The sequence below is a fragment of the Sminthopsis crassicaudata genome, chromosome 2 (assembly GCF_048593235.1).
Source record: "Sminthopsis crassicaudata isolate SCR6 chromosome 2, ASM4859323v1, whole genome shotgun sequence".
Classification (NCBI taxonomy): Eukaryota; Metazoa; Chordata; class Mammalia; order Dasyuromorphia; family Dasyuridae; genus Sminthopsis; species Sminthopsis crassicaudata.
Window position 1 is genome coordinate 151,594,891 of NC_133618.1, and position 106,732 is coordinate 151,701,622.

Below are 106,732 nucleotides of genomic sequence, written 5' to 3' on the forward strand. Positions count from 1 at the left end.
CACTCAATAGAGGGTGCAAGATTTAAGTCAAATATATTTTAAAATATATATACATATATATATATATATACACATACACACATTTTATTTTTTGTGGTTAAAATTGAATACTAATTCACTACAAAGAGCATCAGTACATTTTTGAAACTTTTTATTTAGCTATAATAGCTGCAATTAGCTCATCCATGTATCTCAAGGCTCCTCATAATATATTTAAATACTGTACACATTTTAATAACATATGAAAAGATAATGTCTGTTCATATTTAAGATAGAATCTAAGCCAGTAGTCTTGATTCCACTCTTTTAATAATAGAGGATCTTTTTTCCACTAAAAAGTTATCAACAGTAAGGATAAACATTCATGAATGTAAATAAGGTTGCTCAAGTGATGGTTATTTAGACATGTTGCTTCGGTTAGATTTTAGTTACAATTTTAAATTAAAGAATACATTATATAAAGAATGCTTTATGTTTTAAAATATATTATTTCATATATAATTGCAGTTTTATTGAGCTGTAGCTAGCTAAGAAAGAAATTGTTTTCTTACACTGGCATGTCAAGTACACTGGCCTACATAGACAATTTTAATGTATTTTTTATATTGATATAATTGTAGTTCATTAATTGTGTTTGGGACATTTTAAACAGAATTATAAAAAATGTAAAGGGAGTCTTAATGATTGTTAAACTGATAATGTTCTAAAAGAACAGGTACTGTATTTTTTAAATTTACAATGTTGGTAAAATAGACAATAACTGAACTAATTTTATAGTAAGAATTATGGATAAAAACAGCTACCAGAAAAGAAAATTTACTAAATGTTTTCCTTTTATACTTTTTTGAGTGTTTTTCTTAATAATTAAGGTCCCTTAGGAAAGCAGAACTTAAAGGATATGATGACTATTTTAATCTTTTTTCCTCATCAAAAATTCATGGATTCTCTGATTTATAAGCCACTTTATAGGGTTGAATTAGATATTTGAACCATTAGTGTCCCATAAAGCAAATTATACTCTTTTCCCTTGGCAACTATGAAGATTCCAGAGACAACTAGGAATAGGTTGTGCCTTGAGGAAAATCTGATTTAGACCTTACTCTATCTATATTACTTTAAGGCATAATGTTCTTTTCATAGTTGCACACTTGTGTGCTTTAGTTCTTAGATGGATATGATTACTGGTTATGATCAGGAATCTGAACTGAGGTACAAGAGATCATAATTTATTTGAAGGTTGCTCTTTCTCAAATCTGATTTGGCTATTGCATATAGCCTTAGACTTCTTCTATCTTTGGAGGATTACAATTTTGAACTAGTCTCAAATATTACCCTAAGGGCATAGATCTCCCCCAAGCTGTAAGCTTGAAGCATTTCACAACCCCAGATTCACCCTTTGCATAGATTCCAGATTCCAAAGTTTTTAATATTTTATTTTAAATGTAGAATGAAACCAGATTTCTTGGATAAGAAGTAATGATGTCAAGTTTCCCCTAAAATTCCTTGCATTTGATCTGTTTTAGGATTTCTAGCTTTTATTGTCAATCCTCTTTATTTTGAGAGTAGAACGATATTTAGTTAGAAAAGAAAGGTTCATTTAAATCCACCTATATAATTTTTCTTTAAAGTGGTGTGGTAGTGTGGAACATCAAGCTGAGAATTTAAAAATTATGAATTTATGTATTGGTTCTAAATGTATTTGCCCTAAACAAATGAATTGATTTTGTGTCTATTTCCTCATTTATGAAGTGAGGAGTGCTCACAATTGTTGAAAGAAATAATAAATAATTATTGTAAAGTATTTTGTAAATAGAAAATTGCTTTATAAGTACTTCATAAAAATAATCCATCTATACCTACTGGGATGAATTAAGTTGTGCAACTTGGAAAGCAACTTGTGAAGTTTCAATGGTATATGCTGAAATTATTTTAGAGCCTTCATTATTTCTTAAAGTCACAGTTGCCTAATAATTTGCTTCAAATAATTTCAACAAGTTTCCTGAACTATAGTTTATATTATTTATAAACAGAAAAACAATCCTTGCTCCAGGGTTTTCATTTACTTTTGTGTGTGTGTCTATGTGTCTGTGTTAAAAACGGGACATTTATACAAATTTACAAAGCATGATACTGAGTGGTGGAGTTTTTAAATTGCTGTAAAAGGCTGCTTCTGTGTGGTATGCTTGGTAATACAAAGTTCTTCTGAGGTAACAAGCTCAATCATTATATTTTGCCTATGGCTCTTAGAAACCAGCTTGTCCATTCTGTGCAGTACATTACTTTCTATGTTCATGTATGAAGCTTGTGATAGTGCTAAGTATTTCAGAAAAGTAATGCCACTTATATCAGAATGACCATTTGATCAAACCAAGTGTTATTGCCTCTGTCAAATACAGTGAAAGCCATAGATTGTTTAAAAGGTGGAAGATTTCTTGGACCCATAACTTTTGAGGTCTTAGATATAATGGGAAAGAGTCTGCTATGACATAGGATTCTGTTGGTAAAGCTTGTATCTTCCTTGCGCCTGGTTGGTGAGTTTATTAGTTCTTGTTATCTGTGGAAATGCAAAGAGGCTCATTATTCAAGTGGTCTTCAAATTATCAAGTCTCTGTGCTTCCTCTAGTAGTCTGCTTTTGTGAACATTGCTGAAATGTAGGTTTTCCATGTTTTTGGCTGCTCTTTATAATCAACTTGCTGGAAATGAACTTAAAGTTTTACCTGTTGAATTTCTAGGCCACTAGTAAATTGACAGCAGTTTAGAGAAATCTTTGTTTAGTTAAACATAATCTGTGTGTAGCAAAGAAGGCCTTTAGTTGAACATTTTAAAATTACTTCTCTAATGAGAGCCAATGTCATTAGAATACCTTAATCTGTTTAAAGATTTATAATTTCAACAGTGTGGATTCTTCCTCCCCTGAAGCAGATTCAATCCCACCACATTCCATGAAATTCTGTAGCTGAAAATTTCATCACTTGGGTGGACAATTTTCTGGTGATGAGCCTCTCTGCATTTAGTTACTTAGGTGACAGAAATTCAGTCAACTGCCAAGGCCCATAATTAAAGCCTTTCTAGTTTGGTAAGACTTAACTAGATTTGTGCTTTACTGGAATAGCCTTTGAGAACTCAGGGTCAACTCCATGCCACAATGAATCATCAGGGTAGGACTTTAGTGGAGGATCCACTATACTTTGCAGAACCAGTCTGAATGGATCCTGTTGTTCACAAAACTCCAGTAATGAGCATCATACTTCTTATAGTACTTACTAGTTGCACCATAGCCTAATTTATCCCTTTGAGCACTTTGGCCTTAAAGGGGTACAAAGCTAAGAAAGGGCTTTTCATCTTTCCTCAGCTTTTAATGCATATGTGAAATAACCTATGTTTTTAAGAATAAATAAAAAGCACATTTGAAATTAGCTTGTAAATGGCTTAAGGACAGGAAATACTTCTGTTATACTTTTTATATACCCCACAGGAACAAGCTTAATACTGGCCATAATGTAGTATTTTATAAATGTTTAATTGATTGGTTTTATTAATGCATTAAACCCAAGGGTTAATGTTAAGATAACATTTTATCAGAGTAGTAGGGACAAAATTATTTTGTGGCAGCTATGTATACTCTTGATTATGTTCAAGAGCAAGCTACTTTGTGAATTCTCTTGTCCAAGAAACATAAGGTACCTTCTCCAGCCCTACTTTCCCACAATAAATAGTATGGTTGTAGAAGTAATTCAGTTTTCCCTGTATTTATGGTACCCTATACTTCAGAAAGTACTGGAAAACACTAAGATAATTTGTGGATGATTAGGCAAAACGAATAGATAAAAATGAATTTTTCTCATTGGTCTTTAAAGGATTCTTGGTATACATAAAAAGTAACCATTGTAATCATAGATCAGTATTTATTATAAAATAAATCCCTTGTCTGTCTTTGGGTAATTTCCCCAAATTGTCTCAAGGACTTAAGCCAACAAACCTTTTAAATTCCTATCATCCTTAGAGGAAAGTAAACACTATGTGTGTTAACACCTTGATAGGTAGTTTATAGGTAGAATAACAATCAGCATTCACAAGCGATAGTAGTTCTGCCTTTGAAATTTAAAAATTCAACATTGCTTTATTCTTACTCAATTTTCTAATTTTATCTTTAAAGCTTGAAACATCTACCCATCATTGCTATTTTTTGTGGAATATTTTATGTGTCAGAGAGATATATGAAGAAAGTGTTGATTTTCTTCTTGGCCTCATATTTCATTGTCATTTCTTGGCATAACATTATAGCATTGTTTGCCTTTTAGTCACTAGACATTCACTCTGTACTTTTAAGGAAAACCTAGCAAGCTTGGCATGTTAGCAGCAGATAAGTGGATTATCAGCCTCCATGTTCCCCTTCATGTTCACCATTTGGGCATTTCATTAATGGTTAACACCTCTACCCCAGTAAAATCTTGAGAAGAGATTTGCTTTTTAACTTTGCTACATTTATCAGTAGACATAAAGTTTGCTCTAATATAATTAGAAGTAAGCCAAAATTAATATTTTGCATTGTCCATGTACCTTCACTACCAGCAATGTTTGCAAGTTGGTTGTTTAGTATATTGAAGGTTGGGATTTTTTGGAGGGAGGGGTAGAGAGGAGAAAACACAGGATACACATGAAAATAAGCTATATACAGGATAAGTATTATTACCAGAGTTTTCATTCATCGTTAATCTATTAGCATTTGCACTTCAAGTGCTTAAGAGGGAAGTCATGTGACTTGAGAAATTTGTCAAGTGATGGTATTCCCTTTTAAGAGTGACAATCAAAAAAGTCATTCAGTATGCCAAATTGCCCTAGTTCTTAATATTTTTATTCTTCAAAAAATTCTAAAAAGGCTCAGATACAGAATTCCACAATAGTAGGTTGTTTTTTTCCTGTTTTGAGCTGTCAGCTTTTCCAGAATCCAAATGTATTAATGTCATTTATTGCTTGGGATATAGTGGATGTGTTTAGATTCATAAGCTATTCCTCTGCCAGTTTCATAAACTTAATTTTTTGCTATGCAAATCCAAATTCTCCAATTCAGTATTAGGACTTTCTGACATTCAACTATCATTATTTGGGTTCCCAAAACTATTAACTATCAGATGCTATACTCATGTCACCAGATACATTTCTCTTTAGGGGCTTTTATTGCATCTATGTGAACTGATAACTTGTGGGTACTCAGACACAATTATCATTTGGCTTTGACCCTTGTTGACATTGGTAACAGGCCATTCTGCTACTTCTGACCTAACTAAAGACATATTCATTTAACTAAATTAGGGAAAACTTCAGTTTTCTCCTTATTCACTGTTTCCAGATTGCATCTTGTTCTGTTCCAAGATTCTGTAATTTCTTCCTGTAACACTTTCCATTGTCTGACTTGAAATAAAGTTATTTCTAATCTCTCTCCTAGTACTCTGTTATTTGCTTGCCATCAATAAAACTATGAAGTCACCTTTCCCACTTCTTTAAGATCACAACCAGAAGCTTCTCAACAATTCAGCTTCTATTTATTGACCATATTTCTTGGAGTTTACTCAAACTTTTTTTCCTAATTGTGCTTTGCCTAATGACAGTATTTAAAGCTATTCTCTTGATTTCCTTGGATATCAATTTTCTTGCTTCTGGAGTTTCTGGTAAAATGACCATTTTTGAAGAAGGGCAAGAGATCCATACTTGGCCCAGAGTTCATACTGAATCTTAGGGAAAAACCTTAGTTTTCCTTCATTCCAGTATTCATAGCATCATCAAGAGATGGTCCCTAGTTTTTTCCTCCGATGCCATCCCCTACCCAAGTGATGAAACACCAATCTATTAATTGTTGGACAACTCCAGTTTTAGAAATGTGCCCCTTAAAATAGCATCCAGGTGGCAGAGTGGATTGAATGTGTGGAGCCAAGAAAAGAGTTCAAAGCTAGCCTCAGACTAGGTGATCCTAGACAAGTCACTTAGCCTCTGCCTTAGTTTTCTCAACTTTAAAATGGAGATAATACCTAAATAGTTAAGAAGCTCAAATGAGATATTTATGAAGTACTTAACATTCTTTCTGGCACACAGTAGATGCTTAATATTTGTTTCCTTTTTTTTGAAATAAAATGTGCTATCTAAACATTTCTACCAACCAGCTTTGCCTCCTGAAATGATACAAAACAAATCTGTTCCATTTTATACATGTTACATTAAATTGTTGAGCCATAAATACAATATGAACAATGGCATGACTTCTTTCACATTAATGATTATCAGCCCTTAAGAGGTTATAAGACAGATTGTTTTTGGATTTTGAACAATTAAAGTACCATGCTTTTAGGTTTGCAAAAATGTTTTCTTCACATTCCTGTAAAGTCATCAGTGCAAAGATTTATCTCCATTTTACTATTAAGGAAATTGTACTGCATAAAGGTTATGATTTGTTCATAATCACAAAGATAAAATATCTGAAGCAAGATTTTAGCTCAGCTCTCTCGAGTCCGAGCGTAGAACTCTCTTATGTTCTACCATTTCATGGCATATGTTTAATAGTATTAAAAGGAATTAATGTTTTCAATATTTTGAGAATGTTGTAATGTTCTCTGAGGTAATAAGAGACATGGAGATTAAAAAAAAAAAAGCCCACGGGGGAGGGGGGGGGCAGGTGGGTGGTGCAGTGGAGAGAGCATCAGCTTTTAAGTCAGAAGGACCTGAATTCAAATCTGATCTCAGACACTTGATAGTTCCTGGCTGTGTAACCCTGGACAAGTCACTTAACCCCAATTGCCAAAAAAAAGTTGAAAATCAATGTTTTAGAAATAATATTTCTAGACAGGGTTTGGTTTGTTTTGTTTTTTTCTGAATGTAATAAATTCTCTAAGTGGTTGCTGTCAATGGGTAATAAGCAGACAAGGATCTGGTTTCACTGCTAGAGAATAAATGTACCTTAGCTCAGTTCTCCTGTAAATGGAGCTAGGATCCTTCACAGTGTGATTTCACAGTACCACATTGATTTTTCCAAAGGTAAGTACAGTGGTTGAGTGAAAAGAACCTCAGAATTGAACTATGTAAACTTAGTGTTCTATTTACTATATCCTATTTCCTGTATCAAGACCATAAATGAATTAAAGATTAGTATTCAGGCCAAATTGTATAAGTATATGCACAAAAATGGAGACTTGAAAAACACCTATATTTTGAATTGACAATAGTAATATATATTTAAATTCAGCATTTATTAGGATAAATAAAGACAAAAACATGTTTCAGTAGCTTTGAATATAAGTAATGCCATAGATCTGCTGAAAATCACCACAGTTTCTAATCTATCCTAACTATTCTCATGCCCATTCTCCAGATTGATCCATTGGTACATAAAAAAGCTTTTCCTAAAAGATCATTCTGCTGAGAATTGTGGGAAGTTGGCAGCATAATGGAAACCAGAAAGTCCATATCTTCCACATATACCCCAATAATGTTTTCAAACTTCACCAGGTGGAAAAATGATAAAACCAAAGAAAGTTGGCTGTAAATGCTTCTATCCAAAGCAGAACAACACAAAAAGATCTGTTGTAATTCTGTAGTTCAAAGAAGAGAGAAGAGGTAAATAGAAGACAAAGTGCAAAACAATCCAATTCTATAGCAGTAGTTAGGGAAAGAGCAGCACCTGGCCCATGGTAACTTGTGCCCAGCAATGGCAAGAAATAGGGCTAGACCAATATCCAAGAAACCTGTGCCCACCCCAAAACCCAAAAAAAGAATAACTCCGAATCCAAATAAAGCCTCAGAGAAAATAATGTCCTGGCCATAAGGACTACAATACAAAAGTTACAAAATGGAAGAGCTAAGAAGGATAGAATGGCAAAAAAAAAAAAAAAAAAAAAAAAATTAATGTTCACAGATAGTATTAAACCTTGCCCAAGAATTGAGTCCCTGCAAATTGAGCCAAACAAAAAACAGGTCCATAGCCCACAAAGAATATTACAATTAAAATGTTAACATGTAAAAAAAGGGAAAATACCACAAAATCCAAGAATCTTCAGACTACATGAAAATGACAACCTTCTCTCTACCCCACCCCATCCCCAGATTATATTTTTAGATATAACTGAAAATTCCCTGGATCTCTTAGAACTAGAAGAGAAAGTGAACATAGAAAGAATACAGAGGTTACTCTCTGCAAGAAACCCCAAAATGAAAACTCCAGGAACATGATACCAAAATTCAGAGCTTCCAAGTTAAAAAAAATAATACAGCAAAGTTAGTTTAAGTGCTAAGGAGTCACAATAAGGATCACACAAGATCTGACAGTAACCAATATGAAGGTCAGGACAGCTTGGAATATATTATAAAAAGCACATGATAAAGGCTTGCTTATAAACAAGAATAATTTATCCAGAAAAAATTGAGTAGAATAGGGTAAATAGGGTGGTTAATGAAAATAAGAATATTTTCAAGCATTCCTGATATAAAGAAAAAAATCTGAGTAAATTCTTTGAGATGGAAACACAAGAAGGAATAAACATTTATGTATCACCTATTACATTCCAAGTACCATGAGACAAGAGCAACATAAAAATACCAACATCAGATATGGAAAGGAACTATATGATAGTGGAAAAAGACACAAGTATCTTTTCAGAATCATAATGTCATAGAGAAGGTGAAATATAATAGATGGCATTGAGGTGGGTTTTTTATTTCTTTAGGCAAAGAGGGAAATAGGAGGAAGAGGGAAAGTAAAGGAGAATAAAGGAAACAACTATCTCACATAAATGGGGTTGCATAAAGTGAAGAGTATAATTGGCACAGAGGGCCAGGCATTAATGATGCCTTTACCTAAATTATACAAAGGAAAATTAAAAACACAAGCCTGCACACACACACACACACACACACACACACACACAAACATACACTAATTGTGTTGTGGAAATTAGTAGAAGGAGAAATTGTGAGTATGTGTGTTTGTGTGTGTGTGTGAAGGGTTGGAGCAGATGAGAAGACAGAACAGCATCAGGGAAGGTTTAATCACAAAACAATAGGAAGGGTGTGAAAAGAGAATTAAAAGAAAAAAAGAAAAAACCTTCAAAGTGGAAAGGGAAAATATATCATATCCTAGAAAAGGGAAAAATAGCAAAGGGAGCAACTCAGATTCCCATTTCTTAGACTAAGAACAGGGGTAACTTGAAATAATTCTGGAAAATTGGTTGGTTTAGTTCTTGTTTTTTGTTCTCAAAGACGACATCACTATGTTAGAGTCAAGTTACAGTGTGTCCAATATGGCTGACCAATACAAGCCCGGAATGTTCTGCCACAGGTTGGACACAAATAGTCCCTATGAACATTCAGAATTGGCTTCTCCAACTCTGAACATCTCACACGTCTGAGCCAATTCAACTGTCTTGTTCATAGAGCACAAAACTTTCTCTGATGAGGGGGTGCCATGCCGGATGGTCCTGAGTCAGTGTCCCCCATGTCATACAATCAATTCTAAAATTCTTAAGTGAGACCTTGGGATCTCAGATTCAGACCCCTGAGGGCTCTTTCACTCTGAACCTTCAAAGTTTTCTTGTTAGCTTACATTAGCCAAAGGCACAGATTAGTCACACTGGAGCACCAACCAGGGACAAATCTGGAGCTGTGTTGCCCACACCCAAAAATAGGTCTTGAGCCTAGAAGGTCTGGAGTTAAATATCTTCATCTCTAAAATGAGAAGATTGGACTAGCTGACCTTAAGTTCTCTTCCAGCTTTGATCAATAATCCCTTGGGCCAACAATTTTTTAAAATGTATTTTTCAGGGATAGTGAGGTTGTATAGTGGTTAGAGTACCAGCCCTGAAGTCAGGAGAACCTGAGTTCAAATTTGACCTCAGCCACTTAACACCTCCCAGATGTGACCCTGGGCTAATCATTTAACCCCAATTGCCTCTTTAAAAAATGTGTTTGCCTGGATATTGATAGAATTTTTTAAAAAATCAGTTTTAGACAGTGAAATGTGAATATTTTGCTTTTTTTTTTTTTCCTTTGTCATGATTTCAAGGAATGGGTCTGTCAGATGACTATGATAAAGATTTATTAAAAATCTATTTTAAACTTTAAAATATTTTTAACTTTACTTTAACTTTAAACTTAACAAGAGATCATGGGATGGAAAAGGAGAAGTGTTATTTGGTGTCTTATAATGATTAACTGAAGAGGCAATATTTAGCAGTGAATAGAGTCTAGTCTTAGAGCCAAGAAGAACTGAATTCATATCCTGACTGGCTTCTTAACATTCAATTCACTTACCTTCTCAGTGTTCTGGACAATTCTTTTAAGAGACAATCAAAAAGAAGTACATACTTGCTTGGACAGAGGGAATTTCCTCCTTTGAAAGTCTTCTATGAGACAATGAAACCACAGGTTGAATTCCTATCCCTAATGGTTAGTTATATAGTATTAGCATAGCACAATACCTTATCATTGATCTAACCTCTGAAATTGGCCTCTGCTGAACAAAAGGGGGGCTAATTTGAGACTTTTCACTAAAAAATCAAACAAATATTACCTCTCTGAACTTGTAGAAGTATATATTCTTTTTTCACATCAAGTTAAAGGTTTTCACATTAGCCTCAAAGTTAAAACATACAATTCTGATAAACTAGGGAGGGAAGAGAGTGACTAGTGGCAATTATTTGCTAATTAGCCCAACTTTTTGGGCTGGACACTGGGGAGGAAGAAGGAGGAAGAGGGCAGGGAGGGAAAGTCCAGTCTCACATTTATACAGGATCTTACAAAATCTTCCCTCACACAGGGTGGTATCCTATATATCCCCATTTTATAGATAGCAAATTGAGGGTCAGGGACTTGTATGTAGTCTCCTTTGTGGGATTATTCTAATCTTTTTATAGAGGGCAGCTCATTACTATTTTTAAAGTTCTAGGTTGTACCCTGAGGAACTGAGTTTCTAGTATTGTAGATCACAAGCCCCTTCAGCATGTTCACTAACAATTACCCCTCAGCTACAAGAAGAAAACTTCCAAATATAGTCTCCCCAAAATACAGGTTCTGCAAGGAAAACACAAAGGCAGTGAGGTAATTCACAACCTCTAGTTATTGGAAGTTCTCCTGTCAGCCTTTCCAGAATCCCCCTTAGGTATAATTCCATGCTTGAGCTTCTATAGAAGCTTCCTATGACAGGTTGCATTTCCTAAAGCTACCTCTTCTCAGGATGTGTCCATCTCCTACTGATCTATTCTTTCCAATAACATGGTCAGTTGGTGTCAGGGAGGAAGGGAAGGAGGAAGGAGAAGGAGAAAATAATTCTCCCTTCCTCCTCCCTACAAGGAATAATTTCTTTGGCTTTGAACTGCAACCTGGAGTTCTATTACCACTAAGTCAACTCAGCCTACTGCATAGTCATCTTTTTACTTATAGTACCAGAGGATTATTTCATTTTTTATTATTTTTATGTTTTCTCATTTAGAATTGATATGGTATAGCTTTTAGGGAAATATAGCCTTGGTCTTCTGAGCTTGGGCTTCTACTCTGTCAATCTATCTGATTCCAAAGTCCTCTGGCTTTGCCCCCCCCCCCCCCCACACACACACCTATTGTTCTGACAATCTGCCTGATTCTGGAGACCACTCCTTAATTCATTGCTGACTGGCAATCTTGTCAATAATAATCTGGTCAACCTGAGAGCATTCCTTCCTACCTATGAGCTATAGAATTAGCATATGTATGATTGAAAGCTGGATAAATGCATATCTTTGCTTGTCTCACTCCTGAATTCCCTTACAATTCAGCCTGCTTTGTAATGGCGTTGCAATTACTTACAACAAACTTTGCCCCTCGACTAGGAGATGGCTTTAAACCTGCAAATTCTTTTGAGACATCTTATGACACTGGTCTGGGACCCCAAATTTTTGGAATCCCCCTTTCCCAACATTAATAGTATCAACTGCTTTTCATCCAATGATCAAAATCTTCTCAAATTGATTAAAGTTTTATTCACATCAAATTTATACTAGAATCAGCTAATTTAGTTAGGGGTCCTGGGCTTTTTCTGACTATATCAGTGAAGATGAAGGACAGAGTTGTTATAAGAAAATTACAAACCTTAATATTTAAAAACAAAGCATAATATTTTATTATTGTTGTTCAGTCACATTATACTCTTTATTAACCCATGCACCAACTGTCCATGGAGTTTTCTTGACAAATATAATGAAGTGATTTTCCTTTTTTTTTCTCCAGTAGATCCTTTTGTCAAGCACTCAAGGAACTCAGGTCTTTCTGACTCCAATTGGAGAGTTTGCTCATTGAACTGAGCTACACAGAATACTCTATCCACTAAATAATCAATTACCTCATTACAATTTTTATACAGCAACTTAACACAGCCCTGCTTCTACTAGGGAAGATGACCAATCATTTAGTGAATTAAAAACTAAATTTGAACAATTTTTCCTTAGATAAGCAGATGTATTCTTATTTACAATTTTCACTTTCTATTCTGGTAGGGCAGCTAAGTGGCTCACTTGATGGAGTTCTGGGCCTGGAGTCAGGAATACTTCTCTTCTTGAATCCAACGGGCCTCAGATACTTCCTAGCTATGTGATTCTGGGTATGTCACTTAATCCTGTTTGCCTCAGTTTTCCCATCTGTAAAATGATCTGGAGAAGGAAATGGCAAACCACTTCAGTATCTTTGCCAAGAAAACCCAAAGGAAGTCATTTTATTACACAAAATTTATTTATTACACAGTCACAAAAAGTTTGACTGAAAAGTGATTAATAAAATTCTGGTACATTAAGCAGCATCCTGGATAAGATATTGCTGCCCTTGAAGAAGGGGCATTTTCTTTGGGGGTGCTTTCACCCTCCCTTCTTATTTCTTTTTAGATTTTGGAGGGTGCTATGCCCTTCATGGTATATATGGAGTGATGTTTATTTAACCCATTTCCAATGTGAGTAGGTTTTCAAAACTATGAGCCCTCCTCTCTCCTCTAATGCCTCTGTGTCTTTTCTTTCTCTGAACCTCATTTGTATAGCATGAATACTATTTTTACTTTTCCTAGACAGTTTTACCTTTTAGAGTCAGATTATACTGAAATCTGTCCCAATATTTCTTTTGAGCTATCCTGTTACTGATTTAGAATTTAAACTTATGATATACATTTCCATGTAAAAAAACCATAAACAATTGATCCTTGAAATAAATCTGTGGTGCTATCTCTTATATGTTAAATTTTCTATTAATTTCAAGTTTGGTTGAAAGTCCTGAAAATCTGTAAGTTCTTTGAATATACATTTTTCTTCAATATTATGGATAATTTTGCTGGATATGATATTTTTGGCTGCTGACCTACTTCTTTTGACTGCCAGTATATCTAGGATTCCAGAACTTGTGGTCTTTTATTGTGGCTGCTGATTAGTCCTGTATAAGACTAATTGTAGCTCCAGTGCATTAGAGGTTTGTTTATTTGTTTGTTTGTTTGTTTTCTTATTTCTTGCAAAAATTTCTCTTTGATCTGGGGAGTTTCAAAATTTGACAATAATTATCCTACGTGTTTTCCACAAAGGATATCTTTTGCTGTGGCAATTAGTAGGGTTTTTTCCATTTCTAACTTTTTCTTCATGTTCTATCTCTTCAGGACAATGTTCTTGGATTATTTCTTTCATTACTGTGTTAAGGTTCTTTTTTTGATCACAAATTTCAGGTAATCCAATTTTTTTTTTCTTCTTGATTTCCTGTCCAGAGCTGTTGTTTTTCTTCTAAGATGTTTCACATTCTGTTCTATTTTTTCATTCTTCACATTTTGTTTTGTTATTTCTTGGTCTCTTGTAGCTTCACTGGCTTCCTCTTGCACAGTTCTAATTTTCAGAGAATTATTTTGTTCTGTAAGACTCTCCTTTTCTAGTTGGTTAGCTTTTTTTCATAATTTGTTTTTCTTGGATGGTTTTTATTTTATTTTTAAAAAATTTTCCTCAATGTTTCCCATTTTACTTTTAAATTCTTTTTTGAGTTCTATAAATTCTTTCTGGGCAGGGAGCTACTTATTTATTGTTACTCTTTGGAGTAAAAGAAGCTTTAAAATTTTTTTTTTTTACTTTTATCCTTTTCTGAAAATGAACTATGGTCTTCCCTGTTCCCATAGTAAAATTTTATAACTGGGCACTTTCTTCTTTGTTGGTTAATTTTTTTTTTTTTTTTAAATGAGAGGTATTAATGTGAGTACCTCTAATCTGTGGCGGAAAAGTGGTACTTCTAGATTCACTTAAACTCTCCTCTCTGACCTGGAACCCAAACCAAAAGCTACGCCCTTCTGCAAATGCCTGCAGCCAGCAGAATCCCTGCACCTCTTCCTTTGCATTCACCAGTTGTGCTAGTTCCTGCTCACCCACAGCCACCTCTCTGTATCATAGCTGGGCCTGGTGTCCCCAATTCAGGGTCCTTCTGTCTTCCCAGAAAGACTCATGCCACAAATAGTCCGGGAAGTGAAAGTTTCTGTGGTTCCTTCAGGGGCTAGGGCTAAACCCAGCTCACCCCAGGGCTCCCCACTTGGCATTTTTAAGGAGCAAGCCTGGAGGTAATTGCACTTCATTCAGGTTAATCCACAGCCTGGGGGCTTTCTGAGTTGTACCAGTAGCACTGTGTTCTGCCTCCACTACTCTACTTTTCTTTACTCTGTGTTCACCCTGAGGCACATGCTTGTGGGAAAATCTGGAGAGTTTAGAATTTACTGATCTAATCCACCATCTTCTCAGAATCCTCCCCCTGTTGCTGTCATTAGAGGCAACTTGGTGATACAGTGGACAGAATGTTGTGTTACTTATTGGATGCAGCCCTGAATCTAGATTTAGGAAAACCCGAGTTCAAATCTAACCTCATATACTTAGTAACTGTGTGACCATGGGCAAGTCATTTAACTTTTGTCTACCTCAATTTCTTTAACTATACAATGGAACAAAAATTGCACTTAGCTCAAAGCAGTGTAGTGAGGATAAAGTAAGATGATATTTGTTGAGGGCTTAGCATATAGTAGGCACTTAACAAATACTTTTTGTTATATTGAGCAGTCATGATTCAGTGGTAAAGATGGAAAGACTTGAAATCAAAAGACCTAGAGTTCAAATCTGGGTTCTGCATTTTACTGTCAGTGTAAACTTGGGAAACTAATTGACTAGTTAATGTGTAGGGCCTTCTAGCTCAAATTCTACAATAAAATTCCAAAAATTTTAGCAGCCTTAGGCTATTTAAATAATAAAACTTAAAATTATTTGAAGATTTTTAGGAAATTGTATATAGATGACAGATATAAAAAAAGAAAGAAAGAAAAACAAAAAAGAAAGAAAAAGAAAGAAAGAAAAAAGAAAGAATTTGATATAATATATACTTCTCTATATATAGTTATATACATCTTATTGTTTAGTTCTTTGTCAGTTGTATCTAACTCTTCAAAATCCTTTTGAGAATTTTCTTGGGGAAAGTATTAGAGTGGTTTGCCATTTCCTTCTCCAACTTATTTTATACAGGAGAAAACTGAGGCAAACAGTTAAATAATTTGGCTAGGATTACACAGCTAGTAAGTATCTAAGGCCAAATTTGAACTCAGTCTCCAGGATCAGCCTTGTATCCACTGTGTCACCTAACTGCCCCTAACTACGTATATTTAATGCCTTAAAAAAAACTTTGCCAATCTTTATCACCTAACCTAAAAAGGATTACTGAATCACAAGTTACAATATTAATAATATTATAATAACTAAGTCACCTCATCCTTTTGAACCTCATTGGCGGGGGCTCAAATTAGATGATGAATATAACTTGTTTTACAATGTGGTATAGTGCGTTATAATGGAAAGAGGTATTTTTCTACATCTCATCTTATATAGAGTCCCATATCTTGGCCTAATACAAGTTTGGCAGCCATAGCACTTGAATGGACATTTCTTATAATTGCTTAATTGGTTTCCTCCTGCTTGTTTTTTGGCAGTAACAAGTTCCTCCTGGCTTTTATCAAAACTTAGCCATGTTTTCATACCTGTTGTTCCTTTTGACAAAATGCAACCATGGGAAACATTACTTTGCCCTGGAAGATAGCACAAAGTGAATTTTTAAATAGAGGATTAGGGGAACTTGACAGGTTAGGTCCAATTGAGTTGAAATAGGATCACGATAGGGGATTCATATTAGTAAATAATTAGTAAATAAAAGTGTGACATGAGACATCCCTAGGATTCTACATTTTCTTTTTATTTCTTTTCTACCTTGTACATTTACGTAGTCGAAGAATGCTAAAACTTAGAGTTCATTTGGCTTTATCTTATAGAGAAAGTAACTGCAGCCCTGAGAAGTATCATTATTTACCCAAGGTCATAGAGCAACAATAGTGAATGTTTTAAACTGGATCTCCTGCCCCTAAATCCAGTGCTCTTTAACACTATATGCCTACAAGTTCCAGAGGCAGAATTCCCAAACATCAGGATTCATTGAGGCAAATAGGTTGCACTGTCAGAATTGAGATGAAGATAGAGTGAGGCAGCAAAATTCTAAGCACAAGCAATTTATTAGCAAACTTTCCAATAAATGGGGTCAAAAGCTCCTTAGGTAACAAAGATTCATCTGACCGTCTAAGCAGATCTCTTATAGGCACACAAAGGAACCTAAAAGAAGACAGTAACATCAAATAGATAGTAACAAAGGTATATCTTACTTCTGATTTGTCAGTACCATGGCTATAAACCACAAATTATGCTAGTTTATCATAAGATGGACTAACATTCTCTGGAAGGTCCAGTGCTTGGCAATTTTTTAATAGTATTTTATTTTCTCCCAATTTCCTACAAAAACAATTTTTAGCATTCATTATTTAAAATTTTGAGTTCCAAATTTTCTTCCTCCTTCATCTCTTACCTCCCTAAAATATTAAACAAATTGAAAAAAGTTAATTATGTCCAATCATGAAGAACACTTTTATATGACTATTCATAGTTTTGATTTCACCCTCTATAAACTGCCTGTTCATATCTCCTGACCATTCATCAATTTCTTATGACCTGTTTCTTCTTTTACAATATGACTAATATGGAAATATGTTCTTCATGATTGGACATATAACTAATATAGAAATGTGTTTTGCATGACTTCATATTTATGGTGGGTTTTATATTTCTTGCTTTTCCAATGAGTGGAGGTAGAGTTTGAGTTAAGGAAAAAAATCTGAAATGGATAATAAAATGAAACTTAATTTTAAATGATAAAAATAGTACCTACCTTCTAGGATTATTGTGAGGATTAAATGAAATATTTACTAAGTGCTTTATAAACTTTTTAATAATTAGCATAATTATCATTTGCTTTTATTTCCCTCTTCCATGCCTTGTAAGTGAATGTTTACCCTTTAACTAGAATTGCAGCCAACTTTACAAAGATGGTAGAATCAATTCCCATTCATATAAAGTCTTCACAAATTCAATTCAGCAATTTAACAAAGTACCTACTATATGCTAGTGCTAAGTGCTAAGGAGACAAACAAAAATGGGACAATCTTTACTTTCAGAAGAAGGGGAAGTTTTCCTCCATTCTATTGAGTGGAGTAAAATAATATATGGACAACTGTAGTCCATGGAAAACTGAGAAGAGGAAGAATACTAACAGGTTGGAAAAGGAATAAGGAAAGACATCAATCAAAGCGTTTATCAAGTGTTTACTATGTACCAAGCATTGTGCTAAGGAGTAGATATGTAAAGACAAAAAAAGACAGCCCCTGCTTTTAACTGGTTCACAGCCTAATGGGGAAATAATATGCAAATTATACATATAGCATAAATTGGAGATAATTACCAGAAGACACCGGTATTAAGAGGGGAGAATATGTGACTAGGAAAGGCTTCATGGAGAAGACAACCGCAGATGGGACCTGAAGGAAGCCAAGAAAATCAGGCAGTAGAAATGAGAAGAGAGAGGAATATAGACTTGGGGAATTGAAAATGAAAATACCTGGAGTCAGGTGACCTAGGAACGGAAAGTAAGTAGGAAGGGGCCATGTTATGAAGGTCTTTCTTTTTTAAAAGCTTTTCATTTTCAAAACACATACATAGTTTTCAACATTTACCCTTGCAAAACCTTGTGTTCCAAATTTTTTTCTCACATCCTTCTCTCCATCTACTCCCCTAGATGGCAAGTATTCCAATATATGTTAAACATGTGTAATTCTTCTGTACAAATTTCCACAATTAGCTTGCTTCATAAGAAAAATCAGATCAAAAAGGAAAAAATGAGAAAGAAAACAAAATGTAAGCAAACAACAACAATAAAAGTGAAAATACTATATTGTGATCCACACTTGGTCCCTACTGTCTCTCCGTCTCTGACAGTGCAGATGGGTACAGTTGGCGCTCTCCATCACAAGACCATTGGAACTCCCTGAATCACCTTGCTGTTGAAAAGAGCATTATACATTATACATTATAGTACATTAAGTACATTATAGTCTAACAAGTCCATCAGAATTGATCATCATATAATCTTGTTGCTGTGTGCAATGTTCTTTTGGTTCTTTATACTTTAAAAGTTGAACAGGGGATCTTTAATTGAAGCTAGAGGTAATAGAGATCCGCTGGAGTTGATTGACTGGGAATAAAAGGATGAGGAAGGGGAGGGACGACATGGTCATATTTGTACTTTAGAAAGCTCAATTTAACAGCTGAATGGAGAATGGAGTAGATTGGGGAGAGACTTGAGGAAGGGAGATCAACTGTCAGGTATGAATTGATGAGGGCCTGAACTAGGATTGGTAGGAAGGGGACTCTATAGAAGTATTTTGAAGGTTTTTGAAGGAGAACTGCTTAGATATAAAGGGCATCATGGAAGAAGGTACACTGGAGTCAAGTATTAACATAAAATGATGATAATGAAAGACAGAGATGAGGAGGAGGTGAATTTTCAACATGGGAAATAGTCTGTGGGACTTCAAGGATCATAATCAGAATCCTTGATCATGATGCTGTCCTTGGAGTCTGCTCAAGTAGATTCAATGGCGCCTTCTAGTTTCTTGGCATTTCTTATTATATGCATTTTTCTTAAACCTCTCTCCCTTCACAACACTGTCTTATGCCTTCCTCCCCTCCACCTCTTTAAATCCAGTATTCAATTCATACCTCAGTTCAGGTTCCAAAAGTGTGATTACACACACACACACACACACACACACACACACACACACAGAGAGAGAGAGAGAGAGACAGAGACAGAGAGAGAGAGAGAGAGAGAGAGAGAGAGAGAGAGAGAGAGAGAGAGAGAGGATTTCCATTTTAGTTAATTTGCACATATTATATATCTATTTATCTATGTGTATTGTGTCCTCCCAGCAAGCTACTTGAGGACAGATCCTACTTTTATGTTAATCTTTGAGTCCCTAGTACCATGCAAAGTATCTGATATATAGCAAGCATTTAACAAATGTGGATATGAGAGGTGAATTGTCATTTTGGGACAATTACTAGGAGTCCAGTTTAGGACAAATTCTTCAAGAGAATTCATTGAAATAAGCTTGGAAATACAGTGAAGAGTCAAATTGTACATGTTCTTACATGCCAGGCAAAGGAGTTTGCATTTTTTTTTCTACAGGGAACCTATTCTATAGGAAGTCATTTGGGGTTTTTGATCAGAAATGTGACAGTAAACTTTGTGTCTTGCATTGGGTAGTGGTTCTCTATAAGGTTTAAGTGGTCCATGGTTCTTGAACCATGGACACAAGTGTGGGAGTTTTGTTTGCTGCTGTCTTGCGTAGTCCAGACTCATCTCGGTCTGCATTTGATGCTTCTTCAGATCTGTGCTTTAGCAACTCTCTTTTCCATTGCATACAGAAGGCTGCTGCCTCCATTTCATCTGCATCAAGAAGAGGCTCTCTTAAGCCCTGGAAGTAAGAGATACACATAATTAGATTCTGCTTTTATAAGAAGTTGTATTCCAAGTTGATGAAAGCTTGGACCTACCAGATTATTTGGCACATCAATCCATGTTGATGACTCAGTCATACTCTTTTGGTTTCTTTATTGTGGCAATTGGTATACATTAATAAGAAATTTGTGAAAATGTAATTGATGTTAATGTCCTTTTTTATTCCCCATTTTTCAGAATCAATCATTTTTAACAGGTCAGGTTTAACTTGTTTTAATGCAAGTCATAACTTTTTCTACTTTTTATTTTTTTCTTTTAATTTAGAAATAAAGATTATTTGATTCTTAAATAAATTCAAAGTACATTATAGTCTAACAAGTAAATAGCAATTATTAGCAAAAAATAATTTATTGCAATAGGAAGTTACCACCAGATAAACTTTATCTTCTTCCCAGCTACTGTACAAGTGAAATCCAATTCCCACATTAGGCAACCAACTCCCCATCACTCATGTTCTAGGATCTCCCTTCCTGCTCAACGGAATTTGTACTAATTACTTCTATTTCACATCACAAATTACAAAGTTTATTTGAGGGGATAGTTCATCCTGCTTCTCAGAATACCAAAATTGTTATTTACAGTTGTAAGTAGCAAAGCCAGAATTCAGATCTTCCTCCCACTCTATTCCTAAGCAACACATTGCTTATTTTTGTTTTTTAAATAAATAGTAGGAATAATTATTCAGGTAAAAAAGCATTTATTAAGTGTCTAATCATGTGCAACAAGATACTATGCAAGGCAAAAAAAATGCCTTATCTTCATTTTAAGAGACTTAAACTCTACTAGTGAATAGTAATTTCTTGTGTAATTTCAACGCTTCTTGAAAAGGAAGGCAACCTAGCTATCATAGTTCAAATCCTTCCATCAGTGGGTAATAAAGAAAACTCAAAGTGATGTGGTTTGAATGCTCTCAATTCCTGGTGGTCAAGAGGTTAGTGGCAATAAGAGAGTTGTAAAATAACTCTTTAAATCAGCCACAGGTTTAGAGTGAAAGATTTCACTCATTCCCGAATTATTAGTTGCAAAATGAAAGTTTATTGTTGGTTAGAAATCAGTTTGCCAAGGGACTGATTTCTATAGTGGCAAAGACCTATTAAAGAAATGGAGTTTTGGCACTGAGAATGTTTTCTCAGTGGACAGAAGGGTCCTGGCAGCTGAGCAAGCTACCTAGGGCCATATGAAAGAGCTTAGTTGAGGGAAGCTGTTATATTGGGTATCATGGTGGGGGCTGGGACAGCACGAGCTGATCAGACCAAAATTCCTCAATTGAATGAGAATTTGGAATTTCTATGGGAGTTGATTTGCTCCTGAATAGTATTGCTTCTCTTATCCTGGGAGGATGGGGCTCTATCTTGACTCCCTGTAACCTGGGAGATCTCTGAGATCAGAAAAGGGGACACAGTCTCTAAGAGTGATAATCTTAAAGGGAGCACAACAGTTTCCCTCTCTTTTCAAAAGGATCTGAAATTCAACTTTATCAATCATATTCCACGTTGATAGCTCCATTGAAAGGTTCAATTAGGAGACAGAATCAGCATAATTGTCAACACTGAAGTCTGTGAATTTTCAGTAGGTTTTAGTCATCCAGATCACCCACAAGCCATTCTCCCTTGACCTCTTGTCAAAGAGCTGGCTGTATTTCACTGGCAGGAACCAGTTACAAGACTAGCATCAAAAAAAGTCCTTCATACTTACTCGGAGACATGCTGCTTCTGCTGCCTTTAAAGTGTGCAAAACACCCTGGAGGAGGTTCTGGGCGTTGTTCACAAGGAGCTCTTCAGAGGACTTGCTGCTAGCTAGAGCTGCTTTGACACTTGAAAAAAGACAAAAATGCTGTGGTATATTTAAATGATGAAATTTAGTTCAAACCAAATAAAAAGAAGACAAGCTATAATAAAAAAAAAATTTACCAATTTGTTTCCTGGATTTTGAGAAGATGTTACAAAAACAGGCAGGAAAAGAATATTCCTGATTTATTTTTCATGAGTTGTGAGATTTATAGCTGCTTTTTTGGTGAGTTATAGTAGAAATTAGGTGAGTTATAGTAGAAAAGAGATTGGAGGTGGAAGACCCGAGTTCAATTCTAGCTCTGTTATGTGTGATTTGGGGTCTTTAAAGGTTCTTTTAAAGGCTCAGATACTTCATGGTTGTGTGACCTTGACTAAGTTTTTTAAATGTCAGAATGTATTGAACTTTCCAAACAATGTTAAGGATGAGAAAAATTTTCTGAGCTATTTTCCAATAAATAAATTGTTAAATAATAGTTTCAAGAGAAGAGATGCATTCCTAAGTAATCATGGGATAAAATGTTCCAAATTACTCATAAAAGAGAAATATATGTGTGTTTGTATGTATCTATCTATCTATCTGTGTGTGTGTGTGTGTGTGTGTGTGTGTGTGTGTGTGTATATATATATATATATATCTGAGGTTTTACCTTATAATATTAATGGAACTGTGGATTAATCCAATCTATTTGGAATTATTTGAAAAAAGTTGCCAAGCTGTTCATACTCTTTAATCAAATGATCCTTCTACTCAGTGTATACTTACCCCAAGGAAGCATCCTATAGCAAAGTCCAATATATTCAAAAATATGTGTAGCAATCTTTTCTTTTTGAAAAGTAAAATGAGGGGGCAGCTAGATGGTACAATGGATAAAATACCAGCCTTAAAGTCAGGAAAACCTGAGTTCAAATCGACCCTGGGCAAGTCATTTAACCCCTATTGCCTCAGGAAAAAAAAGTGAGTAAAAAAATGAGTCCCTATGATGCTGTTTGAGTGGTCTAGATTCCTAGTGGTCTAGAGGTTAGTGGCTATAAGAAAGTTATTAAGAATTCTCTTTAAATTGGCCACAGGTTTTAGGAGTGAAAGAATTCACTCATTGCAAAATGAAAGTTTATTGTTAGGTAGAAATCAGTTTACCAACAGACTGACCTCTATAGTGGCAGATCTATGGAAAATGGAGTTTTGCACTGAGAATACAGTTCTCAGTGGACAGAAAGTCCTGGCAGCAAAGGGAGCTGTCAAGGTTGATCTGCAAAGAGTTTAGGTTGATGGAAGCTCATTATATTGAGTGTCTTGATGGGGATTGGGACAGCCCAGATCTCCTATTGGAATTCAAAGGGATGCTTTTTTTAAATCAAAGGCCCTGGCATCCTGGAAAGATCTTATCTAGGGAGGATGCGCCTTCCCCAGGAATGGGCTGAGAATCTGAAAGGGATCACAGATCAATAGGAAACACCTAACTGCCCAACCCACTTAATAGTAGCTAAACTTGGATGGGTGTATTAATCAGCCTTGGTCTCAAAAAACAATACCTACCAGATGCTTATACAATCAATAAGTACTTAACAATCACCTACTATGTGCCAAACATTGATGCAGTTGTGTCTCTTTTGTTGAACAGTTCTTTAGTACAAGAGAGATCTTTCTAGAGTCATTAGTATATGTGAAAATTACCATGTAATGGTATAAAACATAAAAAGCACTAATAAAATGTTTTAAGATTGAAAAATAAATACTTCAAAAGAATGGGATCCCAATCCCTCAAGAGTTAGCTGATGATTAATAGAAATTTTTTAACTCTCTCAAAAGAATTATGTTTATTTTTTTAAGCTATATTGGCAAGAAGAAAATTATATCATCACTAAGGCCTCTTTTTGTTCTAAATCTTATAACCCTATAATTCTCAGGAAGGGACTAAAACATTGCTAAGGCAGAGACTAATGATAATGAACAACAAAAAGAAGGCAGAATTACCTAAAATCAATTTGCTTCTGTTTTCTCTATGAGGGAGAATAATCTTCATCTTGAGAAGGAAAGAACACAAGTAAACAAAGTAGAATTAAAACCTGTAAGAATGGAGATGGTATTTAAAAAACTAGATGCTCTCTAGGGGTCATACCACTTGAGCCAGACAAATTCTATCATACTTGTGAATGTGAGGGGTGAACCATATTGGTAATCTTTACAGAATCATGGAAAACAGGAGTACTTCCTTGGAACTGATGCCTGACAATCATTGTCTTGATTGGGTTCATTTAATTATATATGTCTCTATTTGATATCAAATCCTTGAAAAAAATCTACAATTGTTTATTAAAGATAAGATAGGTGAACACTTAGAACTACAAACCAGCATGAAATTATTTGAAAACATACACAGAAGATTGTAGCATTTTTTTTTGGACAGGAGAATTATAAAAAGTATTGGAATATGAAGACATGAATTAAGCACTCACTAAAAATGTATTCTTTGGCAAAGCATTTTATCTCTAAGTCTTGATGTCCTCATCTGTAAAAATGAGGATTTTAATGCTAATAGTGCTTACATCTCACAAGGTAACAATACTTATAAATCTTAAAACACTAAATACACAGGAATAGGTGATAACTAAAAAGATTCTGAAGCAAGGGTATTCAATACAATAATGAGCATTTCTTAAGTGCCTACTGGCTACACAATACTTGGCTCATAGTAGGTACTTAAGAAATCCTCATTATTGTATTGAATACCCTTGCTTCAGAATCTTTTTAGTTATCACCTATACAAATACATATCACATATACAAATACAAAATAACAGCTTCTTCTTCAAGAAGTTTACATTTTACTGAGAAGAAACAATATGAACAATATGAACACAGAAAAGTCAATACAAAATATCCACAAAATAGAAGAATGGAATGTTGACAAATTGGGGGGTTAAGGAAGGATTCGGAAAGAGTACAAAATATCATGTGCATTGGGTCTTGATGGAAATCCAAGATCCTGAGCTAAGAACAGAAGGTATTCCATGTTTGGGGTAAAGGATGAAATATTAAGTGTAAGGAATCAAAATGTCATGTATAGGACACAGTAAGTTGGGAAGTTCTCTATTTGCTATGCCATGCTATCTCTCCAAAGTGATATTTAAAGAAGATATGACTGATTAGCTATAATACGTATTTGTCATAATGTAATTAAAAGTTTCCTATACTTGGAGTCAGGTGTACTTCTTACTACCTAACTTGACTAAGAACTTTCATTTAACCTTTCTAGGTATCAGTTTCCTTATGTGTTAAAATGAGACAATTGGGTAAGAGGATTCCAAAGGTCCAGTTCATTTTTAGATCTTATGACCCTATGAACTAGAAGGACAGATCTCAATCTCAATATGTCAGCCAAAAAAAAATCTATGACCTATATTTTAATTCTCTAACACCAATGCAATCAAAGAAGGGAATACTGAGAAGCCAAAAAGAAAGAGAGACCATAAGACCATAGACTCTGCCTTTGACCAACTACATTAGGACTTTTGTATCCAGTTTTGCAACGCTCCATTTTAGAAAGGACATTGAAAACCGATGTGTGTATAAAAGAGGAAAACTAGCATGAAGTAGAGACATGCAACTATGTCAGATGGAAAGAGATTTTTCAAGTGTGTATGGGGAGAGGGGAGAAGATGGTGGAATTCATGACCTTCAAATATTCAAAAGGTTGTTTTAATATGTAAAGATGAGAAAAATTGTGCTGTGGCCTCAGAAGCATGCATAGAAATTATAAGAAGACCTACTTTGGGCTCAGCATAAGGAAAGACTTTCCAAAAATTATAGCAAAACATGAACCACCTTAGGAGATACCACCTGAGGAGATAGAGATTTCCTCGAAGTTGTTGTTATTTAGTAATTTTCAGTTCTGTCAGACTCCCATTTGATACTTTCTTGGTAGAGATACTGGAGTAGTTTGCCATTTCCTTCTCCAGCTCATTTTACAGATGAAGAAATTGAGGCAAACAGGATTGAGTGACTTACCCAGGGTCACACAATTGGTCTGAGGTCGGACTTGAACTCTGGAAAATGAATCTTCCTGACTCCAGACCCAGTGCTCTGGCTGCATCCTCATAATTGTGGAGGTCTTCAAACAAGAATTATATAATCACTTGTTGAAGATGGAGAAGTCAGGTGGAGGGGTGAAGTTTGTGTTAAATGGCCTTTCTTACAACTCTAAGGTTCCAGGATTCTATGTTAGTTTGGGCAAGTTATTTCATATGGTAACACACCAAACTAGAGCATACCTTACATACATTTACTTTAAAAAGAAACAGTGACTTGGATGAAAACCACTTCCTTTAAATCTATTTATAACACAAAGAAAAATTTCCTTTGGAATGATTTATTTGCCTGAATCTAGAAAGATTATGCTTATTTTAAGATATTTTTGAAAAATCTCATAGCATAATAATAATGAACAATAGCATTTACATAGAACCCACTGTGTGCTGGGTAGCATTCTGCTAAGATATTTACAAATATTCTCTCTCTCTTTCTCTCTCTCTCTCTCTCTCTCTCTCTCTCTCTCTCTCTCTCTCTCTCTTTCTCTCTCTCTCTCTCTCTCTCTCTCTCTCTCTTTCTCTCTCTCTCTCTCTCTCTCTCTCTCTCTCTCTCTCTCTCTCTCTCTCTCTCTCTCTCTCTCTCTCTCCCTCCCTCCCTTCTTCCCTCCCTCTCTCCCTCCCTCTCTCCCTCCCTCTCCCTCCCTCTCCCTCTCTCTCTCTCTCTCTCTCTCTCTCTCTCTCTCTCTCTCTCTCTCTCTCTCTCTCTCTCTCCCTCTCTCTCTTTTATTAATTTTATAATTATAACATTTTTGACAGTACATATGCATAGGTAATTTTTTTTTACAACATTATCCCTTGTACTCCTTCTGTTCCAAGTTTTTCCCCTCCTTTCCTCCACCCCCTCCCCTAGATGGCAGTCATTCCCATACATATTAAATATCTTATAGTATATCCTAGGTACAATATATATGTGCAGAACCGAATTTTATTGTTGTTGTTGTTGCAAAGGAAGAATTGTATTCAGAAGGTAAAAATAATCTGGGAAGAAAAACAAAACAAAACAAAATGCTCACAGTTTACAACCATTTCCCAGTGTTCCTTTTCTGGGTATAGCTGATTCTGTCCATCATTGATCAATTGGAATTGGATTAGCTCTTCTCTATGTTGAAGATATCCACTTTCATCAGATTACATCCTCATACAGTATCACTGTTGAAGTGTATAATGATCTCCTAGCTCTGCTCGTTTCACTCAGCATCAGTTGATGTAAGTCTCTCCAAGCCTCTCTCTGTTCCTCCTGTTGGTCATTTCTTACAGAACAATAATATTCCATAACCTTCATATGCCATAATTTACCCAACCATTCTCCAATTGATGGACATCCATTCATTTTCCAGTTTCTAGCCACTACAAAAAGGGCTGCCACAAACATTTTGGCACATACAGGTCCCTTTCCCTTCTTTAGTATTTCCTTGGGATATAAGCCCAGTAGTAGCACTGTTGGGTCAAAGGGTATGCACATTTTGATAACTTTTTGGGCATAATTCCAGATTGCTCTCCAGAATGGTTGGATTCTTTCACAACTCCACCAACAATGCATCAGTGTCCCAGTTTTCCCACATCCCCTCCAACATTCATCATTATTTGTTCCCGTCATCTTAGCCAATCTGACAGGTGTGTAGTGGTATCTCAGAATCATCTTAATTTGCATTTCTCTGATCAATAGTGATTTGGAACACTCTTTCATATGAGTGGAAATAGTTTTAATTTCATCATCTGAAAATTGTCTGTTCATATCCTTTGACCATTTATCAATTGGAGAATGGCTTGATTTCTTATAAATTAGAGTCAATTTTCTGTATATTTTGGAGATGAGGCTTTTATCAGAACCTTTAACTGTAAAAATGTTTTCCCAATTTGTTACTTCCCTTCTAATCTTGTTTGTATTAGTTTTGTTTGTGTAAAAACTTTTTTAGTTTGATGTAATCAAAATTTTCTATTTTGTGATCAATAATGATCTCTAGTTCTCCTTTGGACACAAATCCCTTCCTCCTCCACAAGTCTGAGAGGTAAACTATCCTATGTTCCTCTAATCTATTTATGATCTCGTTCTTTATGCCTAAATCTTGGGCCCATTTTGATCTTATCTCAGTATGTGGTGTTAAATGTGGGTCCATGCCTACTTTCTGCCATACTAATTTCCAGTTTTCCCAGAAGTTTTTGTCAAATAATGAATTCTTATCCCAAAAGTTGGGATCTTTGGGTTTGTCAAACACTAGATTGCTATTTTTATTCACTATATTGCCCTGTGAACCTAACCTATTCCACTGATCAACTAGTCTATTTCTTAGCCAATACCAAATGGTTTTGGTGACTGTTGCTGTGTAATACAGTTCTAGATCAGGCACAGCTTCATTTAATTTTTTTTCATTACTTCCCTTGAAATTCTTGACCTTTTGTTGTTCCATATGAATTCTGTTGTTATTTTTTCTAGGTCATTAAAATAGTTTCTTGGGAGTCTGATTGGTATAGCATTAAATAAATAGATTAGTTTAGGGAGTATTGTCATTTTAATTATATTCACTTGGCCTATCCAAGAGCACTCAATGTCTTTCCAATTATTTAAATCTGACTTTATTTTTGTGGCAAGTGTTTTGTAATCTTGCTCATATAATTCCTGACTTTCCTTTGGTAGATATATTCCCAAATATTTTATATTATCGACAGTTATTTTGAATGGAATTTCTCTTTGTATCTTTTGCTGTTGGATTGTGTTGGTAATGTATAAAAATGCTGAGGATTTATGTGGATTTATTTTGTATCCTGCAACTTTGCTAAAGTTCTGAATTATTTCTAATAGCTTTTTAGCAGAGTCTTTGGGGTTCTCTAAGCATACCATCATGTCATCTGCAAAGAATGATACTTTGATTTCCTCATTTCCTACTCTAATTCCTTGAATCTCTTTCTCAGCTCTTATTGCCGAGGCTAGCATTTCTAGTACTATATTGAGTAGTAATGGTGATAGTGGGCAACCTTGTTTCACTCCTGATCTTACAGGGAAAGGTTCCAGTTTATCGCCATTACATATGATGTTTACTGACGGTTTTAAATATATGCTCCTTATTATTTTAAGGAATAGTCCATGTATTCCTATACTCTCAAGTGTTTTTAGTAGGAATGGATGTTGGATTTTATCAAATGCTTTTTCTGCATCTATTGAGATGATCATATGGTTTTTATTAATTTGATTATTAATATGGTCAATTATACTAATAATTTTCCTAATATTAAACCAGCCCTGCATTCCTAGTATAAATCCTACTTGATCATAGTGTATTATCCTGGGGATGATTTTCTGAAGTCTTTTTGCTAATATCTTATTTAAGATTTTAGCATCAATATTCATTAAGGAGATTGGTCTATAGTTTTCTTTCTCAGTTTTCAATCTACCTGGTTTAGGTATCAGTACCATGTCTGTGTCATAAAAGGAATTTGGTAGGACTCCTTCAATTCCTATTTTTTCAAATAGTTTATATAACATTGGAGTTAGTTGCTCTTTAAATGTTTGGTAGAATTCACATGTGAATCCATCTGGTCCTGGGGATTTTTTCTTAGGTTATAGGTTAATAGCTTGTTCTATTTCTTTTTCTGAGATGGGACTATTTAGACTACTTACTTCTTCCTCTGTTAATCTGGGCAAATATTTTTGGAGGTATTCCTTTCTGTCTCCATTTAACTTTTGCCAAAAATCTATCATATCAAACTTTTCTAATATTCTATTTACTTCTTTGACTTCTTTCTTATTTATTTTGTGGTTTGATTTATCTAATTCTGAGAGTGCAAGGTTGAGATCTCCCACTATTATAGTTTTGCTGTCTATTTCTTTTTGCAGCTCTCTTAATTTCTCTTTTAAGAATTTAGATGCTGCACCACTTGGTGCATATATGTCTAATATTGATACTGCTTCATTATCTATGCTACCCTTTAGCAGGATATAATGCCCTTCCTTATCTCTTTTAATTAGATCACTTTTTGTTTTTGCTTGATCTGAGATGAGGATGGCTACCCCTGCTTTTTTGGCTTCACCTGAAGCATAGTAGATTCTGCTCCACCCTTTTAGTTTGAATATCTCACCCAGTTTCAGGTGTGTTTCCTGTAAACAACATATAGTAGGATTCTGACTTTTAATCCAGTCTGCTAATAGCTTCCTCTTTATGAGGGAGTTTACCCCATTCACATTTATGGTTAGAATGACTAATTCTATATTGCTTGCCATCCTGTTAATCCCTGCTTATGCTTTTCTCCTTTCCTTCCCTCTTACCCCTCTACCCAGTGTTAAACTTGTGAACACCACTTGCTTTTCACAGCCCTCCCTTTTTAGGATCCCTCCCCCACCTTAAAGATCCTCCCCTTATTTTACCCCCTTTTCTCACAATTTCTGTATTCCCTTCCCCTTAGCTTACTCCTTCCCTCTCACTTTTCAGTGAAGTGGAAGAAGTTTCACCATAAATCAAATATGTCTATTGATACACACTATGTTCATTCCCCTCCTTTCTTTCTCTCAGATATGATAGGTTACCTTTGCCTCTTCATGAGATATAGTACTACCACTTTACCCTTTTTTATGATATAATTTCCTTTCCACATCTAGTTTCTAGGACAAATTATACATATCTTTATGGCAGAAATATAGTTCTCAAGATTTCTTTTTACCTTTTTAGAAATCTTTTGAGTTCTGTATTTGAAGATCAAACATTTTGTGTAGATCTGTTTTTTTTCATCAAGAATAGATGGAATCCGTTTATTTCGTTAAATGTCCATCTTCTTCCCTGGAAAACGATGCTCATTTTTGCTGAGTAAGTTATTCTTGGCTGCATACCAAGTTCCTTAGCCTTTAGGAATATCATGTTCCAGGCCTTTCGTTCTTTTAATGTGGATACTGCTAGATCCTAGGTTATCCTTATTGTGGCTCCTCCATATCTGAATTGCTTTTTTCTAGCAGCTTCCAGTATTTTTTACTTCATCTGATGGTTCTTGAACTTGGCCAATATATTTCTTGGCATTTTGATTTTAGGGTCCCTTTCAGTAGATGATCAATGAATTTTTTTTCAATATCTATTTTACCCTCTGTTTCCAAAACGTCTGGGCAGTTCTCTTTGATAATTTCCTGGAAAATAGTGTCCAGGCTCTTTTTTTCCTCACATTTTTCAGGGAGTCCTATTATTCTCAAATTGTCTCTCCTGTATCTGTTTTCCAGGTCTGTTGTCTTTCCAATAAGGTACTTGACAATCTTTTCAATTGTTTCCTTTTTCTGGTTTTGCTTGACTACTTCTTGGTTTCTCCTTGAGTCATTCATTTCTACTTGTTCAAGTCTAATTTTCAATGATGTATTTTCTTCACTCACTTTTTTTATATCTTTTTGTAATTGTCCAATTGAGTTTTTAAGTGAGTTTTTTTCTTCTATGGAATTTTTTTTTCCATTTCATCCATTTTATTTTTTAGAGAGCTGTTTTCTTTTTCTAGTTCACTAATCCTGTTTTCCTTGGAGTTGTTTACCTTTTCTAATTCACTAATTTTATTTCTCAATGATTTGTTTTCTTTATCCACTCTGTCTTTAAATGAGTGGAATGACTTGTCCAGGCTCTCTTGCCAAGCTTCCCTTTCTTTTTCCCATTTCTCTTCTAGCTCTCTTGTGAGAGCCTTTTTGATTTCATCTATGAGATTCTTTTGTATTGAGGAGCAGCTCATATCCCCTTAGGGGATTCCTCTGGAGACAATCTGTTTAAGATTATGCTTATTTTAAGATATTTTTGAAAAATCTCATGTAGAATAACAATAATGAACAATAGTATTTACATAGAACCCACTGTGTGCTAGGTAGCATTCTGCTAAGATCTTTACAAATATTCTCTCTCTCTCTCTCTCTCTTTTTTTTTTTTTTTTTTTTTTTTTGCTGAGGCAATTAGAGTTAAATGACTTGTCCAGGGTCACACAGCTAGGAAGTGTTAAGATCATTTGAACTCAGATCCTTGTGATTTCAGGGCTGGTGCCATACACTGTGTCACCTAGCTGCCCCTACAAATATTATTTCAACTGATCCTCACAACAACTCTGGGAAGTGGATGTTATTATTATCTCCATTTTACAAGTGAGAAAACTGAGACAAACTTGCTAATTAGTGTTTGAGATTAGATTTTAATTCATCAAGTCTTCCCTGAGCCCGGACCCAGTGCTTTTTTCATTGTTCCCCCTTGATGCCATTAATGTTTAGCACTACAACTCCTCACCCCACCCCAACTTAATTTACCACATATAGAAGCATAAAAAGAATTGTTTTGTTTAAAAAAAAAAAATCACAACAATCTAAAGCTTTTCAGTTAGTCCACTGTTCTCTGCTACCATCTGCTGGCCTGTAACTGCTAAGTACCCTCTGCAGGCTGAGAGACAGAGCTTTTTTAGGAACAAGTGTGTATCATAGCCTAGGGCTATCACAGCTTGCCCGATGAGGCTGCCAACTGCCCACAGAAACCCTCAGGCTTAGATTGTCGATCTTTTTGAAACTTTTTTCTCTTGGTGGTATTCCAGACCCCATTTAAGCTGTTAACTATTATAATAGAAAATAACCTTTTAGCATAACCTTCTCTTCTCTGGGTCCCCTTCAAATTTTCATTTAGCAAAACTTCAAGGGAACCAAATTAAGTTTCAGAATGTCCTTTTTTTCTCTGAGGCAATTGGGGTTAAGTGACTTGCCCAGGGTCACACAGCCAGGACTCGATAAGTGACTGAGGTCAGATTTTTAACTCAGCTCCTCCTGACTTCAAGACTGGTGCTCTATCCCCTGCACCACCCTCCTAACATGTTGAGCATTTTGCTCTCGAATTACTAAGCTGAAGGAATAAATGAATGTGTAAGGATGGGGTGCACCCCACTTAAAGTAAGTTTCAAACTGCACAATCAATCAACCTCACCCTTCCATGTTATAAATGAAAACCCTGGCTCACCATATCCTAAAACAAGATAAGTCAAAAAGCTTGATGCTACTTTTGTTCCAATAAATTTACAATTCTAGTGAAAGCTTTAAATGGTGGAGCTGAGTTTCTATAGTTGGTTTTTTTTTTTTTTAATCTTCCACTATGTTGATTTCAGCTACCATCCACAATAAGACAAAATATGAACCAAGTGTTTTCTTTGGTAAGTGGTAAACAAAGGCAAGATAGTTTATGGTTGTCAAGTGAAATGAAATAAAACAGCCCAGAGAAGAAAAGAACAAGGATTTAGACATCTTTTTTAAAAACATTTTTTCCTGCCCTTCAGGGGAAAGCAGCTTGAGGGAAAAAACAACAACAGTTTAGTTTTTCAGAAGTGATCTTTACCTGGAAATGATGTTGAGTTGGCTACTCATTGTCTGAATTTGTTCCAACACACACAAGAGTTCATCTGCACATCTCTGATCCAGGCAGTTCTTAGCAAGGAGGCGGATGAATTTAACAAATTTGTGTCCAGAAGTAGCTGTTTTCTTTGCAGAGCCAATTAATTGGGCTTTGGTCTACATCAAAGAAAGTGAAGCTGTTAGAAGGAGCAGACCCAAGCACAGTGGATATTTAAAGGTGTTTTCTACAAGGCAGGTTGGCCAATTCTGAAGCCTTTCAAAAGCTGCTTTTGCTAGACTTTCCTCTACTACAAAGTTAAAAGGGAAATTATGCTTTGTCTTTCAATACAGGCTTTTCTGAGGAGAGTCTTCCCTAAAATAGTAGACTCAGAGGGCCTAAGGAACAATCTTTTTAAAAAAACACATTTCAAATCTTTGTTTACTGTTCAACAATATCAACTTTGGGTGTATATGGTAAAATGAGACAGAGAAAAGGAGGAAATGTTTAAGGAAGTAAAATTCTATAATCTGTCCATTAAAAGGAAAGAAACATACCAAAAAACATACATACACACATGACTGAAAACACATTCATCATGGAACGACTTATCTGAGCCAATCATCCTTACTATCTGACCCAATGAAATGGCTGAAGGCACAGCATTATCCTTATAAAAGGAGAATAAAATCCAATATTTTATCTAGGGTTTAGAAATAGTTACTGCCCAGGGCCAAAGATCCAGATTTTCACTATATATCACCTGCCTGATGACCATTCCTCCTTTATTCCTCTGAAAGACCATCACCAATGTTCACATAATCGTTCTTAAAAAATGTGTAACCTCTGTTGTCAGCTTCCTCATCCATAATGTGAATGTTGGATGATATGACCACCAAGATCCAATTCTAAATCTATGAGCCATGATTCTAAGTCTACAGAAAAAGGCTTATTTCTCAATCTTCCAGTGCTTAATTTTGTGTTTAATATTTAAAAAATTAGGTCAACAAATAAGCCAATATAGTTTACTTGACATATACTCATCTAGGAGAAAATAGCAGAAAGCTCTCAGTACCCAACTTCTTCCTGATTGAATATATGGAAAAATTAATTTTCTTAATTAAAGAAGACCAAGATTATCTATTAAGATAGGTTAAAATTAATCTATCTTAATTATAGAAAAATCTACTTCATATTTTTCAGTGGTTCAGATATAGAATCCTTGACCACATTATATCCTATTATTATTCTTTTATATTTAATATTTTATAGGCTATAGCACAAGTAGATAAAATGACTGCTTTTAATAGCTATCTTCTACAGGTTCACTGAAAATATTTTTGGTACAACTCCATGAGTACAAAGGATAACAGCTGCTTAACTCTTTTCATTCCCACATGATTTTTGTTTTGTTTTGGCTGTAATAGTGCATATATTTTCATTTTTATTAGTGGTAGATAGTGTGAGATATTGGTCTAATATTGATGCCATAACATTTTTCACTTTTCCCAGAATGCTTTGTCAAATAAAGAGTTTTTGTTCCCAAAACTTAGATCTTTGGGTTTATTATATACTAGATTATTATGGTCATTTGACTATAATATAATTTGTACCTAATGTATTCCACTAATCCACCACTCTGCTTCTTTAGCTGGTACCAGATTGTTTTGATAATTACCATTTTATAATACAGTTTGAGATCTGGTATAGTTAGTTCACCTTCCTTCACATTTCCTTTGATATCTTTGAGCTTTTGTTTTTCTGGGTAAATTTTGTGATCATTTTTCCTATCTCTATAAAAATTTGGGGGAATAATTTGATTGGTATCGCATTGAATCAGTAGATTAATTTAGGTAGAATTCTCATTTTTATTACATTGGCATGGCCTACCCATGAACAATTAATATTTTTCTGATTGTTTAGATCTGACTCTATTTGTGTAAAAAGTGTTTTATTGTTGTGTTCATATGGGTCCTGAGTTGGTCTTGGCAGGTAGATTTCCAAGTATTTTATATTGTCTATGGTTATTTTAAATGAAATTGCTCTTCCTATCCCTTACTGCTGGACTTTATTGGTAATATATAGAAATGCTAATGATTTATGTGGTCTTATTTTGTATCCTGCAACTTTGCTAAATTAGTTAATAATTTCAAGCATTTTTAAAGTTGATTCTCTAGACTTCTGTAAGTATAACATCATATCTATCAGCAATGAGTGATAGTTTTGTTTCCTCATTGCTTATTCTAATTCCTTTGATTTCTTTTTCTTCTCTTATTGCTGCGGCAAATATTTCTAGTATAAAATTAAATAATAAAAGATATCATTGGCATCATTGCTTCACCTGATTGTATTGGGAAGGCTTATCCTCATTACAGATTGTGCTTGCTAATGGTTTTAGGTAAATATCACTTATCATTTTAAGATAAGCTCCATTTATTTCTATGTTCTCTAGTGTTTTTAAAAAACTTCACTTATTTCTCTGCTCTCTAGTATTTTAATGGGAATAGATATCTCATTTTTTAAAGGCTTTTTCTGCATCTATTGAGGTAATCATATTTCTGCTGATTTTGTTATTGATATGGTCAATTATGCTGATAATTTTCCTAATAATAAATCAGCCCTGCCTTCGTGGTATAAATCCCACTTCATCATAGTAATATCATCCTTGTGATATATTGCTATAATCTCTTTGCTAGTATTTTATTTAAAATTTTTGCATTAATATTACATCTTTATGTTTTCAAAATTTTTGTCCTACTCATCTTAAAGATTATGAGCATTTAGAATGGAAACATCTTTTTTAAACATTGTTCTTGACTTTTTATGAATCAATATTAAGTAATTAGTGATTGTGAGTGACAATCTGTGATAATGGTCTAGTTCTAATACTGTTTATTGGTTGAACTCTTAAGGATATTCTGAAATATGTATCTGTAGAATGAGGATTTCATCTATTAATTCATGAAAAATAGAAGGCATCTAATTTATAATTTAAGCTACCTGGTTATATGTCTTGTTAAATATACAGTAGATGTTTAATTTTTTAGGGATGTGTTATGCAGTTTCTTCGCATAATCTTCAATAATCATAACATCTGGTTGCCTTAAAGGGAGCTCTTCTATAATTCCTTATTGCAATGATCTGGTCTTGAACATTTAACATGAACACTTCCATATCTATAAATACATCTCTATAACTCAACTATTTGTTCAATATTGCTTTGACAAGATATTGCTAAATTCATTCAAATGTCACACCTTTTGATTCTACTCTTGAATCTTAGCCATTCCATAATCTTCATGTAAATGTAAATCATGTTTGGTTATACTCAATATACTTTAATTATTAATACCTGCTAATCATTCCTTTCTATTGCTTAGAAAAGTGATGCTTTATTCCTAAAGTATTTCTATTTGCTTTTTTATCTATTTAACTTCTGCTCTAAGAATATGAATATTACTCTCCCTCCTTTTTGATAAAGAAGGGTTAATCTTTGCACACTGCTTTTGGGTATATTTCATTAGTATCAAGTTTTTATTACTATCTTTTCCAAACATGGTCTATTCTTGTGGTGTCAAATAGATACATTAAGAATTGTGCTATATGTGCTTTAAGAATAACATTGTATAGCTCTTAATTGCTTTAAATATATTATTTCTATTAAGTTTTCATTTCAGAGTGTCACTAAGTCTCTTAAAATATTAAGCCACAGTTTTTCTTCTGACAGCTTTCTACCCAATGTGAGTTGCATGGAGAAAACTAAAATATTTATAGGTATTACTACATTCATTGCTTCAATTTAACCTCTAGATTCAAGCTGAAAACTTTCAGTCTCTATTTCCCTTTTTTGTGTATAACATTTTGATGTTCCAAATAACATTTTGATATTATTGAAGAAAGATTCCACAAGATAAAAAAGCTAATTGCATTTTATTGTGGAGCCATATAGCTAATATCATCCACATTAAGGTAATTAATAACAATTCCCTTTTAATTTGAAAGCCATATTTGGTTTGATTTAGATTTAAGATTAGCCAGAATCATGATGGACTTTAACTGTCTCCTTGAAAAATGCCATGTTTTAAATAATTTTTTTTTATATTATCATGTTGGGTTTATGTTTTAGAGAACAATTTTCCATGTTTTTTTTTTTTGCAGACTAAGCCATGAGTGTTAGAGTCAAAGTATTTGTGATAATAAAAGTAATACAATCATTATTGTACTTTTAATAAAAGTAGCTTGTTCAATAATTATTGAATGGATAAGTTGCTCTTGACACCCCCGGAACTCTTTACCACACCTTTTTTCCTCCCAGTCAATATAGTCCCTCTTATAAGTATTTATAGATTTTTTTAAAAAAGCCATACAAACCATGAATGCTTTGTATTAAGTACATAAATACATGGCCTACATTTCATGGGATCACAGATATAGATATATGATACTTTCTATTAAGAGAAGTACAATTGGGCTTATATCCAAGAGGAAGTTGAGAAAGTATTTTGCCAGTAATTTACTAGCTATTGTGAAGCAGTTGGGCTAATAATAATAAGTCTTCTCTTCATTTTCTAATTTTATATTTTAAAAAGTTCATGTCTCAGACATTTCCCTTGATATAACTATTCTATCCTTAATGACATAGACTTTATGCATCCGTTCCATTTTTCATTTGATGCCACTTACATTTTATAACATAGACAGCCAGAAATTTTCCACATTTTCTTTCAAGGGTTTTCTTTTTCTTCTGATTTTTAGCTTTCAAAGCCTCTGTAGTAATTTTTTTTAATTACATTGAATTTTTTGTGTTGTTTTTTGTGCTGCTTTGACTTCTTGTATCACTCTTAACCTTTTTATATTTGCTTTCATTTGCTGCGTAAGGGAATCTAGAATTTCTGTATAATTTGTTTTCCACATTCCCTTCTATGTTTCTTTTTCATTGTCTTTAATTAGATACCACATTCAAGTTTGCTGTTGCACAGATATTAATTTAAATTCTTTAAATCTTCAATAGATCTCTCAAGTCATTTCTATCAAAAGGACATTTGGTGCCTTTCTTTAATAACTCTACCTTTTCTCCTGTGGTTCTGACTATGGCAATAATCATCATTTATATTACTATGTCCTAAATAATTCTTATTATTTCTGTCAAATACTCTGAGAAAATGTATGCATTCATGATAGTTATAGCAAATATGAACTTTAAAAAATTTTTCTTTTTCTATCTTAGTTGGATTCTTGCTGTCAAGCTAAATAAAGGTGTTTATGGAGTAAAATTCCAGTCTATATATACCTATCTCCTTTTGCAAATAATTTCAAACATATTGTATTTTTGTGTGTGGAGGGATAAAAGTCTAGTCTATATATACCTATCTCCCTTTGGAAATAATTTCAAACATACTGTATTTTTTGTTATCCATTTTGTTACTAGGCATACTTTCTAGATTTTTTGTTAAGTGAAGATTTTTCAACTTTTCCTTCTTCAGATATTTATAGTTCTTTGATTATATTAAATCTAAGCTTAGGGATAAAAATGTTCTTATTGCCTTCATCTTATTGGAAATACATTGTTTTATGACAGTTATTAAAATAATAATTATTATTATTATACCTTTAGATTTGAAAAGCAATATACAAATATTTCATTTGATCTTTATAACAACTCAGGGAAGTAAATGCTATTATCTCCATTTTACAGATAAGGAAACAGGATGGCATAAGTTGAATGAATTGCCCAGCATCACACAGCTAGCACATATCTGAAGATAGATTTCAACTCTTTTCTTCCCAAATCGAGGTTTAGGATTCTATCCAATATGCTATCTATATTTTCACTGAACAAAATCAAGATGCAATCCTTGCCTGTAGATGATAAGACTCTTCCAATTTACTATGACATACTACTGGAACATGATGAAACTTTATGAATACTTTATAATGCCTTCAGTCCATTTTTGACTTATTCTGATATATCTTGCCTTCCTATGATATCAGAACTCAAAGAAGTGCTACTTATTCCACTACCATATGTATGTGTGTATGTTTTTGTATATATATGTGTATGTGTGTATCAAGCTGACCATTAAATGAATTCAGATAGGACCAATCTGCAAAAGTAAGCCACTCCTTCTATTTTTTTTTTTATTCAGAACCACACTGGCCAATGTTTCAGGATTCCTAATAGCCCTTTATAGCTACTGTAATGTTCTCAGGATACATGAAGTACTTGCTTTCCATAATTTTGACTGGCATTCTCTTGTGCCTTTATTTCTACCATTACCTTCTTCTCTCCAATAATACATGATATGCTGGATTGGGGAAGGAGATATAATTATTATAATCTTTATTACTCTTCATATTGTCAATAGGATTCAGAAAGAAATGTTCCAAGAGCAAGCTGCTACCTCCTTCTTAAAAATATATTTAACGTTCAATGAATTATTCAATGGGTGAATAAAATAATCACTTTTTTATAATTGAACAAAATGTTAGGGATATAGACTCATCTTCTATAGATTCACTGAAAACATTTCCAGGACAACTGAAGTAGCAGACAAAATACCAAGGCTGTTATGAATGGTTTTTTTTTTTCCAGAATAGTTTCAATTTCCAGGTTTCTGTATTTTGAAAACTTTTCATTCCATTTTGTTTGGATATTTCAGCATGGTGGCATCTGTTGAAAAACATTATTCTTAAATTTTTGTAAATCAGTGTTATATTTGGGTATTTGTGTCTAACACTTCAGTCTATAATGATACTCCTGCCCCAGTAATTTATGGAATTCTCAGGGATATTTAGAAGTTTGTATTTGTAGTACAAAGATTTGTCACTGGTCAGTCTATAATCATCTGTTCATGTCTTTCTAGGTATCATAAAGTCATTAAATTAGATAACCTGTGATGACATACTATATTATATGGTGTTTCCTCCTTTGGCCAAGAAGCATTCATCTTTCTATAGTTGCCTTGGGTGATGAATATAGTATTTTATTTATGTTTTCCTTTATAGATTTATAAACCATTTTACCATGCCAAAAGTGTGTGTTTGCTGGTCTTGTATAGGTGTTTTAATTGCTCTAAATGTGTTCTTGTTAAGCTGTAAACTCAGGATGTCTACCAGTCTTGTAAAACATGCAGCTTTAATTTTTTTTTCTTCATAGCCTCATATTCAATATATCTTGTCTGGAGAATACCAATGGTATTTTTGTGGGTATCACCTTCATCTACTGGTTTAACCTGACCTTCGGATTCAAATTCAAAGCTTTCAGTTTTTATTCATCTTTAGTACACATTAAAAAATTCATACTTAGCAAGTCCAAATGACATTTTTATATTGTTGGTGAATATTTTCAAAAGATCAAAAAACTGTGTAAAGCTTCTTTAAAAATTTTCAATGACATCATCAAATTTGCAGCCAGCAAATGATTAATATGTCATCCTGTACCGAGAGGAAACATGGCAGAGTGGATGAAGAGTCATCCTCATGATTGGTAATACTTGGGTACACTATTGCTTGATATAGGCCATGTGACCCTGGGCACATCATTTAGTTGCATTGGTAGAGAGAGATCTCCCACTAAGTATTCCCCTGAATATAGAATTAGAACTCTAGAGGGGAAATGCCACTTCCTACTCCCAACTGCATTCCCCTTCTTCTTTGGGGTGACAAGACAATTGCAAGCAGTAGCTAATATTAAATATCCAAAACAGCACTACCAATGGTGGACTCACCAAGGAAGACATTAACCCCTAATTTGAGCATCTGCTCCAAAGACTATCTCCCTCATTTAGCTGTTTTCCTCTATTTAACAACACTGCTTTCTAGGGAAACTCCTAAATTTGTTTATTCTCTTGTTATAGATGTGAATTCAAAGCAATTCTGAATCACTGATTTTCTGCTCAAAAAAGAAAAGGAGATTGTGGAAAGCTAGAGGGAGAAAAGTTATTTAACCAAGATAATGTTGTCTGCACATCTGGCCCTGGGAACACTAAGGTGGAGAAATGGAGACAGAAAGGCTTCAGTGTTTTCACAGTTATAAATCAAACTTGATCAAATCCAACCCCTCTCTCCCCTCACTTTACACTGCAGACTAGACACTCAAAGATGAAGGGAACTGCCTACCTCCTTCCAGAGTCTCTGGGTATGGCATCCTTTTTAGCAAGTCTTATGTAGGACCTATTTTTGTAGGTCAGGTTCAGCTAGACCGGGAGGAGAGGTACCATGGGACTCACTAATTAGGTGTCAACATAAGACATAAAAGTATCATAGGGTCATAGAAATAGAATTAGAAGGAAAGTCAGAAGGAGGTCCCAAGCTCAAAATCTTTCTTATTCTGTTCTCTGTTAAAATTTACCTGTCCTGGGTCCTTGTAGTAAATTATGATCATATATTTAGAGTCCAATTTCCCTTCTTATACAGATTTAAAAAAAAAAAAAAACAACCCACTGATGAACCAAATCAGTTCCAATAGAGCAGTAATGAACTGAACCAGCTACACCCAGTGGAAGAACTCTGGGAGATGACTATGAACCACTACATAGAATTTCTAATACCTCTATTTTTGTCCACCTGAATTTTTGATTTCCTTCACAGACTAATTGTATACTATTTCAAAGTCTGATCCTTTTTGTACATCAAAACAACTTTTTGGACATGTAGACATATATTGTATTTAATTTATACTTTAACATATTTAACATGTATTGGTCAACCTGCCCTCTGTGGTAGGGGGTGGGGGGAAGGAGGGGAAAAATTGGAACAAAAGGTTTGGCAATTGTCAATGCTGTAAAATTACCCATACATATATCTGGTAAATAAAAACTATAATTAAACACACACACACACACACACACACACACACACATACACACAAGCCCTGAGTCGCAGGGTGACTCATTGTCTCTGATTTTGAAAACTATCTAGAGCAACAAAGTAAGATGTTCATTGTCACTCCATCCTTCAGGGAGAAGACTTGATTTGAGTAAAATGCTGCCTCAGGATAGAGTGGGGAGGAGGGGAAAAATCCCTCCAATAGAAGAAGAGTTTGTAGGAGATGAGCCCAGAATATGAAAAGGAATACAAAGTAAATTGTTCCTGAGTACCAAGAGAGAACAATTGATTTGGAAATGGGGGGAAAAGGGCTAACTTTTGTCTTTTGACAACAATTTCCTAATAGATTCACCCTAGTACTATTTCTTCATTTGGGAAATGGCTACATCAAGAAGGGAGATTCCCTGAGTGCTAACCCATTTTTGCTTCTATTAATCAGTTTCTAGGAATATTTAGGTGCTCTTTGGAACCAGAAGGCAACTTTTTGCTAGGATGTACCATTATGGGCCCTTTCCTCTTCAGACTCTGGGCCATGTGAAACACTTCGGTGGCCATTTCTCTGGTGAGTTGTTCAATTCTGTTGCTGCTGTCCCTCCATTTATCCATGGCGTCATCCCTCAGGAATGGATTGTAGGGATCAGGGATTGGCTCAGCTGGACAAGAAGAAGCACCATGGGACTTGCTAACTAGCTGTCAAAATAAGGAAAGGATCATGCAACCATATGTAACTGGAAAGAACTTCAGAGGTCATATAATCTATCATCACCCTGTATATAAACACACATGTTTTTCAGGTGAGAAAATGAAGGTCGCAAGGTTATCATCTTGCCTGAAGACACAAAAGTAGTCAACAGAAGATGTGGGATTTGAACACAGTTCTGGTAAATTCCAGTCTAGCATGCTTTATACTAAACTTTGGAGGAATTGATAGAATACTCAATATTGGGGCTGGTTTTCCCCCCAATATCTAAATTTTTTCATTTATGTAGAGAAAATGGTTTCTTTCTTTTGCATTTCATGTCACCTCATTTGATCCTCACAAAAACCCTGTGAGATAGGTGCTATTATTATCTCTATTTCATAGTTGAAGAAACAAACAAACAGAACTTAAGTGACTTGCTAGTGAATGTGTAAAATTGGAGTCACACATCTTCTGGACTCCAGACCCAGTATTCTAACCACTGAGTCACCAGCACAGATCATCCACCTCCTTGAAGCCTTAGTTTCCTCATCTACAAAGCCTATGTACTCCTCTTTCAGAATCGTTGCGTTGATCAACAAAAAAAAATTTCCAAGTTAGGAAATTTGTTAAAGTACTTGAAGAATACAATACAAATATAGGCACATATTTGGAATGTTAATATTATTATTATTATTATAAGTAATTGTTAACATTTACTACATTTCCAGGTAAGACAATCAAAGTTAATCTAGTTCTGTTTGGCTTTTAAATAATAATAATAACCTTTAATAACCTTTGTCTTCTTATACTTTTCTCCACTCTATATACTCTAAGATCCAGGGATACTGTCTTCTTTACTATTCCTGTCACATAAAATTTCATCTCTCTCCTCTAGACATTTTTACTGGCTGTCCCAATGCCTGAAACTCTTCCTCTTCAGTTCTATTACTGACTTTTTTCAAGTCCAAATTAAAGTCCCACCTCTTCCCAGAAGCCTTTCCCAATTTTCCTTAATCTTAATGACTTTCTTAAGAAATTATTTCCACTTTATCTTGTATGTATCTTGTTTGCACATAGTTGTTTGCATATTATCACTTCTGTCAGATAATGAGCCTCTTAAAAGCAAGAACTATTTTGTCCTTATTGATGGTGATATGTTGTTTTGTTTTGATTTGGTTTTGCTTTTGTATTTTAGCATTTAACACAATGCCCTACCATAGTAAGCTCTTTTTTTTTTTTTTTCCTGAGGCAATTGGGGTTAAGTGACTTGCCCAGGGTCACACAGCTAGGAAGCGTTAAATGTCTGAGACCAGATTTGAGCTCAGGTCCTCCTGACTTCTTGGCGGGTGCTCTATCCACTGCGCCACCTAGCCTCCTTGTAGGCTCTTAATAAGTGCTTAGTTTCCCCATTTTATATATCATAGATATATAAAAACTTTCTCTCTGCCACTGTCTCCCTGTCTGTTTCTGTCTGGCCCTCTGGCTCTGTTTCTCTGACTCTGTCTCTTTATCTCTGTTTCTGACTGTCTCTCTCTGTATCTCTGTCTCTCTATGTCTCTGTCTCCTTCTCCCTCCCAGCCTCTCTCCCTTCCTCCCTCCCTCCTTCATTCTCTCATTTTCTCTTTCTGTCTCTCTGGGTCTGTCTGTCTGTCTCTATCCGTCTCTGTCTCTCTGTCTCTTTCTCTCTCTCTCTCTCTCTCTCTCTCTCTCTCTCTCTCTCTCTCTCTCTCTCTCTCTCTCTCTCTCTCCCCCTCTCTCTCTTCCTTTTCTTCTTTTCCATTTATGGCACAGAATCTAGCATGTAATCTTAAATGATAATTAATCTGCTTTTTGTGGTTGATATTAGTCAGATATCCCAAGACCTCATCTGAAAATGGGGCTAATATTACTTTTATTGCCTATGCCATAGGGAACTCATAAAGAAAGACAAAAGTTTATTAATCTTAAAGAAACACAGAAATCTGAGCTATTTAGTGGGCAATTCAGATGGTTGCCAATGATTACCAATCTGAACAGTAGCTGAGACAGTGAAAATATAATTGCAGACTGTTTTCTTGGTTAATTGTAAAATGATTATTTCTACATCAAGAGCAAAGTACCCAACAAAGGAATTTTACCTTGTGATAGTAGTCACTTGGAACAGCATCCTTGATAGTTGTTTCTATATTCTTCCCATACCTGACTATCCTTCTCATTCCTCACTTCCTAATCCTTTCCCATGCTTCAAGATTCTGTTTTAAGTTTTATCTCCCCTAGGAAACCTTCCCTGACTACCCTGAATGCACTATGCCCTCAGCATTTACAAGGAAGTATATAGTCTGATGTAAAGTATTCAAAACCTGAAAATGTCTGATTGCATTGTACAGAGCGAGTACTGAATAAAGTTACGTTCTGTAATTATTCTACATATGTCTATGTTGTCACCAAGAATTTGGACTAGAACTTCAATTTATTTTACCTCTGATACTCCCTTAGCATCAAGCCATATATATTCAGTAAGTGCTCAATAAGTGATTCATTGACTTTGGACAATAAGTTGAAGGGAGGATTTTTATGAATATTAGCAGCTCTTCCTCCAGAAAAGACTGTGTTCAACAATCCCAGTATTCATTTTAAAAGTACACAAAAAGTTCAAAGCATACAAGATCTTACTGGCAAAAAAAAGGGAGCTTAGAAATGTATACTTCAGAGATTTTTCTCATTGGAAATAAGAATTTAGAGTGTTAGAATGATAGAGGGAAGGAAGGGAATATGCAGACACACCACCAAAAAGGCTTTTTTATTCTTTTTCCTATTAACAATAGCAACCACTATGTATTATGACCTAATGTATGTAGTCCATATACTAGACACTGGGGAAGATACAATTAGTGCGGTTCATGAAATAACAGCATTGGTATAAGGCAGTCTTACATAATGACTCCCAAAATTAGATTATACTGAGATAATATTACTCATATCAACACTGTTTACCAAGAGGCATTATTTTGTGGTGCCTAATGACTATCATGACTAGATATTGGGATAGATAAAAATTTAGGTAACGGACCAGCCTCAGATCCAGGAAAGAATGAATGAATTAAAAAAAAACTATTAAACACCACTATGTGCCACTTAATATGCTTGGGAAGACCTGCATTCAAGTACTACCTCCATAACATACTGACTATGTCACCATAGATAAGTCATGTAATTTCTCACTGCTCAAAGCAACTGTTTGAGATAAGTTGTAGGATTGTTTATCTACACTGATAAAGGGAGTTCCTCACCCAGAAGTTCCCTATATAGATGAAAATCCTAGCTCCAGTCCCTTTTCCTAATATTAGTAACCACAGTAAGAAGCTTCTCATCTGTCTCCAAAAAGTTGTGTCGCTCTCCACTCAAGATTCATAGGCCATAATGTATTCATTTCTTTTTTCTTTCCTGCTTTCTTTTTTTCCTTTTCTTTTTCTTCCCTTCCTTCATCCTATCTTCCCTTCTTCTCTTCTTTCCTGCTCCCTTCCCTCCTTCCAATTAGCAATTGGAATTAAATGCCTATGAAGATATCATTCCAGGTTTTGTATGAAAAAGAAAGACATATTAAGAATTTGTCTGTCTTGAAAAGTGAACATTTTATCATCTTAGATATGTAAGTTCAAAGGCAGTATTATGTTAAATGCCAGAGATGAAGGATATAAATGAGGACTACAGGAGTTCACAGGAGGGAGAACACTATGATTGGGACAAAGGTAGCTTTCATCACAAAAGGTAGGATTTTCCTGGAATTTATTTATTAGCCTCAGTTACCAAGCTGATGTGAAAGGATGGGAGTTAGAAAGGATAGGAATGGAATAGTCAAGAATATAACAGCCATACCTTGCCTTGGTTCTTCCTGGAAGTTGCCACAGCAGAATCATCCTTCAGGTCCAGAGAAGGTTCCTCTGAAACAGCTGTATCTGAGATTCCTCTTGAAAATATGCTCTGAGATACTGTATTGTCCATTTCTGCTTCTTTGAGATCTTCTCCCCAACTGGACAGAGTGAGGTCAGCATCCTCACTTGGAATCCTAACAGGTGCACCTCTAGTCTGCAAATCCTGGGCTAGATGCTGCAAGGCTGATGAATGACTGCTTCTCCATACCTGGAGCTGGACTGCCACATAATGAGCCTCAGCTGCCCACTCCCACTGAAGACTTTCCAGAATCCCAGCTACCTTGTCCTGAGGGTGTTCTAGGAGCATGTGGGCTTTCTGTCCAATATCTGCAGTAAGAAGGATGAGGTGTTCCATCACTCTGAGGAGGCTTTCCTGGCCAAATCCAGGTTGTAGGCCTTCCTCCACAATTTTCTGAATTGTCTGGATGCCAGAAGTGATCCGGGTTATGTTCTTTCCCAGAGCAACCTTGAATTTTATCTTGTCATCTTTTGAAGCACTGGAAGCAGAAAGTGCCAGTTGAATGGTATCCTGTATGGTTCTTTCATAGTCTTTGTTGATGCTACTGAGGTAGGCTGCCAGAAGCCTGGCTTGAAGGGCAAGCTCCCGTTGGAGAAGTTCAAAACGAATGGCCAAGTTGGGTACCAAAGGAGGAGCAAGGGCAAGAATGTTGGCCACCTCTAGCAGAGCTTCTGTCAGCACATGGACCTCCTCCTGAAGCAAGCCCACCTCCCTTTTAATTCCTTCATCACCACACAACAGAGCAGACAGCCTTGCAGCTTCCTGTAACCTCAGAGAAGTGCTAGCTAGTGGGATCAGTCCACCCTGCACAACTAACTTGTCCTTCACTGCTTGCCTCAGCTCAGTTAGAAATAGGATATCTCTCCCAATGAAGCCATCGATGCTCCTTAGCAAGGCGTGGATAGCCACAGACCACAGAAGGCAGTTCCCCTTGATTATTGTTTCTCTAGTCTTAAGACACTGCAGTCCATTTGAGTCAAATATCTTGTCCAGTAAGTGTTGAGCATGAGTCTCCACTTTCTGGAGTTTAGCTTGGATCTGTAGCAATTGCTCTGGATTCTGGATCAACAAAGAGGTTTCTTTATTCATCTGCATCTGTCCAGCTTTGTCTGCTAGCTGGGCCACATCCATTATGTTCAGCCTGACTTCCCTGAAAATCTGTACATTCCTTGGAAGATCAGCAATTGAGATGCCACAAAACAACTGCTGAGAAAAGTGATACCAGGCACCAGCTATAGCTGCCAAACTCTGGTGGGCTTCAGCAATCTTTTCGGACAGCTGGAGAGCCTCTTCAAGTAGTCTGCCAGTACTAGGAGCTGGCTCATTTGTGATTTCTTTAGCTAAGCCAATTGTATAAGGTATTAAGTGGATGTCATCTTGTGTCTGTTCTGTCCCCCCTGATTCTGATGACTTTTCCCCAACCAAGGCTTCTTGAGCAGCATCAATACAATTGGCAAGATCCAGCAACTCTGTGCAAGCAGAACTGACTGCTGGGAAGTCATGACGCTCTACAGCCAGGACAAGTCTGCTAATGACAGGGAGTGACACCCCCTGGGCAATGATCTTAGGAGCCATGAGGCTGAGTGTGGGGATGTCCTGAGACTGACATTCCTCGGGATCATATGAGGTGTTTAAGAATTCTTCTACCCTAGACCCTCTAATGAGTTTGCCCATGGGTTCTAGGCTGCTGAACTCTAGGAGGCTATGCGGAGTAAAGCATAGTTGTCCTTTCGGAGTGATGAATTTATAGATTTGGTCTCGAAGTGGGCTTAGGTTATACGGATGATTAGTGCCATCCAGGCCATCTTGCACACCATGAGCAAAGTCAATAAGAAGCTTGGCCTTGGTGAGAAACATATCCTTGGCTTGGACATCATGCCTGTTTGCCAAGCACTGCTCGGCAGCTGCTGTCACTGCTGGAATAGAGTTCTCCAGGTGATGAATTAAAACTCGCAAACCATTCTGAAAAATGGGATCTTGGTTTTGCTCTACATATCTGCTCATCACTTGCACTATGTGCTTAGCACGACCCTGAAGATAAACTACATGCCAGGAAAATTCTTTGGAATTTCCACTATTCAAAGCCCATTCAGAGAAACCCACATGTACTGCCATTTCCTCAATAGACACAGTCAAGAACTCGGGGATGTTAAAAACATTATCAAAGCATGCCAGCAAGCCTTCTGCTGCCCAGACCCATGCCTGGTACATATCATGGAAAGTATCAGAAACACAGTCCAGATTCGACCCTTCTTGTCTCTTGGTGAAAAGGGGAAGCACTCTGGCCATAAGCTTTTGCAGGATAGAAATGGTTTCCTCTATTTCTTTACCAATTTGATGCTGAGTACAACGGGCCAAGACCAAATGAGCCACTTTGAACATCTTTTCAGAATGCATGCAAAAAGTGTCAATGAAAGGCTGGAGGCTTTCGGCAAACCCTTCGCTGTCCCAGGAAGAGCCAAGCACTGTAGCCCCCCCGGCAGCTTGAATCAGTCTTTTCAGAGGTCCTTGAACATCTGTGAAAGTGTCCAGGATCTGGTAGAGGAGCCCTGTCTGCATAGTTTGGTCGAGAATCTGCACCTCACACCTCAGTGTGGCCCATTTCTCTCTGACATCCTGATTTGAGCAGTTCACTGAAGACAGGCTGGTCTTCTTGCTCAGGCACTGGACAACCATGTTTCTAAGCTCCAACAGACAGTGGCAGCATTGGACTAGCTTCAGCTTCATATTAGGTCTAGAAGACTCAGCTAGAAGCATGCTGTGAAATACCACTGCTCCTAAGAGAGAGTCTAGATTCCCCTGAAGGACAGTTTCTAATGCTGGCTCAGCCAATAGCATCAGGAGCTGCTCCACATGCTGAGAGAACACCCCACTTCTTTCCCGGGAGTCCTTCTGGGGTTCACGTTCTGAATTTAACAGGACAATCAGTTCTTCAAGGGTTTTCTTAGTCAGATCAAAAATGTAACTCTTAGACTCTCTCACCTGATTGTCTTGGAGATGCCTGAGGTTGCTACTTGTTACTGTATAGTACAGAGGAATACAGTTCTTCAAGAGTTGCAAGCACTGGGCCAGACAGTCACGATGAACTGACTGCTTTAGTTCCAGCAGTCGGTGTTCAGTCAAAGTGTTCAGAAAAAGCAAACCTTCAGAGAAATTCAGGAAGGAAGGTAGCACAGTAGAGCCATCCTCTGAAGCCTCAAGGGTCTCAAGACAATTCAGACACCAGCAAGCCACTTGAATGATCTTCCTCATCACTGCATCATCCTCGATGAGGAGGATCTGTTCAATAAATCACCAGGGCAAAGAAAAGGAGGGAGAGAAAGTTCTTTGAGATGTTTAAATATTTTTAACAATAATAGGGTTTTTATTAGTATTTAGGGAATTTCTGAACAAGGAAATTCTCTTTACCAATGCAAATCCTTACCTTTTCACTTAGGTAAATACCTATAAATAAAATTATATTACCTAAATTTAGGTTAATTCATGTGATTCTATCAACACCACTTTGGGGTACATATTTATTTGATTGGCTCTGCAATCTCAGGGATAGCAGTTCCCCCTACAAAGGGACAGATCACATCTATCCATGTCTTCTCAACTTTTAGCCATTTCTTCCCAGAAATCTTCTGAAGGGATCTACCCAACATATTGGAGGACTTCTTTTAGATCTTTTAACATTTTATGGACACCAATGAAGCAAATATTGATTTGGTTAACCCTTACTCTCAATATGACTGGCCCATCTTCTTTTCCAGTTGCCCATTTCTCTACTGATATGTTTTATGCTGTCTCTACAAACAATTCTTGATTCTTACTTAATATGTGACAGCATACTCATACCTCTCTGTTGTCAGCTGGGTCACCTATAATTTTAATTCTTCAAGAAACTATTGTTGGCATTCTATAACCCATAGCCATATGACATCACTTCAAAAATATTAGGATCATAGAACCATAGATTTAGAGTTAGGATCTGATCCTTTACAGATAAAGAAATCAAGACCCAGAGAAGTAAAGTAATTTATCCAAGTTGACATAAGTATTAAGAAGAAATAGAAATTGAATCAAATTCCTTTGACTCCAAAGTTATCTTTCTCTCTAATGTTTCATTATCTCTTCTATAGATGTTAAAAATATAAACTGCTAAATTGTTGTAATATATATTTCAGAAAAAGTTTAGACTCATTTAAACCACTGCATCCAGTCCACTCCCTATGTCCTATTTAATTCTAGGACAAGTTTATTTTCCATTTGAAGTTTTTGTCCAAGTTATATAGAACAACTCTGGGCCTTTCCACTGAACTTCATATCAGAGACTGGACAATGGACATTCTTCATCCAGTTGGTTTTTTTCTTTGTGACTTGTTAGACCAAACATTTTAAAGTGAAAAGAGTTTTCATGAAGGCCTTACAGTGCTCTGGGAGACTGATGTAATCTTCACAATGTCACGCGGCTAATGAGCCTTGATAAACATTAAGTCAGAGAATCATCAAAGTTTTCTCTGTTGGGGTTCATCTATCAGATTATCACAGTTTTTACAACTGAGAGATATTTTATTAGAAGAAAGCCTTAAAATGAAATCTTGGCTCCACCAAATAAATATTTTATACTCAAAAAATTCAATCTCAGTACAATCAGTACATCTTATTCTCTGCACCTTTTAGTCAATTGTATAAAGATATTGTCTATATCATATCATTTATGGATTCCTGCTTGTTCCCTTCTCAAATAAAGGATTCCTTATATAAATGTATGGATTATTCTCATAAAAATTTTTGTAGATATATGAAAGTAGATATATAGGTTAGTAGTTGTTGATCTTTTTAATCTTTTTAATCATCTTTTTTCAGTAAAAAATAAGGTCCATGTTTTTTTCTCCAAGTGTTTAATATTTTCTTCTCTTTCAGATAGCATAAAAATTATTCTCTCAATGGTTCTAAATTGTATTGTTGCCCACAGCATGAACCTCTTCTGTTTCTATTTGATCTATTATAATTTCCCGTCTTATCTTATTTTCTTTAGTACTATTTTTATTGTTCCATGCAGTATATCAAAGACTTTGGTACTTCAGTCCAAATATGATAGCTCTACTATTATAGCTCTATCTGCTAATTGTGGATTCTATCCTGGGCCCTTTCCTTTTCTTCCTCTGTATTATTTCACTTTGTGATTTCATCAGCTTCACATGGTTTCAACGATAATCTCTGCATATAACTCTCAGATCTACTTATCTAGCACTAACTTCTTTCAACCTCTAATCTCACAACTCCAACTTCTTATTGGACATCTTGAACTATATATCCCATTTAAAATTTATCATGCCTAAAACTGAAATCATTTTTCCCTTCCCAATTTCCCTGTTACTATTAAAGGCACTACCATCCTCTCAGTCATATAGCTTTGTAACTAGGTGTCATCCCCAATTCCTCATTGAATATTGCTATCGCCCCATATTCAGTCTGTTACCAAAACTTGCCAATTTTTACCTTTGGAACATTTCTCTTCAACACCCTCTTCTCTTTTCTAACAGTGCTTCTATGCTGGTGTAAATAGACTGATTGCTGATATTTTAATACATTATATATATAAAAGATAACATAATATAATATAATAAATTCTAATCCCTGGACATTTGTAATAACCTCCTAATCAGACATCTTGCCTCTCAAGTCTCTCCTTCCTCAAATTCATCATCCAGTCGGCTATGAAGGTGATATTCCTAAACTATATACAGCTTGACCATATTACCATCATCTCTATTCAATAAACTTCAGTGTCTCTCTATTGCCCCCAGGATCAAACAAAAATGTATTTTGTTTTTTAAAGCTCTTCCTACCTATTCAATCTTCTAACAGCTTACTCCTATTGGCAGACTCTGCCATGAGTGACATGGGCCTCCTTTCTGAGTCTACTTCCTGACCACAGGCATTTTCACAAGCTGCCCAGCATATCTAGAATGCTCTTTCTCTTCATATGTGTTTCCAATCTTCTCTAGATTCCTTTAAATCTCACCTGAAGTCCCACCTTCTATAAACTGCCTTTCCTAATCTTCCTTAATTTTAGCTGTATGACCTGGGCAAGTCATCTAATCTGTTTTCCTCAGTTTCCTCAACTGTAAAATGGGAATAATAATAGTATCTACTTTTCAGAAGCACTTAGTATAGAGCCTGGTACATAGAAGGTTCTATAGAAATACTTATTTCCTTTTCCTTTCCCTTTCTGCAGTATCCCTTTGCAGCTATATTTCATGATAACGGGTTGGGATTCATCTATACACAGATAAGGAGTAGAACCTAGGTATGCATTGATTCATAATAGTGGCTACTGGAGATATAATTCTATCTTGCCATCCAATGTAATATGAAAAGTCTTATGCTGTCTGAAAATATTTTTGGACATTCCCTTTATTAATATGAGACAGACCATGTAACCATTCTGAGTATTGGTTTTCTTATCTGTAAAAATGAATGAGTTCAACTGAGTGATCTCTCAAAGTCATTTCTAAGACAGTGACATAATAGAAAAAGATCTAAATTTGATAGTCAGAAAACCTGGGTTTGAATGCCAGCCCTGGCACTTTCTAGTCATGTGGTTTCTGACAAGACAATGAGACTCAATTTCTTTATCTTTAACATGTAGATAATAATATATTATCTGTCTCTTATGATTCTTTAAAGAATGTTCATTGTAAACCATAATGTGATGTAGAAATAAGCTATTATTCAACACCTGGCACAATGTCTGGTATATTGTAAGCACTTAAGTCTTTGATGGTTGATTTTTGTAATTCCAGAGTATCCTTCCTCCATCAGCCTCACCTTAACTGTTCCCACCAAGATCTTCTGAGCTGTGATGATTAGTTCTTCCTGGTAACACTGATTATCTGGGTGAATATAGAGCTTCTGAGCCACTAGTAATATGTTCTTCCCAGACAAGAGTAGAAATTCAGCTGCTGGTTCCATTTCCATTTTCAACACCTCCTCATCAGATTCTCCTGCCAGCCTGGACAAAATATATTATTTTAAATGTAACTTCGTAAATATCTTTATTCAGGTGATTATCAGAGGAAGAAAAATGGAACATTTTGGTAAATTCCATTACAAATAAGGATTCTATAAAACCAAAAAACTATGATTTTTTTTTTTGCAGATGGTCCATAGTAACTTTCCCTATATATGCTTACATATATACATATATACATATACATATACATATGTATATATATTTTATCAATTAATACAATGCTGCAATTTTAATACAAGAGACTATAATGATATAACACAACATGATATGGTATAATATGATATTGTGTAGTATAATGTTATATATTTGATATGATGTGATATGATATGATAAAGCATAATATAGTATGGGATACGATACTGTGTGAAATATTATATAATATGACCAAAGACCATTTCTCCAACAGATAAGTAATCAAAAGATATGAACAAGCAGTTCTCAAAAGAATTGCAAACTATTAAAAATCATATAAAAAGATTCTTGGAAGTACTAATAAAAGAGAAATGCAAATCAAAACAACACCTCACACTTTGCAAATAGGCAAAGATGACAAAAGATAGGAAAAGTTAATACTGGAGGGGCTATAGAAAGATAGGCATTTAGAAAAAGATAGGCATCAATGGTGGAGCTATGAATTAGTATAACCACTTTGGAAATCAATTTTGAAATTATGCAAATTAAGTGACTAAACCATCCATATTTTTAGAGCCAGAAATTCCACTACTAGATTTATAACCCAAAGAAATTATTGATAAGAAAATAAGTCCCCAAAGCAATTTTTAAGGCAGCACAGATAAAAACAAAGTAAATACCCATCAAATGGGCCATCATTAGTCCTTTGGGATTGTCTTGGATCATTGTATTGCTGAGAATAACTAAGTCATTCACAATTCTTTGTCGAACAATATTGTTGTTGTTGTGTATAATGTTCTGATTCTATTCACTTCACCCTGCATCAGATCATGTAAATCCAGATTTTTCTGAAATCATTCTGTGTCATTTCTTATATTACAATAATATTCCATTATAATCATGCACCACAGCTTGTTTAACCATTTCACAATTGTTAGGTATTCCTTCAGTTTCTAACTCCTAGCCACCACAAAAAAACTGTTATAAATATTTTTGTAAAGTAGATTTTTTCCCTTTTTTTAGATGTCTTTGGGATATAGACTTGACAGTGGTATTGCTGGATCAAAGGTTATGCATAATTTGCTTGCCATTAATTCTGAATTATTCTCCAGAACTGGTTGGATAAGTTCACAACTCCACCAACCCTGTTTTCCCATATCAATTCCAACATCTGATAGATAGCTAATTTGCATTTCTGTATCAATGGGAATTTAGGGCATTTTTTCATATATCTATAGATAGCTTTGATCTCTTTATATATTTGAGATATGCAGCCTTTATCAGAGATACTTCTTGTGAAATAAATTTCCCAGTTGTCTACTTTCCTTATAATTTTGGTTGCACTGGTTTTGTTTGTACAAAATCTTTTTAATTTTATAGAAAATCATCTATTTTACATTCTATAATGCTTTCTGTATTTTCTTTTGTCTTAATTTTTTCCTTATCCTTACATCTGACAAATAAACTATTCCATGCTCTCTTAATTTGTGTATGATAAATAATTTACACATTTTGACTTTAACTAAGTTGGTACACAGTGTGAGATGTTAATCTATTCCTAGTTTCTGCCATTGCATTTTTCAGTTTTTCAAGTAGAGGTTTTGTTCCAAAAGCTTGGATCTTTGAATTTATTATAAACTAGTTTACTATGGTCATTTACTATAATGTCATGTGTACAAAATTTATTTCACTAATCCACCACTCTGTTTCTTAGCTAGTAGCAGATTGTTTTGTTTTGTCATTTTCTTTTTCCATCATATTAATCATTTGATAAATGTGAGATGGAACAATTGTCTTAATTTCTTCTTCATTAGTGGTAAATTCACCTCTTTCATTTTTGATACTAATAATTTGAGTTTTTTCTTTCCTTTTAAAAATCAAATTAATTAATTTGTAATTTATTTCCAGTTTAATGTTTAATGTCCAATTCATTGATGTGACTTTTCTTCATTTTGTTGATGTAAGCAATTAGAGTTATAAATTTTTCCCTACATACTTCTTTGGCTACATTCCATTAATTTTGATATGTTGTCTCATTGCTATCATTTTCTTTATTGTAGAATGTTTCTATGATTTGTCCTTTGACCCACTTGTTTTTAGGATTATGTTTTAATTTCCAATTAATTTTAATCTCTTTTCCATTGCCCATTACTGAATGTTATTTTCATTACATTATGATTTAATGGAAATGAGTGAAGTCTTTATATCCTAATAACATAGTCAGTTTTTGTGCAGTTACCATGTACTGTTAAGAAAAGATCTTCCCATTCCCATTCAATGTTCTTCAGAGATCTATCATATCTAACCTTTTCAGAAGTTTATTCACTTCTTTAATTTCCTTATTAACCTCCTTAACTAGTTTTATCTAGTTTTGAGAGGGGAAAGTTGAGGTTCCCCCACTAGTGTAGTTTTATTATCTATTTCCTTGTATAATTCATTAAATTTCTCCTTCAAAAATTTAGATCTTATACCATTTGGAACATATATGTTTCTTATTGATATAACCTCATTGTCCATGATAACTTTCTTTATCTCTTGTTTCTCTCTTAAAGATCAATTTTTGCTTTTGCTTTTCTCAAAATCAGAATTGATACCCCTATCTTCTTTGCTTCAGCTGAAACAATAGATTCTGCTCCAGCCTCTTACTTTTGCCCTATATGTATCTCTATGCTTCAAATGTGTTTTGTGTAAACATGTTGTAGGATCCTTTTTTAAAATCTATTTTGCTATCTGCTTCCATTTTATTGCTGAACTCATCTCCTTTATATTTATAGTTATAATAATTAATTTTGTATTTCCCTCCATGCTATTTTTCTCTTGTTTATCCTTTTTCTCTTACCCCCTACACCTTCCCTCATCACTAATGTTTTACTTCTGATCACCATCTTCTCCAATATACCCTCCCTTTTATCCATTTCCTGCTCCCCCTCTTATTATCCCTATCCCTTCTTACTTCCTATAGGGTAAGGTGGCTTTCTATATCCAACTAAATGTATATGCATATATTCTCTATCTGAGCCAAATTTGATGAGAGGAAGATTTAAAGTTTTTCCACCACTAACTCCGACTTCCCCTCCATTAGGATAGATCTTTCAAGCCTTTTTATGTAGGATAATTTTCCCTTCTTCTTCCAGTGAAATTTTCTTTCTCACCCTGTATTTTGTTTTTTTGGGGTATCATCCCATCAAAATCACCTTATATCAATACCTTTTGTCTACATATAATTCTATTTGTTTTTATAGTAACAAAGTTTTTAAGAGTTACAAATATTATCTTTCCATGTAGAAATATAAACAATTTAATCTTATCGAATTTATGTTTTCTCTTTCTTGTTTCTTTTTTACTTTTTACGTTTCCCTTGAATCTTGTATATGGAGATCATAGTTTTTATTTAGCTCTGGTCTTTTAATTAGAAATACATGAAAGTCCTCCATTTTGTTAAATATCTATTTTCCTCCTGAAAGATTATATTCAATTTTGCTGGGTGAGTGATTCTTGGTTGCAATTCTAATTCTTTTACCTTCCAGTATATCATATTCTATGCCCTTTCATTCTTGAATGTGGAAGCTGCCACATCCTGTGTAACTGATTTTAACTTCACAATATTTCAGTTGTTTCCTTTTGGTTGCTGCCATTACTTTCTCCTTGATTTGTGAGTTCTGAAATTTATCTATGATGTTTTTGGGAGTTTTCATTTTGGGTATTGATCAGTGGATTTTTTTTTCAATTTCTATTTTGCCTTTTTGTTCTAGCAAATTTCTTTGATAATTTCATAAAAGATGTTATCTAAGCTTTATTATTGTTTATTATTATTATACCTTTCAGGCAGTCTGACAATCCTTATATCATTGCTCCTGGAACTGTTTTCTAGGTCAGTTGTTTTCCAATAAGAAATTTCACATTTTTTTTCTATTGTTTTATTGTACCTTGATGTCTAATAGTGTCATTAATTTCCACTTCTTCAATTATAATTTTTAAGAAGTTATTTTCCTCAATAAATTTTTGTATATGTTTTCCTATGCTATTTTTTTTTCATGATTCTCTTGTATTAGTCTCATTTCTTTATGTGATTTTTCTTCTACTTCTCTAATTTTCTCTTTTAATTCCTTTTTTAAACTCTTCCAGGAATTCTTTTTAGGCCTGAGACCAAATTATAGTTTTCTTTGAGGTTTCACATGTGATCATTTTGATATTATTGTTCTCTTCTAATTTTATATGTCTTGATCCTCCCTATCATCATAGTAGATTTCTATAGTCAAGATATTTTTTTTGTTCATTTTTTCTATTTTTTTTTTTTTTTTGTGACTTGGTGTTTTTAATGTAAAAGTTGAGCTCTGGTCCTGCAGGTCCAAATTTTTTGTGTTGGAGCTCTGGATCTTACTGCTTTCAATGAGTTCAGGGCTTAACTGCTTGCTTTTTCTGGAGAGCAGTCTTCCCTTCTGATTTATACTAGGGTTGAGGAGTGGGACCTCCCTGTTGGCCTTCCCTGGATGTGGAGCTTAGCTATTGGCCTCTGCGGATGGAACCTTGCTGCTAGCTTGCTATGGTAGCAGTGTCTTTCTGGTGGGTGGCTCTGAAGGGGGGATCTTGTTGCTGGTCTGCCTCAAGGCTGGGGCCCTGCCACTGGGTTGCTTGGAAACCGAGTCTCTCTGCTGGTAGGTCCCAAGGTAGGTCTGGTTTGCTCTGGGGAGGGGCTTCACTACTGATCAGCAATGGGATCGAGGTCTCACTGGTGGCTTGTGCTAGGATATGAGGTCACTGGGCTGGGTGGAGCCTTGCTGACCCTGCACAGACTGGTCACTTGCTACTGTTTTGGTCAAGGGTGAGACCTCACTGGTAGATTGCCCCAGTCTGGGAGTTTTGCTGTGAGCCCCCTGCTATGAGGCTGGCTCCTGTTGCTCTTGTATCTTGCTTTTATCCTACCCACTGAGACAGACTTTTCTTGCCATGTTGGTAAACTGCTCAATTCTAAGGCAGCTTTCTCATTGTTTGGAGCAGAACTGGGGAGAGCTTCAGAGGTTTCATTCCTCACTCTTCCATCTTGGTATCAGAAGTAAAAACTTATTTAAAAAAAAATACTCAGGCTTCATGACCCTAGAACGAGTTTCTCATTCTTTTCACAGATGACAGAACTAGGCTTGAAGTAAACACCAATCCTTCTCTCCAATTTCCAATTCCTCTCCACCTTTTCCATTTAATCTCAGGAAAGACAGAAACTTCACCCACTCTTTCAGGATTTTTCCATTTAGCCAATTTTCAGTATAGGTGATGCAATCCCTCCTTCCCCATCATCAAATGAAGAACATCAAATTTTAAAAGATATCCTATGAAACCCAGTACTCTGCTACACCTAAGTGCTTGATAAATATTTTGGACTGATGTGGAAATGGATCATATGTGGCCACAAAAGGTTAATGATCCCCCAACCAAAAATTAAACTTGAAATACAAAAATTAAAAGGAGAAATCAATAAAATTGAAAGTAAAAAAACTATTGAATTAATAAATAAAACCAAGAGTTGGTTTTATGAAAAAGCCAATAAAATAGATAAACCTTTGGTAAATTTGATCAAAAAAAAGAAAGAGGAAAATCAAATTGATAGTCTTACAAATGAAAAGGGGGATCTTTCCACCAATGAAGAGGAAATTAGAGAAATAATAAGGAGTTACTTTGCCCAACTTTATGCCAATAAATTTGATAACTTAAGTGAAATGGATGACTTCCTCCAAAAATATAGGCTCCCTAGATTAACAGAGGAGGAGATAAATTGCTTAAATAGTCCCATTTCAGAAAAAGAAATAGAACAAGCTATTAATCAACTCCCCAGGAAAAAATCCCCAGGGCCAGATGGATTCACATGTGAATTCTACCAAACATTTAAAGAACAATTAGCCCCAATGTTATATAAATTATTTGAAAAAATAGGGGATGAAGGAGTCCTACCAAACTCCTTTTATGACACAGACATGGTACTGATACCTAAACCAGGTAGATCGAAAGCTGAGAAAGAAAATTATAGACCAATCTCCTTAATGAATATTGATGCTAAAATCTTAAATAAGATATTAGCAAAAAGACTTCAGAAAATCATCTCCAAGATAATACACTATGATCAAGTAGGATTTATTTCAGGAATGCAGGGCTGGTTTAATATTAGGAAAACTATTAATATAATTGACCATATTAATAATCAAATTAATAAGAACCATATGATCATCTCAATAGATGCAGAAAAAGCATTTGACAAAATCCAACATCCATTCCTACTAAAAACTCTTGAGAGTATAGGAATAAATGGACTATTCCTTAGAATAATCAGGAGCATATATTTAAGACCTTCAGTAAGCATAATATGCAATAGAAATAAACTGCAACCTTTCCCAGTAAGATCAGGAGTGAAACAAGGTTGCCCATTATCACCATTACTATTCAATATAGTACTAGAAACGCTAGCCTCGGCAATAAGAGCCGAGAAAGAGATTCAAGGAATTAGAGTAGGAAATGAGGAAATTAAACTATCACTTTTTGCAGATGACATGATGGTATACTTAGAGAACCCCAAAGACTCTGCTAAAAAGCTACTAGAAATAATTCAAAATTTCAGCAAAGTGGCAGGATACAAAATAAATCCACATAAATCCTCGGCATTTTTATATATCACTAACAAAATGCAACAGCAAGAGATACAAAGAGAAATTCCATTCCAAACAAATGTTGAGAGTATAAAATATTTGGGAATCCATCTACCAAAGAAAAGTCAGGAATTATATGAGAAAAATTACAAAACACTTGCCACAAAAATAAAATCAGATTTAAATAATTGGAAAGACATTCAGTGCTCTTGGATAGGCCGAGCGAATATAATAAAGATGACAATACTCCCCAAACTAATCTATTTATTTAGTGCTATACCAATCAGACTCCCAAGAAACTATTTCAATGACCTAGAAAAAATAACAACAAAATTCATATGGAAGAATAAAAGGTCGAGAATTGCAAGGGAACTAATGAAAAAAAACTCAGAGGAAGGTGGTCTAAGTGTACCTGATCTAAAGCTATATTATATAGCAGCAGTCACCAAAACCATTTGGTATTGGCTAAGAAATAGACCGGTAGATCACTGGAACAGATTAGATACAAAGGACAAAAAAGGGTACATCTATAGCAATCTAATCTTTGACAAACCCAAAGATTCCAACATTAGGGATAAAAATTCATTATTCGGAAAAAACTGTTGGGAAAACTGGAAATTAGTATGGCAGAAATTAGATATGGATCCACACTTAACACCATATACCAAGATAAGATCAAAATGGGTCCATGATTTAGGCATAAAGAGGGAGATAATAAATAGATTAGAGGAACAGAGGATAATCTACCTCTCAGACTTGTGGAGGAGGAAGGAATTTATGACCAGAGGAGAACTAGAGATCATTATTGATCACAAAATAGAAGATTTTGATTACATCAAACTAAAAAGTTTCTGTACAAATAATACTAATGCAAACAAGATTAGAAGGGAAGTAACAAATTGGGAAAATATTTTTAAAAACAAAGGTTCTGACAAAGGTCTCATTTCCAAAATATATAGAGAACTGACCATAATTTATAAGAAACCGAACCATTCTCCAATTGATAAATGGTCAAAGGATATGAACAGACAATTCTCAGAGGAAGAAATTGAAACTATATCCACTCACATGAAAGAGTGTTCCAAATCACTACTGATCAGAGAAATGCAAATTAAGACCACTCTGAGATACCACTACACACCTGTCAGATTGGCTAAGATGACAGGAACAAATAATGATGAATGTTGGAGGGGATGTGGGGAAACTGGGACACTAATGCATTGCTGGTGGAGTTGCGAAAGAATCCAGCCATTCTGGAGAGCAATCTGGAATTATGCCCAAAAAGTTATCAAACTGTGCATACCCTTTGACCCAGCAGCGCTACTACTGGGATTATATCCCAAAGAAATACTAAAGAGCGGAAAGAGACATATATGTGCCAAAATGTTTGTGGCAGCTCTTTTTGTGGTAGCTAGAAACTGGAAGATGAATGGATGTCCATCAGTTGGAGAATGGTTGGGTAAATTGTGGTATATGAAGGTTATGGAATATTATTGCTCTGTAAGAAATGACCAGCAGGAGGAATACAGAGAGGCCTGGAGAGACTTTAATCAACTGATGCTGAGTGAAATGAGCAGAACCAGAAGATCACTGTACACTTCAACAACAATACTGTATGAGGATGTATTCTGATGGAAGTGGAAATCTTCAACATAAAGAAGATCCAACTCACTTCCAGTTGATCAATGATGGACAGAGGTAGCTACACCCAGAGAAGAAACACTGGGAAGTGAATGTAAATTGTTAGCACTAATATCTGTCTGCCCAGGTTGCATGTACCTTCGGATTCCAATGTTTATTGTGCAACAAGAAAATGATATTCACACACATGTATTGTACCTAGACTATATTGTAACACAGGTAAAATGTATGGGATTGCCTGTCATCGGGGGGAGGGAATAGAGGGAAGGAGGGGTAATTTGGAAAAATGAATACAAGGGATAATATTATAAAATATATATATATATATATATATATATAATAAAAAAAATTTAAAAAAAAAAAAAAGGTTAATGATTAAGAAATAGGACTGGTCTTATAAGTGTAAAGAAGAATTGGATGCCTATCTGTTTTGATTTGAAAATATAGGGGAAAAGACCTACTGATCTTCTCCTTCACCATTCCCTATCATCCTACTTTTATAGTTTTCTTTCTTTGAGTCTGAAGCAATTTTTAATCTTCAAAGATTCTGATTAAAAAATCACCATAATAATACTTTCTGATATCTACGTGACTTAGATGATACCCTAATACTTTACTTTATTTCATACAACTCTTTCATTTTACAGAAGAAACAGTTCAGAGGTTTTTTTAAAGAAAAAAATAATATTTAATGAAATAAATTACAATATCAGACTTTTCAAAACAGCCAAATAAAAGCAAAGATTGTAAATATACAAATTTTGGTTTTTTTATAGGCTGAATCTCAATAATTATATATTCTCTAGTCACACCCGTATTATTTTAACACAGGAAATCCATTAATGAAAGGGACCCTGCAAGTAATGAAAGAGTTTGTGCCACAGAGTAGTTGGCAATGCCTTAATCATAAATATGTTGTAAAAGACAGTGGGACCTCTTTCATCCTTCTCATGGGGAGTGCTAACCTCTCCTTTTATACAACACTCAGAGAGTTTTTACACATTAAACTTGGAGTCAGTAGAGACCTGAGTTTAAATGTTAACTCTAACTCTTACTAATTATACTACCTCTCTCAGCCTCAGTTTCCTTATCTGTAAAGTAGAGATAATGCCTGAAGCAGCTTGCTCATGGGTTGTTATACATAGTAAATGAAACAATTAATATAAAGTGCTTTGTAAATGAATATTATTAATGCTATTACTAAGCATATTATGTTTAAGACAAATCAGTTCTTGAATCTTTATCTGCCAACAACTCAGTTGTTAGTTAATACCTTATTAAACATTAATGATAATGAGCTATTGAATAGTACCTGATATGGTGATGGAATTGACTCTCCACTTTGGTACAAGCTGTTTTTGACCCATGCCTCAAGTATTGCAGTTATCATGCTGGTATATCTATCTGTCTCAACTGTCTCCCCATTTCAATCCACACTCTATACAGCCATCAAAGTGCTTCTTCTAAACTACAGTTCCAACCATGCCACCCATGGCTAATATGGAATTATTTTTTTGCATGACTGCATAGATATAATCTGCAAATTGCTTGTCTTTTCAAAGAGGGGGAAGGACAGAGAGGGAGGGAAGGACAGAATTTAGAACTCAAAATTTCAAAAAGCAAATATTAAAAATTGTTTTTACATTTAATTGTGAAAAAAAGTCCTTTAACTAAAGATGTAAATATCCTCCCTGTAAAGTCTGGCAATGTCTATGGACTCATCAGAAAAATATTTTTAAATAATTAGGGAATGTTAAATTTCAGTTAGAAGTTAGTGAAAATAAAGATGTCATTTTTTTCCTATCTAAGTTCATAAACCTGCTGAAATGTATCCACAAAGGGATCCATGGACTCTAGTTAAGAACCCCTTGTCTAGCCCACATACTGATTAGAGTCAGACTAAAGAAACATAGTAAAAATATGTAACTAAAAAAGAGATTCTGAACCTGAGTACCATGGATATCTTTTAGATAGTTTGTAAACTTGGAGTAGGAAAAAAAACTACAATTTTATTTTCACTTTATTTTCTTTGTAATACTATGCATTTTATTTTATGCATTCTTAAAAATACATTCTTCTAAAAATACATTATTCCACGAGACTGGCAAAGGCATCTGTGGCACACACAAAAAGATAAGAATCCTTTAAATAGGGGATGGGAGAAAAGGGGAGGAACTTGGAACACAAGATTTTGCAAGGGTCAATACTGAAAAATTATCCATGCATATGTTTTGAAAATAAAAAGTTTTAATAAAAAGAATCCTTCAAATAATATATGGAGTCTGAATGTATATCAAAGAATACCCTTTTTTGCTTTATTTTTCTTTTGTTTTTTTTTCCTTTGCAACATGGCTTATATGAAAATATTTTTGCATGACTGCACATGTATAATCTGTAGCAAATTGCTTGTCTTCTTAAAGAGGGGCAGGCTGAGAGGGAGGGAAGGAGAGAACTTAGAACTCAAAATTTTAAAAATAAATGTTAAAAATTGTTTTTACATGTAATTGTGAAAAAAAAATAAAAAGAGAATCCCAAAACTTTAAGATATATGCTCTATCCCATAGAGCACTCATTACATAGATAGATCCTCTGCAAGGATCTCAGTCTGCAGGAAAGATACTAGACAAATGCTTCCTTGACATTTTCCATACTGTAATGTTCTTTCTAAAATGTAATATTCTCTGTTGAGATTTTCTTGGGATCTCTGGAGCAGCCTTTGTTTCAGTTCAGTAATCACAAGTACAAATCCTTTATTGTCTCCTTCAAAGTCTTAATTCCTTCGCTTGGGGCTCAGCTAGTTTTCTGGAGGCCTTCTGGAGTCTTGGTTTCAGTGGAGAACCAAAGGAGAAAAACCTGCCACCAAGATGATGTGAGATGGGATGAATCTGTCTGAGTCCAAGGGTTTGTGTTCCAGCCTTCAGCCTCCAGCCTTCTGTCTGCTTGTCTCTGAATCTCTGGCTCTCCCTGGCTGAGGCTTCTAGCTTATATGCTACACTCCGAGTACAAACTAATCATTATATCACTAGGAAATCATTATTTGTTGTAGGATTAAATCAATGCTAAGCTAGATTTAATCATTGTCTCAATTCCACTCAGTACCTTGTTTCAAGTTCTGGTCCATAACATCTCCTTGTAGGATTAATCATACTGATCCATGCTAAATTAGATAACTATTGTCTCTATCAATTCCACTGACTTAGTACCTTGTAAGTTAAGTTCAGAGTTCTGGCCCATAACACCATACCCCTAAAAATAATATCTTATGATTATTTAGTGCTTTGAAATTTACAAAAAATTCCTTATAACAAAGCTATGAGCATATGTGTGTATCCATATCTATATCTATATCTATAAATCACAATTGAAGATGAGAAAATTGAGTCTGAGAGAGAAAATATGAGTTGCTTATATATAATCACATATCTAGAAAGTTTCAGAACCTGGCCTAGAACTCAGGTCTTCTGAAACTAATGCCTCAGTGCAGGGAAACTCCTCATCAGGATTTCACTTGTTGAAATTAAAGCCTCCTATAGAGCTAATTGGGGGTTTGAAAAATGATAGCTAATAAATATCCTCCCCTTGACCCATCTCCAGATAAGAGAGCTTAAGATGTTGCCCTGGACATTTACTGGAAAACCAGGCCTGAGCCAGTCAGCTAATCTTGAGAGATGCTGAAGTTGCAAATTCTTCCTAATACCTGAAGCATAGGAAAAGTAATGACAAAGAGTTCCCTGGACTGTTCCTTGCCATTTAATTCCTTCTTCTCTGTACTGATTATTACCATTTTGCCTCCGGGAACTCTCTGAGGAGTTTCTCTAAAAGCCTAATGGAGCTTGAACCCAATGTATAATATTAATTATTTGTAATTGTACCCTGAGATGCAGGTTTTATGGTTTCATCATGGACTGGAGGATGGATAATTCCCTTCATAATTAATGTACCAATACCCCACAGTGCAGCAGAATAGTCAGTTTGTATTGAAATGTCTGGAGAGGAAGTCACATAAGGCTAAATTCTCCAGCATTAATTTTACATCACAAAGTTAATCTGTAAGGAATTTCAGCTGAGGTTAGTGATGCCTAATGCACTTAGGGACATACAAATGAATTTTAAACAGCCCCTTTCTCAAAGTAAGAACTTCCCTGAAATTAATTACAGAATTATGGACCATAGAATGTTGCTGGAAGGGACCTTAGGGCTTATCTAGTGATTGAATCATGAATGCCTAGAACTAGTGGCACCTTAGAGATAATCTATCTCACTTTACAGATGAAATTACTGAGTTTTGGAGAGTTTAAATGATTTACTTAATATCACAGATAGTGAGAACCTTTAGCTACTCAAGATACCCTTTCCAAGGTCATCAGTGATCTAATCCAGAATTCTTTGTGCTGTTCCTCCAATTATAAACATATGTTCATTGACTTTATTCAACTTTTAAGAATAAGGGTATTCTCTTTTCCTCCCATTTAATGAGAAAGGGATCATTCATCTCTGAAGCCCCATTCAACTCAAAACTATCTCTGTCCTCATTTTCCTTGAGCTATTAAAACATTTTACAGTTGATCATGTCATTCTTGACATTCTTTTATCTTCTGGTTTCCACAATACTAATCTCTCCTGCTATTCCTACCTATATGACTGCTCCTTGGTTTCCTTTGCTGGTTTTTCTTTCTCCTTTTCTTCTTTTACTCAAATCTAGGCATCTATGAAAATTTTGTTCTCAGCCTTTTTCTCCTATACTTCTATTTCTTCCCTTAGCCACATTGGCTGGTCTTATTATGATAATAGTATAAGAAAATTAGGTCTGGTCTCAGATCATCTGTGTCCCTACATCTTTGGCACTTCGTATTTGTGTGACTTTGAGTAAATAACTTCTCAGGACTTGAATTTTGTCCCCCATAAAATTAGGGATTTGGATTAGATTTCCTCTGAGGTCTCTTCTGTCAGTCTATGATACATAACATAAAAATTGTTTCTAAATCTACATCTCCATTACCTCCTCTCCCTAGTCTGAAATTTTCCACTGCCTTTTAGATCTCTACATCTGGAAATCTTATTGAATGCCTCAGATTAAATATATCCAAAGGTGAAGACATCTTCTCCACAAAACCTATCTCTTCCAATTACTTTATTCTTATTGCCAGCAGTAGTCACGTAGGCTTGAAACCTGAGTCATCTTTGATTCTCCCCTAACCTTTACCTGTTCCTCCAGTGAGTTGCCAAATATAATCAATTCTGCCAGTCACTTACTGGTCATGTGTGTATCCTCTTCTATTCCCATTTCCACTCTCCTCTTTACTTGTTACCAATATTAGATTAGACTTTTAGTGGATCTCCCTGCCTCCAGGTTTTTTTTTCTCTCCAGGCTAATCTTTACACTTCTGTCAAAGCATCCTTCCAAGGCAAAAGTCTAATCAGATAATTCCCTAGTTCACCTTCAATCAGATCCCATAATTTATAAAGGACAAAACACAAACTCCTTGCTCTGACATTCAAGGTCCTCTACAATTCATTTGAGAACTGAATTTTAATGTAATTGGTTTTCCTTGTAACTCTGTGTATTTTATTTCATGCATTTAAAAACATTAATCTGAAAGAAGGATGCATAGTCTTTAGAGATTGCCAGAGGAGCCCATGACATGAAAAAGGTCAAGAATCTTCATTAGACAATCATAATGGCATAGTATTCTCTACTTAGATTCAGGAATAAGCTAACATTTATATAACTTTTAGTGTTTTTAAAATGCTTCACCCATATCTCATTTGTTAAATCTTGTGAGGTAGCTAGTAGTTATCTGCTTTGGATTGATAAGGAAACTGAGTCTGAAAGATTTTAAGTTATTTTTTTTCAGAGTTACATAGTCAGTAAATTACTAAGTAAATTAGTAAATTACTAAGGCAGGATTTGAATTTGAGTCTTCTTGATTCTAATAAACATCTACCCATGACCTGGGTTTAAATCTTGCTTCTTATATTTATTAGCTATGTATCTATAATAAAGCCCTTAACTTCTTTGACTTCAGTTCCCTTAACCATAAAGTGGAATTGATCTAACTAGTGAGGTAATTAGTGAGAATCGAATGGAATAACATATGTAAAGCATATTGAGAATTTTAAAGTGCTTCATGAATGTCAACTATTATCAATTATTAGTATGGACTGAATATAATAATTATCAGTAGAGGGAATTCCAGCAACTAAAAAATTGATAAATTTTTGGACATATTGAGGTTGAATTAGACCTTAAACAAAGGTTTCACTAAAAAACTCACCAATGATTTGACAAATGACATATAAGTGGGTTTAAATTTGGGAAAATATTACCTTTTTGCAAAATGTGCCAGTTGTTTGCTGGCTTTTGCCAACTCCTCTGCCATTGTCCCTAAGCCAGTAAATGTTTCATTCTCCACATCTCTTCTCTCCATTGAGATAATTAAATGGCAAAGCTGGGCAACCATTGAGGAGATAATTCTCTCAATGTTTTTGTTATAAGTGATTGAACTGATGTCACATAAATGGAAAGCCTCCATTGAGTTCAACCTGCAAATAAAATGGAAAATAAATTTAATATTAGCAACTGCAATTATTTCTCATAGAAGTATAGCTGGAGGGGCAGCAAGTCTGTGCTTGTGACATATTTCATTCACTTAGAATCTATCTTCCAGGTTAGTCAGTGTGGAAGGTAAGAGAGTATTCCCTTTCTGTCTTTTTGTGCGATAGTGAAGGTTCAGTGTCATAGGACTTAGAGCTGGAAGGGATCTTGGGGATCATCTAGCTGCTTCTTTTTACAGAAGGGGAAACTGAGGTTCTGAAAGGATGTTCAATTAATTCTCTTTCTGTCAGGCACCTTCTTTATGAGTATCCCAAAGTAGTCCCTTCTACTACCAAGTTAATATGTCTGACTTCCCATTATAAATAAGAATTTACAACCCTCCGATTGTCCCTCCTCCCAAAGCATTTATTGTACAATTCATCCCTGAGCTATAGTCCAGTGATTCTAGCTCTAAACAGGTAGAGCATGCCAAAATGAGAAGGTACTCGACATGAAAGGAAGAAAGTCAATCAAATGTTAAAAAAAAAAATGCTATTCATAATCTGTATAACACATTGGAGAGTAAGCAGAGGCATTCTGATAAATGTTCAACAACTAACTGGCTTTCCAAAATATGGAGCGCACACTTTCAAGTTTAATCTGAATTGTTAACATTTTCTTTTTAAAATTTATTTTATTTGAAAAAAACAGTAAAAAAGAAAAACAGAAAAAATACAAAACAAAATAAAGCAAAACAAAATAGAATATTGTCGTGCCCAGCAGAACATCAAGGAGGACTCAAATATATAACAACAAATTACCAGATCAAGTATATATATATATATATATATATATATATATATATATATATATATATATATATATATATATATATATAGAAGAAATCATATTCATGAATGTCCATTTTTTCTTTTCTTCCTTGTAAATTTTTCTTTGGTTCTCTGCTGTATACCTTATTTACTTTATTCTTTTCCCCTTTCATCCCCACCACCATTTTCAAGCAAGCTACAGTTTAAAAATATATTTATGTATACATATGTAGATATATACATACATACACACACACTCACATAACCTCTCACATATACACACATATCTTTCTATACCTGCCACCATTTTAATTAAATTCTCCTTCACATTGGCAGTAATAATAATAACAATAATAATTTATTAAGTATCTATTGTGTGCCAGGAACTGTACTAAATGATTTACAAATATTATTTCATTTTATCCTCACACAACCCTGAAAAGTCGATGCTATTATTATCCCCAATTTATAGTTGATGAAACTGAGACAAATAGTGGTTTAAGTGACTTGCCTATAGTCATACAGTAAGTATCTGCATCTAACTTTGAACTTAGATCTTCCTTACTCTAGTTTCAGTCTTCTGTGCCATCAAGCTACCTGCCAAGTACTCCCACCTGTAGAAATACCACCCAATAGTACACAATGTTGCTAAAGTCAGAACTTTTCATCTTCCCATTCTCTCCCCTGAGTTTAGTCAGATCCTCATTATGGGTGGAGGAAATGATTGAAATTTTGGCCTCAACACAAGAATTGCTTCAAAATGACAGCAGGAGGTAAATCAAATCACTGATTTATTTAGAAAAGAGGCAAGGAACATTTAGTCTCTAGACTGGATTCAGTTCAATCCAACAAGCATTGGTTAGCATCTACTATGTGCAGGGCAATGTGGTGTATTGAATGGTTAATAAGACCTGGTTTCAAGTCTTTTCTCTGTCACACATTAATTATGTGACCTTGGACAGGTTGCTTAAACTCAGTGCTCCACGTAACTCTAAAAATATAAGCTACAAAACAGATTTTGATCTATACTATTAGAGAAAAATTTTCATTTAGGAGTCCCCTATTCCCATAAAAGTTTAGAGCCAGTATAAAAAAGTTGTTCTAAGCAGAGTGTTAGGCATTATAGCTAGAGAAATAGAGATGACATTGACATTCTTTGCAAGGAGATTTCACTTAAATTAGGGGGAAAATCATATATAAGCAAAGGTATGGTACAAGGGAAGATGAGATGTGTTATATACAGCAAATACAGACAACGTTCTATAAGAAATTTCAGAAGGGGTTTTAACATTGGGAGATAGGATGGGTAATATCAGGGAAAGGTTTTCTTGAATGAATGGAAAGATGGAATTAAAAGTGGAAAGAGTTCATTCCAGGTTTTGGAAATGACAGGAACAAAAGCACAAGAGCAGGAGAAGACAGCAGATGACAGTAAAGATTGGTGAATAGTCCACTTTGGTTATAACAGAATAAATGAAGGTATGTACATTTGAGAATACAGTAGGTTAGAGCCAGATAATGGAGGAACTCAGGTGTTAATGCTTTATAAACTCCTGATTCTATCAGTAGCTAATAAAGAACAACTAAAATTTTCTGAGTAAAGGAGTGAGATGATCATAGTGAGTACATTAGCAAAATTACTGAGGCAATGCATTGAAGGATGGATTGGAAATGGAATAGACAGGAAGTGGACAGACTAGGGAGAAAGCTATTATAGTAATCTAAGTCAGTTAAAATGAGAGCTCCTGAATAAGACAGGTTGCATTAGGAATTGAAAAGATAAAAGAAATGCTTTGGCAATGGAAATAACAACATATAATAACTGATTAAATTTGGAGAGAGAGGAAGAGAAAGGGGGGAGGGTAGAATCAAAGATGACTCAAAGGTTTCTGACTGAAGTGACTCAGGAGTATGGTGGCCTTGACAGAAGTGGAAAAATCATGGGAAGGAGAAAGAGAGAAGAAAATTAGTCCTATTTTAGATTTGGCTCTGGATCAATTTCATTTGGCAAGTACCTAGAAGCAATTCCAGTTATGTCTATAATTGCAAAAAGTGTAATGTAGCTTTAAGAAGTTGATGTCCTAAAAAGCCTCGAGTCATAGGCCCCTTCAGGGGCCTTAGAAGCCTTCTAGTTTTTAAAAAGGTTTTCCTGACAACCCCCAATTTTTCTTTTTGTAAATTCTACCCATTCCTCCTTAGTTTTATGTGTCTCAAGAAAGTAGACCTTTTTTTGCTAACAACATAAGATATCTTATTTTTACCAGAAGTTTGTCTTTTTTATCCATTAAAAATGAGGGGCAACAAGAATTTTAAGCATTCTGGTGCTTCCAGGATTTGAATAGTAATTAGAATATTTTTTGTAATTTATGAGTGTGTGTGTGTGTGTGTGTGTGTGTGTGTGTGTATAGAGAAGGCAGATAAAGGAACAAATAAGCAATAGGTGAAAATTTCAGAGCACATTCAGGTCTTTTGTCAGGAAAAACTTCTTAGAAATTAGATTAGTTCACCAATGAAATGAATGGCCCTCTTTGGAAGGTGATGTTTTTTTCTTGGAAGTCTTTAAGCAAAGATCAAATATACATTTTTAAGCAATTTGAACTAGGCTACATAGCTATTGAGATCCTTTCCTATTCTCAAATTCAATGATTCCATCTTTTTTTATTTTTGATATTGGATATTTCTCCTTTCCCCCTCTAAAGAGTTATGATTAGCAATATCTTTGTCTCTCAGGGTCCGAATGTATGATCTATGCAGGGAGGCAATGTCAAGGTAAAAACCAGCTTATAATCATGCTACTGACTCAGCAGGAAACATGCTGTAACTATTAAAAAAAAACTCAAAATGTTGTGGAGCCTGGTTGTGTCCAATGGCAACTTCACTAGTATTCCCCTAGTAGTTTGTCTCATGATATTGTGAAGACCTCCCTGGCTATAAATCATTGTTCTGGTGCATTGATTGATTCCTGGATTCTTCTCAGTCCCAAAAATAATGATTTCTGACTTGATCTAGCCTTTAATTTATGGTCACTTCATTGCCCATGTAGATTTCTTCCCTCTCCTTCCACAAGTAGGCAGTTTCCCTCAGCCCCAAGAATATGTTGACAAGGTGTTTTGTGTTTGTTTTAACCATCTCATCACCTCACTTTTTTGTCTCCTTCCTTCTCTTTTGGCACTTGATCCATCTTCTTTAATTTGCAACCATTTAGAAGTAAGGTAAGTCCATAGCTTCATGATTTACTAGTTTATTGAATAGCATTTTACTAGTTTATTGAGTAGCATTTTAAGCTCTCCGTTCTTTATTTGAAAAGCAGATGAGTGGGACAGTTTAAGCATTTTTCAAAAAAGAAAACAAAATTAAATTTCAGTTTATTTTTATGAATGAGATACTAGATCAACTATGTGTGTTGATCACTGACTCTTTCCTACTACCATAAAAAGTTATGAAAGAAGCAGTTCTGAACTATTATTAAAAAAATTTAAAAATAAAAAAGCAGTTCTGGAGATATCTGGGAAGACTTGTGTAAGCTGATACAGAGTGAAATGAACAGAATCAAGAAAGCAATTTGTATAATAACAACAACATTATAAGTAGAAACAACTTTGAAAGACTTAAGAATTCTGATTCAATGACCAATCCCAGTTCCAGAAAACTTAAAATAGAGGATGTCCCTATCCATTGCCTAACAGAAAAGTATTAGGTTCAAATGAGATAAGTTGTTGAGATGTAATCAATGTGATTTTGTTTTGCTTCACTGTGCATATTTTTTTAAAACAGGGATTTTTTTTTTCTTTTTTTCAGTGGGGGAAGAAATGAGAGGGAGAGAAAAAGAAATACTTCTTAATTAGAAAAAAATAAAAGTAGAAAAGAAAGAAAAAAATTAAATTTTTGGAATTTGCATTATTGGAAAAAGTCTCTTCAATTTTCATTAAATTAAATGGGTATGTTGACTTCTGGTTTCTGTGACCAATTAAGATAGAGATACTTTCTCCAATTCTCATCCATAACCCTTTAAACCTTCCCCCCCTCAAAAAAAAAAAAAAAAAGGATCATGCACAAGAAAATAAAATTCAATTTCAGTTGTCTCCAAGGTCCAAGAAACCAAGAATCCTAATGTGTTAATTAATAGCAGAGAAGGATCATACCATATCCTTAACATATTCATTCAGCTCCTTTCCCCCAATGGCCACCATATTCTGGCAGTGCTTTGGGCTTGCAATGGAGCTCAACTCCTCTCTCTCTCTCTCTGTGCACCACTTCAAAAAAGTCAAAAGCCAGGAATCTATTCTAATGGAAACATTGTTCTACGCTGCAAAGGTGCTTAGCTAGAGAACTGAGAAACAGAAAGAATTGAATAGAATAAAACTTCAATGCCTGGGTTCATGAGCTTCAAAACAAGGGAAACTGATCTGTAGTCAGTTCTGTCCCCCTCTCCCCTCAGAAGTCACTTGAAGGCCAGTGAAACATTAATTGTGCAGCACAGAAAGCTGAAACAGTTTTAAGGACCAGCCCCAAGGAGTCAGAAAGTAAGAGGCAAAAGAATATAAATTGTAAAAGACTGAAATTACCAAAGATCTCAAAAGGAAGAAAATTTAGTTAAAAATTATCAGTCCAAGCAAATAAATCAATGGGAAAAATATTATTAATAGGAGGGGTCTCCAGACAAATGAGCACAGACATTTTTTTTTTTTAATTTTTTATTTTATTTTATAATTATAACATTTTTTGACAGTACATATGCATGGGTAATTTTTTACAACATTATCCCTTGCACTTACTTCTATTCAGATTTTTTCCCTTCCTCCCCCAACCCCCTCCCCCAGATGACAAGCAGTCTTATATATGTTAAATATATTACAGTATATTCTAGATACAATATATGTGTGTAGAACCGAATTTTTTGTTGCACAGGAAGAATTGGATTCAGAAGGTAAAAATAACAGTTTACATTCATTTCCCAGTGTTCCTTTTCTGGATGTAGCTGGTTCTGTCCATCATTAATAAGTTGGAATTGGATTAGCTCTTCTCTATGTTGAAGAAATCCACTTCCATCAGCATACATCCTCATACAGTATCATTGTTGAAGTGTATAATGATATTCTGGTTCTGCTCGTTTCACTCAGCATCAGTTGATGTAAGTCTCTCCAAGCCTCTCTGTATTTCTCCTGTTGGTCATTTCTTATAGAACAATAATATTCCATAACATTCATATACCATAGTTTACCCAACCATTCTCCAATTGATGGACATCCATTCATCTTCCAGCTTCTAGCCACTATGAAAAGGGCTGCCACAAACATTTTGGCACATACAGGACCCTTTCCCTTCTCTAGTAGTTCCTTGGGGTATAAGCCCAGTAGTAGTATGGCTGGGTCAAAGGGTATGCACATTTTGATAACTTTTTGGGCATAATTCCAGATTGCTCTCCAGAATGGTTGGATTCTTTCACAACTCCACCAACAATGCATCAGTGTCCCAGTTTTCCCACAGCCCCTCCAACATTCATCGTTATTTGTTCCTGTCATCTTAGCCAATCTGACAGGTGTGTAATGATACCTCAGAGTTGTCTTAATTTGCATTTCTCTGATCAATAGTGATTTGGAACACTCTTTCATATGAGTGGAAATAGTTTTAATTTCATCATCTGAAAATTGTCTGTTCATATCCTTTGACCATTTATCAATTGGAGAATGGCTTGATTTCTTATAAATTAAAGTCAATTCTCTGTATATTTTGGAGATGAGGCCTTTATCAGAACCTTTAACTGTAAAAATTTTTTCCCAATTTGTTACTTCCCTTCTAATCTTGTTTGCATTAGTTTTGTTTGTGCAGAAACTTTTTAATTTGGTGTAATCAAAATGTTCTATTTTGTGATCAATAATGGTCTCTAGTTCTCCCTTGGACACAAACTCCTTCCTCCTCCACAAGTCTGAGAGGTAAACCATCCCATGTTCCTCCAATTTATTTATGATTTCGTTCTTTATGCCTAAATCTTGGACCCATTTTGATCTAATCTTAGTATGTGGTGTTAAATGTGGGTCCATTCCTAGTTTCTGCCATACTAATTTCCAGTTTTCCCAGCAGTTTTTGTCAAATAATGAATTCTTATCCCAAAATTTGGGATCTTTGGGTTTGTCAAAGATTAGATTGCTATTTTTATTCACTATCTTGTCCTGTGAACCTAACCTATGCCACTGATCAACTAGTCTATTTCTTAGCCAATACCAAATGGTTTTGGTGACTGTTGCTTTATAATATAGCTTTAAATCAGGTACACTTAGACCACCTTCCTCTGACTTTTTTTTCATTAGTTCCCTTGCAATTCTCGACCTTTTATTCTTCCATATGAATTTTGTTGTTATTTTTTCTAGGTCATTAAAATAGTTTCTTGGGAGTCTGATTGGTATAGCACTAAATAAATAGATTAGTTTGGGGAGTATTGTCATCTTTACTATATTCGCTCGGCCTATCCAAGAACATTGAATGTCTTTCCAATTATTTAAATCTGACTTTATTTTTGTGGCAAGTGTTTTGTAATTTTGCTCATATAATTCCTGACTCTCCTTTGGTAGATATATTCCCAAATATTTGATACTATCGACTGTTATTTTGAATGGAATTTCTCTTTGTATCTCTTGCTGTTGGATTGTGTTGGTAATGTATAAAAATCCTGAGGATTTATGTGGATTTATTTTGTATCCTGCGACTTTGCTAAAATTCTGAATTATTTCTAATAGCTTTTTAGCAGAGTCTTTGGGGTTCTCTAAGTATACCATCATGTCATCTGCGAAAAGTGACAATTTGATTTCTTCATTTCCTACTCTAATTCCTTGGATCTCTTTCTCGGCTCTTATTGCCAAGGCTAGAGTTTCTAGTACTATATTGAATAGTAATGGTGATAGTGGGCAACCTTGTTTCACTCCTGATCTTACAGGGAAAGGTTCTAGTTTATCACCATTACATATGATGTTTACTGAAGGTTTTAAATATATGCTCCTTATTATTTTAAGGAATAGTCCATTTATTCCTATACTCTCAAGCGTTTTTAGTAGGAATGGATGTTGGATTTTATCAAATGCCTTTTCTGCATCTATTGAGATGATCATATGGTTTTTATTAATTTGATTATTAATATGGTCAATTATATTAATAGTTTTCCTAATATTAAACCAGCCCTGCATTCCTGGTATAAATCCCACTTGGTCATAGTGTATTATCCTGGGGATGATTTTCTGAAGTCTATTTGCTAATATCTTATTTAAGATTTTAGCATCAATATTCATTAAGGAAATTGGTCTATAGTTTTCTTTCTCAGTTTTCGATCTACCTGGTTTAGGTATCAGTACCATGTCTGTGTCATAGAAGGAATTTGGTAGGACTCCTTCAATCCCTATTTTTTCAAATAGTTTACATAGCATTGGAGTTAGTTGTTCTTTAAATGTTTGGTAGAATTCACCTGTAAATCCATCTGGTCCTGGGGACTTTTTCTTAGGAAGTTGGTTAATAGCTTGGTCTATTTCTTTTTCTGAGATGGGACTATTTAGACTACTTACTTCTTCCTCTGTTAATCTGGGCAAGCTATATTTTTGAAGGTATTCTTCCATTTCATTTAAGTTATCGAATTTATCGGCATAAAGTTGAGCGAAATAGCTCCTAACTATTGTTCTAATTTCCTCTTCATTAGTGGTGAGTTCACCCTTTTCATTTTCAAGACTATCAATTTGCTTTTTCTCTTTCCTTTTTTTAATCAGGTTTACTAAGGGTTTGTCTATTTTGTTGGTTTTTTCATAAAACCAACTCTTAGTTTTATTAATTAATTCAATAGTTTTTTTACTTTCAATTTTATTAATCTCACCTTTTATTTTTTGAATTTCAAGTTTTGTGTTTGTCTGAGGGTTTTTAATTTGTTCCTTTTCTAGCAATTTTAGTTGTAAACCCAATTCGTTGGCCCTCTCTTTCTCTATTTTATGCAAGTAGGCCTGTAGAGATATAAAACTTCCCCTAATTACTGCTTTGGCTGTATCCCACACATTTTGGTATGATGTCTCATTATTGTCATTTTCTTGGGTGAAGTTATTAATTATGTCTATGATTTGCTGTTTTACCCAATCATTCTTTAGTATAAGATTATTTAGTTTCCAATTATTTTTTGGTCTATTTTCCCCTGGCTTTTTATTAAATGTTATTTTGATTGCATTATGGTCTGAAAAGGATGCATTTACTATTTCTGCCTTACTGCATTTGATTTTGAGGTTTTTATGCCCTAGTATATGATCAATTTTTGTATAGGTTCCATGAACTGCTGAGAAGAAAGTATATTCCTTTCTGTCTCCATTTAGCTTTCGCCAAAGATCTATCATATCAAACTTTTCTAGTATTCTATTTACCTCTTTGACTTCTTTCTTATTTATTTTGTGGTTTGATTTATCTAATTCTGATAGTGCAAGGTTGAGATCTCCCGCTATTATAGTTTTGCTATCTATTTCCTCTTGCAGCTCTCTTAATTTCTCTTTTAAGAATTTAGATGCTGCACCACTTGGTGCATACATGTTTAATATTGATACTGCTTCACTATTGATGCTTCCCTTTAGCAGGATATAATGCCCTTCCTTATCTCTTATAATTAGATCAATTTTTGTTTTTGCTTGATCTGAGATGAGGATGGCTACTCCTGCTTTTTTGGTTTTGCCTGAAGCATAATAGATTCTGCTCCACCCTTTTACTTTTAGTTTGAATGTCTCATCCTGTTTCAGGTGTGTTTCCTGTAAACAACATATAGTAGGATTCTGACTTTTAATCCAGTCTGCTATCTGCTTCCTCTTTATGAGGCAGTTTGCCCCATTCACATTTATGGTTAGAAGGACTAATTCTATATTGCTTGCCATCCTATTAACCCCTGCTTATGCTTTTCCCCTTTCCTTCCCTTTTACCCTCCTATCCAGTATTAAACTGGTAAACACCACTTGCTTTTCACAGCCCTCCCTTTTTAGGATCCCTCCCCCACCTTAAAGATCCTCCCCTTATTTTACCCCTTTTCCTCGAAATTACTGTATTCCCTTCCCCTTAGCTTACTCCTTCCCTTTCACTTTTCAATGAAGTGGAAGAAGTTTCACCATAAATCGAATATGTCTATTGATACACGCTATGTTCATCTCCCTCCTTTCTTTCTCTCAGATATAATAGGTTACCTTTGCCTCTTCATGAGATGTAGTACCACCACTTTATACTTTTTTATGATATAATCTCCTTTCCACCTCTAGTTTCTAGTACAAATTGTACATATGTTCTTTACATATTTTTTGACAGAAGTATAGTTCTCAAGATTTCTTTTTACCTTTTTTAGAAGTCTCTTGAGTTCTGTATTTGAAGATCAAACCTCTTATGTAGGTCTGGTTTTTTCATCAAAAATAGATGGAATTCATTTATTTCGTTAAATGTCCATCTTCTTCCCTGGAAAACGATGCTCATTCTTGCTGGGTAAGTTATTCTTGGCTGCATACCAAGTTCCTTAGCCTTTCGGAATATCATGTTCCAGGCCCTGCGTTCTTTTAATGTGGATGCTGCTAGATCCTGTGTTATCCTTATTGTGGATCCTCCATATCTGAATTGTTTTTTTCTAGCAGCTTCCAATATCTTTTCCTTTGTCTGATGGTTCTTGAACTTGGCCACTATATTTCTTGGCGTTTTGATTTTAGGGTCCCTTTCAGTAGGTGATCGATGAATTTTCTCAATGTCTATTTTACCCTCTGTTTCCAAAACGTCTGGGCAGTTCTCTTTGATAATTTCCTCGAAAATGGTGTCCAAGCTCTTTTTTTCCTCCCATTTTTCAGGGAGTCCGATTATTCTCAAATTGTCTCTCCTGGATCTGTTTTCCAGGTCTGTTGTCTTTCTGGTAAGGTACTTGACAGTCTTTTCAATTGTTTCATTTCTCTGGTTTTGCTTGACTCCCTCTTGGTTTCTCCTTGAGTCATTCATTTCTACTTGTTCCAGTCTAATTTTCAATGATGTATTTTCTTCACTCACTTTTTTTATATCTCTTTGTAATTGTCCAATTGAGTTTTTATCTTCTATGGAATTTTTTTCCATTTTATCCATTTTATTTTTTTGAGAGCTGATTTCTTTTTCCAGCTCTCTAATCCTGTTTTCCTTGGAGTTGTTTACCTTTTCCAGCTCACTAATCCTGTTTTCCTTGGAGTTGTTTACCTTTTCCAGCTCACTAATCTTGTTTCTCAATGATTTGATTTCTTTATCCATTCTGTCTTTGAATGCATGGGATGACTTCTCCAGGCTCTCTTGCCAAGCTTCCCTTTCCTTTTCCCATTTCTCTTCCAGCTCTCTTGTGAGAGCCTTTTTGATTTCCTCTATGAGGTTCTTTTGTATTGAGGAGCAGCTTATATCCCTCCCAGGGGATACATCTGGGGACAGTCTGTTCCTAGTCTCCTCAGCATTTGAAGTCTGCTCCCTCTCCACACAGAAGCTGTCAATGGTTAGAGCCCTTTTGAATTTTTTGTTCATTTTGTCAGAGTAGGAATCAAAGAAAACAAACTGACAAGAGAAACAATTGGTCTGTTTTGCGGGGGATAGGGCTGGATGTTATTAATGGGCTTCCTCTACAGACTGGGGGTAGGGCAGCAGAGAGCCACTAACAGAACAGCAATGACTGTACTGAGTCTGCGCTCTGAGGCTCTGAGAACGCACCGAGTCAGTCCAGGTGGGGGTTGGGGGTGGCCGGGCTCTGAGAGACGCTGGCTTTCTGGGGTTTTAATCTTCACCTCCGGTGTTTACACCCTCTCCACCGCTCCTGGCTTGCTGCCAAAACGGAGCATCCACACTGGGGCAAAAGCCCTTTCACAGAAACAGCAGAGATCACACCCCTCCCCCTCAGGTCTGAGCTGTGTGAGCTGCCTGTCTTGCTCTGGCTGTCTGCCCTCAGTCTGCGCCCAGTCTGATTGACCCTCCCCCGAACAAACACAGACCTTTTCTGGCGACTTTCAAGGATGTCTTCTCTTGGTGATAATTTGTGGATTTCTTTCTGGGTCAAGCATTAAGTCAGAGGCTTGTCATGAAGTAAGTTCTGAGAGAATACGAGGAACTCAAGCAGCTGTCTGCCTCCACGCCGCCATCTTGGCCGGAAGTCCCAGACATTTATAAATAAACAGTGTAAGACCAGGGAAAATGAAGCAGCATCTTATCAGGCAGAGGATCCTATAGATACCCCAAAAGAGCATGGAACCATAGAAAGATGTCCCCAAATGATTTAAGGGAAAAATAAAAATTGCAGGGAAAGATTATCATAGGATGTGTATATAGAAGCTAACTTGAAAAAACAATACTTTAATTCCATCTTTAAAAAATTGTTAACATTGTGACAAAAAACCATGAAAAGAGTTGAGAAATGTGCCTCCTTCCTTTTTTTTTTTTTTTTTTTTGCCAGAGATGGGGACTATTACTGTGAATCCATACATATACACATGCCAACAATATAATTAAAGGACCAATAGAGGACTTCAATAATCAGTGTTTGAACATGTGCTTTTTAAAAAAATTAAAGCTTTTTATTTTCAAAACATATGTATGGATAATTTTCAACGTTCACCTTTAGAAAACCTTGCATTCCAAATTTTTTTCTTCCCTGTTCCCCCCCAACTCCTTCCCTAGATGGCTCATAATCCAGCATATGTTAAATGTGCTGTTCTTCTATACATATTTCCGCAATTATTGTGCTGCATAAGAAAAATCACATCAAAAGGGGGAAAATAAGAAATAAACCAAAATGTAAGCAAACAGCAACAAAAAAGTGAAAATATTATGTTGTGATCCACACTCAGTCCCCACTGTTTTCTCTTTAAGTGCAGATAGCTTTCTTCATAACAAGACCATCGGAACTGGCCTGAATCACCTCACTGTTAAAAAGACCACATCCATCATATAATTTTGCTATTGCTGTATATAATGTTCTCCTGTGAACCTGTGCTTTTAAAATTTTTATCAATAATTTGATTAAATCTGGAAGGGATAGCTAACAGAGTGGATGATAAGAGTAGGGCTCCAAAAGTATGTTGAGCGGCTAGCATTGAGCTAAATCTAATAAGATGAAATTCAATAGGAATAAAAACATCTTACATTTGGATTAAAAAAAACTTCAAAAGTATAAGATGTGGGAGGCATGGTTAGACAAGAGTCTTTCTGAAAATGATCTGAAAGTTTTAGCAATCTGCCATCTCAAAATGAGTCAATAAGTGTGAAGTGGCAGCCAGAAAGGCTGATGCAATCTCATGCTGCATTAAGAGCCAACTTCCAGGAAGAAGGAGGTTCTTTTGTAGTCTGCCCTCATCAGACCTCATCTGCAGTCTCATGTTTATTTTTGGGCACCACAATTTAAGAAAGACATTGATAAGTCGGAGAATATGAATAGGAAAGAGAGTGGGAATGACAAGAGCTTTGAGTCAATGTCATATGAGGAGCAGCTGAAGGAACGGGTCATATTTAGCCTGGAGAATGACGCCTCAGAGGACATGATAGCTTTCTTTAAGTATGTGAAGAACTGTCCTGTGAAAGAGGGATCAGACTCATTCTGTTCAGCCACACAAGGCAGAATCAGGAGAATGGGCATAAATTGCAAAGAGACAAAGTCAGGCTTAATATCAGTAGAAATTATCTAATAATCAAAGTTGTCTGAAATTAGAATGAGTCACTTCAAGGGATGGTGGTTTTTCCCTCTTTGGAGGTTTTCAAGCAGAGTCTAGATGACCATTTTTCAAATATGTTATAGTGGGGCTTTCCTTTCTATAAGATTTGCCACTGAGATAACCAACTCTTAAATTTTGTACATACAATACTAAATCTCTTCAAATTTTACAAAATATATTCCTCCTAACAGCCCTGAAAAATAGAAAAAAATTTATTATCCCCATTTTACAGATGATGAAACTGAAGCTCAGTGAAGGAAATGACTAGACCACATTCATATAGTTAATAAGTGGTAGAACCAGGAATAGAACTAACACATCCTAATTCCAAATCCAGCATAATTTTTTTTCACTAAATTATTGTTTTTGTTGTTCATTCAGGTCCAACTCTTCAATAAGCCATTTGGAGTTTTCTTGCAAAGATAACAGGGTAATTTGTCATTTCCTTCTCTGGTCCATTTTTCAGATGAGAAAACTGAGACAAACAGGATAAAATGATTTGCCCAGGATTACACAGTCAGTAAGTGTCTGAGACTAGATTTGAACTCAGCCAGATGAGACTTCCTGACTCTAGATACAACATTCTATGCACTGTGGCACCACCTAGCTACCCCTTCTACTACATTAGAGATGTCAAACATATGACTTGTGCTCCATATTCAAACCCCTCCTGGATATAGCCCAAAACAAATTAAAATGTATTGGGGAAGTAATTTTAAAAATAAATAAAAATACGATAAAACATAGATAATATTAATATGTGGTTTCCTAGATCAATACCCTGTCTGCGGGGATCCTTATGTGTAATTTAATGACCCTGAATCAAGGTTTGACACTACTGCATTAAACAATATCCCTTCAACCATTAGTACTGTGATTTGCTACATTGTAAGTTAGTTTCATGCTGTTTCAATAGAAAACTCTATCTCAAGTACCAAATGGAACTCCTACCAAGAATATATCTTCCACCATGAAAGAACATCCTTCCTATATATCTCCTCCACTGCTCAGATAGAGCAGGAATTGCTCCTTCCCTTTTATCTTGAATCAGTAACCTTTAGAGAGGAATCTTCCAGTTCCCTCTCCATACTCCATTCCCAAGAATATGAGGGAATTCACCCTCACTGCTCTCTTCCCACTCATCTCAACATAGGACAAGAAGGGATTCCTGGCACAGCAGCAATTCGTAGTGAATAGAAGTTAATAATCAACTAAACATTTATTAAGTAACTACTATGTGCCAAGTACTATGCAAGACTGAGGATACAATGACAAAAAAAGAAGCAGTTCCTCCTTTCAAGAATTTTGCATTCTATGGGGGAATACAGTATATGTAATATATCTATACATAAAGTATACATAAAAGATTTCAATGTAACAAGAGAAGGAGGGTGCTAAAAAGCTGGGTGAACTCCATGAAAAGCTTCACATACAAGATGGAATTGCACCGAGTTTTGAACAAGAAAAAGCATGGATCCCCCCAGAATATAAGCTAAATGGAATAAGCAATTAAATAGTGCTTACTGTGTGCCACAAATATTCTCTCTTTATTCTCACAATAATTCTGAGAAATTGGTGTTGTTTTTAATCTACATTTCTACAGTTGAGAGAATTGAGGCAAACAGAGGTTGAATTTAAACTCAGATCTTCTGGACTCCAAGTATCACACTATTTTGTGACCCAGCAGCCCTATAACCCAGTAACTAACTGAATTATGTCCGGATTGTATACTGTCTTGTACACTGTAATTATATTTGTGAGCCTTAGAGAGGTGAAAGATGAATGAAGTCTCAAGTGACAGTGTAATAAAACAATTATGAAGTGCTGTTCATCTGCCTTCTTAATAGCAGTTATGCCTTGCAAGGAATGAATTCTCAAGTCCTCCTCCAATACCTCAGTATAGCACAGTGATGACTCAAATTGTCAGTAGCTTTGCCAGTGGAGCCCAAGCTCTAGTAAATCCTTTGCTTTTATCATGGCACTGAGGTACAGTGGAAAGAACACTGGTTCTAGAAATAGAGTACTGGGATTCAAATCTGCTTCTGACAATAACTACCTATATGAGCTTGTAGAAACCATTTCAGTTCTTTAGGACTTGGCTTCCTCATCTAGAAAGAAGGGGTTGGACTAGTTGGTCTTTGAGATTACTTCCAGATGTAGAGCAATAATCCTCATTTGTATGAGGAACTCCCTCCAACAAAGATCAGCAACTTGTCTGTAATTTATCATCTGACAGGATTGCCTAAGTCATTAACAGAATGAATGATTTGCCTATAATCACATAATGAACAGCTAAGTGGCAGATGGAGAGAGTGTAGTGCCTAGATGCAGGAAGACTCATCTTCTGAGTTCAAATCTAGTCTCAGATACTTAATAGTTATGTGATCCTGTCCAAGTCATTTAACCTTGCTTTTCCCTCAGTTTCCTCACCTATAAAATAAGCTGAAGAAGGAAGTGTCAAACCATTCTGGTGTCTTTACCAGGAAAACCCCAAATTGGACCACAAAAAGTCAGCAAAATCACAAACCCCCACATACATACATAATTCTTCCATTTCCCAAGAGTCTATGTTGTCCAAGTGCTCATTTATTCATCCCTTCTCAATCCTCTTTCTCGTGCTGCCCGCCTCCCTTCCCTTCTTATCCTCCCATTCCCATGTCATCTGCCTTAGTATCCCTACTCTTTGTCACTTGTCTCTGTATTTTCCACACAGTTGATCCTTACACCCTTTGTAGCATTAATATGATTGCTTCCCATTTGCTGCTATTAATCTTAGTCTTTTGGTGAGAGTACCCTAAAAACTGGGGCATGCCTGCCCCTAAATTAATTATCAATTCAAATATAGATCTTTAAGGTTATTGCTACTCTTTAAACTTAGATTTAATTGTTCTACTTGTTAAATGAATTTACTTGTTTTTTTCCTTTGGCTTTAGCTTCAGGTAATTTCCATAATATTCAAATCAGTCATGAAAAAGCATTAAAAATTTTCACATTTTCTCAATAGGAGCCTTTATTTCAATTTATCTTATTGGGTTTTTATGCTCCACAATGCTAAGAATAAGACTTCCCACCCCCCAAGTTTTAGCTGCTTCTGAGTTTTTTTGGTTCAATGCCATAGATATGACTTGTAGGTTCATTGATCCAAAAATGAGTAAAGAATATATCTGTTTTAAAGGGGGGGGGGGGGGAAAGACACTTTCCAATCTCTTTCACAAAACATTTGTGTCTCTAATGCAGAATAGAATTGATTTTAATTCTTCTCAGTGACAAGATTTGTATGAGCTGATGTAGTGAAGTAAGCAAAACCAGGAAAGCAACTTATACTATCATATTATAAAAGGGAACCATTTTGAGGACTTTTATAAACTGATGAAGATTGAAATGAGAAGAACCACGAGAACAGTGTAAAGAAAAACAGCTTTAAACCCCGATCAATGCAATGACCAGTATCATTCTAGAGAACCAATCATGAAATATGTTGCCCACCTTCTGAGAGAATGAGGATGGACTCAAAATGTAGAATAAGATATATATTTTCAGACATGGATCCTATAAGAATTAGTTTTGTCTGATTTTGTTATAACAGTTTTGTTTCTGATTTGTTTTTTTTTTCAGTTTGTGGGTAAAAGGGAGTAGGGTTGAAGATAAGAGAGTTTGTTCAAAAAAAAGAAAACGAGAGGAGAGAAAACAAGAATTGAAGTACTTCTTAATGTACAGGAGAGACCAAAAGGAAAGCCAGAAAGAATCACAGACAAGTAGAATAGTTATTAAAATTCTATGTTCAATTTTATTACATATTTAAAAAGAAAGACAAACTGTATATAATTAGTTTAACAATTTCATGTACAAACCTCCTTTTTTTGTTCTTATTATACAAATACATATAAATGTCCACTTTTTTTGCTATTTTAAAAATTCATAATAAAGATAAATAAATAATTGATTTTGAAAAATTCTCCCTAACATAAGAAATTCAGGAATTCAGGAAGGATTAATTCCTCTTTGGAAAGATTTTACACTTAAAGGAGCAACATTAATAATGGTGTCAGAGTTAAGCAGTTTATGTAATACTGCACATCAGTTTGGCATCTCTCACCATTCAGAGAACATTTCCACATGAAAGTCGTCTTATTATCTCAAATACAGTAAATACAGATCTGAATTCAGTGATTTCATACACACACACACACACACACAGCTACCTCTCTAAATTTCCTTATTTTAATTAATGACTATTTTTTCCAGTGGTCCCTTATTATTTCCAGGATCAAATCTTTTGTTTAGAGCTCAAAGCCCTTTATAACCTGCCCTCCCTGTTCCTAGTCACTCACCCACTCCCTATTGTACTCAATGACCCACTCAGTGACATTGGCCTCCTCATGTTTTCTCATGCGCAATCCTTCCAATATTAACCCTGGACATTTTCACTGACTATCCACCTTTCTTAAAAGTCTCTCCCTCCTCAATTCTGCCATCTAAATTCCCTGGCTTCAAGTCCCCATTTACATTTCACTTTTTACAAGAAGCTTTTCCCAATCCCCCTTAATTCTACTATCTTCCTTCTATTTGTTGTTGTTTAGTTAATTAATCAGGCCTAATGAATCTATTTTGGATTTTCTTGACAAAGACACTGGAAAGGTTTGCCATTTTCTTCTTCAGCTTATTTTACAAATGAGGCAAGGTTAAGTGACTTGCCCAGTATTCCACAGCTAGTAATTGTCTGAGGCCACATTTGAATTCAGGTCCTCCTGATTCCAGGCCTTCTATCCATTGCACCACCTAGCTAACCCTTCCCTTTAGTTATCTCTAATTTATCCTACATATAACTTATCTGCACATAGTTGTTTGCATATTGTCTCCCCATTCAACTACTCTCCCCCTTAAGAGCTGATTGACTTCTTTTCTTCATATTCAGCAATTAAAACAGTATCTGACACATAATAAGTGTCATTTTGTAAGAAAAAAAAATCTTTATTCATTGCCTTTAAGGCTCAAATTTTAAAATTATCTTTTACTCTTTTCTCTCTTTCATTTTCCATGACTAAACAGTCACCAATATCTATAGACTCTTCTCTTGAAACATGTCTGATATTTGTTACTTTTTTTCTTTCTTACTGTCAATGTCCTAACTCTGTTTTCATGGTCTCATGTCTGTATGATTATGCCAGCCACATAGCTGGCCTCCTTGCCTTCAATCTCTTCTATCTCCAATCCATCCAAAAGACTACCACCAAAGGAATCTTTCTAAAGCACCGTTTGTTTTTTTTTCATGTCAAATTATTTCTGAAGAACCTCCAAATGCTCCACATTTTTTAAGAAATTAAGTCATGAGTGTGGATCACGACATAGTATTTTCACCATTTTTGTTGTTGTTTGTTTGCAGTTAGTTTTCTTTCTCATTCTTTTTCCTTTTCGATCTGATTTTTATGTAGTACCATAATTTTAGAAATATGTATAGAAGAATTGCACATGGGGAGGGGAGGAAGCAATAGGGGCAAAGGGAGGAAAATTTGTAACACAAGGTTTTGCAAGGATCAATCTTGAAAAAGTATCCATATATTTGTTTTGAAAATGAAAAGCTTTAATAATAATAAAAAAGAAGTAAAATGTGATACCAACAACAACCAGGAAAAAAAACAGAAGAAATTAAGTCCAAATCTATTATCATAGCTCTCAAGATCTTCCTCCAATCTAGTTCTACTCCATCTTTCTAATCCAATATCAATACCAATAAACAACACCAAACTAATTTCTTTGCTGTATCCTGAATATCTATTATTCTTCTTGGTAGCAGGAACAGTTTTCATTTTGTATTGTATCTCCAATGTTTAATATATTTTTAAAACATTATTGGTTGTAATAAATGTTTGTTGAACAAAATTGAGTCCCTAACTCTGAACCCTTACCAATGTTATTTCTCTCAAGTTACTCCTGTCTTCCAAATCCTATTTTCCAAATCCAAATTTCCAAATCATTTTTAATGGCCAAGAGAAAATCCTGCCTACTATTTTGGCCAATGATCAGCCCACAAGATTTTCCCTTATCTCTAAATTTTTACAGCATTTTTATCACAATGCAATCTGAATGACACAAATGCAAGCCTGTAAACAGAGCTTATGATCCCATTATGTATAGTACTGAGAAACCTTTCTTCATTGGAGAAAATTACTTCCCAAAAGTCTATGTATACATAGCTTATAGCTTAATGATATCACCCAGTACATATGGATTCAGGAAACATACATGGTTTCAGCATACATGGTTTAAAAAGGAGAATGGAAATATTTCAGATATAGTATGACATGGGATTCTGATAGTTGAGCAATAGACACATGTAAGGGAAGTGGAGGGGAGAGAATCAAAGAAATAGCAATTAAGTCTAAACCATGCTGCGGATATGAACGCAGATTGTAGAATCAAGCTAGCAAGGAGAGTGAAGTGATGGAGAAATGGAGAAACACAGCAGGAGGCTCCCCCAGTGTTTCCCAAGAAAAATCACAAGCACTCCTAAGACTGTTACTGTGACAAGATGAGCGCAGCTTCTAGCTGCAATGCCAAAAATCCATTGCTCCTGAGGCTGCAACTGTGGTGAAAAGAAAGGGAAACAACTAAATCTGTCATCTGTGCTAGTCTATGACACTTTTCTGAAACAACTCATGTGTTTCTCTCTTGCTGTATTGGAGAAAAACAGGGTCAGTTAACTGGAAGTCAACTAGTACATCTAATAGACAGAGACTGTAGTTATTTGGTAATGAGTGTCAAGAATAATTGATACTTGATGCATATCCTTGTAATTACCTTGCCATTCTAATTAAATGTCTTTGCTTTGAAATACATGTGTCATATGTCTTGATCTAACATAGAAACTCATCAGTGAGGGTACACAGCTGCTTCAGATCCCTTTCAATTCCAATCTATCTTTCCTCAGCTGTGAAAGTGAGCTTCCTAAATCATAGCTCTGACCACACCATCCCTCTACACTTAATACTACAAGGGCTCCCTATCACCCCCAGAATTAAATATAAAACCTTATGTTTGGGATGAAAAGCCCCTCTTACTGTTCCAGTTCTTACACTGCTCCCCCCACCTCCCAATTTGATCAAGGAACACTGGTCTCCCTCTAAAGTCACTCCATGTCCCAACTTTGGGCATTTTCACTGATTGTGTCTAAAGCCCAGAATGTTCTTCCCTCCTGGCTTCTCTAGCCTCCTTCAAGTCCTAGATAAAACCATATCTTCTACAAGAAGCCTTCTTAATCCCCCTTCATTATTTTCCTCTGTTGCTCTTCTCCAATTTATCCTATACATAACTTGTTTGTAGCTGATTGTTTGCATGTTGTTTCCTCCATTAGACTGTGAATTCCTTGAGAGCAGAGACTCTTACTGGCTTCTTTTGTATCCCCAGCAAAATAGTAGATACTTTAAAAATACTTTTTGACTGACTGACTGACTGTCATTTTGAATAGAAAAGTATCCAACCAGTAACATGTACTTAGGTGACACTGAGGAAGTGCCACACCAAAAGGACCTCCGGTTATACCTACAATATGATAAATTATTTCATATATATACATATAAATTATTTCGTATATATACATATATATGAGAATGTATATTTAAGTATGTATGTATTGTCTTGCTTCTCCAACCATATTGTTTTGTGTAGTACAATTATATGCATTTAGAAAAAGGATTGTTTATAATATATTGGTCACATTGTACTGACTTTTCAATACAAGAAAATATACTTGCAAACTCTGTTATGAAGCATTCCATTAACAGGAATTCTCTGTTAATTCAACACTTTGGAATACTTAAAGAGCACTGACCATTTATGCCCTTAATGATAAGCCTAAAGTTTGATGAAATCTTAAAGTGCTATCTGAGTCCTCAAGGAGAAAAAAAAAAATCACAGAATGTCCAATTTGGAATGGACTGTAGGAGCTATCTGATCCAATTTATATCTAAAGAAAAATTCATATTATTTATTTTATATATAACATATGAACTATTAATATAGCAAAAACCCTTAAGAATTACCTTTTGTTCAATGCATTTTTAGTGTCTGATGGATTCTATTGTATTCTAAATTGCTTTTTTCTTCAAAATTTAATTGACTGGGGGCAGCTAGGCGGTGCAGTGGGTAGAGCATCAGCCTTAAATTCAGGAGGACCTGAGTTCAAATCTGATCTCAGACCCTTAACACTTCCTAGCTGTGTGACCCTGGGCAAGTCACTTAACCCTAGCCTCAGGAAAAAAAAAAATTTTAATTGATTACCCATGTATGAAGACTCTCCACTAACTGGAATATTTGGTTCAGTAAGTTCTCCTTCAAGAATCGCTATCATCTGGTATGGTTAGGGAATTTTTTTTTCCTGTTGTTGAGGAATCCTTGGATGTCTTTAACTCATACCCTACTATGAAAATACTGGGACCAAGAGCTTCTTGATCCAAAATTCTAAATGCAAATATTCCATCTAACCTATTGACCTCAGAATGAAGAATTGACAAGTTTAATAGAAATGCTTCTCTTACCTTACTAAGAGGTAACCTTCTTGTATCTGAGTCCAAAAGTGGTTTATGAGGATCTAGTACAAATGGCAGAAACTGGTGTTGTTTACTGGCAATAAGAATTCAAGAATGGTTTGAAGCAGTGGTGTCTCATAGCAACTATCTGTCAGCTAACTCTGGTATTACCATCACAGCTAGTATCAGTAACAAGCACATGATGATTTATACATTAAGCTATGAAGGGTCTATTACTAGCAAGAGTACTGAGTATAATAGAATTGCAATGTCAACACTTTGGAAGGAACTTTGAACAATCAAAAGATATGAAATCTAATTCATAGTTCTTAAAGAAATAAGGAATAGTGAGCTGAAAGGAAAATTAGTCAGAAGGTCTAATAAAAATTAGGCAATGAATTAACTTACTGAGAAATTTAACTGATTCTTTCTCTTCTTTATACTTTCCTTAAGTTTGATTTTCTACATGAAGTCTTTCCAGATCCCCTTAACAAATAGTGCTCATTACCTTGTACTTAATTACTTTGCATATTTGTAATTATTCACCTTGTTAATGCTATATATATACTTGTAATTTCCCCCATTCAAGATGTAAACTTCTTAAGGGTAGGGATTGTTTCATTGCTTATATTCATATTCCCAGAGCCTAGAACAACATCTGGCAAAGAACAGATATTTAATAAATACCCAGAAGATTGAAGGGGAACTTGTGAGTGAACTTTCTACTTTTTTCCCCTTATATTCTGATAAATTAATAGAGCCATAACTGGGGGGAAGGGGGAAGGGGGAGAGACAGAGAAACAGACAGGCAGAAACAAAGAGCAAGAGCAAGAACCAGAGCAAGAGCATGTTTAGGAGAAAGGGCAGCTAGTTGGTGCAATAGATAGAACACTAAACCAGGAAGCTCATCTTCCTAAATTTAAATCCAACCTCAGACACAACAATATGACCCTGGGAAAATCACCTTACCCTATTTGCTTCAGTTTCTCATTTGTAAAGTGATCTGGAAAAGGAAATAGCAAACCTTTCCAGTATCTTTGCCAAGAAAACTCCAAATAGTGTCACAAAGTGATACAACTGGAATAACTCAACAATAAATGTTTGGGGAGACATAAGGCTAATTGGGAGGTGGTAAAACCACATGTGTCTTTCTCTAATTATATATAAGACATGTAAGTGTGAGAGAGTACTACCAGTGGAGTATTATCCTTGAAGCTCTTGAAGTATCTTTGGGAAACATGATGGTGCCCCTGCTGCTTGGATTTGATTCTTTGCCATATTTTAAATAAATGTCTTTTTCAATTATTATATCATTTGTCTATGATTCCATCTGTCCAAGATTCAGAGGGACATGAACTATGGCAGCGAGCAATAGAATATGGATTCACAAAAGTTCTTGTAATTGCTGATAGAATGGAGAGATACTCTATTTTTATTATAATTTGAAATTCTAAAATTTCATATGCTACAGTTTAATATTTTAATATTAATTTTTATATTAATTTTTAAAATGTTTTTGTTGTATTAAATCAATTTCATTGATAACTTTTGTTTTATATCACCTACATTACTCACCACATTCCTTCTTCATTCCCTCCCAGAGAGTCATCCCTTATGATATTATAATAAATTCCTTGAAATATTGTTGTTGGTTGTTTGTTATTGATTGTCCTTGGTTCTGAAGAGGAAATAACACCACAAGGTTGATATTTTGATTTGCAAGTGAATTGGGTTTAAGTGAGAGAAGGCTTGCAAAGTCATCAGTCTTACTCTTTCCTCCAAAGTCATCAGAATCCAGTGGCACAACATAGGTCAAGACAATTGACAATAGCCCAGGAGACAGTTGGAGACCTTGGCCTTTTTAAGCTAAAGTCTTTCCCAGATCTCAGTTTGTCTGAGGCAATGCCCATTCAGTGATTAAAGTATAGGTAAGAATTGAGACAAAAGATGGCCTCATTTGCCTTCACAAAAGAAGGGAAGATCCTTATAGGATTAAGAGAAAGAAAGAAATTCAATAAAAGTAGCCAATGTATATTTTTTTAAAGTCTTATGGTATATGCAATGTTCAACACCCATGATCTCCTACCCTTATCAACAATGAAAGCAGGGGAGAGATATCTTCCCATAAGAATGCTATATATGAAATTATTTTCTAAGGACTTTTACATATCTTTCTTCTGTAAGCTCTTCAAAAACAAAGATTGTCTTTTATTTCCTTTTATTTCTATGGTAATCTTAGGTTCTAAGACATATTAAGTATTCACTAAATATGTGACTTAAAAAGTGTGACTTAAAAAGTGAATGAAGCCTGCCAATAAATGCAAAAGTGTCAGAAAAAACTTTTTTTTCATCAGCAAAATACAGCAGGGGTTTCTAGTATTGAAGGGTGTAAAGGGCTGAAATTCTGAGCCAATGCACTGAGGTCGGACAACAGAACACTTAAGGCTAACTACCAATTGGACAATACTCTATTAGAATATGCTTGGAAAATAGCCCTTCCCACTATCCTGAGCTGGCCCAATCGTTTGGTGTATACAGAAAATTATAGGAGGGACTAGGGGATGGAGTGAGACTAGCCAGGGTCACTTTTTGGGCTGGAGACCAAGAGAAGAGGTCAGGGAGATCCTGTGCATCCATTCTCTTTACTTCTACTGCTAAATATCAAGAATAAAGACCAAGGACTTTTGCTTAGCCTGACTCCAGCTGATTCTAAGATATCCAGGGTGCTAACTCGGTCTTCACAGAAGAGTCCTGCTCTGCTGAAACCTCTGAATTCTTTCTCAGAATAATGTTTTTAAATGCATAAAAAGAAATACACAGATTACAAAGGAAACTACACTTAGATTCATAGATCCCAAGAAACCCTGGATTAGATTATCTCTAAGGACCCTTTTAGTATTTATATCATTAGATTCTATGGAATGGGATTAGACCTGTTAGTTAAAGTCCTGAAGATTCTTTGATGACAGTACATTATGCAAATATGCCCATCTTTTCTCACAAAGTAGTCTGAAGACATTATAAATAAAGCAACTGATCAATGTTTTTCAAAGCACAAGCAGAATAAATGCATTTTCAACTAAAGGTGAGGTGTTTAGTTTTGCTATATGTGGATGCTCAAATGGATTGGGCTTTTTATAAGAAAACAGTTGTCCTAAAAATGCTGATCTCTCTCCCATAATGTAGCCTTTTATAAAACAAGTAAATCATGTAATGGCAGAGCTCAAAATAGCAATCACAGAGACTGAGCAAAATAGAAAATGATTGATCTTTGACTCAGCTTGCTTGTCATCATTATGGTCAATTACCCAATAAAACTCTGGAACATCAAGGCTCAGGTTAGGACACAACTTCTTCAAAGACTAATGAACTACCTAGTACTTCTCATTTGAATCACACTTACTTAACATTTACATAACACTATAAAGTTTCCAAAGAGTTTTCTTCATAATAAACAACCATAGGATCAGACTACTGAATCCCTTATCAGAAAGGCTTGCTGTATGTATCAATTGCCTAACTTATCAATTCATTTAACTTTCCTTTGCTATTAGGAAATGTGGTTCAATTTGGAATAGAAGAGTGGGATGGGTGATTTCCAAAAATGATTGTGATATAAAAACAAAATGCATCAATAAATTTATTTAAAATAATAAAAGAATTAAGATCATTAAGATATTTTAGCCTATAAATAGCTATGTAAACACTAAAAGAAGCAAAAACAGAAAGTAGAAAAAAGTCTTCTTAAAGATTTTACAATGTAGATATTTCTAGTATATTTCAATTTATAACTGGAAAATAGAAGCAAATCAAAAAATCTTAAAAATTGCTCACTTCCTTGCTTTCTGTTCCTCAGCAATATATTAGGGGAAAAAATTTGGAGGAGGTTGGCCTTGAACCAGGTTTTGAAAAAAGTGATAGAAATAAATATGAAATAAATAGAGTGGGTGGCAGGTCAAGACAGAGTATGAGCAAAGGCACAAAGAAAGGAAGAAGCAAAATATAGTCAGTAAATGATAAGAAGGCTAAAATAATTGCAGTAATAGCACCATATTGGAGAATCCTGAAAGATACTTAAAGGAAGAAGTTTGTACTTTGCATGCTAGCTTAAGGGATTTTCTTCTTTTTAATTTATTGATATCTTTTGTCTTTACATTACTTTTTTATTCCAGATACATCTATCCCATCCTTCTCTCAGTGACTTACCTCTTATAACAACAATAGAAAACAATATGAAAAAAGTCAGTTCAGCAAAACTAACCAACATATTAAGTGCGACTGACATTACAAGCTATGTATCACATCCATAGTGCCCTACCTCTGCAAAGAAGGGAGGGAGATGTATTTGTCATTTCTTTGGGGACACAAGCTTGGTCATTAGTCATATATAGCAGTTTTTTGTGGAAAAAGTTAGAATTCAATTTCTTAATGGGGAGGCTCTTTTTTCCATTTCCAAAAATTGTATGTTCATCTATATTAGTTTCTTAGTTCTATTTACTTCACTCTTCATCAGCTCACATAAGTTGCCCCAGGAATCATTGAGGTTTTTGTTTGTTTGTTTGTTTGTTTGTTTTGTTTTGTTTTGTTTCCTGAGGCTGGGATTAAGTGACTTGCCCAGGATCACACATTCTGACTTTGTGACCCTATTTGAGTTTTTTTTGGCAAAGACTGGAGAGATGTGCTATTTTCTTCTTTGGCTTATTTGCATATAAGAATGCAAATAGGATTAAGTGTCTTGCCATACAACTAGTAAATGTTTGAAGCTCAGATTTGAACTCGGGTCCTCCTGAATTCAGGGCTGGTGCTCTATCCACTGCGCCACCTAGCTGCCCCAATCATTGAGTTTTTCATGTTCATTATTTCTTGCAATATTGTTGTTTAGTTGTGTCCAACTCTTTGTGACCCCATGAACCATAGTATATCAATATTATCCATGGGGTTTTCTTGGTAAATGATACTGGCACATTTTGCCATTTTCTTCTTCAATGAATTAAGGCAAACAGGGTTAAGTAAAGTAACTTGCCTGGCATTACACAGCTACTCCAGACCCAGCACTCTTATTTCCTGAACCAAGGCTAGCAGGGGTTAAGTAACTTACCTAGAGTCTTAAAATTAATAAATATTTGAGGCTGGATTTGAACTCAAGTCTTCTTGACTCTAGGAGCAGCATTTTATCCACTGAGCCATCTAGATGCCCTTCTTACAGTATAGTAATATTCTATTACATTCATATATTATAATTTCCCCATTCCCCCAAAAAATGGATAGATTTTTTTTCTGTTAAAATGCTCCTATGAATATTTTGGTGTACATAGGATCTATCTGTCTTTGACCTCAGTGTAGGAAATGCCTTGAAACTGGGCTCTCTAGATCAAAAGATAATAACATTTTTGTCACTTTCTTAACATTACTCCAAATTGCTTTCCAGAATGGTTGAACTAATTATAGATCCTCTGGGGATTTACATTTCCTTTGATCTATTTCTTAAATGAAAGTGTACGATGGTTAAAAAAACAAAAACAAAAAAACTAACATTTGAAAAGGCCTTTAGGTTTTTCTTCTTGTACTCAATTTCTTAAAAATCTCTGATCTTGTGGTCTTCCTGGTCTACATAACTTTTGTATATATAATTGATTGGGAACCTGGAAATCTGGATATTAGCAAAAAGATTATTGCCATAATTCAGGTCTTTCTTAGGAGATAAAGATGCCTCCTGCAAAATAACAATAATTTTGTCTAATCTACTAATAGATTGCCTAACCTACTACAACAGATATGAGGCATCTATGCAAAAATGTATCAATAAACTTATTTTAAACTTATTTCGGAAGGATCATTGAACATCAAGGAAAACTCCTTGAGGTAATAACTCTTTCTGAATATCTATAAAATAAAATAATGATCACTGTATTGAATACTCAAGCTTTTTGTTACCTTTCATTTGAACCCGACAATAACCCTTAAGGTAGATACTGGCATTCTTCTTATTCCCATTTTGCAGATGAGAAAACTAAGACTCAGAACACATAGTTATATTGCTAGTATGTGTCAGAGATAGAATTTCAAAAGGAGTCTCTCTGGACTCTTGACTCCAGCATTTTTTATCATCATCACTACTACTCGTTTTGTTATTTCAACACAGAATCTCTTCTAAGTTTTTACTCTCCCTCTCTTTGATCTTCTAAGCCAAAAATGAATGAAAAGCCTGCCTACTGATAACCATTTCCCTTTGTTTCTCTTTTTCTTGGCTGATGCCAGCGCCCCTGCCAAGGCACCAGGGGCAGCTGATAGTGGCAGAGCTGCCAAGCTGATTACAGACTAACATTCTACAAGATTCCCTTCACCACTGCTCTCAAATCATGTCACTATCGAGACCAGCTTTTTACAAAGGGGGCATTATTGTATACAAGGAAAGCATTCTCTTCAAGAGTTCAGGATGTCAATGTAGTAAACAGGAACTACACTGGACATGAAGAGCTGGGAATCCTGACTACTCTTGGTTTTGTTCTCCTGGATGATGGTTTGTTCTCAGATTCTAAAGAAGAAAAGGGAGTCTTTTAGTGGCAAAGTACATGGAGCACTATATTTGCAGTTAGGAAGACATGAGTTCAAATATTGCTTCAGACATTCACTAGTTGAATTCACTAGTGCCCCTGAGCCACATTTAATCTCAGACTCTTTTTTTCTTAATCTGTAAAATGAGGACAATATTATTACCTACCTCTTAGGGTTATTAGGAGGATAAAAGAGATGTTTGTAATGTACTTTTCAAAATGCTTTGAGTGCTATATAAATGTGTCTTGTTGTTATTGTTGATTATGGAGAATGAGAATTAATCTGGAGACTGTAATGGTGACAATTGGTTCCTGAGCAGGAAAGGAGTTAATTAAAAAGCAGCATTGGGAAGCTTTGCCAACACTGCATCCAAAATTCCTAATGGAGCAAGACAACAAATCCCCATAGTACCTTCACAGACAGGACATCCCTGAGTCCTACAGCTGCCCCTTCATCTGGTTATAGATCATATCATCCAATAGTCCAGCTGGTTCCTTCAAGGGTCACCAGCCAATAAGAAAAAATGAAATGGGAGAAATCTAGAGAGGAAGAAAAAATAGTAACCTAGAAATATAAGGAGCAGATGGGGAATATGAGGAGATGTAAAAAAGGGATTTAAATAGCTTTTCTTTTTAAAATTATTTTATTTTTTAATTTTGAACTTAAATACCAAAAAAACCCACAGAGAAATTAGCATTTCCTTATCATAGTTGAAACACAAAAAGAGAATCATATGTAAAACCATGAGTCTCCATTTCATACCTCTTGCTTTTTAAAAAATATATGCTAAATTCCACATGATACTTTCAAAACTGTCCTTTTAATCTTGGTTTCCTTCTGAATTTTCTTCTGTTTTCTTGTAGGCACTTGTAAAAATATAATGGTCTTGTGTGTGTGTATGTGTGTGTCCATCTCTGTTTTTCTGTTTCTCTGTCTCTATTTCTTTGTGTTTCTCTCTGTGTCTCTCTCAGCCTGACTGCTGCTAATTTAAACTATTTCTCCTAATACCCACTTTCTCTCCCTTAAGAATTGATATGGGGAAAATATCCTTGTAATAAATGAGCCTAGTCAAAAAAGGCAAGTCCACACAGTGGCCATAGCCAAAAGCATACATCTTTTTCTGCACCTTAAGTCTATCTTGTCTCTGTCAGAGTGTGAGTGACATATTTCATCATAGGTCTTCTGGAATCATGATTGGTCCTTTTATTGATCACTGTTCTCATGTCTTTCAAAAGTGTCTTCTTTTATAATGTTGTTGCCCTTATGTAAATTGTTCACAAGATTCTGCTCATTTGCCTCTACATTAGTTCATACTTCTTAGGATTCTCTGAAACCATCCCTTTTGTTATTTGCTACAATGAAATAATATACTGCTATATTAATGTATCATACTTTGTTTAGCCATTCGTTTTTGATAATCATTTACTTCCTTGTACCCCCCCAGCCCACCTTTTAGTCCCTCACTTAAGGATCACAAAATGTATTTTCCTTGCAATCCTCTCAGATTGGCTAAAATGAGAAAATGAGAAACGATGAATGTTGGAGGGGAGGTGGGAAAGCTGGGATACTGATGTATTAGTTGTTGGAGTTGTGAACTGATCCAACCATTCTGGTCAGCAATATGGAACTATGTCTAAAGGGCTATAAAACTATACATACCCTTTGATCTAGTAGTGTCTCTACTGGACTGGTATCCCAAAGAGATCATAAAAAAGGATACTGGACCCACATGTGCAAAAATGTTTGTAGCAGCCCTTTTTGTAGTAGCTAGGAACTAGAAACTGAGTGGGTGCCCATGAATCGGGGAATGGATGAATAAATTATGTTATATGAACGTTATGGAATATTATTGTTCTATAAGATATGATCATCAGGATGGTTTAAGAAAGGCCTAGAGAGACTTACATGAATTGACGCTAAGTGGAGTGAATAAAACCAAGAGAATATTATACACAGCAACAACAAGATTATAAAAAGATCATTTCTGATGGATGTGATCGTGGCTCTTTTCAACAGAGAGGTGATTCAGGCCAGTTCTAATGGTCTTGTAATGGAGAAAGCCATCTGCACCCGGAGAGAGGATAGGGGAGACTGAGTATAGATTACAACATAGTATTTTCACTTTTAGTTTGCTTTCATTTTGTTTTCTTTCTCTTTTTTTCCCCTTTTAATCTGATTTTTCTTATGCAGCATGACAATTGAGAAATATGTATAGAAGAATTACATATGTTTAACATATATTGGATTATTTGCTATCTAGGGGAGGATATGAGGGGAAGAGAGGGAGAAAAAAATTTGGAACATAAGGTTTTACAAGGGCATATGTTGAAAGGGTATATGTATTTATGTATATGTTTGAAAATAAAAAGCTTTAAAAAATTATAACATTAAGGCAAAAGAAAAAATTTTTTTCAGTCTCTCTCTAATCTTAAAGAAGGGAAAGGGACCTGTAGATGCAAGAATGTTTGTGGCAGCCTTCTTTGTAGTGGCCAGAAACTAGAAACTTAGTGGATGCCCATCAATTAGAGAATGGCTGAATAAACTACGGCATATGAATATTATGGAATATTATTGTTCTGTAAGAAACGTCCAGCAGGATGACTTCAGAAAATCCTGGAGAGACTTATATGAACTGATGCTGAGTGAAATGAGCAGGACCAGGAGATCATTATATATTTCAACAACAATACTATATGGTGATCAATTCTGATGGACATGGCTCTCTTCAGCAATGAGATGAACCAAATCAGTTCCAATAGAGCAGTAATGAACCAATTACACCCAGTGAAAGAACTCTGGGAAATATGAACCACTTCATTTTTGTCCACCTGTGTTTTTGATTTCCTTCACAGGTTAATTGTATACTATTTCAAAGTCCGATTCTTTTTGTACAGCAAAATAACTGTATGACATGTATACTTTATACAACTTATACTTTAACATGTATTGGTCAACCTGCAATCTAGGGGAGGGGGGGAGGGGAAGGAGAGGAAAAATTGGAACAAAAGGTTTTGCAATTGTCAATGCTAAAGAATTATCCATGCATATATCTTGTAAATAAAAAGCAAAATAAAATAAAACAAAAATAAAAAAAATTAAAAGTCTCTCTCTAGGGCTCTGTGCATTATTATATTATACTTGTATTTCAGGGAATTTTGGTAATTCAATTCAACAGATATTTATTAAATGCCTACTGTATTCAACTGAAGCATAGTACATAGAGACCTGGTCTTGGAGTAGAAAGAGCTGGATTCAAGATCTCCCTTTGACACATATCAACTGTGGCAAAACCTGGGAAGGTAACAGCCTTTCAGCACTGTAGGCAACTCTCTAAGATTATTAGTTACAGAAAAATTATTGATCTGCATTTGTAGATGGATTGGATTCCATCCAGGAATCCTTATTACTACTGAAATTACAAGCCCAGACACTATCTCTACCTAATGCAATACTTCAGCCTCCAAAAAGTTAAATCTGAGAATCATCTAATATTCAAGGTATAGGATGATAGATTGTAACACATTACCAACCAACAAATAGACAAAAAAAGGAAGCATAATGGAAGATATGATCAGGTCATTTGATAAAAGTAAGGGATGACTGATGGACAGCTTATATATTCTATTGCTATATGTAACAAAATCCAGGGTTATTCATATTTTTATCAGCAAGCATCATATGTAATGGGGATAAATTGGAACCATCCCCAATAAGATCAGGGGCTGAAACAAGGTTGCCCATTATTACCATTACTATTCAATATTGTATTAAAAATGTGAGCTTTAGCAGTAAGAGAAGAAAAAAAAATAAAGGAATAGGAGTAGATAATGAGGAAACCAAATTATCACTCTTTGTAAATGATATGATGGTATACTTAGAGAATCCTAGAAGATTAACTAAAAAACTTCTAGAAATAATTCACAACTTCAGCAAAGTTGAAGGATACAAAATAAAACCCCACAAATCATCAGCATTTCCATATGTTACCAACAAAGTCCAGCAGTAAGAGATACAAAGAGAAATTCCATTTAAAATAGATGTAGATAATATAAAATATTTGGGAGTCTACCTGCCAAAAAAAAGTCAGGAACTATATGAATGCAATCACAAGCCACTTTCCACATAAATAAAGTCAGATCTAATCATTTGGAAGAATATCAAGTGTTCATGAATAGGCCAAGATAAAAAAATAAAAATGTCAATTCTACCTAAATTAATCTATTTATTTAGTGTCATATTAAATTCCCAAGAAATTATTTTACAGAGCAAAAAAAATTAATAACAAAGTTCATATGAAAGAACAAAAGGTCAAAAATTTCAAGGGAATTAATGAAAAAATGAAAATGAAGGTGGCCTAGATCTATCAGACCTAAAATTATGTTATAAAGCAGCAGTCATCAAAGTTGGTACCAGTTAAGAAACAAAGCAATTGATCAATGGAATAAGTTGGGTTCACATAACACAATAGTCAATGACTACAATAATCCAATGTTTGATAAACCCAAAGATCCCAGCTTCTGGGATAAGAATTCACTATTAAGTTGCTGGGAAAATTGGAAATTAGTAAGGCAGGGTTATTCATATTTTTGTATCATGGACTCATTTGGCAATCAGATGAAATACATGTACTTCTCAGAACAAAGTTTTTGAATGCATTAAATAAAATAAATGGGATAAAAAGAAAACTAATTATATTGAAATATACTTACCAAATATTTTTAAAACAAGTTCTTAGACCCCAGAACTAAGACCCCTCAATTAGAGAAAGAGCCCAAAATGTATCGGTGCTTCATTTTGGAAAGCAATTTGAAAGTGTCCAAAAAGTTACTAAATTGCACATACATTTTGATATAGCAATACCATTATTAGGCCTGTACCCAAAAAGCAATCAATGGAAAAGGAAGAGTATCCATATGTACAAAAATATTTATGGCATGACTTTTTGTGGTGGCAAACAAGTAGAAAATATGGAAGCCCCCACCATTTGGAGAATGGCTGAACAAATAAATATATGGAATATTATTGGGCTGACAGAAATAGTGAAAACAATGGTTTCAGCAAGACCTAAAAAAAAGTAAAAAGTAAGCAGAACCAGGCTAATAGGTACACGATAACATTGAAAAAAATTTTAAAAGACTTAAGAACTCTGGCCAAATAATGACCAAATATAATTCCAGAGGATTAGAATTCATCACAAAACATGCTACTTATCACTTGATAGAGAAATGATGAAATCAATGTACAGAATAAAATAAATTTTTGGAACATGTGGAAATTCATTTTAACTGATTGTGTATATTTGTTATATGGGTATTTTTTTCCTTTTCCTTTGCTTTTTCCAATGGAAGAAAATGAGAGAGATGAAATAATTTTTGATTGAAAAAATTTTAATTAAAAAAATATTGGAATAAATGGACAATAGTTACACAAGATAGGCAGAAATTACTGAGGGAGAATATAGGCATAGCATTGAAATCACAGATCTTATAGAAACATGTACAGTTTCCTAGGCAGAAAGGGAAACAGAAATAGAAATGAAATTGTTCCAGCTCTCAAACCTGATTATATTCTACTAAGGGATTTCAATGTGAATAGAAAATGGTTTTTGTCTTTCCTTGAATCTCTAGCACTATGGTGTCTGACACATAGTAAGCTTTTCCTAAATGGTTACTGACAATTGGTTTTATGCAAATAAATAAGAAGTAATTTTAGGAAGGCAACAATATTATCAACTGCCTGGAAGAAGAGGTTTTACCTGATGAGATCCTTGAAGGTAAATAAGTAATCCAAGGGACAAAGAAAAAGAAACACTACCATCTTGGCATGGATAAGAAGAACTTTTCAAATATACAGATGAATGGATTGAAGAAAAGTGATATCACTACACACAGTTGTTTCCCAAGGTAGGAGAGAAGAGTGCCAAGGAAGTGTCTTATCTTTACGGCAGCTTGAAGGACCGATAGCAGAGAAAGACAGGTTTCTAAGGAAAGAAGAGTACAGATGCTGACATCAGCAAAATAATCAAATGGAGCTTTGAAATGGCAGGACAATTGGAAGTTCCTGAAAAAGATCTAGTACAGACATATCCCACTATGACATTCAGTTTTTCTTCCTCTGGCAACGCTTTTCTGAAATTCATTCTGACCAGCAATTCTGAATTAGAAATGGCTATTTTAGATGTTTATTCATGTTACTTTTCTATTTCTCATCTGTAATCCACCAATGCTCTCATTTCCAGTAATGACAATAAGATTACTGTCATTTTGTCAAGCACCTGGTTTTTGTCTTTCTGATTAGCAATAATCTTTAAAGAGTTCTTCTTGGGGGGGGGAAAAATATATATATATATATGTATATACTCTGTTTTGATGTCCTAAACCAAGATTGTTTGTGATTTGTCCTTTGTTCTCAAAGAAAATCAGTGACATCAGAAAGGTGATGTCTTGATTTCTAAGTGAATTTAAATTTAAGTGAGGAAAGGCTATGCAAAGTCATCAGCCTCTTTTTCCTCCAGAGACCAGTGCCAAAACATAGGTCAAGATAACTGGCCATGGCTCTGGATGCAATGGTAGACCTTGTCCATTTTAATGGCTGCTTGGAGAGACAGAGCTTCCAAGAATATAAAGGTGATAATAGTCCTCTGTTCTGCTCTGGTCACACCACATCTGATTTGTGTTCATTTCTAAGCACTAAAACTTACAAAGGACATGGACAAACTGGAGAGCGTTCAGAAGACAATCCGGATGGTCAAAGGTCCTGGGTTCATGCAATATGATATCCAGTTAAGAGAGCTTGAGATATGTAGCTTGGGGAAGAGGAGCCTGATGGTTGTCAAATATTTGAAGGACCATTTGTTGAGTTCCAGAAGTCAGAACAAAAAATAATGAAGTTAAAAAATTCTGATGTAAGAAAAACTTCATAAGAATGAAAGCTGTCCAAAAGTAAAGAGGGTCTTTTTAGGGGGTAGCTGGTTTCCTCTCACTAGAATATTTTCAAGCATAGGTTTGAGGACTACTTGGATATATAATGCAGCCATAACTGTTGTTCAGTTATAAATTTAACCAGATGATATATAAAGAAGCAGAGTAGGACAATGGAAAGAAAACTGGATTTGGAATCAGAAAAACTAGGTTTGAATCTTTGCTCTTTCACTTATATATGAGCATATATATATATTTATATATATTTATATATATATATATATACATACATATACATATACATATATATGTATATATATACATACATATACATATACATATATATATATATATATGTAGGTCAGTTAACTAATCCAGCCCTCAGTTTCCTCATCTGTTAAATTAGCATATTGGAATAGATGTAGGTATCCACTGAAACTAACTCAAAATGGCTCACGAGAAGCAACAGGTTCGGAGTGAGCATTTATATCTCAGAAATCAGCAAATGCTACAGATCAGGGCTTGACTGATTGTACTGATGATTATCCAGGTTTAAGAAAGTGATGGAGCAAATGTTAATAATAAAAAGATCTATATGTGCAAAAATGTTTCTAGCAGCCATTTTTGTAGTGACAAGGGCCTGGAAACTGAATGGATGCCTACTCAGCTGAGGAATAGCAGAATTAGTTATGACATATGAACATAATAGAATGTTTTTCTATAAGAAATGAGAAGCAGACTGATTTTAGAAAAGTCTGGAAAGACTTATATGAACTGATGTTGAGTTAAATGAGCAGAGCTAAGAAAACATTGTGCACAGCCACAAGATTATGTGATGAACAAATATGATGGACTTGGCTCTTCTTAGTAATGCAGTGATTCAGGACAATTCCAATAGATTTGAGATGGAAAATATCATCTCCATCCAGAGGGAAAACTATGGAGAATTGATAAAGATCAAAGTATACTATTTTCACTTTTTTCTCATTTTCCCCTTTTATCTTGATTTTTCTTTTACAACATGACTAATATGGAAATATGTTCAAACTGATTGTACATATATAAAGCCTATTTCAGAGTGCTTGCTGTCTTGGGAAGGAAGGAGGTAAGGACAGAGGGAGAAAAAATTTGGAACTCAAAATCTTACAAAAATCAGTGTTCAAAACTATCTTTACATGTAATTAGGGGGAAAATAAAAAGAGAATTAAAAAAAAAAAAGAAATATGGGCTAGACCAAGGTGGCATAAAATACTTGGAGCCAACAGCAGAATCATAGAATAGAATGAGTTCTGCAAAAAAGGATTCAGATCCTTGCCTGAGGATTGACCAACCACACATAGAGCATCCATATAGATAAAATCAGCATATTTTGACTGCAAAGAACAACTTCCCCACATTTTACAGGCTCTTATTACCATGTGTCTGATTTATTATACTATATACTTCCCCATCTAGTTTCCCCAAGTATATTTTCTTCCTTTTCCAACTGTAATTTCCCTCCAAATGTCACTAAGGATTACGACTCTTCCCTGCTCAAATATCTATCTGACTTCTTTTTGTCTCTTTCATCAAGTTCAGATTCTATCCCTATTTGAACTAAATGTTTCTTGAGAAAGATTGTTATATCTCATATTTTCCCCTGACTTTTCAATAGTATCTAACATAGTTCTAGACATATAGCAGGGACTAATTACATACATGAGATTTAATTTTATAAAATCTTTACACACACATCTGAGGATTAGCCCTTTACAAACTTCAGGAATGAATACAATGAGATCTAATACCCAAGAATGCACATATGTGATCTTAATCGATATTTTGCTACTTGATAATGGTGAAGAATAGCTTAGAAACAAGTCTGCTTCAGATGACATTGACCTCTATTTGACCTCATAGAAAAATCAATTTTTCATACTAAAAAATGGTTCCAAGAAAAAAAAACATACAGTGAAAGTGTCCATATAACACTTACCCTTGAAAACCATCTTCAGGTTAATTAGTAATTTTAAAACCATTTTTCATGTTAAAATCTAGAGCAATGTTTATTAACTTAGCTATAATAAAGTGGTCCTTACCTCACATATCATCTTATACATTTTAATTTGTGGTCAAGAGCTGCGATGTCACCAATGTAAAGAGCTCCAGGTGTCAAAATTTCCTCTGTTAAGGCAGACCAATGATTTCTCTGGGGCTCGCATTCTTAAAAAGTTGTGTTGGAGGGGCAGCTAGATAGCACATTGGATAGAGTACCTGTCCCAAAGTCAAGAGAACCAGAGTTCAAATCCTGCCTCAGATACTAGCTGTTTGACCCTGGGTAAGTCAAAAAACTGTGTTAGTGATTTGGGCAGGATTACTTAGTTACTGTGTGTCAGAGATAGCACTTGAACCCAAATCTTCCTGATTCCAAGATTAGCCTTCAAATACAGACTACCACTCTATCCTATATTTATTTGTTGTTGTCCCATATAAGTAATAGTTCTACAATTCATAATATTGTAATTGCTTATGATTTTGAAAGATTAAGTGACTTGTATGTCAGAGGCAGAACTTCAGCCCAGATATTTCTGACTCAGGAACTCTGTAGCCTTTTCTATCCACTATGCCATGTTGTCTCTCATTTTATGGATACTACTAAACAAATATCAGTCATATGAATTAGTAAGTAACAAATGTAA

At 35.0% G+C, this 106,732-nt stretch overlaps 1 protein-coding gene and 1 non-coding gene across 2 annotated transcripts; both read right to left on the bottom strand.

Moving 5' to 3' along the window:
• Positions 1–19,353: 19,353 nt before the first annotated feature.
• LOC141553289 (uncharacterized) lies at positions 19,354–90,710 on the bottom strand. The gene is made up of 8 exons (XM_074285044.1): positions 90,589–90,710; positions 68,331–68,546; positions 53,394–53,577; positions 46,500–49,853; positions 42,461–42,652; positions 33,143–33,315; positions 21,650–21,767; positions 19,354–19,910 (listed from the first exon to the last, which is right to left on the bottom strand). The coding sequence occupies exons 2-8, from the start codon at positions 68,534–68,536 to the stop codon at positions 19,716–19,718; spliced, it is 4,422 nt and encodes a 1,473-aa protein (XP_074141145.1). The 5' UTR covers positions 68,537–68,546; positions 90,589–90,710; the 3' UTR covers positions 19,354–19,715.
• LOC141559291 (U6atac minor spliceosomal RNA) lies at positions 62,863–62,987 on the bottom strand. The gene has a single exon (XR_012487350.1). It is a non-coding gene; the product is annotated as a U6atac minor spliceosomal RNA (small nuclear RNA).
• Positions 90,711–106,732: the final 16,022 nt, after the last annotated feature.

Bases quoted from the DNA above. Each gene is read 5' to 3' on its own strand.
- LOC141553289 (XM_074285044.1), bottom strand. From the start codon at position 68,536: ATGGAGGCTTTCCATTTATGTGACATCAGTTCAATCACTTATAACAAA. The intron at 21,768-33,142 runs GTAAAGATCACT...TCTTTTTTCAAG, and splicing joins CAACTCAACATCATTTCCAG to TGTCAAAGCAGCTCTAGCTA. The intron at 19,911-21,649 runs GTAAGTATGAAG...TCTTACTTCCAG, and splicing joins CAGAAGCAGCATGTCTCCGA to GGCTTAAGAGAGCCTCTTCT.